General features: G+C 46.8%; 1 protein-coding gene, 1 non-coding gene and 2 pseudogenes across 2 annotated transcripts; 3 read left to right on the top strand and 1 right to left on the bottom strand.

Annotated features, from left to right (window-relative positions):
• Positions 1–1,235: 1,235 nt before the first annotated feature.
• On the bottom strand, positions 1,236–83,624 carry ITGA3 (integrin subunit alpha 3). The gene is made up of 26 exons (XM_066628847.1): positions 83,138–83,624; positions 40,784–40,911; positions 36,052–36,134; positions 33,388–33,637; positions 31,845–31,937; positions 30,227–30,446; positions 28,760–28,953; positions 27,892–27,980; positions 27,251–27,384; positions 25,841–25,927; positions 23,774–23,841; positions 22,194–22,330; positions 20,256–20,402; positions 19,086–19,183; positions 17,815–17,980; positions 16,114–16,185; positions 14,302–14,381; positions 12,509–12,586; positions 10,344–10,446; positions 8,590–8,766; positions 7,849–7,965; positions 7,148–7,261; positions 5,897–5,995; positions 4,364–4,489; positions 2,834–2,991; positions 1,236–1,309 (listed from the first exon to the last, which is right to left on the bottom strand). Exons 1-25 carry the CDS (start codon positions 83,377–83,379, stop codon positions 2,881–2,883), a joined length of 3,213 nt encoding a protein of 1,070 aa, XP_066484944.1. The 5' UTR covers positions 83,380–83,624; the 3' UTR covers positions 1,236–1,309; positions 2,834–2,880.
• Positions 6,148–6,266, top strand: LOC136655084 (5S ribosomal RNA; annotated as a pseudogene).
• On the top strand, positions 35,394–35,513 carry LOC136654859 (5S ribosomal RNA; annotated as a pseudogene).
• A 30,012-nt stretch (positions 83,625–113,636) lies between the features above and the next one.
• TRNAL-CAA (transfer RNA leucine (anticodon CAA)) lies at positions 113,637–113,754 on the top strand. Its single transcript has 2 exons — positions 113,637–113,674; positions 113,709–113,754. It is a non-coding gene; the product is annotated as a tRNA-Leu (tRNA).
• Positions 113,755–121,896: the final 8,142 nt, after the last annotated feature.

Here is a 121,896-nt window from a genome sequence, read left to right as displayed (position 1 = left end):
AGTCCTGCACGAAAGTGCGCAGACTACCAAGGCTACACAGGACTACTATTCCGAAGGCAGAGGACAGGCATATCATGTTGTCCAAAACAGAACAGAGTTTGCATTAGTATTGGCATGAGCAAGAAGCATCTTCCAGAGGATTGGTCTGAAGGCACGTGACACAGTTCTACTGCAGAAACTAACTAAGCATGCTTGGCCCTGTAAGCTGCCAGGATAAGAGATGGCCTGGGAGCAAAAGAGAAGCTGCTTGGAGCTCTCTGGAGAACGAGTGGGATACAAGTGCAATAAATAACAGCATCCTTATGAAATCACAACTGTGCACAAGAAACGACAAGCGTAAGAAAAGAATCTTTGTATCAGGTTCACTAATGCAAGGCCTATGCACTGTCATATATGTGGGCACATATCCAGTGCAAATAGCTGATAAGCTGATAAAACCTAAGAAGAGCCTAGCTGGAGCAGGCCAAAGGCCCATCTAGTCCAGCTTCATGTATCTCACAGTGGTCTACCAGATGTCTCAGGGAGCACACAAGGCAACAAGATTACTGCATCCTTTACTCCCTTGCATCTGGCATTCAAATATAGCCAGATGGAATATAGCCTACTTCTAGAACCAGGAGGCTAGAGAAACCCATTGTGGTTTATAACCTGTGATGGACTTTTCCTCTAGAAATCTGTCCAATCTCCTTTTAAAGGCATCTAGTCCAGGTGTCATCACCACATCTTGTGGTAAGGAGTCCCACAGATTAATGACACACTGGGTAAAGACATATTTTCTTTTGTCTGTTCCAAACCTCCTGACACTCAACTTTAGTGGATGTCCTCTAGTTCCTCTGGTCTCATAACTGTCCACTCACAGAAATACAATTTCCAGGGTTCCGGTGGTGGGTGAAATCCACCAGTGCAAATGAAAAAGCTGTCCTCTTTGTGCTTTGCGATTCTGTCACCGCATTGCACGTTTCACAAATACCTAGCAGCCTTGATGCAAAAGGATCATTTCTGCCCTAAGATCACAGTTTCTGGAGAAAGCTTTCGATGATATAACTCAGGTTTAAATTACAGGTCCTTTGTTGGTCCAGTGCCATTTATAGAAGGAAGCAGTGTAACTTGTGAGTGGAGAGGAGGGCAGGAAAGAGGGAGGCGGGCATCAGTAGTATCTCGCTGTCTCCTGCCAGTTTGTCACCCATTGCTTCTTGTGCAATGGAGGCAGGAAGCCGCCGGCTGGTTGATAGCGCTCTTCCTGCCGGATCCGAACGGCGTGATACTTGGGCATAATTCGGTAGTAGCGGGTTCGCTTGAAAAAGTCGCACTGCAAAGAGAGGAAGGGGGAGAGAGACGTCAGTGGAAGTAAAAGAAGAGCTGTACATCCATGTTTGCAAATTAGCCAGAGAAATAGAGAGGAACTAGAGAGGCAGGGCAAAAGAAGGGCAAAAGAATAGTGGCAAAGCGAGCCAGTTCATTTGACCATTTTCCAACAGTGATTGAAGGGCTGCCCAGATAGGTAGCCCTCAGGGTTGGTACAGAGTCTGAAAAACCAAGACACACTTCACAGCATAGCTTCCATCCCCTTTTACAGCACAACCGGAATACTAAAATGATTGACTAGATTTTGGGGAAACAAAACAGGAAATGCAGTTCATTCTGGGAGATCCCAGCATGCCCCACACTTCCTGTTTTATTTGATTGACAAGACTGAGGTATTCTTTGTATTCAGTACCGTGGGAATCACCTTTGTGCTGCCTTTGGAGGTGACATCAATACATCGATCATGAACTGAATGGTTTGATAGAGAGACTGGCGTTGTGACAATTCTGTGGTGTCTTGGACACCTGCCCTGAGTGCAGGGCAAAGCAGACTCACTGTGCATGTTGTGTCATCAGGTGCAGAGCTGCAATTTTGGACAAGCATTACAGCATTGACAATCCAGATCGCTGTGCCAAAGATGTCAGCCCACACATTGGCTTTGCCACAGAATGCTATCTCAGAATGGTCATTTGCACTGGCCCAGAGAGAGTGGGAAGAAGTATAAGAGAAAACAGAGAAAGACCCTTGTCACAGCAGTAGGTGCCAGCTCAGAAGCCAGCCTGGTTATTTAAGCCTAGGAAAAGAAAAGAACATTTGAGTTAGCAACATAAAAAATAGATCAGACAGGCTGACACCTGGTGGAGAGCATCAAGTGCATTTTTGGTGATATGCCAGGAGGACAAGTAGGGATAGAAGTGGTGCATCGTCTGGTACCAATTGCTGTCTTCCAAACCTGAAAGCCCAGGTAAGAAGGTGGCCCCCTCACACTGAAGAGATGCACAGGCATTGATCAGGTGTTTGGGACATGTCAGGATCAGGCTAGGGCTGTATGTGGCCAGTCCCAAATTCAGCACAGGGATCTTGAGTTTGGAGTTTGGGTTTGGAGAACTAGAGTAAGCAAAATGTACTACTCTGCTGGCCAGACAATGATGGAAAGTCAGACATTTCATCTGCTAGGACTGACCAATCCAGAGGCTCCAGACTGTGGACCAACTGCAGCAGCCGATGTTGCACACTCCTGTTCTCTGCCACATCCAAAAAGGGCTAACCACACACAGTCCCAAACAGGGCCATAGACTAGGTCTTGACTTTAGCACAAATGATGCAGAGGATATGTGATTTTCCAGACCCAGGTATTCTCCGAGATCTGTGGGAGCATCCAAATTCCACTTTCTCTGACTCAACACTGGACAGCCGCTCTCCATGTCAGGGTCTTTTGGGAAGGATTAAAGAGTGGAGGGGTTGACAGAGACAGTGAATGAGAGGAAGGCCTTGCCCCAGCCACCCACCCAACTCCACACTCATTTACCAAGAGATAGGGCAAAGGGGTGGGCAGTGTTCCCCCCGAGACAGGAACTAGTAGCTGTCGGTCAACCGCTTAGTTTCAGATGGCTGGATCTTCTTCTTGGCTTTCTGGCCCTTTGCCTCGTACATGGCTCGTGTGCTTGCCCGTCGGAAGAAGCCACACTATGAGGAAGCAGGGGGCAGAGGTCAGGTGCAAAAGGGAAACAGGGTGGGGTGGAGAGGGGAGAAACCAGCCTGCTCAAATATCCCAGCCCTTTCGGTCCAAAGGACAGAACTTTCAGTGTGAACCTGGGACAAGCCTGGCTTTATTGTAAAATACTTGGCAAGAGGCTGGTCTTAAAGCTGAGGGCAGTGGTTCCCAGACTATGTGTTGTAGCTCCCTGGTGAAACCCTGCAGGAAACCAGGCAGGGGAGCTGTGGAATCCTCGTGAAAAACCCACCCTGTCACTGGATAGCTGTGATACAGTGTGTGTGAGTCTTGGGGGTGCATTGCATTGTGGGTTAAGAACAAAAATGGCATTTGGCAAGGAGAGCTCTGGGCTGCTGTTTCTTCCATTGCTCATGTAAGCCACACTAGGGCTGGGACTGGAATGGGGGGCACCAAGGCTAAGGGCCTTCAGGAGAAGGCACCTCGCTTCCTGTTTTGGGGGGTTAATTCAAGAAGTAATGAGGGGGACAGGCTCTGTTTGGACTCTTCCCCTTTGGCAGCACAGTAAGCGGCTCAAAGAAATCACACTGAGCAAGTGGGGTGTTCGGGGGTGGCTGGCCTCCTAATACCTTATAAGGCATTAAAAACATTACTTCCGGTTTCTTGGTGAAACATCCGCAGCATCTGCTGGGCTCAAACAACCCTCCGGAGGCAAGGGGAATTGAGTTCCCCTCGGCGCCGGAGGGAGTGTGTGGATGCGATCAACAGATAACTGGATCCGTGGATATGGGATCCATGGATAAGGGGTCCCTCCCGGATCTTTTTATCCCAGACCACACTGCCCAAATATCAAGTATTCACCCAGTGCCTCTGTTCATAAAAGTCTAAACAGCTTCCTAATTGTCCAACCTGTACTGAGCAACTCCTTATCCAGAATGAAGTGCCGGAGCAACAAAGTCACACCTGTACCCAAAGCATATTACGTAGCTGAGGATTAAAAACAGGCCAGGGAGAGTTATTTCCTGCTCATTTTAAACTGCCCAGGCCAGTTCTGCTGTGGCCTGGTATGTTGAGAACATTTTGTTCTCAAGCAAGGACAACCCACCCATTGGCCAATCCAGGTGTTTATGCCCGCCCTGAAAATACTCGCCAGGCAACCATCTATGCCAGGAGAGTATAAGCTTTTATTTGCACTCCTGCAGCCTCAGGTCAACAAGAATTGTTGGCAGCTTTGCAGCTGCAGCTACTAGCATCCATTAATGCGAACGCTGGACCACTGGCCATTTGGGACCATTTCCAGAGTGTCTCTATAAAGGCAGGGCTAGAAGGGCAAGGCTGCTGTCTCTCTCCTTTTCTCCAGTTCATCCTGGTTTAAATTCTTCTCACCTTCCACAGCAGCAAGACAATGATCCCCAGAAGGAGCAGTCCACATGCAACGGCAAGCAACACTAGCCAGAGTTCAATCTCAGCTGGCTGCTCTTCGCTCAGCTCGGAATCAATGTTCACAGAGAACTAAAAAGGGCAGGAAAAGGAGAAACGTTACGGATTTTGTGGTGGAAGGGCAGGAAGCACGGAACGATGGTTCAGGTGAATGGAAATGGACCCCCATTCTGTTTTAGAACAAATGAAACCCAATGCCAGTGAACCCCATTTGTACCTAGTTTCATTCCTTCAAACGCAAATGCACTTACCTACTGCCCCTAGTGCACAAATTTAATCATAATACTTATTTTAGAAATCTTCATCTATATCAGTGTTTCTCAAACTGGAGGTTGGGTCCCACTAGGTGGGTTGAGAGCCAATTTCAGGTGGGTCCCCATTCATTTCAATGTGTGTTTTATTTTTAATATATTAAACTTGATGGTCTATGACTGCATTTGGGGAAATGTTACAGATTTGTACTTTTAACAGACTACTGTGTCAGGGTGACCACATACAATGGAGGACAGAGAGCCTATACTTTTAACCATTGTACAGAAGAGGGAATTTTGGCAGGTGCAGCTTTTTAAGCCCTTCCATGTTGATGCCTAAATTCCTTCTTCTGCATAATGGTTAAAGGTATAGGCACTCTGTCCTCCATTGTATATGATCACCCTGTGCTTGTATATGCTTTTAACAATGATAGTCAATGGGGCTTACTCCCAGGTAAGTGTGAATACAATTGCAGCTTTTGGGATGTTTTTTAAAACAGATCAGGAACTGCTTGTGAGGGTTAGAAAGGTTCTTCTTTCATTTAAATAAAATTTTAAACTTATACTCATTGTAAACTTTTAATTGATTTGATTTTGTGGTATGGGGGTGTTAAAAACTTTTCTGCTTGATGATGTCACTTCCAGCCATGACATCACTGCCAGCCATTATGCCATTTCTGCCAACGTCGCAAATACACAACAGGGATCAAATGTGTACATCTGTGGGCTGAGCAGAAATTGGCTAATGACATCAGTTTCGGTGGGTCCTGACAGACTGTCATTCTAAAAAGTGGATTGTGGGGCTAAAATGTTTGAGAACAATTGGTCTATATGCAGACCATTCCCAAAGAAAACTTCATGTATATCCTTTGTCATTTTTACAAAGGCACAATGGCACTATGAACAAGATCAGTATTATTTATCCCTTTAACAGCAAACTTTTGTGTGTTGAGACTACTGTAGTCCAAATAAGAAAAGAGATGTCCTTCAATGAACTTCAGACAGCTACAGAATTTTGATTAAGAAAATTTTTTAGGGCCCAAAGCAATTTAAGCAGATCACGTGTGAATAGTTCACACTCTTCTGTAATTTGAACATTTTATTTGGTGATTCAGAAATCTTAGGGTTAAAAGCAGCAAGACTGCATTCCTAGAAAGGCTTCATGGTCCCATCCACGTAGCTCCATTTCTGGAGTTGTACCAAACTACAAATACAGCTTTTCACTTACCCATAAAGTGTGGTTTTTCATGTTGATGGTGGGGGTGTTTGTCCTGAGAAATAATGTGGCCTGCCCGGTCACCGTCACACGGTCAAAGTCGCTGTAATCCTACATTTCCATGGGGATGAATGAAAAAGGGCAAATGTGTTAGCTGCAGCAATGTCTTCCCACTCAGTGGCGTCGCTAGGAGGGTGCAGGGGGTGCGGGCTGCACCACATGACAGGCACAGGGGAGTAACACCAGTACTGGCCAAAATTTTTAAAATCAGAACTGTTACCCTGCACATGCCCGATCTCGTCTGATCTCGGAAGCTAAGCAGGGTCAGGCCTGGTTAGTACTTGGATGGGAGACCGCCTGGGAATACTGGGTGCTGTAGGCTTATACCATAGTCTTTTGAGACTGAAGGTTGCCAACCATCCAATGTGCAATTTCATGCAGAATGCAATGATGAAACAAACCACATTGAAACATGTCTATTCTATCAAAAGCTATAACCAAAAAACCAGCGTGGACGGACAATGGTGCATTACCACGCCCACTGCCCAGGTGTTGCCCCAAACACTGCATGGGAAGAGGTCCATCATGGGGGTGACAAGCTGGCCTCCCGCACCAGGTCATGCCACTGTTCCCACACTCTGAACTTCACTGAGTAAATGAAAATGCCTGACACTGGTGTTTGTCTCCCTTTCTTTTGGATTTACACTTCATGCATTTCATCTACATGGGCACCAGGTGGGACAAGATCCATTCTTTCTGCGGCTGAATATTTGCGTAGCTGAATACAAGCTAAGGCCTAAAAAGTGGTGCAGAGTGACTGGTTTTCAACTGACATCTTACCCATTTCTTTGTCAGCTGGTGCAGCACTCTAATGCTTGAAACAGCACATTGTCACAGGGACAGAGAATGGCCTATTTGAAGGGCCTGACATGCCTGAAATGGAATCCTGGAAGTGAAACCCCTAATCAGGGGCACAACCTGGAATGCGCTGCCAACTGCATCAGATGTCTGTACTGTGTGTTCTGTGACATTTTGGGGGGTGATGAACACATCCCCTTGAACAGGGCACTGTGGATGCTGCAAGATGTTCCCGGTGGCCTTCCTGACTCTCCCTGGAGCCACCATCTGGGATCGCACAGCCCAAGATCGTGGCACCTGGGAGAACTTGGAAGAAGTTGCTGCAAAAGAAGGGAGCCACGACCATGGTAAGTTTGGGAACTGCTGCCTTAAATGTATAGCCAGGAGACGGAGTGGAAGACTTACCTCAATGAACGTGCTGTTCCAAACCCGTGCCCGGACAGTCACTCTTGTCAAGGCTTCAATGTCCCAGAGCGGGCACTCAAACCAGATGCAGCGTGATGTTCCTTTGGAACAGCTCTGGGAACAAAAGGAAGAGAGGAAAATGACTGATCATTCATGGGGAGCGTTTCTCCACATGGGCACCTGGATGAATTTTTGAAGCACTGCTATAAGATTTGGGGACTAGAAAGGATGGGAAATGAACATTTATGGTTCTTCAAAATATGTGTGAGAATAGTTCTATGGTGAGAAGGACGACCAGGCCCCCAGCTCTCCTTCCTTTCTATTATGGTATGGTAGGCATCCTTAAGGATGTACCACCACTCCTCAAGGTGGACAGCATGGCTGGACAGTGGCTGTATGGTATGCACATGGGGCTACTTCTGCATCAAGCCAGTCACAGTGCTGAACGTTCTCTTACCAGCCAAAACCAGCATCAGGACCACTGCATCACTATGGCCTTGACTGGGCTTCCTCTGCTTTCCACAAGCTGCTTCCTAGTATTACAAATTGGGCTGCTGTCTGTGTGATTCACAGAACTCTACCCAAGCATATGGTTTCTCATTCATGACCTCATGAAGCCAAGTGCTGGGCCTCACTAAGGCACCAGCCATCAAGTAGTGGCTCCTAAAACAGGCCTCCTCTTTAGAGGGTGAAATGCTTACCAGAGATGTTTCTGACTTGGCTTTCTTTGAAGCTGCCAAGGTGACAGGAAACTCAGCCTTCGGAGATGCCTCCAGCTCGCGCTTCCTCCGTGTTGAGGTTTTGCCGTTATCAGAGAGCTGGAGAAGGGAAAGAACTGGTCAACATTCCTTTCTTGAAAGAAGACAGCAAAGAAAATGGCTGTGGTTCAGTAGGGAATAACTTTTAGCCCAAGACCGAGGACGACTTCCCTGAACCTTAGAGTCTTTGTCTTTAAACAAAATTCACAGTTAAAAAGCGGAATGGGAAATGACTCTTGAGAGACTGCCTTCAGTCTTGTCAACTGGAATGAGCACTGAACAAGCCAAACTGCCAGACCACAAGTGGCTATTACCATACTACGTGCACAGGGCAGTGGTGGCCACAGGGTGGTAGGGTGAGGTGAAAGTTATGGCCCATCCAAAAATGAAAATGAGTAATGATGGCCTGGGGCAGTAGTTCCCAAACTTACTGGGGACACAATGCCCCTGCAGCCTCTTCTTTCCACCTCAGCCGGGTGCCACCATATTGGATCTAACAAAATTTTGCACGATGCAAGATGGCAGTGCCCAAATCTCATGAGATTTTGTGATGGCGGGACCTGGGAGAACAGGTAGGGGGGCCACTGGGGAATGCACCTAGAGACATGCAATGCACTCTCTAGGAACCCTGGCCTAGAGAAAGAGATGAGATGAAATTAGGGCAGAGATGGAGGGCAGACTCACTGTGAGGTTGAGGTAGTTGATGACGTGCCCAGGGGGCTCACATATCCGGTTTTTATTTCCTTCCACCAGGATCTCAGTCGGATACAGTAGCCATTTCCCATTGCTGACTTCGTAAGGCCATTCAAAGCCCAATATGATGGTTCCCAGGGAACCCAAAGATTCACCATTTGTGGTCACCTAAAAGATAAAGGCCAGATAAAATCTTGATGACGGTCATCACAGGTAGGAAACAAGGACAACCAAAAGGACTGGTGAATTTAACACCTCCGTTACAAAGCAAAACATATGGTGGAGGGGAGGGTAGAAGTTTTCATTTTTAGTGGCGCAAAGAGGGAAAAATAATTCCTTTTGTTCAAATACAAAAATGTTCCTTTAGTGCAACAGAGAAACTGCAAGGTCAAGACAAAACCCACAGTTCACACAATATACTATGAACCCTCTTCTTCCCAGAGCTGGTGTTTGGGGAGCAGATACGCCAATATGCTGCTGTTGTTGCTTCCACTGTTGGAGACATTTCTAGCCTTGTCGATGGTCAATCCCTGGTTCCTTAGATCTTCCTCGATGTGTCTGAGCCACATTTGTGCTGCCCACTGAACCCTACTGCAGGGAAGCCACTCTCTCTAGAACAGCTTGTGTGGCAACCAGCTGGTATTCATTCTGCAGACGTGGCCAAACCACTGCAGTCTGTTTTGGGATTTGTTTTTTGACTGATTGTTGATGATCGTATCTTATCTGAATTGTCTCATTACGATGGCGATCACAGAGACACCCAGGTTCTGTCTCAAGTATTGCATTTGGAAGACCATGAGCTTGTTCATGTCTGATTTGAGCAGAGTCCGTGTTTCTGATCCATATAGGAGAATTGTCAGGATTAGCGTCTGGAAGCGGCAAATTTTGGTCTTGATGACCTTCTTCCAGAGGCACCATTTCCTGGCCAATCTGGCTGAGTGGTGATGGATGCGACGTTTTTCTCTTGTACCAGCGATCCCAGGTATTTGAATTCTTGAACCTGCTTGATTTGGACTCCATCAAGGTGAACGTTGGTCTGTGATCCATCTGTGGTCATAACTTTGGTCTTATCCACATTGATTCTTAGGCCATAGGATTGAGTGATGTGAGCAATGTGGTAAATGATGTTGGTGGCCTCTGCATCTGTGTTGGCAAATATGGCACTATCGTCTGCGAACATCAAGTCAATCAGGACGTTGTTTATGTCGTGCAAACCTATCTTTGAAAGCTCTCCTCATAAAGGCATAAATCACAATAATGAAAAGCAGGGGAGAAGTAAAATCTCCCTGGCAGACTCCAATTTGGATGGAAAATTCATTTGATGATCATTTTGGATTCACACACTGCTACTGCTTGTCAATCTTATTGCCAATGTGTGCACCAGAAGGTAAAAGCACCATTTAAGCAGTTTTCGTAATTTTTGGCAGAGTAAAGTTGGCATGTGCCTTTCAAGAATTCTCGGACTTTCCTTATTTGCAGGCCCAAAAATTATGTGTGGGTAGAGAGGGAATTTTAATCTGCAATTAAACTTGAGTTGATTAATCTATGGATTAATCTATGGATTAATCAACTCAACAGCTATACCAGATTATAACTTGTGCTCTTGTTGTTTTCTGCACAAGCAGTCAATGACTGCTATGAAATCCAGATAAAGAAAACAAACACACACAGATCTTGGACTATGTGAACTCAGAGACTAAAAGTCTCTGATGGGACTAGCCTCACGTCAAAAGGAAGAACCTTACCTGGAAGTCAACTTGAATGGGGCTGCCCACATCAGTGTCTCTCTTCATGGCTGACTCACCCATGACTGTCCCACTGAAATATGTCTGGAGCCACCGGTTTTCTCTGCCATGAAGAAAACATAAGCAGACTTGAGAGAGATGGAGACCTTTGTGAGAAGCTGAGCTGGGTTAACAATTCAGATAACTGAGAGCACAATCCTAACCCACTTTCCAGCACTGGCATAGCTGTGGGGCATGTGCTGCATCCTGCAGTTGGGGGGGGGGGGAAGGGAAGCAGTCATGGAGGCCTCCTCAAGGTTAGGCAATGCTTGTTCCCTTACCTCGGAGTTGCATTGCCCTTATGTCGGTGCTGGAAAGTGGGTTAGGACTGCACCCTGAGGGCCCAATCCTATCCAACTTTTCAGTACCAATACAGACACAATGCAGCCCTGAGGTAAATGAACAAATGTTCTCTTACCTTGAGGAAGCCATTGTGACTGCCCCACCCCACCGCAGGATGCAACTCATGCCCTGTGGGCACAGCCATTTCAGCCCTGCAAAGTTGGATACGTTTGGGCCCTGAGTCAGAGGATCCTCCTTTATTTCAGTGACATCAGAGACAAATGGCCTGTTTCAAGCCATCTCAAAATAACTACTAATGAATGTCTGCTTCTGTTCTGTACTACTAAATTTCTGTTGCAAGTTATCTCAGTAACTTCTATCAAGGAACTTCTATCAAGGAACTATCAAGGACTATTATCAAGGAACGCTGGAAGCTCAAGCTATTGAATCAATTCAGCAGTTGCGTTCAGGGGAATAACAGCAGGAAAAAGATATGCCTTCATCTCCCACTTGTGGGCTACTCAAGGCTGGACGAGATGGGCCTTTGGCCTGATCCAGCAGAACTCTTCTACTCTTGTGACCAGCCAAATGCCAATGGCGAGTTCAAAAGCACTCAAACTCTGGGTTTGGGCCTTCCATCTCATTTTTTAAAATGCATTTTCAAGACTTTTATCTGGCTTTTCTATATATAGAGGTCACGTGGAATTGAGTGTATTTTAAAGCAGCTTGCAAAAAAAATCAAACCACAGTGAAATAACCATGTAAAATAAAAAATATATTCAGTGGAGTGTTTAAAGAGAAACTCAGGGCCCAATCCTATCCAACTTTTCAGCGCTGGTGTCAGGATGTTGACTGCATCCTGTGGTGGAGGGGCAGTTAGAGAGAGGCCTCTTCAAGGCAAGGGAAAGTTTGCTCCCTTTCCTTGGTGCTGCATTGCAGCTGTACTGGTCCTGGATAGTTGGATAGGATTGGGCCCTCAGCAATAAAAATAGTTAAAAGACAAGGGAGGCCCAACCATGAGGTTAACTGAAGCACTCAGTGTGGGCAGAAGGCTAGAGATATGGCAAACTGACAATGGATGCCTCACACCCTTTGCCCACCTGTCATCTCCTTCAGTCCTGGTTGTGCCACCCAGCCGCTGCCCTCTTTTCACTCTCTCCCCTTGGAAAGAAACAAGATGATGGGAGAGCAGAAACTTGGAGGGGTGGCAGAATTGTGCTGCCTCAGGCACTGCTGAAGCTTTGCCTGGGCCTGTGAAGAAAAGTGATGGGACTGTTGTGTCCTGGACAGCTGCATCCCGGTCAAATACTGCAGCCTAGTATTGGACATTCGTGTCCATTCTTTGTGTCCCCCAGACAGTTATGTCCCAATATATGTATCTTTATATTAGGTGTACTTTTTATTTTTAAAACACAAAAGGTAGGGTTAGGGCTGGGATAAGAGGCTTAGGATATATAACATGGAGTTTGCTGCCCAGTTATAGTTTGTTTGTTGCCGAGTTATAGTGGGCTGCAAATAACTGGAATGCAAAAAAAATAAACCAAGACATAAATAACCAGGCACGCCAATGACCAAGACGTATTTGACTAGGACAAAATTTGCCAAGGATGCAGAGACCCCAGGACTGTTAAGAAGAATAAAGCCTGAGAAGAAGGTTGCTGGCAAAGCATTGTAATCACTGCTGGTCTAAAATGAATTGCAACTGGGGCCTGGCACATTCCCACTGGGAGATATGCCATCCTAATACATGCCATGTCTCAGCCCCTCATCTTTCATGGCAACACCAAGTCAATTCACATTGCTCTTTTTCAAAACACTCGTCAACCATGTCAGGAGATACGCACATTTGCAGAGTCGCTTCAACGGTGTAGTCCACCTGTAGAATTGCCGACACCGGCAGCAAATTTTCTTGGAAGCTTATCCTGTCAGAGACACAAAATTCAGGGGGTCTGTTTTGCAGCCTGAGTCCTTAAGTGGTTTTGGCTGCATAGAAAATGCAACTGTGCAGCTCCTTCCCACCCTGTGTGAGAAGTCGCACAGGATATAGTGGAGATGGAAAAGGTGCAAAAGAGAGCAACAAAAATGATTACTGGGCTGGGGTACCTTCCCTATGAGGAAAGGCTACAGCGTTTGGGCCTCTTCAGTCTAGAAAAGAGGCGCCTGAGGTGGGACATAACTGAGACATACAAAATTATGCATGGGAAGGATAAAGTGGATAGAGAGATGCTCTTTTCCCTGTCACATAACACCAGAACCAGGGGACATCCACGAAAGTTTAGTGTTGGGAGAGTTAGGACAGACAGAAGAAAATATTTCTTTACCCAGTGTGTAATTAGTCTGTGGAAGTCTTTGCCACAGGAAGTCATGAAGGCATCTTGCCTGGATGCCTTTAAGAGGGGATTGGACAAATTTCTGGAGGAAAAGTTCATTACGGCTTACAAGTCATAGTAGGCTCTTGATTTTAGAGGCAGGCTGCCTCTGATTGCCAGGGGAGGGCACCAGGATGCAGATTGTGTCTGTTGTCTTGTGTGCTCCCTGGGGCATTTGGTGGGCCACTGTGAGATACAGGAAGTTGGACTAGATGGGCCTTTGGCCTGATCCAGCAGGGTTCTTCTTATGTTCTTAACATGCTATGGTGCCTCCCTATGCCAAAATCAACCTACAGAAAGCTGGGCTTACTCAGGCATGGTGAGAAGCTGAATTGTAGGCTCCTCCCATACATTTCCAAGGTTCTCATATTATCTGGTCGCCTGAGAAGGAGGGGTGATGCTGTGGCTCCACTAAGGCTGCGTATAATTTTTAGCCAGCAATGTCAGTAGTGCTCAAAAGGTGTATGTAAATCTCCTCCCAGCATGCTACTGGCACATATTTTTTAGCTTCTAGATTAGAACACTAGCCACAGTTGCAACCTTTCCTTCAAGCTCAAAGCCTCCCTGCATATCATTTGCCTTCCATATGGAATGCGGGATGTCATGATTGTTGAAGTCAGATGCCAAATGTTTCCACCAAGATAGCTGAGGGCGAATTGGGAGGGGGACAAAGAAACACATGGTAACATGAGGGTTAGCTGTTGATAGTGCTTTTTCTACAGTAGGTCTGTGCAGGCGAAAATGCTCTTCGAAGTTTTGTAAATAAATATTTAATATTGCAAAAGCACCCTGAAGTAGGTACTATGCCACTTTCGGTGCTTGTGTCATTTGTTAATGAATTGAGCCAGATTAGAAGCATGCTAGAAACATACTAGTGAGGTCACTTCCTGCTAGCTGAAAAACATGCAGCCTCAACTGGTTCTAAACACAGAGCAAATCCTGCACTTTTTAGTTCTGAGGTGGTAGGATGGACGGCTGGGGGGAAATCCTATTTTTGAATGCAGCGCTTTGTTAAGAAAGTAAGAGAGAAACCGTCCTGCAAATAGAAAAGTAGCCCAGTTCGGCAGGGCAAAACTTTTCTCTTTGATGTGCTAGTCTTCTGTTTGCGGGGACATTTTGTATGAAGAAAGCATTCAAAAGTGGTATTCCCCTATTCCCCATACCTGCATTTTGAAGTGGAACATTTCACTCCAACACCTCATTGTACTGCATATGTTAAACACAACCGAACAGCAATGCAGGTGGAAAGGTAAGGGAACAAGACTCACGTGGAAGCATCCACTTCTACGACAACATTCGACGTGTTCAGTGTAATTCCGATGACTTCAAAGGCGATATTCAGCTCTGCCTGGAAGAGAGGCAATGTGGCACAGCCTGGTTACCCAGCATGCTCTGCTGCATGTTATAGAAGCAACAAAAACAACAAGCAACAAAAACAAAAAACTTTTTCAGAACTTCTTCAGCTGGATTCAAAGTCTCTCCATGACCTAGGGCTTTGGATACTCTTCAACCAACAAAGCAGAGGAAAAGACTCTTTTATAAGCCCTGATTAAATTTATAAGCCCTTATTAAATTCCAGATTAGTCAATCCTTTCCCTATTTCCAAGAGTGGGAGCCAATCAATATTTCCCATTGTTAAGGAGCTGTCAGCCTTTTTCACACTGATTTTCAGATTGAAAGAATTTTATGGGGGGGGGGGGGCTGGAAATACATATCCTCCATTTAAAAGTGCACATACCTTTTTATAAAAGCACTCTGCTGGCTTAGTTTTCCCTATCTGTTGCTGCTTTAATGCTATTTTTCCTAGTTAGGGCTTCTTTTTACTTCTGAGAATGAACCCAGACAATCAAGGATCATGTGGCAAACAAGATGATGTCACAACATCATTGAGTATGATGTCTAAACCAGATCTGGCTAAGTGCTAATGAGACTGCTGGGCAACAAAGCCAATACAGAATGAAGGTACTGGTTCCTTAACCAGAAACATGGTTGATCCTAGCCAAGGGATCACACAATGAATGAAATTAGTTCACTGAGAGCAATGAAGCTTAATCGAGCCAATGTTTCCTTTGGGCAAATATTTTCATTCTTCTTTCACTCATTTGCACTTTTCTTCTAAAAAATGGCAGCTTTTGACATACCTGACAATAACAAAGATGGCAAAGAAGACTTTCAGCTGAGTGCTACTTTCAAGTAAGCAAACTGTCCTCACACAAATGCACATGAAAATTGCGCATGTACAAATGTGCCTAACACTTTCTTGATCTCATCCACTCTCTCAACTCATGAACCAACTCACCGGGCTTGGTTGGCACGGAGGCTGAATCTGGCCTCCGTGGGCTGGCACACATCTCTGCACTGGCCCAGCCAACCCGCAGCGAGGCCCAAATGAGCATCATGGCATGTTTACAAGCTACTCAGGCCGGCGCAAGGGACTTGTGCTGGCCCAAGGAGTGCTTTGGCTTGCGCTCTTACTGCAGGTTTTATCATGTAAGTTAAGTGGGTCTAGGACTGGCCATGTGCTCAGATGAAACCCCACGTGCTGGAAACCCCATGTACTCTGCCTTGAGTTCCATAATGGAAGAAAGAGGGGCTACAAAATGTCATAAACAAATACAGGTATGTGCTACATAACAAAGTTCTAGCCAGCGATGAGCAAAATATACAGTGGCGGTCCCATAAGGTTATAACGGAAGCTTGTACAGGTTTGTTGCCTAGGAGCAATAGGCTATACCAGATTGTCCCCACTTGATGGTGATGTGCACTAAGAATGTCCACGCAGTGACAAAACCACCTAATGACCTGTTCCTCAGAACGTATCCCCATTGTTAAGTGATGCATTCCAGTAAATAAAACAACCCTTAATAACAAAAGGTAAGATTCTCCTGAGGAACAATTGTGTTGGACTGAAGCAGAGTGAGTTCTTCTCCTTCAGTGGTACCCCTGTGAACAGGAAGCACCCTGGTCAGGGTCTGTAGGTGGAACTTCTACAAGGCTGCCAAGGCAGGGGTTTCAACTAAGCCAGACCCCATGGATGGGTATGAAGCTTTTCTCCTCCAGTAAAATCCTGATCAACTCACCCTTTGGTACTTCTTGAAAGGATTGCCAAGGTCACACAGCACTGTCTCCATCTCCAGTGTGCAGGCCCCGCTCTGTTGAACGTAAAGATTCCTTCATTTCAGTTGACTCTTGGTACACTACATTGACATCACTATACAAGCTTTTATATAAAGAGAGCCAGTGGCGGGCTGTGGACAATACATTGCATTTTAACTGAGGAGAGTTTGCTACAGATTCCTTCCGTCAAGGGATGGCTTTGGACAGACCACCACCTCCTCGTCAAACCTTAATTGAAAACTGTTTCTCTAACATAATTCAAAAGCTCATGCTAGGAATATAGGTACTTCAGTTGGTCCAGCGAATAGGATTGCTCTGTGTATTTTGTACTGTGACATCAACATAGCTATCCAGGGCAATCATTGGGGGTGGCAACATTTTTATGTGCAAGAGCATCAGTGCTCAGTGCATCGTTCAGGAGGTGCAACCTGGAGCCACTTACAGCACTGCAGGGAATGCTCGGTGCAACTCACAGACTCCACACGGTCACCGCATGGTTCAGGCGGTGGAGCAATTTGGAGTGGTGCAACAGACACAAATGTTCTGATTGCCAGAGAAGGATTTCAAAGTTGGGGAGAATGTTCCTCCAAAGGCTCATCGAGTATAGCACCCCACAAAGTCCAAACAGAACAGGAAGCCCATAAAGCAAGGCTTGGATGAACAGTCCTCTCTTGCCGATGTTCTGCCATGATCCAAAGATCTGGACACTGTGAGCGAGGGTTTTTAAAAAATGCCCTCATATTCCAATGAATGATGCATTTCTGGGCTATTCTCCTAAGTCTCAATGGGCACCACTCCTTCTGAAACTTAGGTCAAACATGCAACACTCTTTGAACCTTGCTCAGTGGCGTCACTAGGGTTTCTGTCACCCGAAGTAGGAGGCCGGTGTGTCACTCCTATGATAGATCTCCTCCCATGCAGTGGGTGGGGTAATGCCCCGGCCGTGATGATGCACCATCGCCCTACCAATGCAGGCGTTGGTCCAATGAACAGGATTCATGAACGAATAGGATTCATATTCCAACACAGATTGCTTCATTGCATTCTGCATGGAAATACGCATCACATGATTTGTAACATGATGGTATTATATAAAAATATCAAATTTTAAAAATTTAGGCCAGCAGTGGTGTCACCCCCCCCCCCCGTGCATATCACCCAGTATGGCCCATACCCCCCACACCCCCATAGCAACAGTACTGACTGCTACCATGAGGCCACCTAATGCAGATCTTATACTCTGGAGATAAGACTGCAAACGATGGGTGTACTTATGTCCTGCTGTTCCTATCTACACTATAATTGTGGTCCTGTTTGCCTGATTGGTAGTATCAGGGACAGGAAATGCACAAAGTGAACAGCATGAGGGCCAGGTTAAGTGTGTAGATAAGTGAAGGTCCTCCCACTGGCCATGCCTCGACGATTCGCCCCTTCATACTTCCATCAATATCAGGAGACTGCCCAAGTGACTCTGATCCCAAGGTGAGGGAAACATCTCAATTGAGAGAGAAAGAGGATACATGATTACCAGATACTAGGGACTAACAACAAAGGAGTTGGCTGAGATCACTGCATGATCCTGTGGTTTCCGCCGACCATCTTTTGAGCAAGACGGAGGACTAGCCTGGCCGAATGCATGAATTTTTATCCAAGGGCTTTCTCACCGGCCGGACAGAAGAAGGCCGCAAAGATGCTGGAACACTGATGTTGAGGCGGGCCTCGTGAGCATCCTCTCCATTGGTGGCCGATGTCGGGAAATTTGTGACAGTGACATTCAGGTTCAACTTCTTGACTTCTCGGCTGTACTGCAACACCTGCACGCCATCCCGCCTGTCACAAGAGATGGCTTTGTTAAGGTAGAACCACAGGGTTGCTCGTCTCCCCACCTATCTGTCAGGAGCTGCAGGAGCTGCAACTGAGGTCTTGCAGATTGCTGACATCTCTGGTGGTGAGACATGAGCGGGTCTACGGGTTGAAATTTTTCCAGGGCTGTGAAGCAGTCCAAGGCTCTGGGGCCAACACTCTGCTTTTTCCCACACACTTCACTTCCCGTGTCCCAGGGTCTGACTTTTTAAAATCAAGGAAGAAGAGGTATAACAGCTAAAGTGGCCATCAACACCCGGGCCAGGCCGGCAGGTGGAGGCTGGCCTGTGGAAGAGGTAGGGCACCCTCTGCCAAAAGTGGCCACCTCACCTGGCTTCATCAGCAGGTTAGCCCTGTAAACACATGCTGAGGTAAACTCTTGCTTAGTAACATCATTGCACATTATTTCACAAGCCCTGCTAATTGGGCAAAGAGGCACCTTTTACAGTGGTGCCCTCATATTGAGCAGCAACTGTCCCTCTTCAACCCAGAATGGTGCCTTTTCCAGTGGCTGTTACTAGTGGTTCTTCTGAACCTGTTTTTAGACTGTAAGCACTTTGGGGACAGATAATCATTTATCATTTATTGCTATGTAAACCCCTTTGTGAACTACTTTTTGTTGAGAAGCAGCATAATACTCGTATTCTTCTTGATAATAGTAATAATCATATTTAATAATAATACAAGCCTACAAGGACATTTGAACAAATTTAGGATTTTTTTTGGGGGGGGGGTGCAGAATCAAAAAATGGCACCCATTTTGTCCTATTGGCTCTAGTTTTGGGGGTACTGCACAGCCACCTTATATGCTGATTCAGAGCCCAATCCTATACATGTCTACTAAGAAGTCAGTCCCATTATAGCCAGCGGAACGCACTCCCAGGAAAGTGTGGATAAGATTGTAGCCTCAAGCAGCTTGCTCATAAGGAAGCTGGCATCATGGCTAAATTTGTTCAAGCACCCTTAGCAATGGCTGGCCTGCCTGTTCCAACGCAGATGAGGACTGGGCTGTAAGAGTTGTATGAATAACAGGAAAAGCCTCCCCTTCCCCAGAGGTGTCCCCCTTTCTCACTTGGGCAGGATCTGGTTCTGTTCATTTGCAAAGACTGCCTGAATCTGCAGGTTGCTGTTGCATCGGTTGTCGGTCCCGCATTCCTTCTGGAACTGAATCTGAAAACAGAACACAGGGGTTTGGAGGGAGGCTTGCTGTGTCGCTTTATGTGTATGGAGCACACAGACATGGTGTGTCTGATACAAGCAGCTGGTAAAGGAGGGCAAGAAAGGAAAAGCCATTCCCTGAACACAAATTTCCATTCCTTTTAAGCCCTTTGCAGGTAAAGCTAATTAAAAAAAAAAAAAGGCTTGCAACGAATAACATAAAACACAAGCTGAAAACAACCACAACGTTTGTCAGCTGAAAAATGACTAGCATTACTCCGGTCACCTCTGGAGGCTCTTCTGAGGCCTGTGGAAGCCTCCGAAAGCCTTCGGGGAAACCTTACAAGGTTACTTTCTGTTTTGCGTCAAAACCAAAAGTGATGTTTAAAGCCCTTACAAGGGCTTTGGAGGGCTGGGGAAGCCCTCCCAGGCCCTCCTAATTAAATCATGACTTCTGGTTTTTAATGCAAAACTGGAAGTGACATTTTAAGGTCTCCCAGAGGCCTCAGAAGGCTTTCTGAGGTCCACAGAGGCTTCCGTGGACCTCAGAAGAGCCTCTGGAGCCTTCAGGTTGAGTCGGATCCACAGATATAAAATCCGCAGGTATGTAGGCTCACCTTGTATTCCAAAGCTAAAAACTATCATGAACAACTTTTTCCACCAGGTGGTGCCAGAGTGCAAAGATGCAAAACAGCAGACCTATTTATCTGTGTGTGCCTGTTTGCATCTCGAAACTGACTGTTATCTGGTTGTCTGCTTGCAAAAATCCACTGCACATACTGGCTGGGCTGATATGTAACATCTGAACACATTCTAACTGATCAAGGGTAAAGAGCCAGCAAAAGAATGTTGGCAAATCGTGCCGCATCTATGAGGGAAGTGAAAGGTCATTGTGGTGAGTGGGGCACGGGGCACTTCACAGGTTAAGGTGAACAAGAAAAGCTATCTGGTAGAACAAAAGTGTTCTCCTCTCTTAGTAGCACAACAGAAAATACAGAAATAGGAGCTGGGGAAAGACAAAGAAATCCAGTGACCGAGTAGCTCGTGCAAAGGTGAGTGTTCCTCATTTCTGCAGGGTGCCAACCTCAGTATGATTCCCACGGGGCTGATCCTCATTCAGGACAGGAAATGCGTCAAGGGAACGTAGACCCAAACGGCGCTGCATCTGTTTCTCAGCGAGGGAGTAGTTCATGGAGAATGCGATAGGGTCCAGCTTGTTCCGCACATCATCCTGCAGGGTAGGTAAGATTTTGTCTCAGAGAACTCTGGAGCCCATTTTGAAGCTGATCTTCCCCTACTGACGCTAAGCCTTTCAGAGAACAGCTGCATCTCCCCTTGCATCAACACCATAAGGGTCAACCATCAACCTGACAGATCCTTCCTTGCTATTCTTTCTCCCTTGTATAAGCAGCCATCCCATAATTTATCTCTCAAAAGCCAGGACAATGTAGTGGTTTCTAAATTTGGACTTGGAAGATCCAGGTTCAAATGCTTGCTCAGCCATCAAGCTTCCTGGATGACCTTTGGGCCAGTCACTGTCTCTCAGCCTCACCTGCCTCACAGCTTGTGTGAACAGTAGCGTTGCTAGGGGATGCAGGCCACACCAGGTGAGGTGCACAGTGGAGGCTGACACCACTACGGGTCAAATTTTTTAAAATCTTGGTATTTTTGAATAACACCATCAAGTTATATATCATCCAATGCATAATTTCATGCATAACACAATGAAACAAATTGTGTTGAAATATCTCTACTCTGTCAAAAGTTCTAGCCAAAAACGAAGCAGAGGTTGGGCAATGGTACATCACCATGCCCACTGCCCGTGGCATTGCCTTGCCCTCTGTATGGGAGGAGGTCCATCATGGGGGTGATGCGCTGGCCTCCTGCACTTGGTGATGCAAACGGTCGTGACATCACTGGTTGTGAGGACAAAAGGAAGGGAGGAACTATGCACTCAACCCTAAGGTCCTTGGAGGAAGGGTGGTATAGAAATGCGCAAAAAATAAAAATAAATAATGAGACAGCAACTGTTACCCTGCACATGCCCAATCTCGTCTGATCTTGGAAGCTAAGCAGGGTCAGGCCTGGTTAGTACTTGGATGAGAGACTGCCTGGGAATACTGGGCGCTGCAGGCTTATACCATAGTCTTTCGAGACTGAAGGTTGCCAACCAATGAGCCAGATCAAAAGGCCCTTATTATATAATACTATTGACCAAAAGCAACTCTATGGGGTCTTGGGGTAGGCCATGTTGAATTTTTCCAGCCCTTCCATTGAAGAGCCTTTTTGCTGAAGACTAAAGTGATTCGTTAAAATATTTACTTTTCTAACAAGACGGGGTACACAAAGCGGTTTATTTAACAAAATAAATGAAAGGATGGTTCCCTGCTCCAGAGTGCTCCCAGTCTCAAAAAAGACCCAATGATCTGCAGGTGCACCGTGGGAGTTTGGGGGAAGGTCAGTAGGGCCGTTGGTGGGTGTGAGTCACCCACCAAGGCGGTACCACCCACAAGGCCTTGTCGATTGTCAAAAATCTGATGGTGTGCAGAGACTATTTTAGCACCTAGTCAGTGTGCCATGAGATGAAAAAGGCTGAGAACGGCTGCTTTAGAGGAAGAGTGGGAGAAAAATTATTATTAATTATTATTAACAGTATTTATATACCGCTTTTCAACTAAAAGTTCACAAAGCGGTTTACAGAGAAAAATCAATATAACTAAATGGCTCCCTGTCCCAAAAGGGCTCACAATCTAAAAGATGCAAATGAATACCAGCAGACAGCGACTAGAACAGTGAGTGCTGGGGTGAGGTGGGCCAGTTACTCTCCCCCTGCTAAAAAAAAGAAAATAAATAATAAAATAAAAGAAAAAAGAAAATAAATAATATGCTGATGACGCAATAGCTCCCAATTGCAGTAGGGAGGATTCTGCTTTCAGACAGAGGGACACAGGCGTGAACAGGGTAGAGGAGATCATACTGGGCTCCCTCCCAGTCGTTATCATGTGTACTGCTCTCCCCTCACCCGTAGAAGAACCTTCAGCGTCTGACACTTGTTCTTCGGTATGGAAAGTTGTCCTTTGTAGACTGCAGAGGATGTTCCGGCAAAGAATACGCGTGGTAGGCGGCGCTTCCAATCAGCCTCCACTACGAAATTCAGTACTGCAGAGAGAAGAACAGGGGAATGGTGGGAGGAAGCCGGTCAGAGGCAGTGCCAAGGCCCAGCAGGGAAACTGAGGCATGCATCCACGAACAGCCCCCAACCTCAACCTAGGTCCTGATGTTCCAAACCCAGGTTCCTAGTAAGCCCTGGTTCAAACTAAGTCCTGAGAAAACTCCAAAAATAACAAAAATTATTAGGAAGGTTTATATACTGCTTATCCCCCCTGGGGGCTGGGGATAAGAATAGGCCCTCAGTTTGGCTGTACTTGTCGTAAGAGGCGACTAAACAGCCACCAGGTAGATGGGACTCGATAGCCTGGGAAGGCAGCTCATCTGAGAGAAGGAAAACTCTGATCCCAAACCTCCACTGCCTTGTGGCTACATCCAGTTATGGAAAAGGCTTCAGGAGTCAACCTCGAGGCAAAATCTGGAGCCGGAGTCCCTGAGGCAGTTCATGGCTGAACACAGTCACGTTCTGGCAACTCCTACGACGCCGCTGGAACCAACCGTATTGGCCTCTGCCTTTCCATTGGACCATTTCAGCGATGTGAAGAGGGGGGATTTGCTGCATGGGTAACAGCCTATCCTCCATACCTACTTTACCCAGGCTTCGCGCACTGGAGAGGGCAATCTGTTCCAGAACCACCATTCAGAGCGTGACATCATAGTCTTCCGAGACTGAAGGATGCCAACACATATACTGCTGGTCAGCCACAGGTCACAAAGCGGTTTATATTGCAAAACAAATAAAACAGGCAAGCTCCTGGGAAGAATGAAAATGCTTTGCAAGGTGTGTGGGATGTATGCTAATAAGGACTAAATTGGAATCAAAGATTTACTTATCTGTGCAGGAAAATGCAAATCAAAAAGTGGAGAGTGCCCCTGAGCACATTAAGAGTTCCACAAGCAGCTTTTACACATTAGGGCAGGGGTTCTCAAACTCTCTAGGAACGTTTGGGCCTCTGTAAGTCCTTGCAGGGGAGGGGGAGGAAGACGCTCCACAATCACACCATTGCCAGGGGAAAAGGGCCATTTTAAAAATTGCTATTGCAACCCTGTTTCGTGATGAAAATCAGATGTGGGTCGTGATATCATTTTAGAGCAATTTAGAGGCATGGGGAAGCTTGCAGAGGGGGCTGTGGGCTCCTGCACCCTCTGGAGAGCCACAGGACCCCTGATAAGTTTTTTTTAAAGCCTTTTTTCCTTAGCCTACAATCCTTAGGCAGGATTGTAGAGGTTGCCTCTGCTGACACCCTGCCCCTTAAGGGAGCAGTGACAGAGTTTCTCTGGCTGGGGCATTGGAAACCTCCAGTTTGGGAATCTCTGCTTTAAGGAGAAGGGTTTCGGAATCAGAGGCTGTGCTTGCCGAAGACTGAGCACCTCCAGGTCTCTGTTTAAAAATGAACTGCTCCCAAACTGAACAGGCTTATCTTGTCTACTCACTGATCGTCTCTTTGTACTTGGGGTCTCCAGCACTTTGTGAATAGGTGAAGCAGAGCTGGACCTGGATGCTGTTAGAGAGGAGATGGGGAAGGGAGGGGAGAGAGAGAGAGAGAGAGAGAGAGAGAGAGAGAGAGAGAGAAACACGTGATCAGTAAGGATTATAATTCAATGGAGCAGAACCTGCAGAGAATGCAAAACGAGACTCATGCGGGCAAAATAAAACATTTCTTTTTCCCCAATAGGAGCAACAGAATTGCACATCTGCTTCAAAGTGCCACCCACCAACCTGAACGCTTCACTCTTTACAGCCCAGGAGTGTGGGGGTAGGCTCTGGTGTTGCCCTTTCAAGAGGGAGGCACTCTGCACATGCTCGAAGGTAATGCTGTGTTCAAGTTTCATGGATGTCTATTGTTTGTGTGCTTTCATGCAGTTAAAAGTTCAACATTTCAGGAGTGAATGATGAACTTTAAAAAAAGCAACAACTTCTCTGCCATTTGTTGAAAAAGCACCATTTATTTTCTTTCTCTTAGCAAATAATAATATAATAAATAATATACAGTATTTATATACCGCCTTTCTTGGTCTTTATTCAAGACTTTATTCAAGGCGGTTTACATAGGCAGGCTTATTAAATCCACGCAGGGATTTTTACAAATTGAAAGAAGGTTCTTTCTTTCAAGAACCACTACATTCAAGGTGTTACACTCCGATCTGATTTAACATACTGGCCTCCATCCTCCCACGCTCCGAGCAGATGGAGCAGCTCAGCTGCAGCTTGCCAGCTGCTTCAAGGTCGCACGGTGCCAGTGGCCTTGAACTGGCGACCTTGTGGATGTTAATCTTCAGGCAAATGGAGGCTCTACCCTCTAGACCAGACCTCCTGCCCAAATACAATCCCTCTGTTGTTTTCTCCCATCTTAGCTTATACCTCTGTAAGACATCATGTATACTGATGGCACTGTATAAGTAATTGCTTATAAGTAAAAAGGGGGAGGATCACACTGCCTGTAGGACTGCCAGTGGCCTCCTTTAAAGGGGCAGTTGCTGCTTTAAGAAAGGTGAACATTTACGCCTTTGTTTCTGTGCTGTTCCTGAAAGATTGCCAAAGTGGGAAGGCCTTTTTTCATGAAAAGGGCCCCCTGGTTTTGGCTCGGCCACATCTACTCGAGAAGGCTGAACCTCAATTTTTAAAACCTGCCCCAGATTTTGAAAATCCTTGATACCGTTTAAACCCTGAAAGAAACAGCCGCCCATGAAGCTCACTTCCTTGTGCTGGGACAGGATATCCTGTACCCAAAGCATCCCCAACAGCAACCTGTTTGACCTTTTCATGAAACGCACATCGTCTCTGCCTACCGTATGCCTGTGCTGCCTTGCTATAACATCCAGATGCTTTGCCGTTCAATTCAGATTTTAACCTGAATCTCTCTCCTTCTTGTGTAAACATGACTACTTCATGTCCTGAACTTGGTCGAGAGGGAAAACAATTGTTCTCTCAAATCTTTCCAACATCCTCTTACGTTATTTGAAAACTGGCAGTCTGTTTCCCCTTCATCTTCCTTTCCGTGGGCTAAATATACCCAGGTCCTTCAAATTTGAGCTCACACGCTTCCCAGAGTGTCCTGCCACTACTTTTTTTTTTGGGGGGGGGGGCATTGGAAACCCCCATTCTCAAATGGTGAGAATTTAAGAGGAAAACAAATAGTGTTAGAGGGAGACAATTACCCAGTGGCATCACTAGGGGTTACATCACTCAGTTCAGGAGGCCAGTGCATCACCCCCATGGTGAACCTCCTCCCATGTAGTGCATGGGGGAACACCAGGGCACTGGGTATAGTGATGCACCATTGCCCTGCCGATTTTTTTGGCTGTAACATTTGATAGATTAGAGACATTTCAGCACGGTTTGTTTCATTGCATTCTATATGAAATTATGCATCAAACGATGTATAACATGATAGTATTATTCAAAAATACCAAAATTTTAAATATTTTGACCAATAGTGGTGTCACTCCCCAGTGCGGCCTGTACCCCCCACACCCCCATAGTGACACCACTGCAATTACCAGGAATCTTTAGTGCATTTGGCTGGGTCCAGCACACTTGGGGTAACTGTAAAAACCTTGTCCAAGATGTTGATCACTGGACGGGCCCTGCAGAGTGGTAGAGAAAAAAAAAAAAGGGAAAAAGAGCAGGCTGCTGGTAACAAAATCAAAACTGGCAGAAAGTAAGACATTTCCTACAACAGAAACCACACTCCATTTGTAAGAAGAGAGAGAGAACCATATTATCAACTCCACTACTACATACAGTGCAGCAACTGTTACCCTGCACATGCCCAATCTTTTCTGATCTCAGAAGCTAAGCAAGGTCAGGCCTGGTTAGTGCTTGGATGGGAGACCGCATGGGAATACTGGGTGCTGTAGGCTTATACCATAGTCTTTCGAGACTGAAGGTTGCCAACCAACCAACCAACCAACCAACTATATACAGTAAATACAGAACCACACAATGTTTGAGTTGGAAGGAGCCTCGGAGATCATCTAATCTGATCCCTTGCTCAGTGCAGGCAAATTGTGGGATTGGAGCCTGCACACCTTCATGAAAATCTGGCCTCTTCATCTCAGGCCATGGTCAAGTCAATTAATGCAACAACCTTGCTGAAGGTGTGTAGGTCTGGTCATTACCTGGATGAGAGAGTCCTAGGGACCTTGCCAGTGGTGTAGCTAAGGCTGGGCAAGGGAAACGGTAGAGGGCCCTGGGCACCATGCCTTAAGGGATGTCAAACTGGGCACTAGGAGCAGTGGTGCACTGCTCTGAGCGGCCAAAAGTTTTTTGGGTCTTTTTTTCCCTAAAAGGCGGGGAAAAGGGCAGAAAAAATTTGTCAACCACTCAGAGCCGCAACTGCTCCAAGGATGCTGTAACCCAGACATTACCTGGAATTTTTTCAAATCAATGGATGGATGGATGGATACATCATTGCATCACCATAATTACTTCCAGGTCAGGCACTTCTGGGGGGGGGGGTGATGTCACAAGTCAATGTCCTGGGTGTCAGAGGGACCAGCTGCGCCACTGGAACGTGAGCATGTAACATGGCATTCCATGGCAGAAAAGTGGGATATAAAATGGATAATCCCAAATTATGGCACTGACAACATGACAGGGGGAGGGTAAGAATTTGGCATATCACTGATTTTGGTAAAGTAGGAATTGTGGTGCAAGGACAAGGAAATTGGTGGAACAGTAGTCAATTAAAGAGAGAGAGAGAGAGATTTTCTGAGGTTCAAATGGGCTTAGATGTGTTTTGCCCTGAGATAAAGACAGTAATGCACACAGCACCTTAAAGTATAATCAAGGTAGATAATTATTTGGCGGGGAGGCTGGGGACAAGGGGGAGGAGTTAAAAGACACCAATGAAATGCTGTATCTTGGCACATGTGCAATGTTCTTCGGCTAACCTTCTCCCGTCTCACCTGAACAAGACAATTTTTTCAGAAAGGGTTCCCACTAGAAGATCAGGGTAAGAGTTGCCATCGACATCCATTCCACCACTGAAGGAGTAACCTAAAGTCTTGATGGTAAAGCCAAGATCTTCACCGCTAATGACCTGCAAAAGTGGAGCATGTGAGAACGGCAAAAGGGGAAATAGTGTTGGGAATGGGGGATTAGCAATCTGTAACAGCAACAACATGGGTCTGTGGTGGAGAGAGGGTGTGGACCATCTCAGACATTGGCCATGAGCCCACACCAATCCAAGGGCCCTCTGGCTAGGCTTATCCCCAGAACCTCCCAGTACCAGAGGTAGCACTCAGTGTGCCATCAGGGGGCAGGTCGAGGGGCACTACGGGGACACAGTGCATCAGAGCTTCTGGGACTGGTGGTGGTGGTTAAGCACGGCTGGGGTGGCAAGCAAGTGAGGCACAGCTGCCACAAATGTCATCAAGTTGCACCTCAAGTGAGATCTTGATCTGAGGCAACAGAGTCACTACAGGAGTGCAGATGGTATGGGTCGCACTGGGTGTCACCCTCAGGATGGGTGGCATCACAATTGGATACGATGAGAGTCCCAGATGTGGAGAAAGGGTGATAAGAGGGAAGAATAAGTTACACTTACCTGCCGGGGCTTATCTGTGAGCCCCTTGTCGCTGCTGTGGTAAATGTATACCTTCCCATAGCCTTCAAATGGAGCCCCAATGGCAATATCTGGGAAGGGGAGAGGGAGAGGGAAACAGGTCACCTGGATTTGCTTCCAACAGAGGAATCTGAAACTATCTGTTACTTCTACAGCATCTGAATCTCTTTCTTTCCTCTAACATTCCTCTATCATTATAAAAAATACTCTACTTTCCCATTGTCGATATTATTCTCTAAACCCCATAATCCTATATCCCTCAATAATAAAAGTTTAAAAAGAGGCCCAGTTCTCTTCTTAGAATAAGGAGGGGAGTAGACTTGCTGCCAAGCCGTTAAAGGAAGTGAGAGGAGGTTATCATGAATGCAGGGCCGGCTCAACCATGAGGCCAACTGAAGCAATCGCCTCAGGCAGTCGATGGGTGGAGGGCAACTATCTCTGTCCACCTATTTATCTCCACTGCTCCTCCTTCTCCTCCCACTCCCTAGATTGGAAAAGGAAGGGGGGGTCTGAGAAGAAGGGGAAATGTTGGGAGGGGGGAGAGGGTGCTGAACATTGGAGAGTGCGAGGAACAGAGTAAGGTAAGGTAAGCACAGCATCCAGTAAGGGGGAAGCATTTGGCATGCTGCCTCAGGTATCAGGAGGTCTTGGGCCGGCCTTGCATGAATGAAACCACTTTGAGTGCTCATTGCTTCTGCTTTTATTCCACAGTAGGCTCCACCTATGTGGCTAGTCTCCAATGGCCACTGAGTCACAAAGCCTATTCAGGCAGATCTTTGGCTTAGCCCTAGGGATTGACTGCTCCACCTCCATCCATTGTAGCTCTCCAGAAAACGTCACTGCTGCTCACCTTGGAAGCCATCTTGGTTGACATCTCCAATGTTGGCCACAGCAAAGCCAAATGAAGAACCTCTGGGGCCTGTCAACACAATGCTGGGGCTTCTATGGAACATTCCATGAAGGTTCATGTACACGTAGACAGCCCCGCCTTTTTCTTCCTTCCGGTTGAAGTAATACGGTGCTCCAACAATCAAATCTTGCCACCTACCAAGGAAAAAAGGAGGTGTGTGACCCTAGCACATTGCCAAAATGAAACACTTAACGCGGAGTGGGGGGGGGGGGGTCCTGATTAATGCAGACAGTCCTCAGGGCTCAAAGAGAATTTTTTGCTCTCTCATTCTTCCATTAACAACAGAACTTGCAGTCGCCCAATGAAATTAATTGGCAGTCAATTCAGGATAGACAACAGAAAATACTTCTGCACACAATACATAACTGATTGATGAAATTCATTGCCACAAGATGTGGTGATCATTAGAGGCTCAGATTCCTTTAAAAGAGGATTAGATAAATACATTGAAGAGTCACTTATCAACAATGATTTAGAATGATGTCCTAATGCTTTGGATTCAGATCAACCTAATTCCTTAAGTAACCCTATTTTTGATAAATTTGACCAATCACCTTGCGCCTACCTAGACTTGAATGCCCTGTTGGGCTAAATGCTACTGATGAACTGCTCTTTTGATTTTATATGGCAAATTGAGAAATCTCCAGATGCCTAGAGCAGGACTTTCAAACATAAGGTCCGCAGGCTGAATGCGACCCGCGGATGCAATTTATCTGTGTCCCCCCATTACAATTAGGCTCTCCCAGCTTGATAACCGGGTTCTCTCATATCTTGAAAATATGCACAAGATTTGCACATGAGTTTCTACGTGTAAACAAAGTGCTTATTTCTGGTCATCATCATAACTTTCTGCTTAATGATGTCACTGCTGGCCCTCAGCAGGTGCCATGAATGCTAACTTCAGCCCTCTATGAAACAAATTTGACACCCCTGGCCTAGAGCGTGGAAAGCAAAAGATTAATCAACTGTTAATTATTAAGTGCCCACTGGGGTCATAGCAGTGATAACATTCTCTCTCTCTCTCTCTCTCTCTCTCTCTCTCTCTCTCTCTCTCTCTCTCAGACATACACATGAGAGAGAGAGAGAGAGAGAGAGAGAGAGAGAGAGAGAGAGAGAGAGAAATCTAGTTCTTTGATCCTAGATCTCTCACTGACTATATGGTGTTCCACATTAATGGAAAAAATTGTTTTTCTCAAGTATATATACTCATCAAATGGGGGGGGGGAGGTGTCAAAATAATGAGATACAAAATGTGTACGCATTTTTGTCCCTTCAAAAACTACAGGTAATTCTCATTTTAAAAAATCCCCAGAAAACTCCTCCCCCAAAGAAGGAAATTAAATTAGGTAGGTAAGAAGCGAGCGGATCGCAGCCCTCCTCTTCCGCTTCTCTGCCAAATAGACTTACCCATCATTGTTGAGATCAGCCAGGGCAACGGAGCTGCCAAAATAGGAACCCACTTGCTCTCCAGAGATCATCAGTTGTTTCTGAAGCTTCCCGCTACTGCTACTGCTGGGCTCAGTGGCCATCAAGATAATGGCCCCAGTGTGATTAAAGCGGGGGGCCCCGGTGATGAAGGTGATGTTTTGGTCACGGAGCACCGCCATGCCTGTGTCTATGGTATATCCTGCAAAAAAGACATATCAGAGGGGAGAAGTAGGTGAGTCACTTTGCCTCTCATTAGCCTTACAAAATCTTCCATTGTCACTGTGCTCTTGTGTGTGTGTTTTTGAGGTTGAGCCTGGCTACAATTAGGCCCTGCTTTGGGGAGCATTCTACCCTTGGTGTGGCATCATGAATCAGATAGCATGGACAATGGCCAAGGATTCACACCTACAAAATGGCCCATCTAGCCAGGTTCGCCTCTGAACCCAACGCACGGTTTAATGTGGGTTGGGGTGTCATAGCCCCCCCTGTGAGGGCTTTGCTCCAGGAATCTGAGTCAAGCTCCAGGTGACTTCTTAAAACAATCCAGGAAGTTTTCACGGGGCCTCGAGGAATTTCCAACAATACATCATGTGAAAAAACACCTTCAGTCAGAGTTGGCAACCCAAGGTTTGGAGGTCCTGCCACCCACCATGTTTTAAGAAAGCAGCTAACTGAGCCTTCACGATGACAGGGTCGTCATTGTGAAACTCATGTGCAATCTCTGTGGATCTCCATATCTGTTTTTGTTTTTAAAACAAAACAAAAAACTTGAAGGTTTTTCAATACAGTACGTCTTCCTTATCCACAGGCTGAGCACCTGCGAATTTCGGTAACCTTGGATGCTGACCCCACTGCTGGAGGACCTCAGTGGACCTCTCAGATGCAACTGCAAGTGCCTTCCAGTCACATCCGGGAGGTGTGACCAGGTGGTGCCCTACAGCTGTGGATTTCATTATCCATAGAATTCGGTATCCACGGGGGTCCTGGAATGGATTCCTGAAGATGCTGAGGGTTTGCTGTACTCCAGAAGAGTTTTCTGTTCTTCTGATGGTTCAGATGGTTAAAGAAAGACCTCTCAACTCTTGTCCTTCTCTGCACTAATTCACATGGTAATCCTATTCAAAGTACCACCAGCAGTAATTGGCAATGGTATCACTGCCATTTCCTTCTAGGTTGGGAGGCCAGATGTGAAGCAACAGACACCAGCAAGAGGCTCAGGGTGGACAGGAGAGCTTTTTCAAGCATGGAAAAGCATTCTTCGGAGCCTCCTATTGCTGTTGGTTGTGTTGCGTTCCTGGTCTCGCTGCTGGGTGGCAGGTGTCCAACGGTCCCACGAGTACCACCAGACACCACCTCAAGTACCACCACTTGTTGAAAAACACCACCTGCACCACTTGTTGAAAAACACTGCTTTAAAGCAAATTTCTTTAAAATGTTAGGTTTTTTTTTAATTGTTGTTATGCAAAGTGCATTCATTGGATGCCAAATGGGATGAAGGTGCTATATCAACAACAAATAATTTCAGTGCTCGGGTCTGCTGGGAGGGGCACCGACCTCAAGTGGCAAGCCTAATGCAGAAAGATGTGGCTGCAGTTACCCAGGTAGCTGTTGCCATTCTTCTCATCGGGATAGGAGTAGTCATCTTGATCCCATGGTGATGCGGCATTTCGACTGATGACATAATCGGTTCCTGTACAGGAAAAGGGTATTGGATGAGAGGAAGAAGCAGAGGCTTGTGGGACTGTAGGGGAGGAAGGCCATTGAGGGGATCAAGGAAGAGGTGAACTGGGAAAAGCTTTGCACATATGCCAAGCACAAGAGGAATTTTATGCAGTTTGTGAGAAAGGGAGGAGTTCTGCGTATAAAATATGGATTGGAAAAACTACAGATCTTTAATTGAAGGTCTATAGGACACACACACAATAAAAGGACACACATTTCAAATTATACAAAATTTCAGGCTTAAAAGATGACATTTTTAATGTCACATTAAAAATTTTTTAGTCTAGACCAGGGGTAGCCAACCTGCAGCTCGCATGCCGTTAGAGTGGCACGCACAAAGTTGACATATATTTTTTGAAAAACATTTAAATAATAATAAAGAAAGCACCACAGTAGTGTATGGTTTGCTTGATTTCTTTACTGCTCCTTACACAGCTTGTCCTCAAGTTTCTAACATTGCAATGGGCACACGCAGGGCAGCCACACCTACTCTGCTTGATTTGCTCTGATTTGGACAACAGGGAGAAAGGTGGGAAAAGAATGATGGACAGGAGAGAAAGCCAATAGGGCAGATGCTAGAGAGCTGCATTCTGTTACCTGGTGGGTCACTCACTCAAGAAAGCATGGGGCAGAGTGTGATAGGCAGAGGGGGCCAAGTGGGGCAGCGCAAAGATGGCAGATGAGATCAGCAAAAATCAGGTGGCTCAGTCAGATGGAGATCCTAGCTTAGAGAATCTTGTCCTCTAAGATCATCTTTGAGGATGAGAAGGAAGGCAGGCAGAGGGGGGCTGGGTTGTACAAAAGGGCAATAGACACACTTTATACAGACTTCTGAATGGACTAAAGGTTCATGCAGGTCACCTTTCTGATTGCATCAGCAGTCATCCAGGTGTCTTTGGAAAACCTCAAATAGGTAATAGCACGCCCGTGTTTCTTGCTCTGTACCTTCCGGCACTTGAAGATATACTGCCCTTGAACATGGAGGCTCTATTTAGCTATTGTGGTAACTGCTAAAACCGATGTCAAGGTGGAGTGGCACATTCAAGATCCTCTACATAAAAAGTGGCACATGGCGTGCGGCGGGTTAGCCACCCCTGGTCTAGACAAACCTTTTGATGAATTTTAAACAAATGAATGTTTAAACACCCACTGTCCAAATTCAATACACATATTCCATTTTTCTAAAAACCCAACAATCTCCAACTTTGGAATTTTTTTAAAAGTCAAATCATGAGGATGGAAATTGGATTTGGGGCGAATTCAGATGAGCAGAATTTAATGGGACAATTCCTACCCCTAACTGAACTGAATTAACATGGGATCACAGGAAAACCTCTTCCCAACACATAAACATATAACAAGAGGTTAAAGCTGGGGGGACGATGACGACATAGTAGGGGATACACAATGTCACAGACCTTGCCAGTGGTAGGCGCCAGGAGCTCCAAAGTAAACATCGTTGGGGGTGAAACCACCACTGATACCCAGCTGGCACATGCCTGTATTCTCAAAGTCGGTGTTGGCATTGCACATCTCATTATGGTAAATCTGCCATGGATCGTCAACATGAAGGCTCAAGTCATTGCCATGGATATAGCACTTCCCCACCATGCGCCTCTGGTCCTCGCTGCCGGCCCACAAGATCCTGGTGTAACGGTGAGCACAAGCCTGGCAAATCAAACCAAGCGAGGTTTTAGCAGCTTGTACTGACTCGAGGGTGGCAAAACCCCCAGCTTCCTGGGAGAACACAACTGGACTTGGAACAAGCCCAGACCCACAATTCCCAATGCCCACTAGGGAAAAGGTAAATGCACTCTGCGTACACTCAGCTCTAGCCATTCAAAAGGTTTCAAGCCTCAGGGCTGCTTGACATGATACACACCAACAAAGGGAAAGTTGTAGTGTGCCCATTGTGTGTACATGTGGTGAACAGGATAACTTTAGAAAGGAAATGTGTTTCTGCGAATGGGTGGTGTACACCTGCACAAGATTCTGAGGCTTCTGGGTTTGTGATTACTATGTATTTATAATCAAATATACTCTCTCTCTCTCCTCCCCTCCCCCCCACCATAACTCTAAGTAAGCCCAAATCTGAGTCTTATCTGCACTTCACTGGGCCCTGTAGGTTAGTTACTCCTTGGTAAACATAAACCTTGTGCTGGACCCCAAAACAAAGCAAAACAAAGTGATACAGGTTGAGCCTACTTATCCTTGGATTTTCTATCTGCGGATCTGGCTCAACATGGGTCCCCTGGGGGGTTTGATGGCAAAGATGAGAAGGTTTGCAGGATTCAGACCCAGAGAGTATAGGAATTTGCGGCGGGGCATCATGTGGTCAGAGTGATGGAGGAGGTGAGCGATTTGGACAGCAGCATGTTGGATAAAGGTGAAAGGATCAAGGTGAGACAAGAGCTGACTATGGGACAGGCTCTGAAGCTTTTCTTGAGCCCCTTTCTCAAACTAAACCCTACACTGGATACTTGCTAACTCCGTGCTTCTATCAAACACACTCTGTACATGTTCAGAACACCACTTTTTAAATATGACACCATATATTCCTGCCCACTGAGAACAGATTCTGAGATTAAGCCCTGGGAACTCCTGCATAAAATTCCTATCCTTCACCGCAACCAGCCTGGAAGGGGGCACAACCAAAGATCATGATCTCCATCCTAGTAGAGGGCAAGAGCAAGAGAAAAAGTGGAGCAGCTGTAGTGGGGAGTTTGTGAGAAAGCTGAACCCACCCAGGAAAGAAACTTTGCAGCTGGCATTTGCCTATTAAGCCAGAGACAATTGGCATGACTGGCACCTGCATTTTGTCCTCCTAGGCGCCGGACTGTCTAGCTTGCCCCACTCACAGTCATTGCTTGAATTTCAGCTATTTCCAATGAAAATGTTTTCAAGCCATTGAAAGGTGCTGATGTGGCAAAAGACCAGAATAGTAAGCTGGAGAGATCTGGGGAGGGGAAGGGACACTGGATGATTGTGCTGAGACGGCTTATGCAGGTAACATGAGTGAACTAATTAGGCACTGTCCCCTTAAGTAAAGCCCAGTGGACAGACTCCCCTCTCCTGCTCCTTGACCTAGGAGAAATCCTGCTGCAGGCCTGTATTAAGAACCCTCCTAAGGAAGAGGCAAGCTGCAGACCTATGGGATCTACCTTGTTATTCACTAGAACCTGAGATCCACTCTTTCTTCCTACCCTTCAAGGTGCAATACAGTGGCCCAGGTGGTCAAACGTCCACTCAGAATTAAGGAACAGAGTACCTCTGGGACTGGTGTCAGCAGACAGGCAGGCTGGGCACTGACCAAGCAGTTCCCTAAGGACCTTCCTGCTGACTCCTGAACTCCCTGGCAGCCAGCAAGGTTCAAGGACAACAACAGTGCAATTGTTCAGCCAAGTGAGTGGTGCTATCCCTGCTCTCTGGCAGCAACTGTTACCCCACACATGCCTGATCTCATCTGATCTCAGAAGCTAAGCAGGGTCAAGCCTGGTTAGTACTTGGATGGGAGACCGCTTGGGAATACCGGGTGCTGTAGGCTTATACCATAGTCTTTCGAGACTGAAGGTTGCCAACCATTTATCCCTGCTCTCTGCTGTCCTCGCCTTCCACAATTAGGCACTGTCAGGGGACGCTGCAACAACACTGGGGCTTCTGAGGAAGCCATTCATAGAGAGCAGAAGAGAGGATGATTGACAGCCCAACCCTACGCATGCCTACTCAGAAGTAAGTCCCATTAGAGTCAATGGGGCTTACTCCAAGGAAAGTGTGGCTACAATTGGGCTGTGAATGACTGGCTCTGGAGTGACCTCCTTGGCTGGCTGCCTGCTCCTTTCTCAGCACCACTGCGATACTGTGGCTGGTGCATACAGAGAGACAGGTGCCTTGACCTGCTTGGCCAGCAGCATCTCTGGCCACTCCTCCTTCAGTGCCCCAGCAGCACCCCTGCACTGGGGGGCAGCAGAGAGAGTGAGACACTATGTGCATGCCTGCATGTGTTGCGCATACACTTTGCTCAGACTCCACCCAGCCTGGCCACTGACACCTTGGTCCCATCCAGGTGTTATGACCGGACTCACCATCACTCTTCCGGAAGTCCCCCTCTGGCTCGCCACTGTCACTCCCAACCACATGTCTTCAATAATATTGTTCCGAGGTTCACCTGAGAGGTATCCAAGAGATTGACAAAGGGAGACATCCAATTAAGGCACTGTTCACCTACCAGCCACACTCCAACCCACCCTCAATCCTTCAGGGGTGAGATTTTCTCAATGCTCCTCACCCACACAAAACGGTGCAAAGGTATCACATTTGCTGGAAGGCAGCCATTGACAAGACTCTTCATTAAAGAAAGAGAAAAGTTGCACGGAAGAAATATGGGATTTGAATTGATCTCGTCTGAAACCAAGATCAGCCCTATGGATGCAGGAGCAGCCCAAGACCCTCTGGCACCAGATGCAGCATATCAATTGCTGCCCCTCCATTACCTGGTGATGTGCCAACCTCTGTTCCTCCCACTTCCTGAACTGGGAAAGGAGGGGAGAGACAGAGCAGAAGATAGTGGAGGAGAGGAGAGTTACAGTTAGAGCTAGAGACACTCTAGCTCACCACTCTCCTCTCCTTCACACTTCCTCTTCCCCTCTGTCCCCCTCTTTATTTTCCAATCCAGGGAGTGGGAGAATGAGGAGCAGAGGAGATTGGGCATATAGTGGTAGGTGCTCCCCCCTCGACAATCTGCTGCCCGTGGCAACTGCCTCAGTTGGCCTCACTGATGGGTCCACTCCATATGGATGCTATGGATGGATGCTGACTCAGGTCTTCCAAATCCAAGGACAGCAATAAGAACAAACGAACAGCCCAACTGGCAGAAGCCAAAGATCTGCCTTGCTCAGCATTTTGTTTCCAAAAGCCCCCAACCAGATACACCCAGGAAGCTCACAAACAGGGCATGATGACCAAGATCATCCCCTCCACAGTATTTAACACTCACAGGTATACTGCTGTTACACATGGAAGTTTTATTTATTTGTCACAGATAACTGCCATAAATGATTAACACTGAAATCCTATATGCACTTCCCCGGGACTAAGCGCCATTGAACACAGTGGGGCTTACTTCAAAGAAAGTCTTATGCATGGCTCCACTCCGTACGCACAGGACCACACTGTAAAGCAGTGGTTTTCAATCTTTTTCATCTCACAGCACACTGACAAGGCACTAAAATTGCCAAGTTTTTAAACAAATGACAAAGCACATCATGATGCCAGTAGGGGGCTCACATCCCCCAATGGCCCTACTAATAAATGACCCTCCCCCAAATTCCTGTGGTACACCTGTGGAGCACTTGTGGTGCTCCACAGCGCAGTGGCTGAAAATGGCTGCTGTAAAGGATGATGGAATTCAAAGCGTATTCAGCAGATATAAAGACCCATAGCCCAAATCTTCCATGAATTGGTCTGATTTTTTTTTTTTCAAATCCCTTTAGCTGTAGTCACATGTTCTGTAGATAAGTATCTTAGTACTTATCGGCTTCACTGAATGACCCACTGAGTATTACCATAGAGAAGGAGAAAATGTAAATAGTTAAATATTCCTCCCCTTTAGTTTCCTTTTTGTACACCAAAGCCCTTAAATGTTTCAGTTTCCCCCCCCCCCCCAAAGAAAACTTTACAAGTCTGAGCATTGTGGTTGTTTCTGTATCTTGTCCAGCTTTACGATGTCCTTTAGGAGATGAGACAACCAGATCTGTATATAGTACTCCTAATGCAGCTGCACTACAGATTTATGTAAAGGCATAACAGTCCTGGCAGTTTTATTTTCAATCCCTTTGCTAACAATCCCTCACATGGAATTTGTTTTATTCTTTTTATGGCTGCCACACACAGAGTTTTTCTTCCAAGACTCCTGGTTAGTCACTGCCAGTTTAGACCCCAATAGTGAATATGCAAAATCAGGATTTGTTGTTGTTGTCCCAGTAAGTATGGTTTCGTTACACTTAAGCCAAGTATGTAGGTTTAAGCCAGTATGTAGGTTTGGCTGCACTTAAGCCAAACCTCATCTGCCATTTTGTTGCCTATTCCACCCGTTTGAGGAGATCAGTCTGGAGCTCTCCACAATCTTCTAAATCTTTTTATGTGGTTCCCAAATTTGGCTACTTTATTGCTCATCTCTGATTCCAAATCATGCACAAACTAGGACCAAGCCCAATTATTAGGACAGACAAGCATGTAATTAGTCTGTGGAACTCCTTGTCACAGGATATGGCGATGGCATCTGGTTTAGAAGCCTTTAAAAAGGGATTGGACAAATTCCTGATGGAAAAGCCCATCATAGGTTACAAGCCGTGGTGGATATGTGCAACCTCCTGATTTTAGAAGCGGGCTACCTGAGAATGCCAGATGCAAGGGAGGGCACCAGGATGCAGGTCTCTTGTTGTTTTGTGTGCTCCCTGAGGCATTTGGTCAGCCACTGTGAGATACAAGAAGCTGGACTAGATGGTCTTTGGTCTGATCCAGCAGGGCTCTTCTTACTTTCTTATGTTCAATTCAGATAATGGAGGGATCCTACTGCTTTCAGAATTTATTCCTGCCATCCATTTCTTTAAAAAAAAAAATCCACCTACTGATCCATGGGGAGACCCACCTGTGGATCCCATGACAGCTGTTTTCTCCTTGCTAGACTTCTTTGAAAGATAAAACTTCCCTTTGAGGGAGCAATGCTGATTTTCCCTCAGCAAGTCTCCTTTTATTTGTTTAATAATTCTAGCTCTAATTATGCTCTCTTCCCATTTTCCTGGGGCAGTAATTAGACTGATGGGTCTTAACTCCATAGATTACTTTCTAAAAATAGGCATTATATTGGCTTCCCTCTGGGGGAAAAACTTGATCTTGATGCATATGAAAGACCAACAATTTCACATGTGAGTAATTTAAGAACTCTCAGGGAAATGCCAGTCAGCTCTGAGAATTTGTTAATTTTTTAATTTGTCAGTCACCTCTAAAACCCCACTTGAATTTGTTCCACCTGAAAACAATGATTTGGGTGTAAGGATTTTCTGCATTGAAAATCTGATGCAATTCATTCATTTCATTGCAGGGGATTCCCCAGTTGCCTTCAGTAACCCAATCAACCGTTCTTTTATCTTATTTTGTTATTAATATTAGTGCTAAAATGTGTAGGACAAAGCATTTTTCTTTGAAGGGTCCAGAAACACAAGCAACAGCCCACCCCCCCCCCCCCCCAAAAAAAAAACTCAATTTGGCTGGTCTTTCTTTGTGACTACAACTGTGTCAAAGGCCAGAATAATGCACCTGGGCAGCTTCCCTACATCCACATCTTGAGCCTGCTGGGGATCTACACTCACCACTTTCTGTAAAATGTACAACCTCGCTAAACGAAAGCTGTTCCTGTTTTCATCATAAGCCTACTGACAAGTTGGCACTTTTGGCAATGTCTGAAGCCAAAAGCCTGCATGATGTATGGTGTGTGTGTGAGAGAGGGGGGGGGGCAGACAGAAGAATGAACATCTGCCTGAACTGAGGTTATTTATGCGGGCAAGTGGTAGAGGAAAGGAAGGGGTGGTGGGAAGAGAAGAGCTCACCCAACTGCAAAAAAACCCACACTGGTTCCTGTCGGCACGTCTGGCTGTGCATACCCTTACAGAATGATCACTATGCTACATTATAGATCTAGTGCCTGTACTTATGAATTTTTGATGCATGCGTCATGCTGTAAACTAACAGATCACAGATGTGCTGTCATCTTAAACTTAGAAACCACCTCCCCAGTTTTGATGAAGTTTTGAGCCTTGCCTTAGATCAGTAGTTCCCAAAGTCTGGGTCGGGACCCACTGGTGAGTCACAACCTGGTTTTTGGTGGGTCCCATAGCAGCTGAGCAGAGCAGTGGCATAGCTAATGCCCGCGTAGCCTGGTGCCAAACTCAAATGTTGCCCCGGAAGTGATGTCACAACTGGAAGTGACACCATGTCTCGGCTTTTTCAAAAGTGAAAAGGCATCTATCTGCTATCTGGGGTCAAAAAAAAGATTTGTAGCCCCCCCTCCAGACAAAATCAAATTAATTAAGTAAATAAATAAAAAGTGTGCCCCTGATAGGTTTGAGACACTGTATTGGGGTGAAGAGGGATGGTTATTCTTCTCTTGCTACATATAAAAGGGGCACCTTTTGAACAACAATCAGTCTCATGGGTCAGTTTTGAGTTAAGAAAATTCACTTTTTGTTCTATAAGGCAATTGTTTTTTTTCATTTTCTGGTTAATTAGCCATAACTTTTGATAGAATACAGATATTCCAATGGGGTGTGTTTCATTGCATACTACATTAAATTGCCTTTCCAGTGATATATAACATGATGGTATTAATCATATATACCAAGATTTTCACAATGTTGGTCACTAGTATCAAGTTCAGCTTGTTGCCCCCCTAAAGCTTGATGCCCGGTGCAACTGCTACCCCCGGCACCCCCTTAGCTCGCCACTGGAGCAGAGCCTCCAATGAAAACACAGGTGATGGAAGGATCAGAAAACTAACCTCGAGATTTTTCAGAAATCAGAATTGCCCTGCAAGGAGCTCCTACAGTTTGCAACCACGTGTAAATATAGGGAGATAAATGTTGGAACATCTTTTTTTTCATTATTATGTGTAAATAAGTTAAATATTATTTCTTTCTTGATTTTTTTTAAAGCCTTGTAAACCTATGTGGGACCCAATAGAATGTCTTTTTAAAAAGTGAGTCCCAAAGCTACAAAGGTTGGGAACCACTGTCTCAGAAGGGTCTGTGCCCGCTCACGTACTTTTCACACTGATGTCCACCCGTTCACAGTCATCTGTGGCAGCAGTCAGCGGGCAAGCGTACATGGCGCCCATCTGTGTGGCATTCTCTGTCCCTACACCCACATCACGGGGAGCTCCGGTAAGCAGCCTGATGGTGAAAAAAGAAGTTAGATTAAAGAGGTGGAACAGATATTTTTTTTTTTAACACTGTAAGCTTATGGCATCTTTTCCTTCGCAATCCCCAACACCCCTTTTTCCAGGATCACAAAGTGACTTCGTAGAGATGGCATGTTTTTCATGGATCCTGGGTTGCTTTCAGTATCAGTGGCAACGCACATGCTTTGCAAGGAGAAATCACCAGGTTCAGTTCCCAGCATCTCCAGATGGGGCTGGGAAATATCCCTGCCTTAAAACTCATTGAGCCTCTGCCCATCAATACAGATAATTCTCAGCTGGATGGACCAGTGATCTGACTTTGAAGAAGGCAGGCCCTTTTGTTCAACCAGAGCAACTGGTTTTCCAAGCCAAGACTCCACTATGAAATATGTGATAAAATAGAGTGCTTTTTAAGCATGTGCAGAGTGCCATTCCCTCACCACTAAGTACACCCAACCATCCCTTACATGCCGAGTAGTGGGCATCCAGTTGAGATGCTTCCAGGCAGATCTGACCCTCAGAACGTCTCCTCTAAATATTCAGATTCCCTGTTACCTGCATTAGAAGTAGTGTACCTTGTCTGGTCTTGCTCTTGGCATTGACTTCTAAAACATTTTTAATCCTACCACATCTCTGCTAGAGTTCTAGGTGGCTCTTAAGAAGAGCAAAAAGAAATCACAACCATCGAATTAAAAAAAATGACAATAAACCATGGTTTGTCACAACCCCAAACAACAATTAAGCTTCTTTATTAGCATTTCGAAGGTTGATGTCTTGATCGAGCTTCTGCTGAAGTCACCTGGGCACCTAATGCTCTGCTTATAAAGTGGCAGGGTTTTGGTGCTCGCTGACCCACCATACTTCTGAGTTCAGGAACACTTATAAGTATTTATTATCAATATTTGTACCCGGCAGAGATCATCAGGATTATTTAATTGCCTGTCCCCCGTCCCCCCCGCAACATTGCAGTTGAGCAGGCTCTAATTGGAGGACTGCTCTCTGGGCTGGTCCTACTGTGAAAAGCAGGCCACTCTAGACTAAAATAGTGCATGCATTTTCAGGGACAACATGGCAGCTGACCCAGCACCTTCCCCATGGAGGGTCTGCAGGGGGAGGGAGGAAGGAAGAAAGGAGAAATGGCGCCATGCTGTTTTTCGTCCTCCTGTTTTCTCCTTTTTTAATTGGAAAAGAGATTTGAAAGAAGAAGGAATGTGCATGCATTTTATAGGAAAAAAGGGGAAAGGGAAAAGAGACACACACTCCTTTGGTGCTGTACTTCCGGCAACAAAATGTCATCAGTTAGCACTGAATGCTCATGTCCCCAGCACAGAAAAGTCCTCACTAATGAAAGTCAGCATGTAAAGCCCCCTTCTCAGCATGCACGCACATTCATACGCAATTGGTATTGTCTTCCCTAAGTGGCATTTCAGCGTTGAAGGCACCATCTCTATTGCACAGACCCCAAATTTGATACCAGTTCATAAATGAAATCACAGCGGTATCAACTACCCGGGGTCGAAGAGCTGTTTCGCTATGTGACTTCTTTCGTTCCAGCAAAATGTCACGTCCATCTTGGTCGAGAAGCAGCTGGGAACTGAATTTCTGCTTGTCTTCTAAAAACACACAGCTGTATTTTTTCAGCACCGTGTGTTTAAGGCGCCTCTAAGGTTCCGACAGGAACAAGCAAAAGCACGCCAAGGGAACATTTCACAGTGACAGGTGGCATGGTGGAAGGAAACCTTAAGAACAAAAGTTCTGTGTGTGTGTGTGTGTGTGTTGCATCCAGCTGAGATGACTAGGGGGAGGAGAAGTCTAAATTGTGAATGGCATCAGCAACTATAAAATTACAGCTATTTCTAATTTCTGTTGGCATTTCCTGAGTGCATTCATCTTCATGATAATCCCACCGAGGTAGGTCACTTATGCCTATTTTACAGATAGAAGGACTGAGGCTGACAGCAGCTTGGTCAAAGTTACCTAGTAACTAAGGGATAAGCTACAGGGGATGTAGGAGGCCTGCCTTCTGATCTTCCATCTCTTTTAATTATTTTTAAACTGAGCCATGGAGCAGAGATTGGGACTGTGGTGCTAGAGCAGCAATTCTCAACCTTTTTCATCTCACTGAACACTGAAAGGTGCTAAAATTGTCAAGGCACACCATCAGTTTTCAGACAGCTGCACTGCCAGCAGGGACTCACATCACCAAGTGGCCTTACTCATAAATGACCTTCCCCCAAACTCCAGTGGCACACCTGCAGACCATCCTTGGCACACCAGTGTGCCACAGCACAGTGGTTGAAAATGACTGTGCTAGAGGAAGGGGGGTTTAACCCTTTCCCTCTACACATGATTTTCCAAATTAACCCATTTCTGCCCAGCCCACATGTATACACATTTTATCCCTTTTGCACATATGCAACCTTGGGCAGAAATGGCTTAAACTGCCCCCTGAAGCTGTATTTATCACAGATGGGATGGTGAGGGAGAAAGTACTGGCATTTCCATTTGTCTGTTTTCACCTGTCTGCCTAATTACAGGTGGGGTCATCTAAATAAAAGAAAATGAGAGGGTGGAGTATTAAGCCCTCTCCCCAACCATCCCAGCCCAAATCCAAATCTAGAAAGCCCATGAAATTCATTTAAGCAAAGAAAAAGATAGAAGTCCAAGCACAGATGTCTCAGGTTACATGACATCACCAAGATCCAGGTCTACAGAGCTTGCGTCCTGAGTACACTTCTGTACTGAGGCTAGTCATGGACTCTTCGCTCACAACAGGAGAGGAAACTGAACGCTTTCCACATGCGCTGCCTCCGACGCATTCTCGGCATCACCTGGCAGGACAAAGTTCCAAACAACACAGTCTTGGAACGTGCTGGAATCCCTACCATGTATGCACTGCTGAAACAGAGATACCTGCGTTGGTTCAGTCATGTCGTGAGAATGGATGATGGCCAGATCCCAAAGGATCTCCTCTATGGAGAATTTGCGCAAGGAAAGTGCCCTTATAGGTAGACCACAGCTGCGATTCAAGGACATCTGCAAGAGGGATCTGAAGGCCTTAGGAGTGGACCTCAACAAGTGGGAAACCCTGGCCTCTGAGCGGCCCGCTTGGAGGCAGGCTGTGCAGCATGGCCTTTCCCAGTTTGAAGAGACACTTGGCCAATAGTCTGAGGCAAAGAGGCAAAGAAGGAAGGCCCATAGCCAGGGAGACAGACCAGGGACAGACTGCACTTGCTCCCGGTGTGGAAGGGATTGTCACTCCCGAATTGGCCTTTTCAGCCACACTAGATGCTGTTCCAGAACCACCATTCAGAGCGCGATACCATAGTCTTTCGAGACTGAAGGTTGCCAACACACAGCCTGGCCCTGAGATCCAGGCATCACAAGGGACAATTAAAGTGGTCAAGCATACAGATTAAGGGCATAATCCTAACCCCTTATGTCAGTGCTTTCCAGCACTGGCATAGCAGTGCCAATGGGACATGTGCTGCATCCTGCAGTTGGGTGTCACTCATGGAGGCCTCCTCAAAGTAAGGGAATGTTTGTTCCCTTACCTCAGAGCTGCATTGCCCTTAGTGCTGGAAAGTGGGTTAGGATTGTGCCCTAAATTGCTGTAAATCTGGAAATAATCGTTTGGGTTTCTGTCTGTAGAGAAATGCAGCAGAGAAGCTCCCATTCCAGAGATGATGCAGCAAGAGCAAATAGGGGGAACTGTCTAAAAAGATTAAAACTCAGGGGCATCTAGGGAGATAAGATTAAAACTCTAGGGGAAACTCAGGGAGATCTAGGGGCATCTAGATGCAGTGGATTTAAGACCAGTGTGAGTTGGCACTGTTTGATTACTGCGAATGAGTCTGTCAGTATGGTTTTGCCTGCCAGACAGTCAGGGATTTGACACAACCTTAAAGTTGTTTAATGGCAGTGGATGTATCCAGGATGAGCAATTCTCCTGCAGGGGAAGGAACCTCAGGCAAGTGCTTGGCAGAAACAGCCACTGGCATTTTTGAACATGAAGCTGTGGGGCAGGGAGGGCTGAAAGAGTTGCTACAATTGTGTGCACTGGGTGAAAGCAAAACATCTTGGGTTGAAGGGGCTTTCTCTGGGGTAGCAGAGTGCCTGCTACTCACTTCCACGATTGCTCTGTGCGCATGTCAAGGAAGTAGACACGACAAAGAGGCCATAAGCCTCCAGTGCTCTCTCATGCAGAGGAAACTCAGACCTCAAAACTCAAACACAGCTCCTGGAACTCCCCACCACTTTGGGGAGCATGCAACAACACAAACGAAAATGTTGGGCACACTGCTGTAGAAAAAGCACACTGCTGAAATGCGAAAGCCACTGTCCCGCGACACTGCGATGACCACTAGCAAAAATAGTTTTTACCACATGAACATGCACAAAGGCAAAGTCTGCTGGTGGTTAGCAGGCAGACACCACTTTCAGAGATAAAACATCTCTGGTTATTGCTGGGGGTTAGCAACCTGGTACAGACAATTGCAATCCTGCCCTTTGTAGAACCCAGGGCCAGGACCACAAAATGCTGACCCCCCCCCAGTTGCCCCACCCTCTTTTTTGGGGGGGTAACCAGAGGTCTTCTGAGGGCCTGTCTGTGTCTTCCTCAGTCCCCAGAAGGCCTTATGAGGCTTCTGGAAGGCCTATAAATGTCACTTCTGGAGGCCTCAAAAGACTCTCAAAAGGCCTTGGAAAGGGGGGAGAGAGTTGTGGCACAACCCCTGGGTGGTGCTCCAGGGCATTTGCCCCCCTGACCCCCCAGGTGTGCCAGTGGGTACAGATACAGATACCTCCATCACTGTCAAGTTTGTGCCCCCCCCCATCTCATGTAGTAGGGAGGCTCTCCCACTTTCAAGCAGAGGCTAGACAGCCACCTTTCAGGGATGCTGCAGCAGTTATTTGCACCGAGTAGGAGGCTGCTTGCTTTCTAGACAGTGTTCAGTGAGATGCCTCATGGAAGAGTAGAAGTAGGTGGCATCTGAGATCCCTTCTACCTCTAATCTTCCCTGAGGCATCTCACTGAACACTGTCTAGAAAGCAAGCAGCCTGCTGAGCTAGATGGACCAAGGATTTGGGCCAGATGACAATTTTTATTAGAGTCATGAGATGGATAATTAGGTACCTGAAGCTGATTCTCTCATCTAAGAATGCAACACAACTGATCTTCAGGTGTCCTTAAAATGTGGCTGAAAAAGCCCGACCTATTAGGCCTCTGATCTTGTCTTTAACAAGACGCCTTTATTCTCAGCAACACTGAGAATGATGGAAGTGTTTTGTCATTACAAGCAACACAATCTACCCAGAGATCACCTGTGCTCTTTGTGTCAGCAACTCCTTTTCACCTGCTGCCCTAGGACTCCAAGGGAAGGATGGGCTATTATGGGTCTCCATAGAAATGATAGCATCAAATGCTTTGCGCTCCACTCAGGTGCTCCTAGGTGCTCCACCCAGGCTTTGGGATGAATTGTTGACTAGAGCTGACAGCGGTGTAGTGTGGGTAGACAGAGCTGTGATTACAGGGGATCAGAGGGGGCCTCTGGGGGGGGGTCTCTTCCTAGCTCTTGCAATGCAACCGCCAAGCGTTGTTTTAGAAGACTGCAGTGGGGAGCAAGATTTTCCTGAAGTTGGGGGAAATAATGGCATTGGCATTGTGGATTTCATAAAAGGTTCTTTTCCTCCCCCCCCCCCCCCAAGAAACTTTGCATCAGTGGGAGCATGAAGTTTTCCTAGGCTATCCAAAGGGCCGGTGCTTAGGCCAACTAGGCAGCCACCTAGGGTGCAGACCTCAGAGGGATGCAATTTTATACAGATTAGCTTTTTTTTAACCCATGTGAAAAAATGCAAACAAGAGAAAATAGAAAAGATAGGATGGGTGGATAGAGGGTTAGGCAGAATACCGTAACAGTGTTATGGAATATACTGTAATCATAAAGTCTTGTGAAAAACATTTGGTGGGGGGGGGGGTTGCAAGTAGCTAACCTTGCCTAGGGCAAAAATAGCCTGGCATTGGCCCTGGCTGTCAGGCACTCCATGCTAGAGAACCATGCATGTGTGCCAACCCCACTGAAAAGCAGTTTCATACTGGGAGTTTTTTGGTTTTACATTGACTTAATGTCACTCTTCTCACTCCCCAAATATCAGAGCTTTCAGAATGTCATAATCCCCTCTTTGCTTCCCTTACTCTGAAATCCAATATTCGGGGTGGGTGGGTGTGTGTGTGTGTGTGTGTGTGTGTTATGGATGGGTCTATATTTTGCCACCATATATAACTGGCAGAGATATAACCACAGATACACAACCGGCACAGAAGTACCAGTCTTAGATCCCAATTCAGTCCCTGTTGAAGAGCCGCACATATAAGGAGAAAATAGGCATGGCCGGCCCATCCAAGAGGCCAACTGAAGAAGTTGCCTCAGGAAGCAGATGGGTAGGAGAGCACAGTTGCCTTCATTGCTCCTCCTCCCCTCGCTCTCAGGATTGGAAAACAAAGAGACAGTGTAGAAATGTGGCAGAGAAGAGAACAATGGGCTGCAGTGTTGGAGGAGCAGAAGCTGGCACATCATCAGGTAAGCGGGGAACATCTGGCATGCTGCCTCAGATGCCAGGAGGCCTTGGGCTGGCCCCGAAGGTGCCAGACCTATTCACCAGGAAGAGTTAAAGGATTTGTGGAGAGACCATCCACCCAAAAGATTCTTGAACCAAGAAACAGAAAGATGTATGCCCTAGAGCAGTGGTGGCTAACCTATGGCACGCGTGCCAGACATGCAATTAACAATTACCCAGCATGTAATTAACCTGTGGAACTCCTTGCCACAGGATGTGGTGATAACATCTAGCCTAGATGCCTTTAAGAGGGGATTGGACAAATTTCTGGAGGAAAAGTCCATCATGGGTTACTAGCCCTGATGGGTATGTGCTATAGTATAGATGTGGGCCACTGTGAGATACAAGAGCTGGACTAGATGGGCCATTGACCTGATCCAGCGGGCTCTTCTTACGTTCTTATGTTCCTATGTTCCAGCCAATCATACAGCCAACCAGTCACCCAGCCAGCACTCTACACTGCACAGCACAGGCTGAGGGAAGCAGCACAAAGATGTTGATGTATGAGTTATTTTTTCTAAACGAAAACCTCAGTATTCAGGTTAAATTGCCGTGTTGGCACTTTGCGATAAATAAATGGGTTTTGGGTTGCAGTTTGGGCACTCGGTCTCTAAAAGGTTTGCCATCACTGCCCTAGAGCAATGTCTCCCAACCAGCCTGCAGCATATGCCAGGAACATCTATCCAGGCACAGCCTGCTGTTGGTAAAGCCTTACTGTTCCACCCCATAGCCTACTTCCCTCATGCCCGATCTTTGCAGAAATTCACGCTGGGCAGTCTGCATGTCACTCCAGAAAACTCTGCACCCCAATTTCCTGGGGGAAGTGGCTACCTGGCACAAGTTTCTGCAAAGATCGGGTGCAAAGACAGGAGGCTGCGGGGCAGAATGATAAGCCTTCGCTACCACCACGCTGCGCCCAAGCTGCTTATGCTGGTGCACCAGATCCAGCCTGCAGGCTGGAGTTTGACGGCCCCTGCCATAGAGGATGGATGCCCCTACAGCACTGCATGTGAATCCACTTTGTATGCCTATCTTGACAATGTGCATTTAAATCTGTCCTATACAGTTGGTTCATCGATCAGCATTGCCTGCATCTACCAGCAGGGCATTCCTAACCCTTCCCGAAGGCATGGGCGATTGAACCTGGGTCCTTTGGGGATGTAAAGCAGGTTCTCTGCCACTGAAGCATCCATTATGTCTTGACAAACAGTGAGGAGGTTTTGGTGAAGTCCGCTGCTATGAATCACTGATCAGGTGCACTTGTGTGATAAAATCATACTCCCCCCCCCCCCCATACACAATTCTGGGCAGGATATAACAGAGTAGATGAGTCAGGGCTGACGTACCAGCTTTCGGAAGCCACTGTTTGTGAATGGGCATCTGTACTCTCTCAAAGATAGCTGATTAAACTGGAGCAGGTAAGATCTGCTCAGCCTTCCTTTGCACGTCTGTTGCTAGAAGCAAGGTTGACCGGATGCAGCATCTCTGAGAAAGGCCACAAGGCATGTTTCATCCCATGACTCAGGTGGCTTCTCCCCAGGAGGTGAAATATTTTCCACCCCAATCACTCCGCGCACTCGGGCATGCTAGAATGGCCTCATGCCTGACTCAGAGATTGGCGGCATCCTCATACCAAGGTCTCTTGGCTGAGCTTGCAGGAATTGTGCCAGGCAGGATGTGGATTAAGCAACGGACATGGCTTGAAGGTGTCCCTGCATGTCCCCCAATGATTTATCCTCCCCTCCCACTATGCTGTTTTTTTATGTGCTGCCTGAGTGTTCACAGTGCAAATCTCCAATGCATCGAGAACATCAACCCTCTCCCCAAGTCCTTGGTCATGGCTCCCAAATGCTTTCCCCATCAACTTTCTATTCATCTAAAATGAATCTATCGTTTTATAGCGCAGTCCTAGGTATATCTACTCAGATGTAAGTCTCATCTTGTTATCTGGTGTGCTCCCTGGGGCATTTGGTGGGCCGCTGTGAGATACAGGAAGCTGAACTAGATGGGCCTATGGCCTGATCCAGTGGGGCTGTTCTTATGTTCTTATGTTCATTTTAACGGGGCTTACTCCCATAGAAAATGTGCATAGGCTCACAGTCTTAATTTTGTATCATGCTTCATACTTTGCAAAATGCATTTTGATTTCTAGGCTAGCAACTGTGCAAACATCCCATATAGCAGTGGTTCCCAAACTGGTGGGTCACAACCCACTAGGGGAATCAGAAGCAGAGCATTTCCCCTAAGGGGGGGGGGTGGCCCAGCTTCAATGGCAGCAGCAGTGTTCAGCACTGCTGTTTACAAGGGGTTTATTTCTTACCTGGGGGGGGCAGCACTGGCCTTATATAGGGTAGTGGACCCTAGTTGCCCCCTCTGATCTCCCCTGCAGCTTATTTACAAAGCCCTTATTGCCAATCCAAAACTACTTCCTGTTTTGGGGGAATACAAGAAGTAACTTTAGATTGGACATAAGGGCTTTGTAAACAAGCTGCAAAGGAGATCAGAGGGAGGCTGCGAGCCTCTACTGGGGGGCTGCAGGAGGCCAGCACTGCCCCCCAGGTATGTAAAAAAAACCCTAGACAGTGGCAGTGCTGCTATCTCTGCTACACCATCGCTGCCCCCCTCCTGCCCATGCAAATACTATATGGTTCCCAAACTTTTTACTGCCAGGACCCACTTTTTTAAATAAAACTCTTTCAGGACCCACCTAGGTTACCAGACTTTGCTCTGACAGTGAAATATAAGCAATGAGTACAACATGGCCAGCCAAAGCAGGTACTTTTCTTTTAAACTTGCAATTTTAGTTGCTGTTGTTCAGCTACTAGGAGTCAACAACCTTTGCTGATCTAATGCAACTAATCCAGAGACATACCAGTAGATTCCATTCAACCTTCTGCCTGCCCAAAGTCTTAGATCACATAGTAGGGTCAAAAGGTTCGGAACAAATCCCTGTCTAGACAAGGCCTACAGAAAGGGTCAAACTACATGTTATAAAGAGTATGTTGTTAAGAGGTGTCCTTAAGACCAAAAAACCTCTACTTTAAGAAAAAATCAATGCCGGGTGAGGTCGACTTATCCCACTCTGCAATTTTCCTACTGAAAAATCAGGCCCCCCTCCCAAGCCAGGAACGGCTCAAGACCTCATAACACTCTGTCTGATGCAACAACTTCAGTTGGCCTCATGGACAGGCCATTCATGCCCCAATCTGTTATTTGCCTCCAAAGCAGCTCTTTGCTACAAAGATAGGAGAGTCATCTTGCCCAGGACTAGGCTTGACAACTCTCCAGAACTGACCAGGAAACATTATCAATCTCCAGGTGACTGCTGAAAGGTAGGGGTTCCCAAATTTACTGTTGTCGTGGTGCATTTCTTTTGTGGGAGCCTCTTTTTCTCGCCTCGCCTGGGTACTGCCATCTTGGATCGTGCAGGATTCAAGATGGAGGCACCTGGGATTGCTGGAAAGAAGAAGTTACCAGGGACATACCACAGCACCCCTGTGAGTTTGACGAGGCACACAATTTGGGAAACAATGGCTGAAAGCAATCCTGGAGATCTTAACAGGGCCTCCTTGAGTTCATAGAATTTTGGCATACTGGGGGAAATCACAGAAGGCTTTAGCAAGCGTCAGCAACCTATCTGGGGCAGACGTTTGATGACGGTCTGTATCGTAGTAATATTTTTTAATATACAGCAAAAACTCACAAAAACAGGTGATAGACAGCCCAGTCCTGAGCTTCCCAGTGCCCACTGGAGCAGTAGTGCCAAAGCAGCTACCACTGTATCCAACAGGCACTGGGAAGCAGCCGGAAGTTTCCTCAGGGGAAGCCCCAAGCCCCGCAATGGGGCTTCTCAAGTCTGCGCTGGTTATTTTGTTAGCACCAACTTGAGAGACTCCGTGTCGGGCCTTCCGGACTGACAGAGTTCCGGATACGGTAAGCAGAAAGCTCTACTGATCCTGCCCTCTCCTGCCCCAGTTCCTCCACCCTCCCCGCCCTCCTCCCACACTCATTCCACTCCCCCCACCCCCCAAAGGTTGCACCACCACCCAGAGGGCACACTTTCCCCTGCCAGTGCTCCCTACTCTGAAGGAGCCATAAACATGCTTTACGGCACATTTACAGCACTCCGCACCAGCACTAGGGCTCAGGGCCACGCTGGGCTGTTTTAGGATTGGGCCCAAAGTCTCCTTGCTGTTTGTTAGGATGTGACAGACAACAAGATGGTAAAGTCATTCCATGCATGCTGGAGTAAATAAGTGGTATAGAGACATCTGTATTTACTCTCTGGAGTACACATATCTCTCTGCTCTGTGGTATTTCTTTCCTAACATTTCCTTGGGATTTCTCACTAGGTGGGTTTTGTTGATGAGATCTGACTGGCTGCCACATTAGTGGTAAGGTCGACAATTCTACCCAAAGAGGATCAGTCAGTGATTGGAGGGAGGGAGGGGATCATCACTTTTTTTTTCCTCAGTGTTACTCTCTGTATGATTCCCTCCAAACACACATAGCTTAGCTAAAGTTATTTCTGGAGTTTCAGATCATTAGTACTGAAAAAAGAAACATCATTCTTCAATTTTATCAATGTAGTTTTGAACAGTTTCTTGGAAATTTCATCATTCTATGTACTATTTATTTTATGATGTCCAAGTCTTGCAAAATAAGTTTATATCCAAGATGCCTCTCTTTGCATTACAAAGAAAGAAAGAAAGAAAGAAAGAAAGAAAGAAAGAAAGAAAGACTACAATTGTGTGCATTTGCCTTCATGCGCACATCTCAATGGTTGTGTCTCATCAACACGTAAAATGTCCCCCTGCCAAGGCTGTTTGCTATGTTTTCAGGTGTTTTCCTTGTGTTCCTAAAGAGTGTGGGTCCCTTTGGGCAGAGGTGTATCTGGACACCTGTCCTGGATGCCACTTGAAGGGGGGCGTCGTGTCACTGTGCAGAATTGACGGGCAGGTGGGGAACCAGATCACAAAGCTGACCCTTATGTTTCGGAAACTTCGCCATCTGGCTGCCTCCTGTTCCTTCTGCTCGGTGTCACCCCTTTCAACAGGCACGTCCTTCAAGGGGAGAGCCTCTACAAGAGGAGAACAGGAATGGCAGCCAGATCGCAAAGCTGCCACCATTGCCTACTCCAAGAAAACCCAAAAGTCCATCTGTGAGGTGGACTAAAACAGCTACTTGGAGAGGCAGGCTTGGGAGGTAGCAGACTGGTGGGATGTGCTCCACACTCACCTGCCACCAGACACCAGCCTGGCCTTTTCACCCAGTCGCTACCTTATTCTCTTCTCACACACTTTCCACAGAAGCAAGCAAAAGGAAGATAGGGGCATGGCTTACCTCCTCCTTCAGCAGTGGTGCTGGAGGAGCAGATAGATAGCCACCACCACCACTTCTGGGTGGCTTCTGCTTCTCCTACTTCCTTTTGATTGGCTGGGTGGGAAGATTTCTGGGAACAGAGAGGTTCTGCTCCTAGACTCCTTCCCATCCAGTCAATTTAACGGAAGTGACAACATTAGAGGAGGCGTGGTGATGGGTTGGAGAGGTGCACACACTCTCACAGTGGATGGTGGGCTGGGGTCACTAATGGATCAGCTGGGATTAGGTCTGGAGCCAGGAAACTATCTTCTCATCCCTTTGCTATGTAAACTACTTTGAGATATTTCAGTTGATATAAATATTTTAAATATTAGAAAAATAACTAAAGAAAGCATGGTTAAAATAATATCAGTTGAAAACTTCATTTTCAAAGCACTAATATCCATCTTGGAGCAAGGATGCCCTGAGAGGTGCGATGCCAGGATGAACACTGTTGGCTGACCCCAGCTTGACAGTAGCCAACTGACCCTCTGCCTCTACAAAATCCTTGCATCAAGGCCAGCTTGGCAGTCTGAGCTGATCATCAGAGTGGCCAAATAGACTTGCCTGCTCCACCCTTTACTTCATGGCTTCCTTGAGCATTCAGATCCTGAAAGCCAGGATGGTGCAGTGGTTTGGGAGGTAGACTCAGACCTGGAAGATCAAGGTTCAAATCTCTGCTCAGCCATGAAGCTTCCTGGATGACCTTGGGCCAGTCACTGTCTCTCAGCCTCACCTACCTCACAGCATTGTTGTGAAGACAAAAGAAGGAGAGGAACTATGTGCACTACCCTGACCTCCTCAGAGGAAGGATGATACAAAAATGTGAAAAATAAATTAAACCACAGAAAGACCCCCACCCCCACCAGGTTTTGTGGAGGAAGGGTATGACAGAATGCAACACACAGTGCTTCCCATCTATTGCTTCTAAAAGCTACCACAGCTGATGTTGAAGAAAAACAATTGGTTCAGTGTTCTCCATCAGAGAATCTGAGTTGGGTAACAGCATTTGTTTTGTTTTTCAATCTGGATCTTAGCTTGATTCACTATAGGTTGGTTGGCTTGAAAATTTGGGCGTGTTCTGTGTCTTTGCCCTCCTTCCCTCCCTCACACATATTTGTAGCAGAATACATTTAATCTTGGTCTATAAATCTTGTGATACTGTGGCTCTTCTGTTGTTCTACTATTTACAATACTGTGTATCCCTGAAATCCCAACTTGCTGGTGGGTACGGGTGTTATCTCATCATTGTCTCAAAATGCAAGTATTCTGGAACCTACTACACTTTTACCACCATGTACAAATACTATTATTAGCAGGAGTCAGGGCAATGTAAAAGTCAGCATTGTGTGTAGGCCATTGGGGAATGTGAGCCGCCTCCCCCACCCCCCAGCCAACAACATGGTGTGCCTTGTCAATTGTCCAAAAAGTGATGAAAGTGCCTTGACAACTTTCAGTGGCATTGCTAGGGGGGTGCGGACCGCACCAAGTGATACACTTGGGGGGTGAAACCATTACTGGCCGAAATTGTGAAATCTTTGTATTTTCTAATAATGCCATTATATTGACTATAATGACTATTATAAATCATTAATTTCATGCAGAATGCAATGAAACAAACCACATTAGAATATCGGTATTCTATAAAAAGTTATGGCCAAATAACCAGAAAAGGAAAACACAACTGCCTTATGTAATGAAAAGTGGATTTCTTTGACTCAGTACTGACCAATGAGACTGATTGTTCCGAGAGCCAATGAGGTGTTATTATGACACAACAGGGAGCCAGTAAGGTATTAGTATGTCAACTCTCATTTTCATGTATGAGAGCCAATATCAGAACTCTTATTGAGTTGTCTGAGTGTCATCAAGTTGGTCACTGGTTTTTTTGTGGGTTACTGATTTGTTGGGCAACCTGTTCTATATTTAAATAAATAAACAAACAAATAAAGTAAGTAAGTAAGGGCCCAATCCTATCCAACTTTCCAGCACCGGTGCAGCCACAGTGCAGTCCCGAGGTAAGGGAACAAATGTTCCCAAACCTTGAGGAGGCTTCTGTGATTGCCCCCCACCACCACTGGAAGCAGTGCACACTCCATTAGCACAGCTGCACTGGCACTGGAAAATTGGATAGGAATGGGTGTAAATTGGGGTTACACCAACCCTAGTGATACCTCTGACAACTTTAGCGCCTTCTCAGAGTGCTGTGATTTGAGAAAGATTGAAAATCACTAATTTAGAGCCTATTGATATTCTCAGGGGTCACACCTTGATTAGGGAGCAGTGGGGTGGACAGGAGGCAAAGGGTCAAAGCAGAAGGAGCAGTCGAGGATGTGGCCAGAGGTCAGGCAACAAAACTTCAGTCAAGCAGGAAACCAGAGGCGGAAAGCACAGTCCGGGCCAGGCTGGGGTTAAGGTGAACAAATGCAAGCTTTGTGGCTGAATAAGGATGCATACAGAGGTTCTTGACATCCAGTACACAAAACCACAACACGGCATTAGCTTTTTTTTTTTTTCCTTTTGTAGCCGGCAACTGTACTACCTTCAGTTTTAACCATTAAAGCCTGGAAAATTTGAATGGTTGTCTCCTGTCATGAGAATCGGTCTGAATTTTAAGATGTCAGGAAGAGGCTTTCCACCATAGCCTACAAATAACCCGAGTACAATTGACTGGGAGATGAATTTTGGGGTAACCATCTGCAAACTGTGAAACTCCCTGCTGAATGACATTTGTCTCAGTCTTTCCTAGATGGCCTTCTGCCACCAGGTCAAGCTGTCTTTGTCTCGCCTGTTCTGTTAAATATTCAACAGATTTTTAATTGCTGCTGTTTTGGAACTGCTTTTGAAAATGTATTTCAACTGCAGTGCTCCCCTTGGCTTGGTTGGTGGTTTCCAATTTTAATATTTGTTATGGATTTGTGCCACTTTGCCTGCCCCGCTCCTTCTCCATGGAACTGACTGTCATTTCACACCCAGAAGTGCCTGTCATTTCACACTTCCAGCTTCTGTGGGGCGACCTTATGGACATAGTGGTGCCCCCCATTACTGTTTATTCCTGTTTCTGGCTTGTCCATATTTTAGGAGCACATTCAGGAAGATGCAGGAAACCGGTAGCTGAACCCAGGGCCAGGTGACTATCAGGTTATATTCACTAACCCTTGCCTCCTTGAGAAAGGCATTCACTGAACTGCGTTTTCAAACCATGCCAACTGCAGTTCTAGATGGCAGATATATGTCCATTCCCAGGCATTTGAGGCTTTGTATTTGCGGAGCAGGACAGATTGAAGATATTGTACATTACCTGCTTCATTGTCAGCTTTATCAAAATCCTAGGATAAGATTTTTGGAGCCTATTTTGGCTACCCTTCAAGGGGAGAACACACTTACGAAATTGTATTGGTTACTTTCCAATTATGACCCATCGGTCACCTATAGCGTGGCGCTGTTTGCCAAAGCTGCCAGAACTATTCGTGCCAACTACCTGGGGGAAATAGCGGTAGATTGTAAAGGAGATTCCTTAATATGATGGGTGTAGGTGCCTTTTGTGCTTGATTTTGACCTCATTTTATCATTTTATCATTGTTTGTATCTTTGATGTATTTTTGGATTTACATGTTTTATCTTATTGTGATGGCTATTAGCTAATACAATAAACAATCTTTGACTTTGACTTCCTTTCAAAAAACCCCTGAAAAGGGAAACTGAAAAGGGAAACTAAAAAGTGTTGAAAATTTAAAGCATCACCGTGATGAGAACATGATGCGATGAGGCCTGGAGCAAACTAAAGACAGCTCAGCAAAGGCTAGTACAGCAGTTTTTGGGTGACCCTCCAAAAATCAAGTCGTGACCCACAGTTTGAGAACTACTGTTCTAGTAGATCATTCACCCACTGGTTTTTTGGCTATAACTTTGGATATAACTGAGATATTTCAACATGATTTGTTTCATTGCATTCCTCATGAAATAATGCATCAAACAATATATAACATGATGATATTATTTGAAAATATCAAGTTTTTAAAAATGTTGGCTAGTAGTGGTATCACCCCCCCCCCAGCATGTTACCTGGTGCAGCCCATACCCCCCTAGCAACCCCACTGCCCCTAGCATTGGCCTGGAGATTCCTGGAACTAGCAATAATCATCAGGTGATTTCTGAAATCAATCTTGAGGTTTCAACAAGAATTGCTAACCTCACTTCCTGTTGGAAACCAAAAAATGTCCAATAGTCTCAGGCAGAGGTGGCAGCCTTGCTACTGCAAATGACCTCCTCCCAGCTCACCACCTTGCTCTGCCGCCTCTCCCCAGCCAGTGGCATAGCTAAGGCATCTATCTGCTACCTGGGGTCAAAGAAGATTTTGCAGCCCTCTCCTCCACAACAAAATCAAATTTAATTTGATTAAGTAAATAAATAAAAAGTGTGCCCCTTATTGGTTAGAGACACTGTGCTGGGGTGAAGAGGGATGGTTATTCTCCCCCTGCTAAATATAAGAGGAACACCACGTGAAAAAAGTACCTCTGTACACATTTAGCAGGAGTAACTGTATTATGATACATGGAAATGAGAACTGACACATATTAACACCTTATTGGTTCCATGCTGTATTATAATAACATCTCATTGGCTCCCAGACCAATCAGTCTCATAGGTCAGTTTTGAGTTGAAGAAATCCACTTTTTGTTCCACAAGGCAGTTGTGTTTTCATTTTCGGGCTAATTGTCCATAACGTTTGCTAGAATGCAGATGGTTTGTTTCATTGCATTCTGTATTAAATTACTTTTCCAATGACATATAACATGATGGTATTATTCGTACATACCAAGATTTTCACAATTTTGGCCACTAGTATCAAGTTCAGCTTGTTGCCCCCCTAAAGTTTGTTGCTTGGTGCAATTACTACCCTCTGCACCCCCTTAGCTATGGCACTGGCAGCGAGGAAGGAGGGAGGTCTGGTCCTTGTTATGAGAACAAGGGAGTTATAAGCATCTCCCTATTTTCATTTGTGAACTGTTGCAGGATTTGGGCCTGACTCACTGGCACAAATAAGCTGGAGCCATTTGCTTCGCAGACACCTTGCCACCACCAACTTGACCTTTTGCAAGAAGGGGGGGTTATAGACCTGGTCCTCCTTCACAGCTCAGTTTTAGAATGAATGGCTTTTGGCTCCCCACTGGACCCTTGTCTACCAAGTGCATTCCACCAGTGCATTTTGGCAAGGGAAACTTTCTGCTCTCATCCATCCAGCGACTGGCAGGGATCAGGGAAGTCCAACTGGCATGACGAGGAAGTCATTGGGACAAAAGACAATAGCTTTGAGCAAGTGCCAGGAGCCATACCCGCCGGGTTGGGAAGAGGAAGGAGGGGAGGTGAAAGTCCAAGGAAAAAGTCAAGGAGCTGACTTTTCGCCTCCGTTTGTATCTTCACGCCTTTGCCCGGGAAAATCGACTTTGTCAGAGATGTGGCTTTTGCACAGGCCTTGTGTGAGTTGTAGAATGGGAGAATGTTGGCAGATGGGCAGGTAGGAAAAGAGCAGGTTGAGGCAGAAGAACTGCAGCCTCAAGCATCAGCTTCACCCAAAACTGAGCAGCAGGCCTCCAGGCAAGGGCAAGAGCTGAGGCAGAAATGTGGCATTTTTCCAAGTGATTTGGGTAAAAACATCTTGGGGAAGGGGAGCTTATATCTCTTTGGGGCATTAGGTGCAGAATACCGAGAGGATGCCCGAGAGCAAAGAAAGGTTCCCTCCTCCTGACCTTTTGGAAGGTGCCACCCACACACCCTGATCCTATGATCACCAAACCATGCTATGAAGGACCAGGAAGAAGGGGAGATGTTCCTTCTGGAAATGGCAGGATCCCCATGGAAGTGTGGGTCTCATCTTAATGCAAGGGTGGCCAAACTGCAGCTCGTGAGCCACATGCAGCTTTTCACAGTTACCCACTGTGGTCTGGAAGGGCTTGTGATCTACTCCATGATCCCCTCTGTTCACCCACCTGCCCATCCCAACCACTTCTTACTGCAAAACAGACCTGCCTCAGTCTTCACAGCTGTAGTATAGGGATATTACTTCTCTTAACAGAGTTGTTATATCATCATCATGTTGTCCTTCTGTGTGCTGCACTTTGGCACATTTCAGAGTATCTAAGACTCCATCTCTGAACTATGGGACAGGGAAATCATGGACACTGGCCTGCGCTTCTTGGAGGAAGGGTGGGATATAAAATTGCACATGTATGTACAGTATCTATTTAAAAAAAAAAAAAAAGGCAACGGAGACTGAATAAAGGCAGTTGGAGCGCCTTTGGCGTATACCACAGGGGAAAGGACCAGTGGCATCACTAGGGGTTCAGATCACACTGGGTGATACCATCACAGGAATGATATCCAAGGAGGGGAACCAGAAATTTCCTGGCCAGGCCAACTGGAAGGCCAGGTCTACTGGGTGAGTAGGCCTGAGCTTCACAGCCTCCTCTGCCACAGCTGACGAAGGGGAGGGGGACCTTGGACATGGGTACAGCTGCCATGTCGGTGGGTAGTCCCACAGATGGGTAGACCTTGCCTCTCTGATGTAAAGGCCAATTACCACAGTGGGTAGACCTGGGCTGCACATTGGGAAGCATGGTAGACCTGGGCTCCGAAGAATTTTCCAGCCACTGCACTCCCCTTGCCCAAATTCACCCCTCCCCACCTCCTTTCTGCTCACACCCATCGCCACTCTCCCCCCACCCCGCACCCACCCTAGTGACACCACTGGAGTGGACGAAAATGAAACACTGGATTCCATTCTCTGCGCCTGCCTCTCCTTTCGGAATAAGGCTGGCTGCTTTTCTAACTTTGGTAAAGTTTTGTTTCAGCATTTAACAAACACACCAGGCAGAGTCAAGAGAAAAAGCGTAAAAGATCCCCCCGGGCATCTCTTCCGCTGGCGCCAACGATGGCTCAGTTGCAGAGCCGGTCAGAAAGGGAGAAGCAGCTGTGCCAGCCAAGCCAAGTGTAAACACAGCCTGCCAAGGCTCTCCATAGAGAGGCCTCCGGGAGTTGACCGCTGGTCAAACGTCACTCCTCGTATAAACCCATCGGCTCAGGGACTGGCTCAGCTCTGGCTGACCAGGGAATCTGCTGCTTCTCCTGGAATGGAAATGTCAGCTGGAAAAGGAGGAGGATGCTGTATAGAAGGGCTGACAAGCAAGTGAGGTTGCAGAGCAGGAGATGGGGGAGTTACAGTCATCTGGGCACACCTCCCTGCCCTCTCGCCTCGTTAATGCACACTTCAATGAAATACAAAGTTGTTAAGCAATCACATCATGTGGCCACAGGAAAAGAGTTGGAGTAGGAAAGATAAGAGCTCCTGCTCCCCTAGAACTTGAAGGGGGGGCACGAGTCCTTAAATGAGGAACTCCCGTACCTCTTCTCTCTTTCCCCAGCCTTTGCAGGAGAACACAGGTGGAACAGACAGAAAACAAGACCATGTTACAGTCCTGAGAGGCTCTTGCACACTGGCTCTCATTGATTGAGTGTTGCTCAGACGTAGGGGCCTAATTTGGCATTTGTGAACTAGAATAGGAAAATGATAAGTGGGCACCCAGATTGATCACACACATCAGCTGTTTAATTTGCATCCCTGCTGCAGTGCTCCACTTCGAAGGGCAGGCAAAAAACTTCTACCCATCCAAATTCACAACTTCCTATGCCCTACCTGGAAAGAAAGGAGACTGAACAAATGGAGTCCACAGCCTGATTTGGCAAAATGATTATTTAATATACAGTATCTATATGCTACCTACCAATCAAAGGGCCTCAAAGCAGCTATATTTCACCTTTCGGCATGTGTAGGGCAAGTAGAAACGGGGAGGGGAGAATATGAATTGGGAAAATGACTTTAGAAGAAACAGCCAACCCCCCTCTTCTGTACTATGGTTCCAATCTGAATCCCCCCACACATGCAAAACATGGATGATTTTACATATTTTTATTAAAATACTTCGATGCTGCATTTCAACAAAAAGATCACAAAGCAGTTTACATAATAACATAAATGAATAGACGACTTCCTGTCCCAGAGAATTTCCAAACAGAAGAAAAATATGCAAAAGGACATGGGAATTTATCAGATCTCAGTTTGTGGATTTCTCAAAGTCACATCTAGTTTGGCTTTAGGACTGATCTTACTCCTGTTTCGAAATTTGATCTCACAACTTGGCCTTTATATTTGGTCCATTTCTCTTCACGGTTCCCAAAACAGTGATTAATAAGTGAAGAGCTGGACACACCAAATCAAAGTACCTGTTATATGCTGCTTAACAACCGTTCGCTTAACAACGGACCACATAGATGAAGGTCGGTCATCAAAGCACAATACAGATGCTCTTAATAAGGCAACTGGGTCTCCAATAGCCTGCAGCAGAATGTTTGTTTACACAGCAGAGAGGCTCTTAATGCAAAGAAGAGGCAATCTATCTCCAGTAGCCTGTACAGCCAGCTGTGTCTGGCAGGGAGTGTCTGTTTACACAACAAAGGCAATAGATTGGACTGAATGTTCCCTTAATGACCTAATTGCATAACAACGGGGATCGAAGAATGTATCTGGGTGGTGCACACCTGTACTTTGAAGACAGCTGAGTTCCTTTGTAAGCCATACAACCATTCAGCTCATCAGTATGTTAAATAAGGCACCATTCTAAACTCAAGCAGCTAAGTAACACAGTGTTAGTTCTAGGGGGGGCAAGTCTGTGAGGTCAAAGGGTTGAGGCTGCAATCCTATCTACACTTTCCTGGGAGTAAGCCCCAGTGAACCCAGTGGCACTCACTTCTCAGTAGATATGCATAGAATTGTGCTGTAAATCTCCCTTTTGGGCAGTGAAGAAGGCCAATTCTATGCTTGGGATCATTAGGAAGGGTATTGAGAACAAAATGGCTAATATTATAATGCCGTTGTACAAATCTATGGTAAGGCCACACCTGGAGTATTGTGTCCAGTTCTGGTCGCCGCATCTCAAAAAAGACATAGTGGAAATGGAAAAGGTGCAAAAGGGAGCGACTAAGATGATTACGGGGCTGGGGCACCTTCCTTATGAGGAAAGGCTACGGCGTTTGGGCCTCTTCAGCCTAGAAAAGAGACGCCTGAGGGGGGACATGATTGAGACATACAAAATTATGCAGGGGATGGACAGAGTGGATAGGGAGATGCTCTTTACACTCTCACATAACACCAGAACCAGGGGACATCCACTAAAATTGAGTGTTGGGAGAGTTAGAACAGACAAAAGAAAATATTTCTTTACTCAGCGTGTGGTTGGTCTGTGGAACTCCTTGCCACAGGATGTGGTGATGGCGTCTAGCCTGGACGCCTTTAAAAGAGGATTGGACAAGTTTCTGGAGGAAAAATCCATTATGGGGTACAAGCCATGATGTGTATGCGCAACCTCCTGATTTTAGAAATGGGTTATGTCAGAATGCTAGATGCAAGGGAGGGCACCAGGATGAGGTCTCTTGTTATCTGGTGTGCTCCCTGGGGCATTTGGTGGGCCGCTGTGAGATACAGGAAGCTGGACTAGATGGGCCTATGGCCTGATCCAGTGGGGCTGTTCTTATGTTCTTATGTTCTTATGGATTTTAAAAGTGGCAAATATTCTCATCGGTAAGTTACCAAAAGAGGTAAGAATGGAGGTTAGTGGATGGAGGCAAGGTCCGCAGTAGAAAAAGCGCCCCATAATCAGAGCTGCTCCCTTTTTTCTCTGCTTCTTCCTGCAATTAACAGCTCTGGGAAGCTGGCACCCACAGGCCGGCCTCAGTCCACATATGCTCTTTTCCAGAGAGCTCTTTGCACTTATCATTTTTCCCCCCCTCTTAGAAATTCTTGTCCAGCTGGACCACCCACCATTCAGTGCAAGGAGCAATGTCTGAGGAGGACAATGGTAATAAGGAGTAAAAGCGAATTTGGGCTGCAAACTCGGGTCCAGAGTGAACCACAAACAGAGCTTTGGAATCTTAGATGTTGTGGGCCGCCCTTCAATAGTTCCAGTTCCTTTCCAAATTGCAGTCAGTGTGCAGTTATTTAATTGTTCTTGAGGGGAGGGTAATATTCAATTTAAAAGATAATCACAGAATTAATTGGTTAAGTGTTCCAGACTGCTTTGAGGAGGTGAAGAAAATGGGTGAGTGAGGTCGCATTTCTTTGCCAATGTGCACAGCAGCTTCTGCTGCGAACAGGAAGGATGGATTATCTCCAAGCTGGATCCAGGGAAGAAGATACTATGTTTGACAAAATAAACAATAAACTCCAGTTCAGGCAATGCTTAATTCATTATTTGTGCATGTGTACACATCACTTTGTGTTGGCATAAATTTGGGCTAGTTCCCTAATAGCAGGGGTGGGGGCGTGGTTCATCCAGACTGCCCCTCTGTGTACATTAACAATGTAGGTAATGTCCAAATTACCTTCATGTGATAACAGAAAATTGCTGGAAGGGAGGGGAGGGGCTGGGTTGTGCACACATTGCAAGCATGCCTGTCCTTTATCATGTAGGCCCAATCAGGCAATAATGTTGTTGACAGTGTATTTCCATAGTCAGCTCATAAGTGTGCCTGGATACATCTTTAGGCAGGTAGTAATCTCTGTGAAGATGGCAATCAATTTACTAATCTCATGCACTTAAAAATGTTCTAACTTTGGGGCAAACACAGTTTGGTTTCCTTATGGAGTGAAGGTCAGAGGGAGATAAGCCTGAGATAAACTAGCTTGTACCTTAAGTAGTGGTGTCACGACAGTGGTGTGGGCCTCACCCGGTGACGCATACAGGGGGTGACACTACTACAGGTCAAAATTTTTCAATTCCTGGTACTTTCTAATAATACCATCATGTTATATATCATTCGATGTGTAATTTTATGCAGAATGCAATGGAACAAACCGCTCTGAAATATCTCTATTCTATCAAAAGTTATAGCAAAAGAACCAGTGGGGTGGGCCAATGGTAGATCATCACACCTGCCACCTGGGGCGTTGCCCCTCCCACTGCATGGGATGAGGTTCTTTATGGGGGTGATGCTCTGGCCTCCCATACAGGGTGGTGCAAACCCTCAGTGACACCACTGAGTGGAAGTATGTTCTTACTTTGAGGGGCAGAGTCCATTTAAATGCAGAGTGCAAAAAGGTCATAACACCAATCTTTCAATTTTTTTTTCAGGGGGCACCTGGGAAGGCAGGTAGGAACATATCTATAAAAGCCTCCATTGTTGCACACACAAAGGATGGGGGCATAAAGATGATCAGACCAGTACAATGGGAGCACATGGCAAATAGCCTCTGGTGCAGCACTTCCCGGCCAAGTGCTTTACAGCAGTTGCCAAGAAACATGCAGCTGGCAGCATTCTTGCCTGGAGCCCACGCTACATTGTACATCATCAGAGCGATGCACACGGAGGCTTAGAATTAATGAAGCAGGCGGAGAGCTACTCCCACATGCCCGGGAAATGGATCAGCTCATGGAGCCAAGAAACCATTCTGTGGCCCAGAAGGGAGGGAGGGAGGCCACACGTAACAGGACAGTGCTGCCTCGAATATTTGACTGTGCAAGAAGGGTGAGCGTTGTGGATATTGACCACTTGTGGGGAAAGATCTGAATTAGATGGAGATTTTTGGAGAAAGAACTCAGGATCCATTGCCATCCTAATAGAGTTCTTGGACTCAATCTGCCCCCACCCCACATTCCCTTTTTGGGATATTTTGGCTTGCAGGGCGGTGTACCTATATTAGGTTTCCAGTCCACATTCAAAAAAGCCCAGGCTGCAATTCTTTGCACACTTACTTGGGAGTAAGCTCATTTGAACACAGGGGGGCGTTCCCACTTTTGAACCAACATGCATTGAATTGGACAGGACGGTGCTGAATTTCGTTCATTCATAGGATTTATAGCTCACCAATCAGCCCTGAGGGTGAGACACTTTGCTCACTTGTAGAAACTGACTCTTAGGGCCCAATCCTATCCAACTTTCCAGCACTGATGCAGCTATGCCAATGGAGTGTGCGCTGTATCCTGCAGTGGGGAAGCAGTCATGGAGGTCTCCTCAAGGTAAGGGCATGTTTGTTCCTTCCCCATGGGGCTGTATTGCAGTTGCATCAGTGCTGGAAAGTTGGATAGGACTGGGCCCTTAATTGGCAGGAGAGAATCTTACCCAAAGGCTGACCTGATGAAGGACATGAAGCTTTTTTGCTAGCCCTTCCAGCATGTGGATTGGCTTGCTTGCCTAAGTCATCTGGAATTATTCACTCGGTAAGCGCTTTGGGTAGAGGACATCCACTGTGACTTACAAGCATGGACTGCTTGTCCTGTGCTGGCAAGATGGCCATGCTATGCAGCATAGGTCTTATACAATCCTACTGATCTTCTTATCCCCTTCCATCCCTATAATGTCATAACTATACCAGGGCTTTTACCATGCCAAACAAATTTCAGCTTATATGTTCTGGAAATATGAAACCTGGGCTGAAAATCAGAAACAAGTACACCAACATAACAGTACCAGAAAGGTAAGCTTTGTCAGAGTTGAGTTGCTAGGCTCTGCAAGAGCTTCTCTGCAAGGACATGATACGGCCAAAATTAAACACTTCTAAATTCAGTGAAGAACACGTTTGACTCTCTTATTGAATGGGGTGGCGGAGCTTAAAAGGTGATTGACTTTGGCTACACTGTGCCTCAGGTGAATGAACAAAAGGTGCAAAAACAGAGTGAAATGCTAAGACCACACAGGTTAGCTTGAACAGGGCTATCACTAAAGAAAGACCTTGCAAACTCTCCTCTGTAAGTCAGTTAGGATAAGTAAGATGCATACCGCAAAAAGGCAATCACAGTCCTTTTCATCTTAAGAGGCAGCAAATGGAACAAACCTAAATCTAATACTGAGCCTTAAAAGAAACCAACATGGATTTATTACAAGGTCAATGTCACTTTTTGAACAGCCAGATGAGTATCTGTTTCTGGAAGGCCCAATCTGAAACTGACATGAAACAGATGACCAACTGATTAACCATTCAAAAGCTGGGTCACATTAAGGCTGGTGGTGGAGGACCCAAGAGGGAAGAGGGCACTATGGCGAGGTGACACTCCTTTCTGTACTTCACAGCAATGAATAAAACCACATTCCAAACCCCAGCTCAGTCTTGATCTTGAGCAGAAGGAGAGTGTCGTCATATCATGCAGGGAAGGAACAGTTTCAGAAGAGAAGCACAGAGCAGATCATAACATCAACCTCTATGGAGAAATGCCGTTCAGATGCCTGAGAAAGCAGAGGCATCAACCCAGCTCAACCCTACTAGACCTTTGTCTTCTGGACAGGGCCAACTTCAAGACAATTGGACCAACTGCTCCTAATTGGGCCCTGCTCCTAAGGAAGACCAGCTCTAGGCTAACCTACTCTAGCCTTGTCAAATACACACAGCCTTGCAACAGACATTTAGAATTTTTTTTTCTAAACAAAAATTAAAATTAATATTTTACTAAATCATTTCACAGTCACTAGAACAAGTGGTTTGGTAACGATTTACTTTTCAAGAGTAATCTTGAAAATCTACATGTTTCGTCGGCTTACATGTCCACAACTTTTATATTAAAATGTGTCTAGGTCCTTGTGGTCCATTAACACGCATGCACTTTTTAAGTGCATGTTTTGATCACTTCCACTCTACCCTAGAGCTATTAAGGGCCCAATCCTATCCAATTTTCCAGCACCAGTGCAGTTGCAATGCAGCCGCAAGGCAAGGTAACAAATGTTCCCATACTTTAAGGAGGCCTATTGTGACTGCTACTCCACCACAAGATGCAGTGCATGCCCAAGTGGCACAGCTGCACCGGCACTGGAAAATTGGATAGGATTGGGTCCTCAGGCTGCAATCCTAACCACGCTTTCCTGAGAATAAGCCCCATTCAACAAAATAAGACTTACTTCTGAGTAGACCTGGTTAGGATTTGCCCTAAGGACACAATCCCAAGTGGCACATAGGCCGGCATAAGTCCCCCGGGAGGGTCGCAAACGTGCCGTAAAGCACGTAAAGCACAAGTAGATGCCTCCATGGCGGCTTTCTCACCACTGCTTGCGTTGGTGCACCCGCGCTGACAGAAGCGGCAAAGGTAGGCGTGGGGGGCAGGAAGGAGGCGGGAGGGGGCGTTTCTGGGTGGGGAAGGGCGGGGGGAGGGCAGCCCTAGGGGTAGGTGCACAGTGAGCCAGTGGCGGGGCTGGGACCCGACAGTTATGCCGGATCTCAGCTCCCATCCTTAGGGAGAACGGAGCGGCTTCAAGAAGCTCCGCTCTCCTCAGACTTGCGCCACCTCCAGAGGTGGTGCAGGTCTGAGGAGACCCCATTGGGGCCAGCAGCCCTTACCCAGGGGTAAGGGGAAAAGTTTCCCCTTGCCCCTGGCTGAGCAGCTGCTGGCCAGAAACCCGTGTTGGATGCAGTGCAAGCCTCCTGGCTTGCCTGCTCCAGCGCAGGTTTGGATTGCGCCCTTCATCTATAATACCTGTTATTTATAACTCTAAGACTTTGCAGACCTTGGCTGTGTACCTGGGATCCTGAAAGAACTGTTTCCAATTGGGCCCCGCAGCTCCGAAGGCCAGCCCTGCTTCTGGATCTTGAAATCTTTAGCCAGCTGAGCTTTGATCAATGCTTTTGCCATCCACGTGGTTTGAAAAGCCCAATCTATACTCTCGCTTTAAGTTTGGGGGAGGCACTCTCTTTGAAGTTCTCTTTCAAGGATTCAAAGCAGCACCAAAAGAAGAGCCATCAGCAAGTTATTGGCTTTCATAATTACTCCAATGCTCAGTCCTTCTTGCCACTGCCAGGAAACTGGAGTCACCGGCAGGAGCTTTTTCCAGGCACCTCGGTTGTTTTATTTTCTGTTTTGTTCTTCCGACCTGGGACCCCATCCAAGAAACATTAACAGAGAAGCAAGATTTTCAGCTTAAAGGCCCTACCAATTTTGCAAAGGTTAGTGCAAACAGCTTCTTGATGGAGCCAGAAAGGGGACTTTCTACAGGAACTCAACCCAGGCAGTTGCTGCTGCTAAAGGGAGCCATAAATGTAAAATGCTGTCTAATTGAGCAAGAAGCCACAATGTTCCATCTGTGGTCCTTAAAGCTGCGTTTTACAATGGTGTCTAGACTTGGAAGCACCAGTGGGTTGGACAGGTCAGTTCAGGTCAAGTTCCATAGTTTCTCTTGAGAAATCCCAGCACCACCTGTAAATTTGGGGCAGACTCCTCTTCCGAAGCCCTGCTACTATTTCGTCTGCAGGATGCCTCTTGTAAATTATTCTAGAGGTGAATCTGGGAACCACTGCTGGCTGGCTGCATGGGGCTGAACCCCCACCCCACCCCACAGGTCACAATCCCTAGCCACATCCTGTATGTGTGGTCAACAGAAGCACCAGTTGCCCTGGCAATCAAGACACTGTCGGAATAGACTATGAGGCTGGTGGCATTGGGAATTATGACCATCACCAAGCTAATGGGGAAGCATCTCTTGGTCTGCTGAGCTCCAGCTATCCCACAAAGGGGCAAGGAAGCAGCAGCCATGGATACGTGACACCCTAAGACAGAGGTTTTCAGACTGGGGCGTCGCGATGCCCCAACCTGAAGGCCCTGGTCGCTTTGCCCTCTAGGGGCGGGGGCAGCCAGGAGGCGGGGCAGCAGCGCAAACTCCAGGATCTCACCGCTGAGGGGGCTACAGGGGCTTGGCTGCACTCACCACAGCCTCCTGCAGCCTCCTGAGGGTGCGGGAGCCCTGTGCGCCTGTCTGCAGGGCTCCCAGAGGCTTCCAAAGTGAAAGTGGGGTCATCGCGCCCTGCCTCCGCTAAACTGGAAGCAGAGCACGATCGCTTCACTTTCACTTCTGACGGGGCTGCAGGGACTGGGGTGCACCCACCAGCCCCTGCAGCAGCCGTCTCTGGGTAGGGGGAGCCTCTGCAAGGCTCCCCACGTCAGCAGCAGTGAAAGTGAGCTATCGCGCTCCACTTCCGGTTTTGCAGAGGCAGAGCAGGATCACTTACTTTCACTGCTGCTGACCTGGCGGCTGCTGCAGGGACTGGAGGGTGCACCCCAGTCCCTGCAGCCTTCCCCCCACCCCCGCTGCCTCCTCCCCCCACCCCTCAAGGACTTATTTCGGGTTTCAAACTCTGGGAGAGTTTGAAAACCGCAGCCCTAAGACCAGCCCATCTAGTCCAGCTTCCTGTATCTCACAGTGGCCCACCAGATGCCTCAGGGAGCATCCAAGACAACAAGATACCTGCATCCTGTTGCCACTCCCTTGCATTCTGAGGTAACCTACCTCTCATGGCTTGTGAATTTACTGCCCATAAATCTGTCCAACTCCCCTTTTAAAGGCATGCAGGTCAGATACCATCACCATATCCAGTGGCAAGGAGTTCCACAGATTTATTACACACTGGGTAAAGAAATGTTTTCTTTTGTCTGTTCTAACTCTCCCATCATTCAGTTTTAGTGAATGTCCTATGCTTCTGGTGTTGTTTGAGAGGGAAAAGAACAGCTCTCTATCCACCCTATTCACCCCCTGCAAAATTTCAAACGTCTCAATCATATCCCCCTCAGGTGCCTTCTCTCTCTAGACCAGCCATTTTCAACCACTGTGCCATGGCACACTGGTGTGCCACGAATGGTCCTCAGGTGTGCCACGGGAATTTGGGAGATGGTTATTTATTAATAGGACTTCTGGGGATGTGAGTCCCCATTGGCAGCATAGTGTGCCTTGTCAATTGTCAAAAAACCAATGCTGTGCCTTGACCATTTTAGTGCCTTGCAAGTGTGTCGTGAGATGAAAACGGCTGAAAATCACTGCTCTAGACCAGGGGTGTCCAAACCCCGGCCCTGGGGCCACTTGCGGCCCTCAAGGCCTCTCAACACAGCCCTCAGGGAGCCCCCAGTCTCCATTGAGCCTCTGGCCCTCTGGAGCTTTGTTGGAGCCCACACTGGCCTGATGTAACTGCTGTCAGAGTGAGGGCGACTGTTTGATCTCTCACATGATCTGTGGGATGAGGGCTCCCTCCACTGCTTGCTCTTTCACATCTGTGATGCAGTAGCAGCAGAAAAGCAAAGGCCGGCCTTGCTTTGTGCAAGGCCTTTTGTAGGCCTTGAGCTATTGTAAGACCTTCATTCATTCATAGAAGTTCATCTTTAATATATTCATTTATTTATGTAAACGTATGTAAATTTATTCAAATTTGAAATGTAAATTAATTCTTTTTTTTTTCCCCCGGCCCCCAACACAGTGTCAGAGAGACGATGTGGCCCTCCTGCCAAAAACTTTGGACACCCCTGCTCTAGACTGAAGAGCCCCAAACACTGTAGGCTTTCCTTATAAGGGAGGTGCGCCAGCCCAGTAATCATTTTGGTCGCTCTCTTCTGCAGCCTCTAGCAAGCATTCAAAACTGGTCAGGCATGGGAGGTGGAAGAAGACAGGTGATCAAAAAAAATCCTCCTCTAGAGCCCAGATAAAATCATGGGCCCAAAGACAGGGAGTGACCACATATTGGGCAGTTCCAATGATGATCCTCAGGGTATGGAATGTGCCCAGGGCTCAGGGCCTACACAGAGGGCAAGCAAAGGGAGAGGTGAAAATACATTTTTAAAGAGAGACAGAGAGAGCAGAGCAGAAATGGGAAGGGAAGAGTCAGGTCACAGTTGTGCTCGAGGCAAGAGTGGTTCCAAAAAGGCTTTGTTGAAGAATTTCCTTTTGAGAGGAGACTTGGAGAATGAAGAAGCAGGTTCAATAGAGAGCCTGGAGATTTCTATTGAACCCTTGACTTGAGAATGGCTCCCTCTCTTGAGTGCTTTCGTCGAGGCCTGAAGACCTTGTTGTTTAACTAAGCCTTCTGACGTTCTGGCCTTTTTAACATCTTTTATATATCTTTTAGTTGCTTTTTTACAGGCCCGATTCCTCTAAGAACTGCTGTTTTATGCTCTTTTATTCTGACTCTTCTGACTACTGTTTTTATGGGTTCTGCTAATGTGTTTTTTAATATGTTTTTATCTGTGAAATTATGTTTTAATTTGTTTTATATGTTGTTAGCCGCCCTGGGTCCCTTTTTGGGAGAAGGGCGGGATAAAAATAAAGTTTTATTATTATTATTATTATTTCTAGGCTGGGGGGAGGGCAACAAAATGGGAGAGGAAGATTTTGAATTGCAGGTAAGAAGCAACTTTCATCATGGAGCTGCATCCTTGGATCCCCCTACATGGAGGGATCAATAAACATCTCAACTATCCCAAAGTCTGTACATATAGAATTATGGTAAAAGATTGGCTCCTTCCCAACAGGCTTCCCAGGACCTCTCATTTTAGAATCAAGTATGACCCATGAGGACTAGGAACTTGACACTTTCTTGATCACAAAGGCTCTCAGAAATCTGAGTTACCCTTCAGATACAAGATCTTTCTGGGTGGATGGGTGGGTTGGACAAAATTCCAATATGCGCAGGATCACAGGAGACAATACATATGCCCCCAGCCCCAAAAAGATACACTTGCATCAGCCATGCAGCCTTGTGCACCATGAGCAGGAGAGAGGGCCTGAAAACTTAGTCTGTGGGCTGCTCACGCAGCTCTTCATCTCTGTGGTAAGACCGGAAACCAACTTCAGCATCATAGTCACCATTCTTATGTTTATTTTTCTTTTATTTCTGTTTATTTAGGTTTTGCACGCATTTGCATGCGTTCTATAGTTATTTACATTTTTCACAGGCTAAAATAAATCTGCAATCGAAATAAGGCTATGCTTTGACATTCATCCATTTTTGACTTTCATCCATGCTCATTTACCTAAAATAAACAAAAACCTAAGTGGCATTACACAACCTTTGTAACCTGCAGTTTGGCCATCACTTGTAATGGAGACAAAAAGCTGCATAAACAGCCTGAATACGAAGGAAAGTTTTCATCCATTAGGCCAACATTTCTCAAGCTTTGAGTTGGGACCCACTTGGTGGGTCCTAATTTGACTTCTGGTGGGTCCCACAGAGCCTCCAATGAAAACAAGGGTGATGGAAAGATCAGATAACTTGTTGCCTCAAGCCTGAGGCTATGCAAAAATCAGATAGCTGCTAACTGCCTTGAAAAGAGCTCAGCTCCCGCAGTTTGCAAGATAGCTGCTAATTGCCCTGCAAACAGTTGAGCTCCTGCAGTTTTCAAGAAGCTGAGCTCTTGCAATTTGCAGGCTTGTTTAAATACAGGAAGATCAATATTTGAGCATCTTTTTTCTGGTGTATTTTTCCCCCCAAGTCTGTCAATGACAGGTCATGGGGGCAGGTAAAGTCTGGGTCATATAACTAAACCCCTCGATGCTATTCATTAGGGCTGCCTCGCTATGAGAAATGGATCAAGTTTTAATAAATGAAATATTGCTTGCAAATAAATAAATAAAAGCATTCTTTCTAAAAGGGATATAGAATGTTTTTATTTATTTATTTATTTTACTTTAAAAAAAAAAAAAGTCTTGTAAAGTTAGGTGGGTCCTGATAGAGTGTCATTTAAAAAAGTGGGTCCCAGGGCTAAAAAGTTTGAAAAGCACTGCATTAGACCATGGTCAGCCCAGCCATGAAACAACCTGATGCGGCCTGCATCAGTGGCAGGGGGTGAGAGGGTGACCACTGTCGCTGCCTCCCTTCAGCCTTCCACTGACATGAACCACATTGATCCTATTGCTCAAAACAAGCTGAAAGTGAACGTGAAACCCACATCCTTACTGTGCTCTGTTGTGCGGTATTCACAAACCTGGAAGCACAGGACTTCCAGTTCATTTACAGCAGGGGTGCTCACACTTTTTTGGCTCGAGAGCTACTTTGAAACCCAGCAAGGCCCGGAGATCTACCAGAGTTTTTTTTACAATGTTCGCGCCATCATAACATATAACATTTATGTGTACAATGTATGTTGGTGTACCTTGAGCCCCACTGAGTAGAACAGGACTTACTCCTGAGTAGACATGCCTAGGATTAGGCTGTGATGCTGCAATCCTAGCCACACTTACCTGGGAGTAAGCCCCATTGAGTACAATGGGCCTTACTCCCGGCGTTTCCTCCCAGAGGCACCTGAAGGGGGGGGTCGGCACTCCGCGATCTACTCATTTTGCCTCGCGATCTACCGGTAGATCGCGATTCACCTATTGAGCACCCCTGATTTATAGGGACTAGGAACTCCTTCATTCACACTGTCCTGTTAAATAAAACCAGAAGTCCTGCACTTCTGGGTTTGCGAAAACCCCACCAGAGAGCACAGTAACGAGCTTTTTTTTTTTCCAGTGGACCCAGAGGTGACATTGGGTGGTGGATCCGGTTGTGCTGCCCCTGCATTAGGCCAACTAAAGTGGCTGCTTCAGACAACAGACTGGCAGGCACCACCCATCTGCATCTGCCCCCTCACCTCCACTGCTGCTGCACCTTCTCCCATGTCCCAGACTGGGACATGGGAGCAGATTGATGGGGAAGAGCAGTGCCTACCACTCACCCCTCTGCAATGCTTTCTCTTCTGCTCCACACTTCCTCTTCTGCTTTGCCCTGCCTCCTTTTTCCAACCCAGCAAGTGGGAAGAGCAAAGCCTGGCACATCTCCAGGTAAGGGATGGAAGCATTTGGTACAGGTATTGGGAAGTCTTGGGCAGGCATGGGGAGGGGCAATTTTCTGGGGAGAGGCTCAGCACCTCATTGTCTTTGCGATTAAGCAGGAACTGGGAACCAGGACTCAGCTCCAGCAGCTGTTTTCTACATACAGCATCTCTAGCTTCAAAGTTGAAACAGCCTGTGTGGAAGAGAGAAGGGGGCAGTCCCAGGGTTCTAGTTTTCAAACACACCTTCTTGCCATTTGGATTTTAGGCTTGGCAGTTATCTCAAGGCAGAGGCATGTCCTTCAAGAACTTTCTATGGCACAAAAGAATGTTGGCCTTCTGGGGACCACATCGCTCAGGGAATGTTCAAAAACAACCTGGGCTTCCTTTTGTAAAACGAGAGCTCCTAAGGAAGTCCTATACACTAAACCAAGGGTGCCCAAACCCCAGCCCTGGGGCCACATGCGGCCCTCGAGGCCTCTCAATGCAGCCCTCAGGGAGCCCCCAGTCTCCAATGAGCCTCTGGCCCTCCAGAGATTTGTTGCAGCCCGCACTGGCCCGACACAACTGCTCTCAGCGTGAAGGCAACTGTTTGACCTCTTTGCGTGAGCTGTAGGATGAGGGCTTCCTCCATTGCTTGCTGTTTCATGTCTGTGATGCAGTAGTGGCAGCAAAGGAAAGGCCAGCCTTGCTTTATGCAAGGCCTTTTATAGGCCTTGAGCTATTGCAACACCTTCATTCATTCATAAAGTTCATCTTTAATATATTCATTTATGTAAACTTATGGAAATTTATTCAAATTTTAAATGTAAATTAATTCTTTCTTTCCCCGGCCCCCGTCGCAGTGTCAGAGAGATGATGTGGCCCCCCTGCCAAAAACTTTAGACACCCCTGCACTAAACCAGTGTTCTTCAACCTGTGGCTTGCAACCCCAGTGAGGTCACGAAGCCTCGTTTGGGGAGTCGCAGCAACCTTTCAAAGCCTGTTCAAGGGACGGCTTGGATCCGGTCCAATAATGGCGCAGCTTTATCAAAACTGAGTTCTTGATATAATTCTGCACAGCCTCTTTTCTTTGTCTTTCCCACCAGCGCCTAAGATCAGCCCTGCTCAGGCTGCTACAGGGTTGTTGTGAGGACACAAGAGGTAGGGGAAATGGGGTGGGCAGAGGCTGGGGGTGGGCAGTGATGGGGCGGGGATAGGTGGGTCGGAACCTAGGATGGAGCTTGGATTGGCAGTAGGTTCCCAGTCTCATTATTCATTTTGGGGGGGTCATGGCACAAAAATGTTGAAGACCACTGCACTAAACTGAGGCTGAAATCCTATACACACTTACCTCGGAGTTAGTCCCATTAAGTCAGTGGGGCTTACTTCTGAGTAGACATGCCTAGGATTGTACTGTGAAAGTGTGGGAACTGGCTCTATCAGGCTGTTCAGTAGGGAACGAAAGATACTTTGCATGCCCTCAGAAACACTGTTCTCCAAAGCTAGCCTGCAAGTGTGGCTGGGGGGGGGGGAATCCCAGCTAATGCAGACACAAGTGGAAAGCCCGAGTGTTGAAAGCTGGCCTCCAGGCTTTGAATTTTGACTCAAATTTAACTGTTGGGTTGAACTAGGCATGACTGTATATTAGGAGCGCAAACCCCTGGCAAAACGGAAATAAAGGAAATCTCACATTTCCTAACTCACTGCCCACAATTAACGGATCCAAGTTTTCTCAGCATGCACGGGCATTTGCAGTGTACAGTAGCCTCTGTTCCCTTGTGGTGCTCTACAGAGAACGGGGAAACAGAATCTATTCCCTCTTCAAGAAAAAGTCCTAAAGATCACCGAGAGCCTTGCAAAATGAATCCCTGGAATGTCTCCACAGATGCTTTTCAAGCCGTGCAGCTGTTGCCATCAGAAATCCTCTCCAGGGCACAAGATATCCTTGTTAAACGGGTAAGAGGCAGAAAGAAGAGAGAGAAGGGCCCTCCAGCTGTCTCAGGCATGTAAAAGCCAAGAGCCTGTTTTTTTTCCCCTCCGTTCTCCCCATGTTTTTGTCACGACGTGAATAAGCTCAAAAAAGATAGATGGGAAAACTTGCAAAAGTGAGAGCTGTCTTGTTCATCTAAGAATAGCCATGTGATTAAGCAAGGGGTGCCGTGCCAGGGTTCAGACCTACCTAAGTCATGTCATCTGCCCTAGAAACCCTTGGTGCTAATCCCAGATATGTGGAGCTCAATCACAACCGCTTTGGTGGGGTTGAAAAGGCACTGTGCTCTCTTACGACCACATATATTTCATGGCTTCATCCTGGCACTCAGGCTCGAAAGTTCCCATAACCATGCTTTCTGGGCAAGCCCTCACTTTCTGACTCCCACCTCCCCAGGGCCGGCCCATCGGTGAGGCCGACTTGAAGCAGTTGCCTCAGACAACAGCTTGGTGGGGGGGCCACCCATCTTTGTCCACCTATTTGCCTCCACGGGCCGCCTTCTTCAGTGACCAAGGTTGAGACTGTAGCACACAGTCTTTGGAAGCTAAGCAGGGTCAGGCCTGGTTAGTACTTGGATGGGAGACCGCTTGGGAATACCTGGTGCTGTAGGCTTATACCATAGTCTTTCGAGACTGAAGGTTGCCAACCAACCATATTGCCTCCACGGCTCCTCCTTTGCCTTCCACTCCCTGGTTTGGAAAAGAAAGAGGGGGATAGAGAGGAAGGGGAAATGTGGGAGGGAGTACTGAGCTTGAACACTGGGGAGTGGGAGCAGAGGCTGGCACAGCCTTGGGGAAGGGGGCAATGTTTGGCAAGTCACCTCAGGTGTCAGGAGGGCTTGGGCCAGCCCTGCCCAAAACTGCAAGGTGCAGCCTAACAGGGCTGTTGTGAGGGTTAATGAAAATAAGATTGCAGAGCACTTTGCATACTTAAAACTACTACAGTGGTTCCCAATTTTTTTAACTAGCGGCTCCCTTGACCTATTGGGGAGTCACGGCTCCCCAATAGGGCTGCAATCCTGTACATTGTATAGGGTAGCAGGTTTTTTGTGAGGATTCTGCTGCTCCCCTGGCTGGTTTCTGTGGCTCCCCGGAAAGCCACAACTCTCAGTTTGAGAACCACTGTACTAGAGAAATGCCCCCCCCCCAAAAAAAAATGCCAAATGGGAACAGGGCTGCCAAGTTTTCTTCCTTACAGTGTTCCTGTGCCTTTTACAGCTGCCAGATACTGTACGAAGAAGGTGGAGCTTTCCTCCTCACTTCCACCTCAAGAAAAGCTTTACTTTAGTAAATTGCTACCCGGCAAACAACTTTTGAAGGCAGAAGAGCAAAGCAGAAAAAAAGAGGTGGCAACCCCAGTGAGGCAAACAAAAACCACTCTCTGGATTAGAACACTTGAGCTACAAAACAGCCCCCTCAGTGCAATCAACATTAGCAGAGTTTGCTTTGATTTATAGCGGGGTTAAGAAAGGGGGGGGAAAGGCTAGGTCTTAAACAACATGCTACAGGTCTCCATGGGAACAGAGGCCTGGGCGAAAAGAGGGAGTCAGTTAATCAAGAAGAAAAATCCGGAGGTTTTAAAAGGGCTTTTGTAAAGCGCCTGTAGAAATTGGTCAATCCAGCAAAGAACTAGAAGAATGTTAACCGGTTCGTGGGAACTTCACACCTTGACCCTTCAGGGATCAGCTTGCCCTTGGTTCCTGTGATTTCAAATTAAGAAATCTGATCCAGTCCTGAATGAGAATCCGAGTGAGCATAAAACACCCTTTTGGGTGACACAGGATTGGAACATTCAAATGGAAAATCCAAGTTGTAAAGATGCGACTCCCTGTCCTGAACTCTCCCAATTCAACCCAAGTGTTCTCTCTGTACCCTTTCCAAAAGATGCAGGTATCCAAGGTGGTAATTTAAGCCTAGATCTCACCAAGAGTGGCTGAGCCGCTAAGGGAACAATCCTAACCAATTTTCCAGCACTGAGGTAAGGGCAATGCAGCTCCGAGATATGGGAACAAACATTGCCTTACCTTGAGGAGGCCTTCGTGACTGTCCCCCAACTGCAAGATGTAGCACATGCCCACTGGCACAGCTATGCCAGTGCTGGAATGTTGGTTAGGACTGCGCCCTAAGCCTATATCTTGGTTGAGCAGGGGTGAGGGTTGGGTTGCCAACCTTTCCAGATTGGCCTGGAGCCTCCCAGCACCCAGCTCCAGGTGACTCCTGAAATCAATCCTGGAGAGCTGAAATAGGGCCTCCAGGAATTTCCAATGTTACATCATGGGGGGGGGGGAATTCTCCAGGTATAGCTTTGGCAATGGAGTTGACAACCCTAGTGATGTTGGAATGCTCCTTGCAGAAATGGCAGAAGGGGTTAACTAGGTCAGACCCATGCCCATCAGAGGCCTAACCCGCTGGACCAACCTCAGAAGCCTTAGTATTTTGGCAGTGGTGGGAGTCTGTTCCACCATCAAGGGAGCCTAGAGGAGTGGCATGGGAGGGGGCCAGTACAAGTCTTCTTCCCAAGGCCCCACTGATTTGGTACCAACACTGCAACCATGCTACTGCCAAGAAAGGCAGGTAACAAGACCAGGAGCAAATTTGGAAGGAAGCCACAGAGAGGGAAGGCCAGAGTGGGAGAAAGTCACTGGAGAAATCATCACGGTGTACTTTGTGCCCTGAGGGATGGAGGATGAGGAGAAAATCCACCAGCCTGGAAATGATCATAGAGCACATGCTGTTGTACAAGGAGGGAAAGAAATCTGGGGGGAGAAACCAGAGGAACACACTGTGGTTTTGTGCACAACAGAAAAAAAAAATTGAGGGACCAGAGCACTGCAAGGATCTGGTTATGGGGAAGGAAAGGTCCTTTGCACAACCTTAGATGCATGCTGCTGGGTTCACACATTCCACAGGCAAACCTTGGTGCAGAATATAGCAGGCTTCAGGACTAGTGACTTCAGAAGGAAAGGGCTTCCAAAGCCAGGAAAGACAACTGTGTACGAATAACCCCCTCTTCTTTTCAAACCTGTTGCAGAGTACAGGTCCCTCTAGTTTTACTCAGGTTTGATTTACATGTTTTTGAAACACTGCACTTTGAAAAGTAACAACAAAACCTAATTTGCATGTGCTGATTTTCAACATAACATGTAAAAACTTCCTTCAAATTCAGCTAGCTTTGTGTGTGTTTCTTTTGAGTTTTAATTTACACATTTTTAAAATAGTGCTGATTTTCAAGAATGCAACGCCCACATAATACACATGGGTGGATCCAAGGAGGGCCCATGGGTGCGTGGTCCCCCAAACTGTCACGCCAGGGGAATTCCTACTGGGTGGAACACAGCAGGTAGATATGGGTTTCAAGTCCAGGCGGGAGCCCACGTCTACCCACCTTGACCGCAGAGGTCATAAGCTCAGCCAGGAGCCCTGGTCTACCCAGAAGGAGACCAGGTTTACCCACCCAGCAAACAGCCACAGAAACTATAAGCTCAACCAGGAGCCCAGGTTTACTTGCCTGGTTGACCTGGGCTCTGGAGTTAAGGTAGTGCTCATAGCCTCCCCAAACACAAACACTGGATCTGCCCCAGTAAAATGAGAGATGCTTTTAAAGAGGTCACTCTTGTTTGCTAGGGATCAGGCATGCAAAATCCACATGGATTTTCTAGGAAAGATTCTGAAGCAGGAAGCTAGACAGCCACTTTATAGCATGGTAGCTAGAGTGCTGAAATGGGCCCAGGTTCAAATGCCATGAAGGTCACTGGGGGACTAAACTGGGACAGTCACTCTCTCCAGCAAACCTACTTCACTGATTTATTGCAAGAATTAAGGAGAGGGGAGAATCATGTATTGGTATACACTTCCTGGACTTCCTGGAGGAAGAGTTGAGATAAACATGTAATAAATAAAAAGTCAGAATGAGAAAAGTCAGATGAGAAAAGTCAGATGAGAAAAATCAAAAGGCCTTTTTTAAATGGGGGGGAGGGAGGGATATTTCTGATTTCTCATATTTAGGCGCCAGTCCTGTACAATAGTGATATAAGATTTGACATTTCCATTTCTTTCACAATTCATGCAGAAATCAGCCCGTAGAACAGCAATTTTCAGCTGGTGTGCCACAGTACATTGTTGTGCCACAAATGATCTGCAGGTGTGCCATAGGAGTTTAGGAGAGGGCGATTTATTATTAGCGCTATGGGGAGATGTGAGTTTCCCACCAGTAGCATGGTGTACCTTGAAAATTGTCAAAAACCTGGTGGCGTGCCCTGAAAATCTGAGTGCCTTGCCAGTGTGCCATGAGATGTCAAAGGTTGAAAATCAGTACTTTAGAGGCACAAGTAAGAATTCCCAAATCTCTTCCCCCCCCCCCATTAAAACTTAGAGGCCATGCTATTTAAAGCACATTACAGCAGCAGTCTCTCTGTGTCCAAACCTAGCATCCCATTAATCCCTGTCACCTAGATTGTTCTGCAATCAACGCACAGCAGGTAGGCAGCAGGAATGAATGAAAAGGCAAAAGCTGCAGGGCGTTAATTTTCTGCACACGCCTGTATCCTAAAGCTAATTCTACATGAACCTACAAGACAAGGCATGCGTCTGCTAGAACCAGCCCGAAGGGATAAAGCTAGACAAAAAAAAAAAAAACTGTACTCAGCCAAGAATCAACAGTTCAAATTTCTCAAAGGGAAGTTTGCTTCCTGCATCCCCAAATATGGTGAGGCTCAGTCCCCAACAACATGCCCCAAGAATAAGAAAACAATTAAGTTCAGGCTTCCTTTCTCATTTATGATCTACCTACAAATGATTGCTTTGCACAATGGCTTCAGCCATCAGAAATCATGAATCAGAAATCATGAAAATAACCCAACACAGGTGTACACGGGGGTGCCTGCCATTTGGAACTTGGCTCCCCAACCCAAAAAAGTGTAGGTGCAGGTGAAGGTCATGCATAGATCACTATGTGGGACTACCTTCCAAGCAAGGCACTTGGTCAATTATAGAAGATACAAAGACACTGAAGGGCATTGGAATGTCTTTATATTCACAAACCGCTTTGTGAACATTTAGTTGAAAAGCGGTATATAAATACTGTTATTATTATTATTATTATTATTATTATTATTATTGACATATGAGGGAGAGGGAGGGGCTGTTCCAGCAGCCTTTTTAATATGCCTGATCTTGCCTGATCTCGGAAGCTAAGCAGGGTCAGGCCTGGTTAGTACTTGGATGGGAGACTGCCTGGGAATACTGGGTGCTATAGGCTTATGCCATAGTCTTTCGAGACTGAAGGTTGCCAACCAACCATTGGGGCGGGGGAGGAGAAAGGAGATGGTCATGAGCACCCATGCTTATCATCCCATTTATTTCACAGGGGGTTCTCTAGTAGGATTTTAAATGCCAAGATGCATGTGTCGCTTGACAGCGAGCCATCCAAGTTGGATCATTTGGGAATGGTCTCTCAAATCACTTTTAGCATTAATCATTTATTCCTGTGGCCGTCAAAGTACTGAGCACGTATTAAGAAGGGATCAATGCAATTCGGTGTTCCTTAGCATGACCCATCTTCACTACCATTTCCCTCTCGCTGGATACAGAAACCTTTTGGGAACATGGTCTAACAGATCCATATGCCAGAGAAACCCATTTCCTCTTCCAGATTTCATTCACTGACTTGGGGGCCTGTTGCTAGCTGCCAATGGCATAAGCAGCAGGCCACATTCAGGACCAGGCTGGTTTATGAAGCAGCATGTCCAATGAGACTTCAAGTACCTGTATCCTTGCAAGCACAAAGCTCAGGAAAAGTGCTTTGAATTAAGCTAAATTCTAGGTAGGGGATAGCAAGGATTTATCCCAGTATACACTGACCAGATTATTATTATGGAGCAGAATATTAGCACCATGGATCCCCATGAGAACAAAGGCAGAGAGTGAACTTATACACACAACTTTGGGGTTATTTTTTTCTTTACATCATTTGCATCAGAAAATGTACTACCTGCCCTTCAGGTCTGCTTGAGAAGTTCTCTCTAGCTGCTCCTTAGCGTCATTATATTTCAGCTAAGTGACATTATATTTTCAGAAAACTTACTGTAATCACAACTCCTGGATATTTTAATTTTATTTCTTATATTGCAGATCCTGCTCTTTTTCCATGGTGGAGCTCAAAGTGGTGTACATTGAGTTCCAGGTACATGGGATGGTCACCAATCCAGAAACCGACCAGCCCAGATCAGCTTAGCTTCAGCAAGATATCCTGTGACTTGCCTCTAGAAAATTACCAGAAGCCACAATTAGCAGCAATTCCTCCCAAGACAACCTCAGGTACCTCTCATAAATAGCATTCACCACTACTTGGAGATAGGCTTGCTTGCCACAGCTTCCTAGAGTTGAGGACATTTTTAGTGCTGGAAAACCAAGGGACAAAGTATAAATACAGGCTGTGCCTTGTTATCCACTGGGGTTCTGGAACAGAATCCTCAGTGGGGGAAAAAAAAATCAGTGGATAACAAATCAGTGGAAAAATAGCATTAAAGACCCACTTCCAGGTTTCTTGCTCCTCTATGTCCCCTCCCAGAATGCATTGGTGTAGATGCTATACCACATTCAACCACTATATAGGGTGAATAATAGAATCTAATGGAATGAAATTATAATTATTTAACAGCACAAAGGTGGGAAATTGAATTTTGGTGCTTTTTTCCCTTGTTACAAGGGATTTAAAGGTGGACGCTGATAGTGGTGAGTCAAATCAGTGGATAAGGAGGCACAACCGGTACACACAAAACTAGACACTCGTCTCAGAAACCACAATGATGGGACCTCAGTCATTTTTATGCACTCAAGCATGCAACCATTGTCAAGGTTATGTCTTTAAACAGATCTATTCTGACTAAATCTGAAAGCTGAATAGGTGGATAATAGAAAGGCTGCAAGCTGAAAATAAGGAAGATGCTTGAAAAGAAATTCCTTCTCTGTTTATATATCTTGATAGCATTAAAAAAACAAAGCTCCTTGTTAACCGGGTAGAAAAAAAAAAAGAGCAAACTTTCTAATCACCAAGAATCAAGAGCACAAGATGATGACCAGAAGCAGACCAAGGACTGCCAAACGGCATTTAAAAATTAATGCAAAGTTAGAACCTGTTGTTGGATGCACCAAGGAGAATCTCAGAATAAATAATGCTAAACGCGGAAGGAAGGAAAGGAAAACACCTTGAACAAGAAGGGATACCCCTTAAATCAGTGGTTTTCAACCTTTTCCACCTCACAGCACACTGACAAGTTGCTAAAATGGTCAAGGCGCACCATCAGCTTTTTGGCAATCGACACCATGCTGCTGGTGGGGGCTCACATCCCCCAATGGCCCCACTAATAAATGACCCTCCCCCCCCCAAATGCCTAAGACACACCTGTGGACCATTCATGGCACACCAGTGTGCCACAGCACAGTGGTTGAAAATGGCTGCCTCAAATAATAGGGCCACCTGGCTGTTCTGAACATCTCAGGGACTGCTAAATCTTCAGATCTCAAGGGGGAAAAAAACAACAAATCTCAGATTGTGAGAGGAAGGAGACAAGGTGGAGAGGCATCTAACCACAACAGCCCCCTCCCCTCCCCTCCCCTCCGAGGAATGAAGGCAGTTTGGGGATCAGCTGGGGTTGCATCTGTTTCACTTACAGGTATCTGTTCTTTGGGGTCTGTTGGTGGTGCAGGGCCACCGAGAGTCCGAAGAAGCTGCCAGGGGTCTTGCCTTTCTTGAGCACCAGAAATCGAGTGTCCAGATTGAAAGCCCCACATCTTGGGGGGCCAAGGGACATCCAGAGGACGCACCCCCAAAGCAGCAGCAGCTGCTGCTTCTGCCTCCCCAGGAAGCTGTTTTGCCCTGGGCTTTTGCAGGGGTGAAATTGACCAGAAGCCATGGTCTGCCGGGTCAGTTTCTCACGGTGCGTGTGCTTCCCAGGCTGGCTGTGCGCTTCTGCCGGGAGCGTGTGGGTTGCTCTGCTCTGCTCTGCTCTGCGGCTGGGAAAAGGGCTACAGTGTTGCGATCAGCGCCTGGACTTTTCCCTCTTCCTTTGTTGTTGCAAAGTCCCAGCGGTGAGGGATTCCCCCCCTTGACTCCAGGAGGGCTGGAGCGGCTCTGCGCCTGGGATCGCGCAGGGGAGGAGATCCGTGCGCACTCTGCGGGCTCCCACCTCTTCCCCACCTTGCACAGGCAGCATCGGAGCGGCCGCTTCTCGCTAGGCACTTTTCTTCCGGGGGAAGAATCCGTCGTGGCGGGCAGGAGCGACAGAGGCACTTGGCTTCTTAAAGGGGCCGGGACAGCCTGGGCAGCGGCCCAAGGCGGCAAGCAAGAGCCTGGCAGCTCCAAGGCAGCGGTTGGTCTGTTGTAGAAACCAAAGCTGGTGCACCTCCCAACTGCCTGGGCATCCCAGGCACCTGCTTGCCCTTGGAAACCCTGCCCCCTCGTCGCAGTCGCTTAGGGAAAAGCACTCTGCACATGCCCAGAGACACTCAGGATAGTCATCCAGGATCGGGCGCAGCAGATGGAACGCTGGGTGCAGCACTACTCTGAGCTATATTCCAGAGAAAATGTAGTCACCGAAGAAGCACTGAACAACATTGAGTGCCTGCCTGTGCTGGAAGAGCTTGACAGTGAACCAACCCTAGAAGAACTTCACGTGGCCCTGGACTCCCTTGCCTTTGGCAAGGCACCTGGAAAAGACAGCATCCCTGCTGAAGTCCTAAAATGCTGCATCATCGTCACTGAGCTGCATGAAATCCTCTGTCTCTGCTGGAGAGAAGGTGGAGTACCTCAAGACATGAGGGATGCAAACATCATCACGCTGTACAAGAACAAAGGTGACAGGGGTGACTGCAACAACTACTGCGGCATCTCTCTCCTTAGCGTTGTAGGAAAGCTGTTTGCCCGAGTTGTACTAAAGAGGTTCCAGGTACTTGCAGAGAGCGTCTATCCAGAATCGCAGTGTGGATTCCGAGCCAACAGGTCCACCACTGATATGGTATTCTCCCTTAGACAACTGCAGGAGAAATGCAGGGAACAACGACAGCCACTCTTTATAGCCTTCATAGATCTCACAAAGGCTTTCGACCTGGTCAGCAGAGACGGCCTCTTCAAGATTCTCCCCAAGATTGGATGTCCACCCAGGCTCCTCAGCATCATCAGATCTTTCCACAAGGACGTGAAGGGCACTGTTGTCTTCGATGGCTCCACATCAGACCCTTTTGACATCCGAAGCGGAGTGAAGCAGGGCTGTGTTCTTGCACCAACCTTGTTTGGGATTTTCTTCGCTGTCCTGCTGAAGCAGGCCTTTGGAACTGCAACAGAAGGCATCTATCTCCGGACCAGATCAGACGGAAAGCTCTTCAACCTCTCCAGACTGAGAGCAAAGTCCAAAGTCCAGCTGAAATGTCTGCGTGACTTCCTCTTTGCCGACGATGCAGCTGTCACTACCCACTCTGCCAAAGATCTCCAGCAGCTCATGGATCGTTTTAGCAAGGCCTGCCAAGATTTTGGACTGACAATCAGCCTGAAGAAAACACAGGTCATGGTTCAGGATGTGGACTCACCTCCCTGCATTACAATCTCTGTGCATGAACTGGAGGTTGTCCATGACTTTGTGTACCTTGGCTCAACGATCTCCGACACTCTTTCTCTCGATACTGAGCTAAACAAGCGCATCGGTAAAGCAGCTACCACGTTTTCCAGACTCACAAAGAGAGTCTGGTCCAAAAAGAAGCTGACGGAACATACCAAGATCCAGGTCTACAGAGCTTGCGTCCTGAGTACACTTCTGTACTGCAGCGAGTCATGGACTCTTCGCTCACAACAGGAGAGGAAACTGAGCGCTTTCCACATGCGCTGCCTCCGATGCATCCTCGGCTTCACCTGGCAGGACAAAGTTCCAAACAACACAGTCCTGGAACGTGCTGGAATCCCTAGCATGTATTCACTGCTGAAACAGAGACACCTGCGTTGGCTTGGTCATGTCATGAGAATGGATGATGTCCAGATCCCAAAGGATCTCCTCTATGGAGAACTCGTGCAAGGAAAGCGCCCTACAGGTAGACCACAGCTGCGATACAAGGACATCTGCAAGAGGGATCTGAAGGCCTTAGGGATGGACCTCAACAAGTGGGAAACCCTGGCCTCTGAGCGGTCCGCTTGGAGGCAGGCTGTGCAGCATGGCCTTTCCCAGTTTGAAGAGACACTTGGCCAACAGTCTGAGGCTAAGAGGCAAAGAAGGAAGGCCCATAGCCAGGGAGACAGACCAGGGACAGACTGCACTTGCTCCCAGTGTGGAAGGGATTGTCACTCCCGGATTGGCCTTTTCAGCCACACTAGACGCTGTGCCAGAACCACCTTTCAGAGCGCGATACCATAGTCTTTCGAGACTGAAGGTTGCCAATACAATACGATAGTCAAAGTGCAGGCTTCTCAATGCCCTTCTCTTACTTTCCTTGTAAGTTCTGATGATAAACAGGGAAGGCTTATCTACAGGAAGCAGAAGTCTAGCTGGACCAGAACAGGTTGGCCAGGTGTCCTCTTTTTCCAGGACATGTCCTCTTTTTCAGCTTCGTGTCCTGGAAAATAACTTAAATGTCCTCCTTTCCCCTGTGAGCAGGCAGCACATAGCCTTCTTGTAATTAATAAATTCTATAAATTATATGTAATGTAGTTTTAATTTAATAAGTAAAATAGTGTTTAAATTAACTGCATGAAATCAATATATGAGTGTTTTTAGCTTTGATTTTGTCATGTCCTACATTTTTCTTGGATGACCTACATTTGGGGGTGCCTTGTCCTCTTTTGCGATTATGACACCTGGTCATCCTGGCCCAGAACCAAGAATGAATCAATGAGTTTTATCAGGTAACTCTTCCATTTCCCAGAGACAATTTCCCTATAATTTACAGTGGATTAACAGCCCAATCCTATCCACACTTTCCTGGGAGTAAGCCCCACTGATGCTAATGGGACTTACTTCTGAGTAATGCATAGGATTGGGCTGTTGGTGTATTAAAACAATTTTTTTTTTTCAGTTTGAACCAGGCTTTTCTTCAGAGAACTCACGGTAGCAGGTGCGGTATTCTCCCATCTTCTAAGAAAAAAGTCATCACAGCAATCTGTTCCTTCATGTCTTCTCCCAGATCTCACTCAAGATTCTTGAAAAATCCTCCATGGCTTTCTTTCCGACATATACCAACCCAGCTATTTTTCTGAAATTTTAGTTTTAATGGATTGCTCCTAATAGCAGTCTGTAATTCTCAGTCAGTTTGGGGGGAAAAACAACAAACTTTTTCTATTATCACTGTGTACTTCCCTGGGATAAAGTTCTGTTGAACTTGGTGAAACTTTCTTATGAGTAGACATGAATAGGGTTGCACTGTAAAAGTTGTACAACAAATGCAGAAATCTACTTCTTAGATCTGTCAGCGGGCAGTATTTTGTTTCAAAGCAACCATCACTAACCTATTCAAAGTTGCGTTCAGGAAATGTTTACATCAAAACACATGCGTCTTTCATTATGTGCATTTTTTTTTAATGAACGTCACTTTGAGCCTATGGAAAAGTAGCAAGATGCCCCTTTAAAAAAACAGAAGACTAGTGCAGCTAGAGCAGCAATAAAGGAACAACTGAAGCATTAAAAACAGTCGCAACCACACCCCTCATGAATATCCAGTTAAAAGTCACTAGTAACAATAATCTTCTATGCTGAATATGTAACTTCAAAGACTTGGCAAAGTGTGATCCCCACCCCTCCATGAGTTTTCCAAGATCATCTAAGGAGGGCCTCTTGCACAAGTCCCTTTGTCTTCCAAAACTCAGTGGTAAAATATGAGAGTGCCTTCTTGGTGCTAGCCCCTAAAGTGAAGAACTTTCTGCCACAGGAAAGCCAACTGCAATACTGTTTTTCTGTCTGTTCACCTTGCAGCAGTCACAGAGCTGGCATTTTCAACAGGCTTCTTAGCCAGTCACGCTTGTGGGTTGTTTCTGATGAGCTTTGTCTTTGGATTTGTTGCATTTTAATTTTATTTTCTTGTAATTTTTGCTAACCTGAAAGCCCAATCCTGTCTGCTTGGTGGAAGGGTCATGATGCCAGCTGGAGTGATGTTCCTCCAGCTAGAGCAATGAGGCCACTAGCACAAAGGCTGGTGGTCTCGCATGCAGGACGGTGGTTGGATGAACGAAGGTGTTGGGCATTTCGCTGGTGCAAGCTCAAGGAGAGAAAGGGAGCAGGGAGGCTGCACCCTCCCTACCCAGTTTCACCCCCACTCCTGCCCCCTTCCTCCCACCATTTTACCTGCCTTAGTGAGTCCGTTTGGTTCTGCTGATGCAGGTAGGAAGGCTTTGGTCTTCCTGCCAGCACTCAGGCGGTGCTGCTGCTCAGCGCACTGCTGGAGTGCACTTTATGGCTGCTTTTCAGCAGCTGCCACCAGTGGAATGTGCATTCTGCCTGTGGCTTAGCTCAATGGGATTGGGCTATAAATATTGGTGGTTGGCAACCTTCAGTCTTGAAAGACTATGGTATAAGCCTACAGCACCTGGTATTCCCAGGCGGTCTCCCATCTAAGTACTAACCAGGCCTGACCCTGCTTAGCTTCCAAGATCAGACAAGTGCAGGGTAACGGTCGCTTGCAGGTCAATTATCCCTGTTACTTGTTATTACTCTGCTAACTGGGCAAACAGGCGTTTTTTAAGGTGGTGTCCTCTTATATTTTGCAGGGTGATAGCAACCTCTTGGTCCTCTTCACCCCAGCAGGGTGTCTTTTCCAGTGACTGTAGCGGTGTCCCTTTTGCATCTTTGTTAGACTGAGGCCTTTGGGGACATCTGTTGATATACTTGGCTGTGGACACTGCTTTGTGAACCACTTTGTTGAAAAGCAGCATAGGCATACAGTATTCTTATAAACAATCATAACATACTGTTATCTATCAAAAGCCCTGGGCTTGTCAAACATGGACAACAAATATTCAGAGAGCATTCTGCATATGTTTGAACATCCAGGAAATATCTGTAGAATTTTCTAGCAACAAAAATGCACAGAGGAGAATTTGTGGGCAGCAAACATTTCAGCTCTGGGATCTGTGATAGGACACAGACCCTGCATTTGGGTGGCAAAATCCTGCCTTTTAGCCAAAAAAGGCAAATATCAACATTTTTCTGCTCTTAAGCACATGTTCCCAGGACATTCATTTGTGTAATATTGCGAGTTCTTTGGATGAAGAATGGAATGCGTTAATGGCTGTTGATGTTTTCTACTGGATAACTCTGAGAGCCAGAGCATAGGGGAATGGGAAGAAGGGTGGGGGAATCTGAGGAGTGAACCCCAAAGGTCCACCGTAGAATCCTTTGTGTTTCCATCTGCATTTGAAAATGCTTGAAGGGACAATCACATGAGATGAGCTCAATTTCTTATCCAAAAGCTAATTTTGCAAGACTGCCATTTGCCCTCTTCCTGAGAGAGTTGAGAAATTTCTTATCTTTCCTTCTTCCTTCCGGCTGCATACTCATCTTCTTGCAGTACAACCATATATGTGTTTCCCCAGAAGTCAGTCCCACTGTGTTCACTGGGTCTGACTTCCTAGTGAGTGTGTTTAGGATTACAGACACACACACAGGGCTTCTTTTCCAAATGGAGAGGTGACCAGGCTCAAGTCAGCAGGGAAGCCATCGCATCTGCCTTACATTCTCAGCTCCTTCACATTGCAGTATATGGGAACAAGCAGCAGGAAAGACATTCTGCACTTGTTCAGAAACAGATTTTTTTAATTTCTATTTTAGCCATATGAGTCTCTGCCATGGTATTTAAAACAAAACAATCTGAACAGGTTGTCTGTGCACGCACCTGCTTGCCACTTTTGGCGGCGGTGCGGCCACGCGGAATGGTGTGTTGCATTTTGGCACAGCCACAAAAGACCTTGCACTGCCAAAACACTAGTTCCAGCAGCACAAAGCCTCATTAGAATGGGACAGTAAAGCTCAGTTCACACATGTATACTCATCACTGCAGCATGAAGAGGTGAACTGCATGTGTGAAGGAGCCCTAATATATCAAATACCACAGCTAGAGTTTTCATATCTGCAGGTACTAAAGCTTTGCACTGGAGGTGTCACATATACCCAGCTGTCAGTCATCAAGTTGGTGGCTGGTCCAAGACCTTCCAGTGCCTCTGACATTAAATGCCACCCAACAGGAGGGATAGTGGAAGGTGGCATTTCCTGCCTATCATCATCACCGAAGGCAACAGTCTCAGTCAGCCTCATGGATGGGGCAGCGATGATCAAGTGCCAGGTAATCAAGGGATTTATCTTCATGTGTGAAAGAGCCCTAAGGAATCCTGACACTGTAAAACAGGGCTCAGCTCATGAAGCCAAAATGTCAGCACTCAACAGTGGGAAGTCACAGAAGAGAAGGTGGTGCTCTGCGCATGCTCAGGGGCACTTTTCTTCTGTCCACTAAATAATCACAGCCAACTCACACGCATCTGGGGGTGAAGGGGCAAGACTTCAAGGTCACAGTTGTCACACACAGCAGCTGCACAGCCCCCCACTTACCTGTATTGAGCAGTGGTGGCCCCATGGCACCCGGAAGTAGCTTGGTATTGACATGCTGGTGTCGGCATGTCGCTGCCAAGTGCTTCTGGAGTGGCCTGATTTCAGGCCAATTGGAAACAAGGGTGGGCAACAGCTATTTCAAAGTGGCCTGATTGGGGGCCAATCCAAAGTGGCGGTGGGTGGGAGGGCCCCGCAAGAGTCTTCTCACATGCCGGCTTCTGCATGGTGGCTTATCCATGCAAGGTACTAGCTGCTGTTGTGAAGCCGCCTGCTCCCTATTGCAGCATGCTCCCCCAGCACAGAGCCCAGTTGGGTCAAATGGGCCCAGTCAGGCTAAAGCCGACCCTGCTTACACAGCACACAATATTTTAATGGAAAGAAGGCATCACCATTCTCCAGCGTTGCAACTCAGAACTCAGGCACATTTAGCACCCTCTGAAAGTTTCTTCATGAATAATAAAAAAAGACAAGCAAACCACCCAGTTCCACGGCGAAAAAAAACAAACTATATTGAGATAACATTAAGGACGCAGCATTAATTGCTTTTAGTGTCAAGGAACACCCAAGCAAAGCTTGCTCAGGTAGTGGCAAATGGGTTTGAATGGATTTTCCCAGCATCATAAGGGAGGGCATGATGTACATTGCCAAAGATAGTTTGGACCACGCGTCTCTTTGATCACTTAGAACCGCTTCCAACCAGATTTGTTTGTTTTTGGTACTTGGGTATCATCTCTGGAACAAAATACTCGTGCTGGACATCATATTTGAACTGTGCATCAGCACAACTGGGAAAGGAGCAGGCTCTGCATGCATGGATTTTCATAAAACAAGCAGCATGCAGTTCAAATTTATTTATTTATTTACAAAATTTATATCCCGCTTTCTCTCCCTGCCGGGCACTCAAACCTGATTCCTCAAGAAGTGTTTCTTGTCCTTGGGTTTGGATGCTGTAGATTTTTTTGGAAAATGAATGAGTTTGAACTTGACAGTTCCACAGTTAATATTATCACCTTAAAATTCACCAGCAAGTCTTATGCTTCCCCCCCCCCAAAAAAAAAGTGGATTTCAAGCCTAATATACATTTCCCCCCAATTTTTTTTTTTTTTAAAGACTGACATTTTTGTGACATTCAACTGCATGCCAGTGGGGTAGCCAAGGCTTCAGGCATCCAGGGGCTCAAAAATTTTTAACACCTCCCATATCCCATACCACTTCCCAAAAAAACTTATCATCCCCCCACATGACATCTTAGAGGCCTCCAACAGGCACTTTTGGCTTTCAGAGAAAACCGGAAGTGTCTTTCGGAAGTCTCTAAGACCCCCCCTCAAGGCATGATACTCGGGACATTATAGCCCCCCATTAGCTATGCCACTACTGCATGCACAATCTGAAATGAACAGCAGCGGAGTATGAACATGACCCACAAAACACAAAAGAAGGCCCAATGGATAAAGCAATGCTAGAGGGAGGAAGAAGTGCTCCCCTTTCTCTTGAGCATGCAGAGTGCCTTTTCCTCACCAATGATGTTAGGCAGTGACCCTGCACACACAGATCTGGGAGCTGGAGAAAAGGGCTCTAGGGTGCAAGTAGCCTAGTGCCTGGCACTTTCGTTTGTTTTGTTTAGAAATTCACCTCTTACCAAACTGCGCCTAAAATGCAGGAAGTCAATACACTCCTTTGAACCTGGCTGGCCCGTGCTTGACAGACAAACTGCTTTGTTGTTTCAGGTGCAACCACACAGCCTGTTGTGTGTCCATTGTGCTAATCATCAAACCTTTCCTTCCTTCTCAGCCCTGTGTCCTGTGCTTTGTTTGCACAAGGCAACCATCACAGTGATAACAGTCTGTGCAATAAATGTGTCCCGTTTCAATAGCCCAGAGAAAATTCCATGGATCTTTGGGTACTTCTCCCAGCTCATGAGATCCTTTCCTAGAGCATCACCCACTGAGGTTCTATTATTCTCAGAGAGCAGGTTTGATCCCTGCTGAAATGGTTACTCCCTCAATTTAGGGTTCCCACATGCGCTGCCACTGGAAATCTATCTGCAGCATTTGCTAAAACGTCTGTGTTTTCTATTTCATTCCTATTGGGCCCAATCATCAGGCTGGTACAGGGCCGGCCCATCAATAAGGCCAACTGAGGTGGTTGTCTCAGGCAACAGTTTGGCAGGGGTCCCTGCCTCCACTATACCTTTGCTGCTTCTCCCTCATTGGTTTCAAAAAGAAGAAGGAAACAGAATGGAAGATAAAGTGTGAAAATTCCCATGTGCCAACCTACCACTCTTCTCGGCTTGACTTTGAACAATGCGAAGCAAGCTGGTCACCAGCATCGGGCAGGCCTCTTCATGCACCGGAGGTCTTGGGATAGCCTACTTCTTGTAGCTGACATCCCCAGGCACCACCCCCAGGCTGTCACAGTGGAGATAGCCTAGGGCAGGGGTATCAAACTCATTTCATATGTTTGGGCCAAATAGCATTCATGGCACTTGCTGAGGGCCAGAAGTTACACAATTAAACAGGTAGTGATGTCATACCAAGATCCAGGTCTACAGAGCTTGTGTCCTGAGTACACTTCTGTACTGCAGCAAGTCATGGACTCTTCACTCACAACAGGAGAGGAAACTGAACGCTTTCCACATGCGCTGCCTCCGATGCATCCTCGGCTTCACCTGGCAGGACAAAGTTCCAAACAACACAGTCCTGGAACGAGCTGGAATCCCTAGCATGTATGCACTGCTGAAACAAAGACGCCTGTGTTGGCTCAGTCATGTTGTGAGAATGGATGATGGCTGGATCCCAAAGGATCTCCTTATAGAGAACTCGTGCAAGGAAAGCGCCCTACAGGTAGATCACAGCTGCGATACAAGGACATCTGCAAGAGGGATCTGAAGGCCTTAGGAATGGACCTCAACAGGTGGGAAACCCTGGCCTCTGAGCGGCCCGCTTGGAGGCAGGCTGTGCAGCATGGCCTTTCCCAGTTTGAAGAGACACTTGACCAACAGACTGAGGCAGAGAGGCAAAGAAGGAAGGAAGGCCATAGCCAGGGAGACAGACCAGGGACAGACTGCACTTGCTCCCAGTGTGGAAGGGACTGTCACTCCCGAATTGGCCTTTTCAGCCACACTAGATGCTGTTCCAGAACCACCTTTCAGAGCGCAATACCATAGTCTTTCGAGGCTGAAGGTTGCCAGCATGATGTCATTAAGCAGATGGTGACCAGAAATAAGGACTTTGTCCCCTCATAGGAATTCATTAGCTGCAAACGACAGATGAGAAAATGTGAAAATCTGGACTATATTCTCAAGTTATGGGAGTGCTGTAAATAAAACCCTTTACAGCTCAGTCCTTTGCAGGGTTCAGCACAGGAGCCAAACTGTATTCAACTTGTTTCCAAGTAAGTGCATACAGGATTGCTAATTCGATGACCATTCTTAGTAAATACTCTTTCCAGCCATTTATCTATTCACTTGTGGCCTTTCCCCTTTTGGTTCATTAGTGCCCATTGTGATCATAGTTGGGTTTGATTGCAGTCTATGAATCAGAAGTGATTTCTATACCTCAGAAACAGGGGGAATTGTGTTTTCAAACCTTGCCTCTGAAGATTCCATCCCATGTGAAAAAGCTTAGGAATCAGGCCTTTAATCCTCATTCCAGGCTACAAAGGCCAAAGTACACATTGTGCTGGAGACCTGTAACTTAGTTGCCTGTGTAATGTGTAGTTTGAGCTTAAATATGTACCCTAAGTCTATTGACCCCCATTTTGCCTGCAGTGTAGAAAGTAAGCTCTTTGGGGACCAGGAGTTTTTCTTGTATTGTAAAGTGCCCAGTGAGTGATGGAAGTATTAAGACTTCTCTAGCTTGGGCAGGGGTGTCACATGTCCCCAAACTGCCTGAATCCCACCCTGCACAGGGAGGAGGGTGGGTGGGCGGGCAGGCAGGTAGATAGATAGATAGATGTACCCCCCTCTTGTCCCTATTGCCCCTTTCTTTATGACATGCACAGCCATCCTGGTCCATGCTGCTTCTCTTTGGGCCCAGTCCTAACCAACTTCCAGCACCAGTGCAGCCCTGAAGTAAGGGAAGAGGCCTTGAGGAGGCCTTTGTGACTACGTCCACATCGCAGGATGTAGCGCATGCTACATGGGCACGACTGCGTCAGCGCTGGAAGGTTGGACAGGATTGGGCCCTTTGACTTGAACTGGAGCAGGGGGTGCTGCAGGGGATCATTTGCAAGAAGAATCGGCTGCAGTTTTGCTTGCGGTGTTTTCATGGGAAAACAAAGGCAGTGGTTTAAATATGCTGGATTCCTCAAAGGTGGTTCCAGGAATTAGGGCATTGTTCCTCATTGATCTTCACCGTTTTTCTACTATGCAGTCTCAATGCATTCCTCAGTCTTACCATTTCTGCCAAATTTCGGAGCTTCCACAGTACTTTCCCCCCCCCCACTTGGAAATTTGATGATTTCCATTGAACAGCTATCTTGGGGCCCAATCCTACCCAACTTTCTAGCTCCAGTGTAGCCGCAGTGCAGCCCCGTAGTAAGGGTACAAATGTTCCCATATCTTAAGAAGGCCCCAGTGACTACCCCTCCACCACAGGATGCAGCGCACAACCCACTGGTACAACTGCACCAGCACTGGAAAATTGGATAGGATTGGGCCCTTGATCATCATCATCATCATCATTTTACAAACGTCAATATATTAGGAACCCACTCTCTGTTTGTATTTGTTTTTCAGGAAGCCCAACAACATCACGGGGTTTTCAGGGTTGGGACAGTCCATTACAGATCTCACAATTTCAGGTGACAGTTTTGAGAACTTCTATGATACCTGGCCGTTTTCAGTGAACCAGGAGCCATTTGCTCAGCTGTTTGTGACCTAGAAGTCACAAGCCGGAGTGGCAGACGCTGTTGGTAAAAATTATGTTTGGTAGGAACAGGAGAGAACCAACATAGCACTTTCTCAGTTACTGGGACCTTAACAGCCCGATTCTAACTAAACTCCCACGCAATGTAAAAGTGGGAGTGGGCTACACTGCATCACACTGGGGAGTTTTGGCTGCTAGAGGTCCCCTTGGGGGGAAGGGGCCTTTGAAATTTGACTTAGAGAGATTGAATGAGCCATGATGATCAATATGCAGGGGATGGACAGAGTGGATAGGGAGAAGCTCTTTACACTCTCACATAATACCAGAACCAGGGGACATCCACTAAAATTGAGTGTTGGGAGAGTTAGAACAGACAAGAGAAAATATTTCTTGACTCAGCGTGTGGTTGGTCTGTGGAACTCTTTGCCACAGGATGTGGTGATGGCGACTGGCCTGGACGCCTTTAAAAGGGGATTGGACAAGTTTCGGGAGGAAAAATCCATTACGGGGTACAAGCCATGATGTGTATGCGCAACCTCCTGATTTTAGAAATGGGCTATGTCAGAATGCCAGATGCAAGGGAGGGCACCAGGATGAGGTCTCTTGTTATCTGGTGTGCTCCTTGGGGCATTTGGTGGGCCGCTGTGAGATACAGGAAGCTGGACTAGATGGCCTGATCCAGTGGGGCTGTTCTTATGTTCTTATGTTAATACCTCCGTGCCAAGTTTATGCTTACCTTTCCCCCAAATCTTGTTGTCTCCAAAAAGACTGACTCTCCCTAGACTGCCCCAAGCAGTCCGTTCCTCAGGGAACGGGAAGCCACAACACTATCTTAGGAATTTTACGGAAGTAAATACAGTGCAGCCCAACCCAGTCCAAACTGCAGAACCTTTGGTGTTTCCATCCACTCCTATGGAGAGCCCTCCAGCCCTGGAAACGAACTTGTTATCTCTGATTAGCTCTCTAAATATTTGCCTGAGTCAATGGGTGTGTAGGGGTAAGATGCCTAGCCTGGACTTTTGCAGGCAAGCCAACCGCTTTCAGGAGAAACTGGAAGGGAAGAAATGAAGTGGATTAAAAAAATTCAGATTAAGAAATCCTTTCTTCCAGAACCAGTAAATAGGAAGGCTGCCATCTTGGAGGGAGGGGGAAATGATTGCTCAGTGGCAGGACGCAGACTTTCACACATTTCAATGTTTCACCAATGATAGTAGGGACATGCCTGTTACACCTCTCTTTTCATAACACTGTCTGAGATCCTCTTCCCCATCCTTGCACTTTGGTGAAATCCCTGCCCAGCAGTAATCACAGATCCTGCAATAGCCCTGCTTTCTGTTGATTTAAAAGCCAAGAGGGCAATTTAGTTAAAGCTCCATTAGAAAAATGTAATTGGGCTTCAGGATGTTGTCAACAGTTCCAAGCAGACCTGTTGCCAAACGGCAGGCCGTGCATGGCTTTGCATGCCTGCGCATGCATTTATGTGCATAGGAACCAGAGACAAGATACATCTGCTCAGGAAATTCTGGAACCTGGTGGATCACCCTGGGAATCAGACTGCTGGACTAGTTTGGTCTTTGGCCTGATCCAGCAGGGCTTTTTCATATCCTTATTCAATCTGTTTTAACAGCAGGAGGCAAACTTGTTTCTGGACTGAGCCAGTGCACAGGACTGCAGGAAAAAGGAACAACAAATCCCTGCAGGTGCCTTCTCTCTGATTGAGATGCTAGTTGTTTATGTGCAGGGAATCGTTTTTGTACAGAGAAGTATTCAGTCCTGTGAGCTTGCACCTACCGTCTGAAGCAATCCAGACACAGATTTTACCTTGTCCTCTGCAGTTCTTTGGAAAATCAAGCCTGCATTTACAGTGTTAGATATCAGTGTGTAATTCCATAATTACACTTTGGTGCGCTGTGTGCCCTGGTCATAATCACAGGTGATTTTTTTTTTTCCTTCAAAAGCCAACCATCTTGGGGGTTGGGACGGAGCCGCACCTGAGCAATGCACACCAGGAACATCAAAAGCTCTGAACCTGGCAGCTTCAGCCCTTGGCCTCTTGCCAGGGCTTGATAGGAGGATTACAGTCCAATAAAAAAAATAGCACACTTGTGATGGCAGGCACGGAGGGATGAGCCAATGCAAACAACCGTTTTTCATATCCGCCCGTCATGACTTGGTCACTTTTTGCCCCACCTTGCCTTTTCATGCCAAACAAAGAATAAATTTCCTCCCCAAAAGGAAAGAGATGTGTGTGTCCAGAATGCGCAAACCCTCTGGCCAGAGTGAGTCACTTCCTTTCCTCGCTGATGTCGCCCAAGCCTTGCCCAGGACAGGACGTGCCTGGGCTTATCTTCAGGAGAGGCCCTTCACCCGCCTTCCCATCACCCTCCCTGCCATGGCTGGGTAAAGCGGCCCCGAGATCAGGGTTGGGCATCTGTCACAGAAGCTCCAGCGATCCTGCCTCGAAGACAGCAAGGGCTTTATCTGAACCGAAGCCTCAACCTCAGAACCGGTTTTCGGTTTTCTTATAACACAGGGCAAGATTACTTCTGAGGACATGCAGAGGGCCTCTCTCTTTGTCCTGTAGTAAACACATACAGTCGTCATCCATCTGGAATTGAGTGGCAAACTTCAGACCCACTGAGAGGAATTTTATCAGGGGGTACAAAGTTTCTTTTGGGCCCCTTCCCTTCTCCTTTCAAGTGTGAATTTGGCTCCCGGGGCTCCTTTTTTTTGGCTCCCTGACCCCCTTTCTAACCCAGGTATGATGTACCCCCTGCACCTCCCTCTCAAAGGCCCTGGCAAGTTTTCCAGGACTGTGGCTTCCAGTCATGCTCAACCCATTGTACATTTTCTTGCTTCCACTGCAATCCTCCAATCTTATGCTTGCCTCCCTGGGAATAAGCCTCATGAATGCAACTCCTAGAATCATTCTGTCCTCATACTGTCCCTCTTTCAAAAACTCCTTCCCAGTCCCCACATGGGAGGGGCCATGAGCTCAGTGGTGCACAGCACATGCTTTGCACACAAGTTTCAATCCTTGGCATCACTATCTAAAAAGGTTCTTGGGAAGTGGGGCTGGAAAAGACCCCCTCCATGAGTCACCATTAGTCAGAGGAGAACAGGACTTTGATGCAGTAATCGGGGCGTCATCTGTGCAGCAGGAGAAAAGAGTGCCATTTCCAAGTAATGATCAGGGTCGTATGTGAAGATTCAAGAATAACCCGAAGCAGATCTTTTCAGATCTTGATTCTAAAACCACAAAAAAAATAAATTTGGAACCATCTCCTTTTGTTGCTGGAAAGACTTTGGTACTGCGATTTTCAACCACTGTGCTCTCATTGGTGTGCCATGAATGGTCTGCAGGTGTGCCGTGAGAGTTTGTGTGTGTGTGTGGGGGGGGAGATAATTTATTGGTAGGCCATTGGGGGATGTAAACACCCCAACCAGCAGCATGGTGTGCCTTGTCAATTGTCCAAAAACCGATGGTGTGCCTTGACCATTTTAGTGCCTTGTCAGCGTGCTGTGAAATGAAAAAGGTTGAAAATCACTACTCTGGTGCCTTGAATATAATGCACTGTATTTTTTTCCTCCATGAAGGCTGACAGCAGTTTCAGAGGAGCAATTCAGGATGAGAAAATAGTGGGGAGGGGGAGGGGGAGGGCTAACACCTCCACCCCCTTGCACAGATACTATGATCCAAACCCTGTAGCTGCTTTAAATTAATCTTGTCCTGGATCCTCAACATAGGAACTTGGGCCTGCGCTTTTGAGAATCTTGAACTGAGAATGTAACTTTTAAAAAGAAGGGGGTTTCTCTTCTGCTCTGGAAGCCCTTATCTGCCCCAAGTAACACAGTTGAAAGGACCTATAGTTCCAGGATAGAGTACTTGCTTTGCATTCAGAAAATTCCCAGCTTAATCCCTGGCATGTTTACCTGAAGCTTTGGGGAATGGGCAAGAGAATGGCCAGTTCAGTGTATGGCATAATCATACAAGCTCCTCACTAGTGGTGAGGGAACACTATTCTGCACATGCTCAGAGGCAGTGTATATAGGGGCCCTTGCGTTTATAAAAGTCTTAGGAGTGACTCATCCCCTATTTCTCTCATCTGTATTTTCCCTACAATACAAAAAACCATTTCCATCCCCTGGGTGCTCCATTGTGTCTGGTCATAATTGTGTTCTTGGGCTTTATCCCGTTACATAGATTATTTTTTGAGACTGTTTAAAATCGCCCGTATCTAATTTCTATATTTATTTCATCAATAAATGAGGACATATTAGGAGTGCGTATAAGGGAGATATTTTGGTCCCTCTTGCTGTCAGATCCTTGTATTCTAGTATTCTGCAAAGAAAAGTTTTGACTATTATTGAGAATACCCTTAAAATGAGGCCCCCAGGTTGAAAACCACATACTGTACTCATTTTATTGTAGCTTTAGCTGAGGCAGTCTAGTGCCAAAATGGTTTTTCTTTTAATGGGAAATCGTTTGGGCAAATTAAAAGCCTAGCAATTGCCTCCGCAATGGCAACTGAGGCAACTAGTTTATACATAGAAGTGGGAGAAAATGGTTTTATATTTTCATGGATTTCAGGGTTTTTCAAAAGTTGGAAGCGCATGCCTCTGGAAGCCCTAACCCAGGCTCTAACCCAGGGCTAGCCCATCCATGAGGCCAACTGAAGTGGCTGCCTCACAGCCCAATCCTATGCATGCCTACTCAGAAGTAAGTCCCAGTCACAGAGGCTGGCATAGCACTGGGTAAGGGGGCAGTTTTTGGCATGTTGCCTCAGGCTTGCCTCAGCTCACAATTCAGCTGCAGGGGGAAAAAAAGCAGCATCTCTAAAGGATGCCCTGCTGAGAGCTTAAGCTTTGCTCATCCTTCTCGACCTGAGAGGGAAGCCCTGTGGTAATGGTGGTTCACTATCATTGTTTCCAGTTTCAGTGGCAGCAGCCTCAGAAATTCCTGGCTGATCTTTTCCTGAACCTGCTCAGCTGGTGATAAGTAAATGGGGGTGAAGACCCTAAAAAAAGAAAAAGAAACCAGAAGGAGGAGAGGGAAGGAAATGTAAACCAGGCTGAGTTTATTTCTTTTGGCAAGAAAGCTTTGTCCCTATTGCTTGGAGAGATAAGACCTCATCCTCAGAGCTGTCCTTCGAGGGCAGTCGAACAAGTGTCACTCTCTATGCTGCAAATGCAAACTGGTTTGAAGCCAGTTTAACTCTCATGCTGTGTCTCTTAAGGTCCTGCTTCAAAACAGGACCAGGATCTGTGAAATGGCAGGTAGAGGCTTTCCCATTAGGGTGGCCTAGGGGGGAAAAAAAAAAAAACTTGGCTTGCTCCCTTCCTCTTAACAGGAGCTTGATCTGCAGCAATCCACAAAGGAAGCTTTTCAGGGCCTGGAGCTAAGCTCTTATCACTTCCTGGTTGCCAATCAAAGGGCTGTAAAAGGGACAGTTAACAGGCTAGTTTGGACCATTGGCAGCTCTATTTCCCACTGATATCCCTAGCTAAAAGAAGGAGTCTCCTAGCTCTTGCCAGCAGCTTTCCTGAGCATGATTTCCCCTTTTCCTTGGAATAGCAAACTGGATTATACTCAAATACGTTCATCATCATCATCATCATCATCATCATCATCATCATCATCATCATCATCGTGTCACAGCCCACCAGATGTTCGGACTGGGATTTTTGGGTGCTCACTACTTCAAACCTAAGAGTTTAAGAATTGGTGACATATTGCTGTATCATGCTTGATGTTCGTAGTAGCACAGCTCGTTGCAATTGTTCAACTGTTATCTTGTCATTCTCGGCATCACCTGGCAGGACAAAGTTCCAAACAACACAGTCCTGGAATGTGCTGGAATCCCTAGCATGTATGCACTGCTGAAACAGAGACGCCTGCGTTGGCTCGGTCATGTCATGAGAATGGATGATGGCCGGATCCCAAAGGATCTCCTCTATGGAGAACTCGTGCAAGGAAAGCACCCTACAGGTAGACCACAGCTGCGATACAAGGACATCTGCAAGAGGGATCTGAAGGCCTTAGGAATGGACCTCAACAGGTGGGAAACCTTGGCCTCTGAGCGGCCCGCTTGGAGGCAGGCTGTGCAGCATGGCCTTTCCCAGTTTGAAGAGACACTTGGACAACAGACTGAGGCTAAGAGGCAAAGAAGGAAGGCCCATAGCCAGGGAGACAGACCAGGGACAGACTGCACTTGCTCCCAGTGTGGAAGGGATAGTCACTCCCGAATTGGCCTTTTCAGCCACACTAGACGCTGTTCCAGAACCACCATTCAGAGTGCGATACCATAGTCTTTCGAGACTGAAGGTTGCCAACAACAAGTATCTTGTCAGTGCCCATATTGGCCACAGTGGCTTTTCTAAGGGGTGTGTGTGTTGCACTGGGTGATGCGCACAGGGGTGACACCACTAAGGCCAAAAATTTTAAAATCTTGGTATTTTTGAATAATGCCATCATGTTATATATCATTCAATGTGTAATTGCATGCAGAATGCAATGAAACAAACCACACCGAAATATTTCTATTCTGTCAAAAGTTGTAGCCAAAAAACCAGCGGGTGCGGGGCAATGGGACATCACCACACCAATCTTGCTTTAGATAGTGGTCTCTAAACCTTTTGGCTGAAGGGCCTCACAAAATATCTGACAGAGTGTCGAGGGCCGGAAAAAAGTTAAATATAAAATTTAAGTAAAAACAGTAGAGATGGAACTTAGATGAATGAATGTCCAGAATTCTCCAAGCATCAACACAGCCCAAGAAATAAAGCATATACTTAAATGGACCCCCATTCCCCCACCCCACAAGCACAACTGTGGTTGTGTTTGGTCTACTGGGCCAGAGGCTCTCAGGAGATTAGAGGCTGGCCGTGGGCCAGACAGAGGCTCTCCGTGGGCCGCATCTGGTCCCCGGGCCGGGGTTTGGAGACCCCTGCTTTAGAACAATGCAGGAGTCCTGAAAGGCAGCATATAAGCATCAGAAGCTGCCTTTACCACTGGTTTATCAAGCCCAGTATTGTCTATTCTGAAGGCGTGTGGCTCCCAGGGGTCCTTTCCAGGCTTGCAATTTGAGATCTTTTTAACTGGACATGTCAGGGGTTGATTCTGGGACCACCTGCATGCAAAGCATGTGGTTTACCACAGAACAATGCCACTTCCCACTATGACCTGTTGCCACACCAGGGGAAAAACTGTGCTGAGATTTCTATAGGTGAAGCAGCATCTTGCATGCTTTTGTTTTGGGATCAGGTCAGGCCCAAGACCTCCTGTAGTGGCATGCACGCCAAATGCTGCCCCCTTTACCCACTGATGTGCCAACCTCTTCTCTTCCCACTCTCCTTCCCTGCACTTTTCCTCTTCCTCTCTGTCCTCCTCTTCCCCCCCCCCCCAGTTCAGGAAATGGAAGGAGAAAGAGGAGCCACGGAGGTAAGAAGCTGAACAGAGAAGAGCGCCCCCTACATTCATCTTCTGCCTGATGCAATAGCTTCAGTTGGCCTCATGGATGGGCCAGACCTGGCTGGGATGATGATTTCCTCAAATCTGGTTTGTCCCGTCTCTGATTACCTTGTTGGACGAGAAATGGAGCAGTGCAGAATTTAGGGTCCAACTCTGGGTTTGACTTTTACTGGGAGAGGGTAGGTGCAAATCCTTCCTCTGCTTGCTTGTATGCAATAAACAGTTGCAATCTGCTTTGATTGGTCATTCCTCAATGATCATTCCAAGCTGTCCAGGATAGAAAAACACATCCGTCTGTTGCCTTATCCCTTTGGGGCAGAAATGCAGCCGTACCAGTGACACTGTCTTATCCTCTCCATCTGTATATTTACAGGATATTTATGGAGCCGATAGATCTTCATCTGTGTTTATGCAGCATTTCCAGATGAAAGGAGACGATGGGACAAACTGGCGATGGGAAAGGATGATCTAAGTTTGCAAATGACTAAACGTGATGAAAAGGGCTTCCAGAACAGCAGCCTTATTCTCCAGTGCAACATATAAAAATGCTCATCCAGGGAGCTACAGGAGGACACATGCACACAGCTGCGACTGTTGCATCCAATGATAAGCAAAACAAATACCGATGTACATGCTTAGAGTGCACATCATAAACCCCCCTCCCTTGCACTGCAAGCTTCAGCATACTTTGGAAGGCAGAGCTGCCTGTGAAAACCTGTCCCTATGCCTAGATCCCGTTAGCTGGATCTGGAAACAAAATACTGTACAGGTGGAGCCCAGTGGTGTTGCTAGGGGGGTGCAGGGGATGCGGGCTACACCAGGCGATGCGCACTGGGGCGGCACTACTAGTGACCAAAATTGCTAAAATTGCTGTTTGTAGGAATAATGCCATCACGTTATATACCATTCGATGCGTAATTTACAGCAGAATGCAATGAAATAAACCATGTAGAATTAAATGTGTTCTATCAAAAAGTATAGCCAAAAAACCACTATGGGCAAGGTGATGGTACATCACCACACCCACCACTGGGGCATTGGCCTACTCACTGCATGGGAGCAGGTCCATCATGGGTGTGACATGCTGGCCTCTTGCACCGGGTGATGCAAACCCTAGTGACGCCACTGTTGGAGACTGTTTATCCATGGATTTTATATCGGGGGATCTGGCTCAGTGAAGGTCCACCTTCCAAAAGATGACCACAGCCTCTGTGGGCTTCAGAATGCCTTGTAGAGACAAAAAAATTAACTTCCAGTTTCCAAAGGGAAATGGGAAGTGACTTTTTAATGCCTGAAAAGGCTTTGGGAGACCCAGGAAAACCCTCCAAGGTATTAAAAAGTCACTTCCTGTTTCCCTCCAGAAACCTCTGGAAGTTTTTTTTTTTTTTTTTGCTTCTACAAGGCATTCTGAAGCGGAGGCATGTGCGGCCTCTGAGGGCTTCAGAACGCTGCCCAAAGGCAACCGGAGCTCAGCTCCAGTTGCCTTTGGAGAATTTAAAGGGGTCCAAAACAGTGGATTTCAGTATCCACTGTTTTCAGTATCCACAGGAGGTCCAAGAATGGATCCCTTGTGGATACCGAGGCCCCACCTATACAAGTTAATCTATGTTGGATCAGTGGCTGATATTTCATATGGCTGTCTTCTCCCCTTGCATTCTGTTTTCACAACAGCCCTGTGTGATAGGTTTGACTAGGACTCATGAGCTATAGGTTGTGAGGCTCTTATCCCTCACAGGTTGTGAAGATGGTGTCACGGGTTGGCCAGGTTGGGTGCTGGTCACAGATCCATGCCCTTTTGAGGGTCCACTTGGTTGGACCAACCTCTTCACCTGCAGTTCTGGTGATAAGGGTAGGACCCAATGTACGCAGTCAGAAGGTAAGTGGGGGCTCAGTGTAGGGCTTTGCCCTGGGTCTCCTGCAGCCTGGTGCCAACCCAGGTGGTAGCCATGTCCATAGAAAAGAAGCACACTTTGTCCAAGGCTATAATTGAGGAGCACCTGGTGGACAGAAGATTCAGCATTGGGATCGACTGAAAAAGGTATTTCTTGTGCAATTTCTTACTGCTTTGAGAGCAGTGTTGTTGAACACTGGTATACAGTGGCCGCTCCTAATTCATGAGCTTGACACCTACAGATTTAAATATCTGTATGCCCTGAGCCCATAGCTGGAGGACCTCAGTTGCAACTGGAAGACGCTTCCAGTTTGCTAGGAAAACCATGTCTGGGAGCCTCTGCGGAGGCTGGGAGGTCACATGCAACCTCCAGAGGACCAAGTGCAGCCCCCAGGTAAGGCAGTGCGGCACAGGCCCCCCATAGATTTCATTACCTGAATTCAGTATCCATGGGGGAGTCCTGGAACGGAAATCCACAAAACTTCAAAATACTCATGGTAGATAAATCTAGCAAGGGCTAGTAGTCATTACGTCAGTGTGGAACCTCCAGGGAGAGGGGCAGTGTGCCTAAAAATATTAATTTCAGGGGGAGCAAGGGTAGGCAAAGGCTCTTGGCTTCACACCCTGCATCTGAGAGCATCTGGTTGGGAAGGAGGAAGCTGGACTCAATGAAACTTTGGTCTGCTGGCCCAGCAAACCTTTTCCTATGCTCGTAACTCTCCCATAACAAGCACCACCAGATCCACAGGGAGATTAAAACATCCTTCAGTTTGAAGAAAGGGAACTGTGTCAGGGTCTGTGTGAGGTCTTTATGGAGAAGTTTGGAGATGTTTTCATGGCCAGAAATATACTGTAGGAACGTAACTCTTGCTTAGGTATACCAATCAACCTATGGGAGCATTGGTTTCGTTATAAGTCACTTTGCTTAAAGTTGCCGTTTCCAAGATCCTATCGACAACTTTAGGTGAGGACTCACTGTATCTTTAAAGAGTGCAAATCCCTGTGTAGCTCAAAAACTTGCACATCTTTTGCATCCCAAGTGTATGCTTGGAGTTGTGTCTACAAATCAGGGGTTGATTTCTAAAACAAAAGGTGCCAGGGCGCTTGACCTTAGAGATCAGCTACTTAATCCAAGAGGTGTTGGCACTGACTGTGGTCATTCAGTGGTGAGGAGAGACACTCTTCATGCACTTAAAGATCCTTTTCTTCCCCCAGCAGCCTGACGCATTCCAGGCCCCTGACTCAACAGATTCTAGGGCTGATTCTTAGGCACAGAAGGTCTAAAGATTGGGGGTTTTTTTTTTGCTTCTGCAGGGTTATAAAGGCCACGTGCGCACCTTGATTAAGATAAACCACATTTGCACATGCAACATGTGTCAGCAGCAGTGATTAACTCCCTCTACCAAGCACACTGCACCCCCTCCCTGCCTCAGCCTCACCCCAAGGAAGTGGTTAGTTTGCTCCCTCCATAGACATAACTAGGGCAAGTGAGTTATGGGCAAGCCCCTTCCTGAATAAAGTGCGCCTGCAGGGCAGAGGTGTTATTAGGAAGAGAGAAGGAAGGAATGCAATAAAATTTGGAGAATTTTAGCTCGTGCACAGAGAAGGGGAAACAGGCAAGTCGGAACATCTACAACTAGGCAAGGCAGGAGATTGTGTAAGTCACCAAACACTACCCCCCCCCCCAACACACACATATATTTCAGCTACAAAGAATCAGGCTTTTTTCTAACATGAAAATATTTCATCACCCCTTTCATGATTTTTAATGTGCCCATCTTTCAAACAGTCTCAGTTGCCAAATGTTACTCTCCTTCTCCTTTTGTTTTCACAACAACCCTGTGAAGTAGATTAAACTAAGAAAGAAGGGCTGGCATAAGGTCATTCAGAAAGCTTCGTAGAAAGACAGGAATTTAAACCCAGATCTCTCTGTTCCAAGTCCAGTGCCCTAATCACAACACTAGATTATAGCTGCAATCTGATACCTACTTACCTGAGAAGAAGCCCCACTTAATGTGGTGGAACTTACTTCTGAGTAAACTTGCATAGGATAGGGCTATTGTCTCTGAAAGTAAAGAAGGAGAGAGGGAGGGAGTGTAAGTAGATAAGCTTGGACAGGCCCCCACCTGCCAGGAAGACGCAGTGTCTGTGCATGAAGCTTGCACTCCCTAAGTAGGATGACTTCATGGTTTTAGTGGTGAGGGAGAGGTTTTCTTGCACATGTTCCAAGGTCTTTTCATTTTTATCATCAGTTCATGCATTTGAAGAGGAAGCAGCTACAGGTTGGACCCCGGTATCTTTGGGGGTTCTGTTCCAAGCCCCCCCCCCCTTCACAGATATGGAAACTGCATATCTTAAGCCCTGAATTTAAATCCCCTTAAGAACAAATAAACAAAAAAGTGTGCCAAAATCCGACGCTTTTACCTTTTGTGGGCAAACCATATGGTTTCCAAGACTGTAGAGTTGTTTTTAGAACTGAAAGACTCACTTCTGGGTCACGCAGAGCTTCTCCCAGATTCGCCCCAGAATGCATTGGGTTTTGTTTTCTTTTCTTTTTAAAGGGATTCAAATTTGGGATTTGTTTTGTTTTCTTTTTCTTTTAAAGGGATTCAAATCAACACTGGCATCTGCGCTGATTCAAATCCGCAAATGCCATACCCATGGATACTGCCTGTTCACTGTAATTCCAAGGCTAAGGGGCAGCTGAGACAAAGGTCTTGTGGCCACCACAAGCGTGTGTGGATTAATATTCAGAATTCCCTGCCTACAATGGTGACTGGAATCTCTTCATCTGTCCAGCCAGGATGTCGATGTACTACCTCCAGATCCAGAAGCAGCATCCCCCCCAAGTACCAGTTGCAGAGGAGCAACTCTGTTTGCCTTCATATGCCTGTGGGCTTCTCAGAGGCAGCTGGTGGGCCACTGTGGGAAACTTGAGAATGGGCCACTCCAGATGGGCTTTTCTTCTGTCCATTGCAGTTCTCATTGTTTACAAAATGATCATGCTCTCCCCTTTGGGACCCTTCACCTGAAATGCTCACTCCTCCTTTAGCCCTCCCCCCCCCCAAATGCTGTATTCTCAAGGCTTGGGAACAGATCTAAAAATGGTCCTGACTTGTACATACTATGTCATTTACCAACCTTACTGGAGTCAAGCAAGTGGTGTCACTAGGGGTGTGTGGACCACACCAGGTGACACCATTGGGAGGGGTGTCACCAAAAGCTTCAGAGCCCAGGACTACCCACCAAGTAGCCCTGGCCTCCCATTCAGAAACTGCAGAATCTAAATCTACCCGCTCAGTAAGCAACCTCCTGGTTATTCCTTCAAAGCAGCCAGTGGGTTAGGCACCCACTTCCCCCAACATCTGTGGGGGTGACACCATAAGTTACTGCTCTGGGTGACAACACCAACCCTAATAACACTACTGAAGCAGGGTGGAGTCTCATCAGTGCTTGAATAGCTTAGAACCTGATGTGTGTTCTCCTGAGTTCTTCTTCCATGGAAGAAAGGCAGTGGGGCAACTTAGCATTAATACAGTGACAATTTTATTGATTGCCTGCCATTCATTTAGACAGCTCAGAACAGCTTCCATGGGGCTCCCGTTTGTCGCTCAGCTAGGGGGTGAGTCTCTTGGCATCCATGTGGCATCTTGAACTCCACTGTCTTCCCTATACCATCCCCATCAGCTATGCGTAGGCTCTAACACACTTAATTGAATGAGACAGCATTTGGCAGCTACATCCCAGCATGGGCCAGCACACTGACTGACAGCCGCTTAAGTGGATTTGGCCCAGTGAACACTGGATGTGTGGATCAGTCCTCAGCAAATATGTTCCTGGATGACTGCCCTTCATCACTTCCATCTCGGGCAGCCACAACCTGACAGCAGGAGCCAGGAGGAGAAGGAAAGATGCATAGTGATGTTGATGGGTTGCCAGTTTACCCTCAGAACCCCCTGTCTTTGCACAGCCTGGTTTAAAAGGCAGAGTAGACAAGGATTATGCAGTGGTGGGGCACACACTGAAGTGGTGGGGCAGATAGAAAAATGGAGTGCGGGGAAAATGGAGAGGGTAGGAAATTAGGGCACTGTTAACTTGGAGCTGGTTAGTATGGAAAGCTAGCTGCTGACCATGTGAGAGCCCCCAGGGGAATGGCTGTAGGTCAGAACACCTCCTTTGCACATGTAGAAGGTGCTGGGTTCCTGGTATCTCCTTCCTGAGACACCACTGAGAACTATGGCCAGTCAGCTGAGAGAATGCAGATGTAGATAGGTCAACATTCTCACCTGGTGCAAGGTATCTTCCTATGCCCTGAATTAGGAGTGGTGTTCAAATCTGCCCCCCTCTCAGAAATAATCAGAAGAATAATTCTTGTCCTCCCGCACCCCAAGCTCTTGTTTCACCACCCACCCTATCAGTAAATTAAAGATCATTTTGCCAGCGGGGACTGGCCAGGCTTGGGAGCTCGAGTCAGGTGACTCGGACTCAAATCGCGAAAAATGCACATTTTTTTGCTGACTCATGGACCTGTGCGTTGCGCTCCTGAAAGACTCGGAAAAGCATTCAAGTCAGGGGTTCCCTGATTTGGCATTTGTCCCATACCTGCTGAATTGAGTCTGCCTGTGTATGGGTGCGCTTGCTTACTGTTTTCGTGGCATGAAAGACCTCGTGGGGCCATCATTCAGACTGAGTGAGCAGCAGGGAAATTCCAGCCATGAGGCAAGGAAGGGTTAATGCATCTGAGCAGGAGGGGGGAGACGGGAGAAAGCTCTTTTTTAAAGAGAGTTTAAAGAGAACTCTCTCTCTCTCTCTCTCTCTCTCTCTCTCTCTCACCCGCAGCAGTCCCATTTGTTTCCATGGCTGAGTTGTTAAAGGGCGCAATTCAACTCAAGTTTTTTTGAGTCACAAAAGGGTGACTCAGTGACTCGGAATGTGCCCCCATTATTAATTGTTTTTGAGTCCAGTCACAGGGGGGCAGTGACTCTAGACTCAACTCAGATCACACCACACTGGACTTTCCCATCCCTGGCAGTTGCAAAACAGCCTCCAGCAACATGAAAAGCCACAGTGGCTTTGTGGGCAGCGGCAGTTTGGGACTGGCCTGCTGACCTAGGTAAGCTGGCAGGAGAGGCAGGACAGGGCAGAGGGAGGGCAGGGCAGGAAGAGGGTGGGATGGGGTGGGAACGGGGGCTGGGAGGAGCGTGAATCAAGTGCAGGAAGGGAGTGGGTTAGGTAGCAATGGTGGCCTCCAAATCCAAGCCCTCTTTCCGGGCCCAATCCAACCTCCTCCATGTAGACCTGCAGCAGCAATTTCACTGGTGCAGGTCCAAGTAGATTCCTCCATATCACAGGGGCTTACCCCTGGGTAAGGAAAAAGTTTCCGTACCCAGAGGAGACCTCCTGGACTGCTCCCCCACACACAAAGGATGCAGCATGAAACTTTTTGGTATGGCTGCATCAGTGTGTGGGGGGGGGGGACGGACATAGGATTTGGCTGTTAATATTGTTTTTTTTTAAATTTTGTCCCTCAGTAATGGCCCAGCCATATCCGACTTTCCAGCGCCGATGCAGCCACACTGCAGCCCTGAGGTAAGGGAACAAACATTCCCTTCCCTTGAGGAGGCCTACGTGACTGTCCCCACCACCACTGCAGGATGCAGTGCACACCTCTTTGGCACAGTTGTATCAGTGCTAGATAGGTGGATAGAACTGGGTCCTAAGTTATTTTTTGTGGCTGTTAAAACCACCCCCACCATTCCTCGGATTATTGAGGTTCACTATCTCTCTAAAAGAGGCTGCAGTTCTCTTCACCCCGCTTCCTGGCTACTCCTTTCTTCACCACATCTTGTGGGAATGATCACATGTCATACTGGGATGCTGTCTCAGTACAGGGAAAAGGGCCAGGACTTGCCAGGGCAAAATCCACGATTTAATGCGTGTCTCAGCCCTGGAACACGTCATGGGAACAATGGCTGCATGTATGGGTGTCATCTTCTTTGTGCCACTGAATCACCAACCTGTCCCAACTTATCTGGGCTTAGGGTGAAGGACTTCCAGGTCAAAGAGCTTGGCTTCTAGGCAGGTTTGAAGCTCTGGTTTAGAAAGGATTAAGCTCCAGGGAAACACTGTAGCAGGGCTCAGTAATGTGGAACAGATTGCCAAGGGAGGTGATGCATCTTCCAAGCTAGAGGTCTTCAAGTAGAGGCTTGACAAGCACCTATTGGAGATGCTCTATGAGGGTTTCCTACTATGGAAAGGGGGCTGGACTAGACCATAGTAGGGTCTGTACATTTCTGGTCACCACATCAAAAAAAAAGGACATAGTGGAACTGAAAAAGGTGCAGAAGAGAGCAAGCAAGATGATTACTGAGCTGGGGCTCATCCCTTATGAGGAAAGGCTACAGCATTAGGGGTTCTCCAGTCCAGGAAATGGCACCTAAGAGGGGACATGGTTGAGATGTACACAATTATGCAGGGGATAAATAGAATGGATAGAGGGGTGCAGTGGCATCGCTGGAAGGTATGCCATCCTGAAGGTGTTCTGAGGCTTCCCCGGTGTGGCTTCCCTGGGCCTCAGAAGGCCTTCTAAGGCTTTAAAATGTCACACAACGTAAGAACCAGGGTACTAAAATTAAGTGTCAGGAGAGTAAGAACAGACAAAATATTTCTTTACCCAGCATGTAATTGATCTGTGGAACTCCTTGCCACAAGATGTGGTGATGACACCTGGCGAAAAGGTCCATCGCCGGTTACAAGCCATGGTGGCTATATGCCACCTACTGGTTTTAGAAGTAGGCTACTACTTCTAAAGTTGCAAGGGAGTGGCAACAGGATGCAGGTAACTTGTGTGCTCCCTGAGGCATCTGGGGGGCCACAGTGCGATACAGGAAGCTAGAGTACATTTGCCTTTGGCCTGATTCAGTGAGGCTCTTCTTATGTCCCTTCTAGCTCTATGATACTATGAATTCTGCTTCTCAACTGGACTAGGATGGATGTTTGGAGAGAGAATCTTGGCGAGTGTGACAGAAACGGTGAGGCACCTTTCAGCATTGCTACATCGCTCCAGCTCTCGTTAAACATTATGTGTGAACCCAAGAAATCTAAAGTGACCTGCAAACGCATAGTTTGCAGAACTGAACGGTGCCCAGGCTTTCCCTCCCCAGCGCTGCTGGAATTCCAGGAATGTGACAGCTGGATGGAAAGCCCAACTCCCCCTTATACCTGGAAGAAACATGCATCCCTCCTACATGATAGCACCTGGCACAAAAATTGGGGCTTATGGGGAAGGCCACCCCTGAAGCCGTCCATCCACTAACTGCTGAGCCTCCCGCTTTCTGTAGCTTTGGAACAAGAATCGGGGGGGGGGGGTGCCTGCTCTTGGAAAGCACTACAGGGACCTCAGGGGCTAGTTTGTGTCAGAACCCCAAGGGGCTCAAATCTGTTTTCATCATGCAAGCAAGAGAACTGTCTAGCATGCCTTTCTTCCTCCAGGGACCAACCATAAGTGAGAACTCAGGAGGCTGCTTTCCATAGAGGCAGGTCACTGGGTCATCCAGACTTAGTATTGTTGATGCTTCCTGTCTGATATCAGCTCTCTGGGGTTTTAAACCGCTTTACAGCTATCGCAAATGTGATTAGGCCAGCGTGTGGGGTTTGGCCACCGCTGTAAGCAGCAAGCGGCACGCGGCCAGGTCCGCGCTAAGACAGATGCCGGATGCCCACCCATGAAGGTAAACTGGCACAGGGAGTTGGAGGGAGGTGGGGAGGTGGTTGAATGGGGCGGGGTGGGTGGAATGGGGTGATGACCAGCTCCGAGGGAGGGCAGATCAGACCTGGGAGGTAGTGGGTATGGCGACAGCGGCACACACCTTAATCCTGACCTCCTTCTCATGGGAGCACACCTAATCCTGATCTGCCTTCATGGATTAACTTGGACTTGCACCAGCAATTGAGCTGGCACACGTTGGAGTGGACCCATGGTGGCTGCTGTGGGTTACCCCTGGGCAAGGGAACTAATGTTTCCTTTACCCTAAGGAAGCCTCAAGTGACCATAAATCCCCCGTAGGATACAGCAGAAGCCATGCCAGTACTGCTGCATTGCCATGTGGGGGGCTAGTTAGGATTGGGCTGCAAGGTTGACCGAGGATGTCTAAGATGACAGAGTGAGCTTCACAGACAGGTGGGGATTCACACACGGGACTCCCTACTCTGTTGCTCTAATCACTACACTGCACTGTCTCTCATGAGGGCTTGGTAAGTCCAAAATCTGCACCTTTCATATTTAGAAGGCAGTTGGAGAGTACCCCAGGTGTTAAGAGTAATGGCATAATGTAATGTGCTTGCTGCAACCTTGCATTTTGATTTGAACTAGGGGCTTCCAAATGTTTTCGCATTGGGACTCATTTTTTAGAACCTGCCGGGGCCCACTACAAGTGACATCATTAACCTGAAAGTGATGTCATGGGCAGAAGTCACATCATCAATTGAGGTTTCAAACCTAAGCTGCAATCAGCCAAAGGTCCTATTACACAGAGCGCTCATGCTGTTATTTTGCATAGCTCAGCATTCAAGCATTCCAGCTCAGAAGTCAAAGCAGAAAGAAGACTTGGATCCTTCTCCAGCCACACAGTCCTCCCCCCTTTCCAGTATCCCTACCTATTCAGGGCAAAGTACCATGCCTCTCTCCCATCAGGCGTCTACCCTGCCCAGCAGATCTGTACCTTGTATTTTCAGCTCTGTATTTTCAGTGGTGGCTGAACTAAGTGCTGCGTGACCCACCTGAAATTGGCTTGTGATCCACTTAGTGGGTTCTGATCCACAGTTTGGGAACGAGGTGAAACTTTCTTGGTATCTTTGCAGGACAGCCGCATGAGTGCAATAGTCATCTAACAGTGAATGTGGAATGCGTAGGTGAGTTATGATTGCATGGTATATTAGAGAGAAGGGCACATGAGAACACACTCAGTTCAATTTAGGCTAGGCAACTGGATGTGTGCACCTTTGTCTGACCATGTGAGTCATTCCATGTTACACTGAGAGACAAGAAAGCCACAAATGTGCTTATGAAACTGCCTGCTTCAGAACCTTCAGACAGCAACAAGAACTGAAACTGACCAGAGAAGGCACTGAAACTGGTCAGTTTCATTGCCTATCTGGAAGAGACATCCCTGATCCTCTTATGGCCTCCTGAAGAGCTGTGCATGGAAGGTGGATTTCCAGATTCATTTCCCTCTCTTATCTGGAAAGTTACAACCTCTCAGCATACCAATAGCAAGGTTTAGAAATTAGCCTTCTATTGAGTCAGACCATTGAGTCATCTGGCTCAGCCTTATCTCTCCTGACTGCCAGTGGCTTTCTAGGTTCTGGTGTCAGAATGGCCAAGTGGTCTAAGGCACCAGACTCAAGGCAGAAAAAGTCTTCCCAAGAGCGGGGCTGGGTGTTCTGGTCTCCGTATGGAGGCATGGGTTCAAATCCCACTTCTGACATGTCCCTTTTATCAGACAAAAGAAAATATTTATTTACCCAGTGTGTAACTGTGGAACTCCTTGCCACAGGATGTGGTGAAGGCATCTGGCCTGGATGCCTTTAAAAGGGGATTGGATAAATTTCTGGAGGAAAAATCCATCACAGTTTACAAGCCATGATAGGTGTGTGCAACCTTGTGGCTTTAGAAGTAGGCTACCTCAGAAGGCCAGATACAAGGAAAGTGGCACCAAGATGTAGGTACCTGATTGTCTGGTGTGCTCCCTGAGGTATCTGGTGGGCTATTGGGTGATACAGGAAGCTGGATTAGATGGGCCTTTGGCCTGAACCAGCAGGGCTCTTCCTATGTTCTTATATGTCCTATGTTCTTATGTTTCCAGATGAGAGTCTTTCTCAGCATGGCCTGGAGATAGGGAGGACTGAACCTGGGACTTCTTCCATATAAAACAGGTGTTCTATCTCAGAACTACAGCCTCATGCCTGATGCAGTTTGTACAATACAGAGCCCAATCCTAACCTTATGACATCAACGCTGCTCTCTGCTAGCAGTGACTGCCACAAGGCAGCTGCACCAGTCCTAAAAGGCGCTATGACAGTACGCTATTCAGTGCACTGATTGGAGCACCAGCGGAAAGGTCTGTGCCTTTCCGCCTGCGCCATCGCATCTGCTGTTGCTTACTGGAGCAAGTCAATCAGAGGGAGTGGTGGGAGGTAGTGGGAGAGGGCAGATTGTGGCAAGGAGGGAGAGAAACAGATGTGGGGGTGAAACCGATCAGGTCCAGGAAGGTGGCAGGTTCAGTTGCAGCAACAGTGGCCAAATCCTAGCTCACTTCCCCCTTCCGATCCCACCTGTGTGGCTCCATGCAGACCTGTGCCAGCTATTTAGCTAGCACAGGTTCAAGTAGACCTCTTGGCACCATGGAGGCTTACCCCTAGATAAGGGAATAATGGTTCCCTTACCCAAAGGAGACCTCTGCAACTTCTCCCCCCACTGCAGGATGCAGCAGTAGTCATCTTGGTACTGATGCATTGGCGGGGGGTGGGGGGGGATGGATAGGATTGGACTGTAAAGATGACGTATTGAACTTAAAAAAAAAAATTCCCAGCACATCAGATGCTCAGGGACTGGAAGGGTGACTTGGTTGATGAGAGAAACACTACACAGGGACAGGAAGGGTTGCATATTGCTGACAGAGGAGAATGGAGAAGTAGACCAGTGGCAATCCTGGCCCCCAAGCCACCCGGGGCCAGGACTGCAAAATGCCCCCCATCAAGGAAAATGCTGCCCCCTTTGGTCATGTCCTGAGGCCTCCAGAGAGCATTTAAATGACACTTCTGGTTTCCTCAAAAAACTGGAAGATATGTTTAAAGGCCCTCTGGAGGTCTTAGAAGGCCTTCTGAGGGTCAGGGAGGCCGCATGCAGCCTCTCTGGCCCTCAGAATGCCTCCAGATGGGGAGGCAGCAGGTGTGGGTGGCCCTGAGGGCAGCACGGCTGGGGGGGGCATCACCACCAAGACCCTCCAGGACCCATATGTGGGTCAAGAGCACTTGCACCCATGGACCCGCTCCTGGTATGCCACTGAAGAAGAATCAGAGTGTGAAGGAGCAGCAGAGAAGTCAAGGAAGTGTGGCAGAGCTAGAAGGAAGAAAACCCCAGTTCTGGAATAGCAAATGAAGTGGGATTATGGCAGAAGGCAAGCATGGGAAACAAGGGAGCCATGGAGCTGTGGACCAAAACAGCCGGTTGTGGTGATGGTACACAGCAGATCTTAATTACAAAAATAGAAAAGAAGTCAATACTAGGAGTCATCTTCCAAAGATCAACACCATTTAAGTGACTCCATCAATAAAATGTTACAGACAGGGCCCTGGAGCAAATAACAGATTCCTAAGAACAAAAGCTCTGACTGCAGTACTGCTGTAATTTGTGACATTTCAACTGGTTCAGAACAAGGTGGCCTGATTGTGAAGAGAGAGAGACAGGTCTGGTTGTGTTACAGCTGTGTTGAAAGAGCTTCATTGATTCCTAGTCTGTTTCCAGGTTCCATTCAAGGTGCTGGTTTTGACCTTTCGAAGCCCTAAGCAACATGGGATCCAAGTTCCTGAAGAACGGTTTTGCCTCACATGAACCTGTCCGGACTTCAAGGCCTGTGTTGGACATTCTCCTCCAAGTGCTCCTGCCAGGGCTGGCCCAAGACCTCCTGGTGCCTAAGGCAGCATGCCAAATGCTGCCCCCCTTACTGGATTACTCCTTAACCTCTTCTCCTCCCAGCTTCCAGTGCTCCAGCTCAGCACTCTCCTCCCACATTTTCTCTTCTGTCCCCCTCTTCCTTTTCCAATCCAAGGAGTGGGAAGGGCAATGGAGACAAGTAGGCAGGCAGAGATGAGTGCCCTCCACTAATCTGCTGCCTGAGACAATTGTTTCAGTTGGCCTCAAGGATGGGCTGGCCCTGACTGCTACCCTCAGCAGTTAGGAGGATGGTGACCAAGGAAAGGGCTTTTTAAGTTGTACTGCTCGTGTTATGAAATCCCCTCCCTTGGCAGTCTCAGATGACAGCAATCCTAAGGAAAAGTTGAAGTTGCCCTTTTTTTTTTAATCAACCCATTAGCAGGGATGGGCAACTCCAGCGTGGCTTGGCTCGAGTTGAGTCACGAGTCTCTGCCCCCTCCATGACTCGACTTGAAAACAAGTCCTAACTGGCAGACTTTCCAAGTTGCCCAGATAATTTTGGTGACTAAAAAACTACGGACAGAAATCTTTCCCTTTAAAAAGCAGATGTGGCTCTGCAGAAAAAAATGGAGCTGCTGCTGGGGTGGGGGGGTGTGTTTCAGAGTTTTCATTAACCACTCTCCTGCTGTCCCTATCCCATCTGCAACTAAGGCAGGAGGGGGATGGACTGTGTGAGATGGGGACAGAAGCAGCAAGAGGGAGGAGGGAGTCACGTGCAGAAGCTGGGAAGCTTACCAGTGACCCGATCCTTTGCAGTTCTACTCAGAAGTAGTCCCATTTGCGCAGTGAGGCTTCCTTCTCCCAAGTAAGAAGAGAGCCAAAAGGAGCCATGCATTTCAAAAGCATGATCACTATGAACTACCTTCCCCCCCCCCCCGATTTCCCTGTCTCCTCTCCCTCCCTGGGCTTCTTCAGCCAATTCTAAGGCAAGAACCCCCTTGGGTTCCTCCTCCCTCATTCAAAGAAACAAATCAGACCGCCCATCCTTCGTCCAATGATCATCGGTTCCTTCAGAGACAAAAAAGTGAGCCCACTCCTGCCTCCCCCCTCCTGCGCAATTCAAAAGTAAAACATTAACCCTTCCCTGCCTCCTGACTGGAACTTCTCTGCTGCTTGCCCGATCTGAATGATGACCGCAGAGGTCTTTCACGCCGCAAAAAAAGTAAGCAAGCACACCCAGACACAGACAGACTGGAGTCTGCATACGTGGGGACCAAGTGCTGAGTCAGTGGCCTCAGACTCAAGTCAATGCCTGAGTCATCAATGCAGGTGACTTGAGTCCGCATGAGTCAGCAAAAAACACGTTTTTGCAACTTGGACTCGAGTCACCTGACTCAAGTTTCCATTCCTGCCCATTAGTCCCTCTAGGTCAGTGTTGTGGTCTGTGCTGATCGACACTGGGTTTCTCTGGTTTTAGGTAGGAATCCTCCCCAGCCCTACCAGGAGATCCCATGGATCAAAGCTGAGGTTTACGGCATGCAAAGTAAGTGGTCTACCACTAAGCTATGGGGCTCCATTTCTTTTGACATTTGGGGACAAGAACAACATGTTTTCTTCTGAATTATCCAAAGCAGTGAATCAGTGATCGTCTCCAGTGTCCTCAGATTTCGTGTGATTTTTGAGCTGCTTTTGCTGCTGTGGGTCTTTGGAATTGTTTTCGATTGGACTTTTCTTGTCACTTTTTTTTTTTTTTTTTTTTGCATTTTGTCGTAAACCTCTGTGGATATTGTTGTAGGAGAGTGGTATAAAAATGTTTGGAAGGAAGGGGAATGTGACGAGTGTGTCTTGCCCTCAGTGGAATGAGGCCTCCTGCACACTGTCAGGAAGGTGGAAGGATAGATATTCGCTAGCACAAACTATTCCTGCCATCTACTGGCCACTGGAGTGTGTTATTCAAAAGTGTGAAGGAAATTCTCAGTGCAAATCTTTCTTCCAGGAATGTACAGCAAGTCCTCACTTGATTGTCACTTGGAGACTTCAACTTTAAGCGAAATGACTTACAAGGAAACAAATGTGCATGTTTCTAACCACTAATTCAGTGGTTCTCAAACTTTTTTAAACAACACTATCAGGACCCACCTAAGTTTACCAGACTTTAAAAAGGAGACCTAGGAAGAAATATTTTATTAATGTATTAATTTATAATAATAACCAGGAAAAAAGACCCTCAAACATTCATCTCCCTATATTTACACGTGCTTGCAAACTGCTGGAGCTGAGCTCTTTGCAGGGTAATTAGCAGCCATAGTATCCGATTTTTGAATAGCTTGAGGCAATTAGTTATCTGATCTTTTCATCACCATTTGGTGACCCACCAAAAATCAGGTTGTGACTCACCAGACTCACAGTTTGGGAAATACTAAGCTAATTGATATTACATTATGTTCCTGGGCATGGGAAGAGTGGCAATGGGGCAGGTGGAATGGGGGCAGAGAAGGGGCAACACAGGGCCAGGGGAGGGAGGCAACAGCCAGAAAGGTCTCCAGAGTCCAGGTCGACCTTCTCAGTAGACCTGGCCTCCCAGTTGGCCCAGCCCCCATCTTTCACTCTCCACAAGGCCACCTGAGATCCCAGGAAATTTATGGGCCCTTCCCTTGGTTCTTAGGCCCCCTTTTTGACCCCGAGCTTGGGTACCATTTACCCAGCCCTGCCAAGAGTCAGCCCTGATCCCCTTCTCATGGGCCCTGCTCCCCTCCACTGATGCCCCCTCCCCTCATTCTCTGGACTGGAAAAGACGACATAGAAGACAAAGTGTGGAGGAGAGAGGAGTGGTAGGGCAGAGTATCAAAGACATAGCAAAACCCTAGCATTCCTAGGAAGCAGGAAAGCATTTTCAGTGGCTGAAACAGACACACAAACCGGATGGGTATGAACAAGGACAGAAATGCCATGAACCACTGTAGAAGTGAGCCCCTGTTAATGCCTAGAAGGGACCGCTGTATCTTCTGTGAAGATGAGCACCCACATTTTATGTAAGCCTACATTGGTTTAGATATCACAGTTCATAGAAATTATGATCCAGTGGAGAAGGAAGGTGGCTCAAAAGAGAATTTGTCCCCCCCATAAAATTCTTCTCAGAGGCCCTGCACCCAGGGGTTTGGTGTGCCTACACCCAGCCTGAGACCCCGAACAGGGTCCTATCCACAATGATCACTAACTGAGGGCCTCCTCCCCGTTATGACATCTTGTTAAAGGCTATTCACTGCCTGCTGCCTTCATTGGCTCTTAAATAGCTGTGTCCTCCACTGATTTAAAAGCCAAGAGGGTGATGCTTCTTTGGGTTAAAAGTGCACTAAAAAAACTGGATTATCTGATGGTCCCAGCTCTCCAAAACAGTAGCGGCAGTGTGTGAAATGGCAGACTAGGCACTGCATGGTGCTTTAGTGCGCATGTGCATATACAGAGATATGCATGCCCAAGAGGAAGTGAAGAGGAGATGTGAATGATTTAGCCCACCTCTCTCCTCTACACGTCTTCCTTTGCTCTGTTCTCCCTCTTCCTTTTCCAATCCAGGAAGCAGGAGCTGGAGAAGGAAGATGAGCAGTGGATGCGAGAGGCCAGATGGAACTGGGTACCCCTTACCAATATGCTACCTGAGACAATTGCCTCAGTTGGCTTCATGGATGGGCTGGCTCTGCCTCTCTGCTGGTAGGCAGGTAGAATCACATATGGATAGATGGGCAGGAGGTCTGGTCTAGAGGGTAGAGCCTCTGTTTGCCTGAAGATAACAGCTGAAGGTCGCCAGTTCGAGGCCACCGGCACCGTGAACGGCGAGACCTTGAAGCAGCTGACAAGCCGAGCCGAGTTTTTCCATCTGCTCTTTGGCCGCCCATCAAGCGAGATATGAATGATTGTCAGCTTGCATGGGAGGCCAGAATGTGATACCAGATCATAAAAGGATCCATCTGAAATGTTGTAGTTCTTGAAAGACAGAACCTTTGTCAATTGTAAAAATCCCTATAGGGATTTAGTATAGCCTGCCTGTGTAAACCGCCTTGAAATAAAGTCTGAGGAGAAATCTGAAGACCATGAAAGGCGGTATATAAATACCTGTATTATTATTATTATTATTATTATTATTATTATTATTATTATTATTATTATTATTATTATTATTATTATTATTATATCTTTGGCCCCAAACTGTGAAGGGCCTTCTCCTTGAATTACACCCAAAAAGAAACAGGGAGCCAATGAACTTCAAATACTAGCAACTCACACTTTAAGAAGGCACCTCCCCAAACGTTTTTTTTTAAACTTCATTAGTGAATAATATAATACAACAGAGAAATCTTAACACCGTATGTTATTTGTATAATATAACAAAAAAGGGAGAATGAAAAAAGATGAAGAAAGTAAAGGGAAAAATCAGTAAATATAGCTATAGAAAATGTGAATATCCTTAAAAAAACAAGGATCAGTATCCAACATCTATAGATAAATATTTTTTTAAAGGCTTCTAAATTTCCAAAAATGTATCCATATGAAATTGTCTTCTGTGGGCAACTTATTCAACTGTAGAAAGAGTGAAGAGTTCTTCTTGAAAAATGGTGGGCGGTCACTTATCCTCAAATGCTAAAAGGAGGGGCCAAAATAGTACTAGCACTTTTTCAGGGAAAGGAACTCGAAAATGGGGGCTCTCCCTACTAAACAGGGACAGCCTGGCCGGAGCATTTGTTTTTCATCAAAGATCTGCACATCAAAATAAAAACAAGCATACTTGAAAGCCAAACAAGGGTCATTCCTCCAAATGTTGATCCCAGCACCTTGTCTGTGAGCCTCATTGTGGATGACAGTGAAATGTGGAATTCTGAATTGTAAAGCAAACTTTTTGTAAAGATATATTTCGAAAAAAGTTCGGTGATGGAGCAATGCCTTTTCGGATCCCTGTCCAGAATCTACTCATTCCATCTTAGTTCACTGCTCCGCAGGGAAATGAACTGGAAATAATAAGTGAGCCAGCTTGCTTTCGATCTGAATTATGGAGACAGCAGAAACGGCCAAATGCATGTGTTCAGAGATCAGCGGTCTGACTTTGTCTGTGACTGACTCCATGCTCAAATGCCTCTCACTGAAGTAAATGAGTTTTAATGGGTGATACTATCTCCCATAAGGTGTCAGTCGTCAAGGACCAGCAGATGGTGCTGTTTCACCAAGCAAGAGATCATAGATTAGAATCACAGCATCATCAAGTTTTAGAGTTGGAAGGGACCTTGGAGGTCAGCTACCCCAAACTTCTGTGCAAAGCAGGCAACTACAGATACAGTGGGAAAGAAACAACTTTTGGTCCCCTTACTAAAATCAATGTCCAGAGTTGTTTACTAGTGCTGACGGAAAGTTGGAAGTGACAGAGTGTACCTGACCCAGAAGGTATACTGCACAGAAGCCATTGAAAGAGACAGAGAGAAAAAGGTAAAGATGGCAGATAAGAATGTAAGGAGAGCTTTGTGATGGATGAGACCAAGTGCCTACGCAACCCAGCATCCTGCTTCTGACAGTGGTCATCCTGATTCTTCCAGGAAGTCCCCAAGCAGGGTTTAAAGGCAAGAGCCCTTTCTCATGGTTGGTTCCCACAGTGCTTGGTGCTTAGAGATTGAGTGCCTCTGGAGCTGGAGTTTCCAGTTATCTATCGTGGCTAATAGCTTCTGAGAGATCTATAAGCAATAGGGCTCAATGAGAAATCTGTCCTCAAGCTTCACTTCTTCAGTGATGCCTGTTCTGAACTAACCAGGGATGTGCCAATCCACTGTGGTGAGTTCTGAGTTCCCACCGCCTTTGACTCAACTCATGCACGAGTCTTAATTGGGCGGTGTTTGTAACTTGGTCAGAGCCTTTTTGGGACTCTGACTCGAGACAGAGTCTTTTTGATAAACAAGTCAGGCATGGCTCAACAGAAAAAAACAGAACTGCTGGT

This window comes from Tiliqua scincoides, chromosome 5, assembly GCF_035046505.1.
Source record: "Tiliqua scincoides isolate rTilSci1 chromosome 5, rTilSci1.hap2, whole genome shotgun sequence".
Classification (NCBI taxonomy): Eukaryota; Metazoa; Chordata; class Lepidosauria; order Squamata; family Scincidae; genus Tiliqua; species Tiliqua scincoides.
This window is presented reverse-complemented; position numbering and strand designations above follow the sequence as displayed.

Bases quoted from the DNA above. Each gene is read 5' to 3' on its own strand.
- ITGA3 (XM_066628847.1), bottom strand. From the start codon at position 83,379: ATGGCTTCTGGTCAATTTCACCCCTGCAAAAGCCCAGGGCAAAACAGC. The intron at 33,638-36,051 runs GTGAGTCCGGTC...TTGATTTGCCAG, and splicing joins GGACTTCCGGAAGAGTGATG to GCTTGTGCTCACCGTTACAC. The intron at 19,184-20,255 runs GTTGGCACCCTG...TTCTGTTTTCAG, and splicing joins CCCGTGGGAATCATACTGAG to ATTCAGTTCCAGAAGGAATG.